Genomic DNA, 144,179 nt, shown 5'->3' with positions numbered 1-144,179 from the left:
TGTTTTAAACTTTAAACTTCTTTTAGCTTATTAGCATAGATAAATTTTTTGTTTTACCAAACTTTTGAACATTTATTCAAAAGTTTGGTAAAACAAAAAATTTATCTTATAATTATAAACTTTATTTAATATAAATATCTTAAAAATATTAATCTTAATCTAATATAAATAATTCAAGCAGTTACAAAAGAATTCTACTTTGTTTGCAGTCAAGCACCAGTTTTATTTTTTATCTTTCCTCTTTACATAATGATAGTTTTATTTTTTATAGACTTCTAAAGTTGTTGGCAATTTTCGATCTTTACAATAACATCAAAGAAGTTACTTAAATAGTATGGCTTTGACGATTTTTTTCTTTGTTACAGGTTTTTGTTCAAAACAAACAACTAAAAGAAGATTTATTAGTGTATCAAGAAAAATATAATTGTCTTCAAAAGGAAATGCAGCAGTTTTATCAGAATTTCAGTAGCAAGACAAAAAAAGAGATGCAATTTCATATTGAAGGTTTAGAAAAGAAGGTGACATTACAATTTCTATTCTTGACATTAATGACTAGTAGATTAAAGATTTTCTGTATAAATTTTTTTTTTAATTTTACATTTTAATATTTTATTTTTTCAGAATGACGATCTCTCTTTGTCATTAAATGCATTGTCTTTTAAATTAGAAAAGGTCTCGAGGGAAAAAACATCAATAGGCCATGAATGCCAGACCATAAGAGATGCATTTGTCTTGCATAAAAAAGAAACTTTTACAGTAACTATTTTTTGATTTAATAATACTGTCATGTTTATCATAACATTTTTTAAATAAATATCGTGTGGGTATGCAAAATCCAAATTTTTTATTTTGAATAAACCTTTTTTAAGCTCATTGAAAGTTTGCAGAAAGATGTACTAGAAGCCAATAAGAGATGTACTCTAGCCGAACAAGAACTCAAACAACTGCATTTGAAAAATAAACTTCAAGAGAAGCAAAAACTTAAGGTAAGTTTGATGAATGAATTTGACGCAATTTTGGTTAAATTTTGACCTAAATTTAACTAGAATAATTTTGTAATGTTAGAAAGTATATTATGGCAGGAAATTGAGCAATTAAAAGTGGAAGTTGAAAGCATTCGACAAAGGAATATAACTTCAGAAAAAGCTGTACAAGATAGCCAGGCACAAGTTGTTTCTCTCACCCAAGAGCTTAATTCTTGTACTCATCGTGTAAGATTTTTTTTCAATGTACTAGTAACCATAGAAACAATAGTCTTTTTAAAAAAATTTCTTTGCTAATTGTTTTTTTATCTTATTATAACAGCTACAAACTGAATATATTCAAAAAGAAAACTTACTAAGAAGTTTTACTGAAGAAAAAAAATCATTTATTTCTGAAAAAGAACAAAACGAGCAACACTTGAATGCTCTGCTTCAAGAAAAAGATATGGAAATATGTATTTTATTTTTTTAGCTTTTTTCATTCAAAAATAATTTTGTTAGTGATTCTTCTAATAAATGACTGAGTTTTTGTTTTATAGATGACTTAAAAAAAGAGTTAACTTCTGTTATTGAATCACAGAAAAGTATAATTAAGAAATATATGGTTGAATGTGATTCTCTATCTTCAAAACTTGCTCAAGAAAGGACCGCTCATAAGTGAGTTTCTTTTTTATATATTTTGTAAAATTAGACAAATTCAAAATAATTAAGCTTGTAATAATTATTATAAATTTAATGTACACTATATTAAGTGCTGAATTGAGCAGATGCGGGGCCTGACCTGAGTTTAGTTTTGGGGCCCTTAAATGAATATTTAAAAGGGCAGTGAAGAATACTAATGTCTAAGGGTAAAATAGTATTTATGAATAAATATATATACTTAATTGTGTCACTATATTCTATTAAATAAAAAACATGTTTTAATATTTTTGTCATGAAAATTGAATATAAAAAATATAAAGAATGAATTTAACTGAATTTAAAAAATAAATCTAAATAGACAATAGTGATGTTCTTCATATTTCTTAGAAAAATCTTGTAAGTAGTTTTCAAATCCATCTGTCTTACTTCTTGACTTTCAATCGACATGATCACTAAACTGTTTTATATACTGAGTTATTGTTGATCTAAAAAACCATCTCTCTCCAGAAGCAACGCTTGCTGGGGTTGTTAAGTATATGTGAAGGGTAATAAATAGATTTGAAAATGCTGTAGCTCTGTCATTCTCAGATATAAATTGAATAATTTCAAATGGTTTTTAAGAGTGTTCTGATGAAATAATAGATTTTAGTGCCTCCATTTCTTCAACTAGCATATTATCATCTAAGTATGCTTCCAGCTTTGCAGTTTCATTAGATGTATTCGTTTGTATAATGTTAGAGTCTGTCAGATTTTTAAATGTTTTCAAATTGCTCTGATGTTCTGCTTCATGTTTTTTTGGTTCTTCTTTTTCAAAATTTGATTCGATTGTTTCTTATCCTGAAAATTAGAAATTTTATTTGAATTTTGATATATATGTTTCATATTGTTGTTACCTAAAAGATTTAAAAGCGTAATTTATTTAAAATTTCGCTTTAAATAAGTTACATTTTCTTCCCATTCCTATGACAAAATTTTAAAACATTTAAAACATAAATCACTGCCTGTAGGAAAATTGATAATTCTGCAGCATTTTATTAATCTCCTATGCATGATATTTAAAAATGGTGATGGTATGTGAGCCAAAGAGGAGTTTTTATAAGTTTGCATTGCAACCGTTCATAGATTTTGAATCTCAGAATCTTAAGTGAAAATAAATTATTACAAGTTCTATCCTGTCTAATCAACTAGTTTCAACTCTATCCTGCCTATTCATCTAGTTTCAACTTTTGAAAACTGCAAACTAGACAATGTCTAATCTTGAATCAGTCTGGTTTTAACATGATATTTCTTATCTGGAGAATGAATATGAAAAATATTATCTATTGATTGTTTGAACAAGTAAATAAGAGATGCCATTGTAAAAATAGTTTGAATTTATATTTTATTAATGTATATGGCTTATATATATCACTACCAATATGGTAGTGGTATAGTGATTGAGGGCTTGCCTTGTAAGCTAGAAGTTCCGAGTTCCAACCCATCACTTCCCTAGTTGTACTGCACTCAACTTGTTTCTTCAGGCAGCGATCTTGTTCTTCAAGTATTAGAACATAAAATTTGTTGATTTTTAAAACAGATGCAAAAATTAAATAGTTATTGGAGCAATAAGTTTTTAATAAGTCTAATGAACATAACAATTTTAATAAGTCTAATGAACATAACAATTTTTTTCAGTTTAAACAACATGTTTCAATTATGCAATAATCATTTTCATGTAATTTTGGGCATTAAAAAGGACACTAGTTTTTGAATAAAAAATGAATTGATTTTGCTTTAATGTAGCTAATAAAGATTTTTTTTCATTATTAGGCTACACCCAAACTTCGTATCAGTTAAAAATCAAAGAAACGTTACACATTAGGTGGGAAAAACCTGATCTAAATAAATAGGTTTTTAACTACACGCGATCACTTCAGCTCTAATTGACATTTTCTAATTCTCTATGACATAGGCCAAGGTTGCCTGTATTGTACCCGCACCTAAATTGTACTTTTACTGTATCTAGTTATTTTCACAACCTAAAAAATAAATCTTTTGACAAAAATTTTATCTTAGCTATGTTGAACTAATGAATCAATTGTTGTTTTGTGAGATAAAACTAGATTCTGGCAACAGTTACCTTAAGTTGATATGATACCATAGTTTTCCTTATTTTGGGGTTCAATGTTTAGAGTATTACTTTAAACACGTTAAATATATGCCTTTTTTATCATATTTATGTGAAAGCACAATTTATATGAATTCAAAATAACTTCCAAGGAATTAAAATACAGTAACATTTGATGTCTAATTTCGTTATATAAACTCAAAGTGAGTCTAGTCGCGTAATAGTCCACTCAAGGCCTTAAATTGTACCATGGCTGCCATTTTGAACTTTAAATATTTGTAACTTTTGTCAAAAATAAAAATTTTCTGTTTTATATTCTTAATATATCGTGTAGTACTATCCATCATTTTTCTACCAAAATTCTAGCTAACACATTACTAAGTTACACATTTAATATAAAAGTTAAATCTTATTGATGATACTTGTTTTCAGACTATTCCAGGAAAGATTTACATTTTCACAGTTTATTAAATTCAAACCTTTTTTGCATTGCTTCGCGCAGAAAAAAATCTTTACAAAAACCATTCTAAATGTCCTGTAAATTAATATAGAATTTGTAAAATCAAAATTGGATTTTAATGGTATGTTTTAGGATCTTGTTTCCTAATTGTAGCAATAGCACGTTTTTTAAAATTTAATTCCCTATCAAACACTAACGCTTAAATATTTGAATATTTCAACTTTTTTAGAACATTTTATCACCAAATTATAAAATACAATAATGTCTCATTGTTTCTACTTTGTATTTTTTCTCTATTTTTGACTTTATTCTTAGAGGGTACAATATCGGCAACCTTACCCTGTGTATTACACTAATTATCTACATTTTCCATTATTCTATGATGTTGGGCTTTACACTTTCCATGTTTTCTTTTGTTTGACAAACAAATAAAATTAATGTTTGTTTTCACTATATATTAAATAGTGTTTGTATTTAATAGTTTTATACTCAAAAATTATTTTTCTATATTCGAAACATGTTTTTGAAAAATTGTTATTTTTATTAGACTTATTAGGAAATTTGTGCTATTACAACAATTTAATATGTTTTTAATTACAATTTTAGTTAATTTAATCTATACAAACTTTGTATTTTACTTTTTAACTTTTAAGCAGTACTCGAAAAGGGAAAAAAATGTAACAGGGTGTTTTTCAGTATTTTTAAAATACCATTTTAAAATTGTTATGTATTTTATACTTTAAAAGGTGGCGGGCTGTCATATCACCCCGTCCTGTCTTACTTGGAGTACTGCTTTTAAGTATTTAGTAAGGACTAATGTTTGATGAAAAAACAGCAGAAAACAGTTTAAAAAATACATTACAGTAAAAAACAAAACACTATGCATTAAATATGTATTCCAATTCTCTTGCGTAAACAGGATGTAATATGTGTTTAAAAGTAATGATTGCATAAGAATTAAATCTTAAAAAGTATAAAAAGAAAATTACCTGCTCCACGCCACCCCTAATCTAATGACCATTCCCCCAATCTGCACTAGCTGTAACGTATCTCCACCTGTCCCCACAATCACAGCAATCTAATCAATGAATTTTATTATTAAATCAACCCCCTCCCTTCCCCCATCCCCTAACTATTCAACCCTTCCCTACAATTAGGTAGTTTTTTTCTTTATTTATTAATTTTTTCAAACTTTTTTACTTCCAGCAAGGCTGCAAGAAAACACTATTAGAGTTGAAAGTTACTGGAAGAAAAAGATGATGTTTATAAAGCAAAATAATGATTAACAGACAGCTTAAAAGAATTGCAATTTATATAAATCAGGAAAACAAGATGAAGGGAGTGAGTTCTAAAGAACTGGTGTTCAAGGAAAAAACTAGACGAATAAAAATTTTTGGAGCACTTAGTAAAAATTCACAGTAAAATGATGAGTAAAACAGTATTAAATTTTAGTAGATGGCACAAGAGGTCATCACGTTGGTTTGACAAGGTTTTAACTGAAATTTTATATATTAGGAGAATTTAGAAAAAAATCTTTTTATTTTTTCCAATGTTTAATTAAAATTATTTATATTTTTATTATTTTTTGTTAATATATATATATTTTGGTTGATGTATAAAAATACATAAATAAATAAAAAATAATCAACTAAATATTTTAATTTAGACATTTAAAAAAAAGGGAAAGAAAGATTTTTTTGCTATTCTCCTAATATTAAAAAAATCAGTTAGAACCTTGTCATTACAACGATGTGGCAACATTACAACAATGTGACAATGGTTGAAAGTTGGCTGTAAGTACAGGTCCAACTATGTTTACAATGCGTTTTTGAATCTTTTCTAAAAGCAAATGAGCATCTTTTAAAGATCTGCCTCAGATATGGTAACGGTGTTCCATACAAGGGTGGGTTTGAAATATATAGAGATGAAGAATAAAATCCATAGTAAAAAAGTGTTGAACACAATAAAGGGATGCCACCTTAGCAGATGCTAATTTTGCAATGGATTTGATATATGGTTTCCAAGAAAGATCAGAAGTAAGAGTTAATCTTAGAAGACGAAGTCTAGGTGACTCATCAAGTACATTATAGTTCATAAATATAGGAAGATCTAGATTTTTGCGATAATGATTAGCTGAAAAAATTGAGTTTTATCTGAGTTAAAGTTCACCAGCCACTGAGGGCCCTATGCTGTAGCATAAGTGAGATCCTTTTCAACCTCAAATGCCCTTTCCAAGCAATCAGAGAGTGTGGGCTTCTTATTAAGACAAAAATAAATAATAGTATCATCAGTGAACAATGCCACCTTAGATGCTAGAATTTTTGAGAGATCATTAATGTAAATTTAAATAATAAGGACAACTATTATACTATGATTGGTAAGGAATGATTCAATGGTCTTAAAGATCTTACCTGATACACGGTAAGAAAAGTGCTTATGGAGAAGACAAGCATGCCAACCTTTATCTAAGGCTTTAGAAATGTCAAGAGCCTTAACCTTTCCACATCTATCTAATGCACAATAAAACCTATCAGTTATTATAAATGACAAATCAGTAGTAGAACAAGAAGATCAAATTCTATATTGATAATCAGGAAGTAAGTTATTAGATTCAAGATGAAAGATTAAGTGTTTGTTAATTAAAGATTCAAAAACCTGGCTTATAATAATAAGAAGAAATAATGGGACAGTAGTTAGACAAGTCAGATTGCTCTTCAGAATATAGTGAGATTTGATAATAGTGATAACAGATGCCGCATTCCAGCAGGCTGGAAAACAAGACAAGATTATTTGTTTTGTTGTTGGTTAAAAATTCTAACACCAGGAAAATATTTGAAAACAAAAAATTAATGTTCTTAGTTGTGATGTATATTGGAGTGGTGCTTTAAACATCATTTTTTTTAAAGTATCTTATCATGCTACATATATGTGTTCTATATATATTGCAATAAAACTTTTCTCTTGAACATTTTGCTGGTCTCTAATAGTTTAACAAATATATTTAATAAAAAGTATTGAATTAAAATCTGCATTTGTTAAATAGTTTTAAAAGTATAGAAGATAACTCCGGAAAACAGTTTTGCAAGACTAACAGGTATGTTGTCTGGACTACAAGCTGTAGAAGAGTCTAAGCAGAAAATCATTTTAGATACAGAAGCTGGAGTGATGCGAATGTTAAATAATGGATCAACCTGTTTGTCAACTATATCAGGTAGAATGTAATAAGTGGAATAAAGAAATGAAATTGATGAAAAAATCTTAGCTAACAACTTAGCTTCACCTAAAGCTGAAGTAAGAAAATTGGAACCATGCAAGAGAGGAGGAATAACAGGTTTGCTTTTATTAAAGACACTGTTAAAGATTTTACAGAAATCTCTGGAGCCTATTTTTGGAGATAAAAAAAAGATTTTTATAATCTGAGAATAGCAAGCTTTGGCGTTAGACAAAACCTTTTTACAATGGTTTCTAGCAATAGTAAACAAATGTCTGTTTTCTAGAGAATTAGTTTGTTGATAGATATGGAAGTAATGGTTACGATTGGAAATTGCAGCAGCACATTAATAATAAAACCTTGGAGAAGAGTGAGGCTCAACTTAGAATTGTTGAAAGGGAATAAAATATTCCATGCCAGCCTGAATCTGAAAAGTTACATAAGAAGCACATTTGTCAACAGGAAGACCTAAGAATTTTACCCAAGGGCCATCATGAAGAAATTCACGGAAAGAGTTCCAGTCAGCTTTAAAGTAGTTGTAAAAGGTATGATGATAGAGGGTTTCAGATGATGAAGAAGAATGAGATAATAGTTTTAGAGAGATCAAACTGTGATAAGAAGCACCTAAGGGTGAATGTGGAGAAACTGAGCACTGACTAGGATCAGAAACAAGACATAAGTTAAGTAGAGAAGGTAAATGATTTGAGTTGTCTGGAAAGCGAGCTGGAAAGTTGACTATTTGAGTTAGAGATTGAGAAAGGCAAACGTTGTGGGTTTTAACGCCTGCAGAGTCACTGACACAAGAGCCAAGCTATTCTATGTGATGAGCATTAAAGTCACCAATAACAACAATATTGGCTGATGGATAAAGAGAGAGGGCTTAGTCAATTTGATCAGAAATAACATTGAAAAGAGTGCAGTCTTGAGATGAAGGAGAGCGATATAGAACAAAGAAAAAGGTGATATAGTGAAGTGGTGCAAAACAAAAGCTCATAAAAGAATAGTCTGTAGATTCAAACCTAGTTTCTCAACAAATGGGTGAATTCTTACGAATGTAATTGCCATGCCAAACATGTGACTATTGGAGTCTTTATAAATTAAAGGAAGATAACCATCAACAGTGAAATCACAAAATGAGACAGCTGAACTCAAATTAGTCTCACAAAGAACAAGTAGGTCTGGTGAACTTTGCTAGAGATAAGACTCAACAGAAGAAAAGTTACTTCAAAGACCATGAATATTAGTGAATGGTAGATTTAGAGAATTCGGTGATAAAGATGGTTGTTTTGTTATTTATAGTTAGTCATTTGATACGTTAGTCATTTTTTAAATTAGTTAAAGAACTTGATTCAAAGCAAATAGTCCTAGCAATTGCCTCATTACTATTAATATATCCTAAGCTGTAACAAAGAGCTCCAAATATGGCCTTGACAATGAACCCAAAAGTACGAATACGAACACCATCCATATAGAGCATAGCACTGTTAGTACTCAGATACTTTACAGCTGTTGATAGAATCATACTCTTTAATATTTCTGAGTATTAACAGGGCACTGTTAATACTTGGATATTTAGTCTCTCTGAGAGCTACCATAGAGTTCGAAAAACCTGACTACCAGCCTGCCTCAAAACCATAAAACTGAGTTTCTGAGCTGTACCCTCATTAACAGAATGAATTGTCTAGTCATAAAAACAGAAGTACAAGCAAAACCCATGCAATGAGTCAAAAAGCATTTAACATCTAAAACTGAAATTATAAACACATCTACCCGAGCCTAATAGATGAAGAAAGGGTGCTAAGCTGGTCAATAGATAGAATCTGTTTACCCCTTAATTCTTTGCCTTGGAGGCTTTCTACAAGACTGTAGAGAGAAGCATTTAATATTTGCCCAAGATGAGTATTTTTATATTTATTTTTGAGACCCCATCTCTAGCCTTAACACAACCAGGAGCCCTAATAAAGGGGGTGTGTTAAGTCATGTTTGGAATCTCCTAGCCTTTGCCTAAAAAAGCAAATCCTATAAGGCTGCAGGACATGAAACAGGTTGTACTGGATTACATGTTACCAGAAGCAGGATAAACTGACCTGACATAGAACAATAGAAATACGTTATTACTAGTATGTACCAAACAAAGTAAAAAAAGACTAAAAAAAGTAAAAAATGATGAAAATGTCGATGCAATAAAAATTTTGTGTTTTAGTTTTATTTAATTAATTCAGTGTAAAAATGAAATTTAGCAGAACTTAGAGATGAGCTACTTTTTCATAACAAAAAATGATTTTTTTTTTAGTAAAAAGAACAATATTTTATGCAGCCATTAGTAAAATTGATTCTTTAAAAAGTTTATGTGGAACTGTGGCCTGCCCTAATATATATATAACCCTCGGAATTAGGGGATCGGCATTCGACAATGTTGACCTAACTGCCGACCTAAAAGTATTTGAGATCGGCAAAAAATTGCCGACCTTGTTTCTATGCTTTATGGTTAGACTCTATATATATATATATATATATATATATATATATATATATATATATATATATATATATATATATATATATATATATATATATATATATATATATATATATATATATATATAATATATATATATATATATATATAATATATATATATATATATATTATATATATATATATATATATGTATGTATGTATGTATGTATGTATGCATGTATATATATACATACATACATTTACATACACATATATATGCTCAATATTATTATAACAACAAAGCAATAATAAATTAAATTTATATATGTGTGTGTATGTGTATATATATATATATATATGTAATTTAATTTCCTATTTATTTCTTGTCCCATAGAGATTATTTATCTAATTTATGTGCTAAAAGTAAAAAACTGGAGTTACAAACTGTTGCTCAACATAATGTCATAACAAACAAAGAAAATGTGATGCATCAGCAGAAAATTGAGATTGAAAGATTAGAGAAAGTTGTTTCGGCTCAAACAGAAGAAGTAAGAACAAAACTTTTTTTATTCAATGACCATTGTATAAGTTCTCTGTTTACAAAATGCATTTATTGTTTACTTTATGTATTCCCTGTTCCGTGTATACCTTAATTATTCATTGTATGCATTCACTGTTTACTAAATGCTGTTTATTGATTGAAAAAAAGAACTCTAAAAATAAAGAAAATTACAAAGATTTTTATGTGCTGGTGCTGCTACTACTCAAATAAGATTATTTGTTTATGGCGCTCCTTAATTTACAGGCCATGACGCCTTTAGAAAAAAATGTAGGGGCTGATATTAATTTCTATAAAATGGATGCGGAAGGCTAAAAAAGCTTGTCTGATTCTTTTATTACTTTACTTCTGTTTAAAAAATAGTAAGAAAATGCTGTGTTTATGGCTTTTCTACAAATTACTTATTACAGAAAAAAAAATCTAAAATATCAGTTCATAGATTAAGAGACGAAGAAGAGAAAACATGTTGGATAAAACTCATTCCTAATGCAAATTTAAAAGTGACAAGCTACACTGTTGTCTATTAACTACTCTGGCTCAAAAATTTTTAAATAGTTAAAGTAAAAGAAAGAGAAAGACCAAATCGACCATAGATTTGGCCTGATGTTCATTTAAATCAGTTACCAACATCTATACCCTCTTTAAAATCAATTAAACGTGCATTATCCTCTAGCCGAAATTCTTTTGATGAAATTGATTTATTTTTAGCACAAGATAATTTTGACTATGACTTTTTGTGACACATTGTTAAATTAAAAAAATTTCTGTAGAAATTATAACGTTCATTTCAGATAGTAAACTTAACGTACAATCACAAACTTTATTAATTATGCATTACCAGTTTTAAATTTTAAAATTGGTAATGCATAATTAATAAAGCTATTTAAAGTTTGAGTCGTATTTCAATGGTTTAAAAATTAATGTCTAAATTTGGTGGTGAATGTATATTGATGGTAGAATATTTTAACACCAAACAGTAAAGAAATAGTTATGAACGAGCAAATTGATTTTATCAACACAAATAATTATAGTCTTAGTGTAATCGTGGCTTTCTATATTAAATGGCCATGTATGTTATATTTTATAAGCCGATTCTATGAGGCCTATTTACGCAATAAAATAATGACAGTGCAATATTAAAAAAAACTTTGAAAACATATAATATATATAATATATTATAAATATACATATAATATTGACAAAGCTGAATATCATAGTTAACAAGTGTGTTGCATATGGTTGTAAAACAATATACAACAGTTTTATGGAAGATATAAAAGTTGCTTCTTTTTATTTTCCGTTGAAAAATCAACAGTTGCTAAATTAGTGTATGTTAGTTTAAAGAAATCTATTCCTTATCTTATTAAAGCAATACCTAAAGTTACCATAAGTGATAAATGGTTTTCAGAGCAAATATCAGATTCTATTAGTTCTCTTAGTCTATCTGGTTTAAATATTCGAGGAGTTGTTTCTGACAATCATTAAGCAAATGTAAATGCATTTAGTTTGCTTCATTCCAAATATGGTAATCAGTCAAATTTATTTATCATTCTGATAGTCAAAATATTAAAATATACTTATTTTATGATTGTGTTCACATTTTTAAGAATATCAGAAATAATTTGTTATACTGTAAATTTTTCTTTCCATCATTTACATATAATATAAAAGATGACGTCTATAATTGTCCGACTAGTTATATTACTTAGGGAAATTTTCATCTTCTACGCTTTAAAGTTGAACAACTTCAAGGTAATTTAAAAAAAGCTCTAAAAATTACATAGCAAAGTTTTCACCCTGGTAATAAAAAACAAAATTTATCTCTTGCACTGTCGATTTTCGATGAAAAAACAATTTCAAGTTTTAAAAGTTATTTTCCAGAACGAAATGACATTTCTGGTTTTTTAAGCATTTTTCAAAAATAATGGACTGTTTCAAATTCAAAATAACAATTTAGTCCTAATTTCATCAAAAAGCTTGGTAATGCAATTATTTTTGATGATGCTCAAGCTACATTTTTTAGGCAATTAGCTGGATTGAACTTTGGCAGAAATCCTAATTTTTTAAGATTTCTGCCAAAGTGTAACACTTTTATGCTTTTATTGGAGCATTACTCTTTTGATATGAAACGACATCATGGTAATATACTGTCCAATATTTTTATCAAGAACCACTTCTAACTTTTTATACCAAAATCAAAGAACCATCTCTAAAAGTTTTAAAGTAGTCTTATTAAATTGACAAGTATTCATTGACGTTTTTATTGTTATTTTTTTGTTGAAATTTATTAATAGCTTTTTCTGTTTTATGATTTTAAAAGTAGGGTCATGGCACCCCCTACCGCGACTTTAAGAAAACTTTTAACTTCAAAACTTCTTAACTCCAAAACCATAACAGATTTTTGTTTAGGGTTTTCGACCTAATATTTTAAACTCAATTATTAACTAAATTATATAATTCGAATTTGAGTAAAGATATTTTTTTAATGTTATTTTTAATTTTTCGTAAGATCTAGTACGTTTTTTCACCTACTGTGATAAAGCACCACCTACCGTAATCGATTCTGCACCTACCGTGTATGAAAAAAATCGCATATTTTAATTTTAGTTTTATATATTTAAATCAAGAAACAAATGAATAAATTTAACATTATTATAAAACAAAGAAGACATTGGTGCTAAAATTATCCATTAAAGCTTTTTTCTGAATTTAAACTTTTTAATGTTTTTTTTTTTTTTTTTTTGTCTTTTATTTTTATTTTATTTTGCAACAGCTTGTTTTATTTTAGATTTTTCTTGTATTTCTTTTTCTTTTAATTCTTTTTTTTTTCAGCAGCATTATTTTTATGTTCAATTTTTTTTGATATCTTCTTTCTTTGCATTTTCTTTAGTTATTTGAATCTCTAACCATTTGGATGAAGTTACAACGCTCGGTAACCGTTCAATTTGTTTCAGCCTTTTTTTCGTGATTAGTTATTTTGGCCATAAAAGAAAGTCGTGTAATGGAGATACATCTTTTATTATTTGTTTGTTTGATTCTGGTGGATCTGTTGCTGATTTACTTTCACCGGATTCATCCATTATTACGCTTTTTCTGAATTCGCTAACATTACTAGATACGTTTTCATTTTGCATACTACTAATATCTAAATACGATTCTTTATCGATTTCATTGTTCGATACATTATTGTTGGCTTCTATTAAATTTATGGTTTGTTTGGAGCTATCGTTAAATTTGAATTTTTTCCAAAAATTAAATAATTCTCTGAAGTCAGTTTTTCCTCCCCATTCTTTATTTCCAGTTTTTTCAAACTGGAACAATACTTCGGTTATTTTCAAATATGTTTCCCACATTATTATGGCTTGAAAGATTCGTTTCATTATTATCAATTGTAGAATTCAATTTAACACGTTGAATTACTTTTTTATAATCGACATTGTTTGCATTAAATGGGAATATTCCTGTCGACCTAAATCCGTTAATAATATTTTTTTTTCATGCTTGGATCCATAAAAAAATTATTTAATAACACTGGTACATTTTCTCTGCGAATTTCATTAAAATCGTTATCCAATTTAAATTGCCAACAAATGTTCTGCTTTTTTTTTTTTCATTGGTCCGAAAACTGACACATCTAATGGTTGTAAGTGTAGCGTTAGGAAACAACGAAATTAAATGAATTCTTTCCGAGAAGCAATACATGCTGAGCTCTTTAGACAGATTCGAGCGATATCCATCCATGAACATATATATTGGTAATTGTGTATTAATAGATTTCAAATATGGTACTAACACATTTGTGAAGTACTCATAAAAGCATTCGGCGGTCATCCAGCCGCTGTCACTTTTAACGAGACCCCAACCTGGTGGTGCAGCAGCAGCAACAGTTTTTAGTATTCGAGCATACTTGTTCAATGTTAATGATGGTGCAAATTCACCATTTGCATTTACGCAAAATAGAGTTGTAAGGTTTTCCTTATTGTTGTTGCATTCTTCATAAACATTTCTTCCTCTAATGCCAATCACTTTTCCAGTTTTTGGTGCTAACTCAAAACCAGTTTCGTCTAAATTAAAAACACGAGATGGATCATTATCATTTTTAAATGGTGTTTTTATACCTCGCCCTTTAACTATTTTTTGTACGGCCTTAATATCTTTTTTGTTATCACAAAACCCATGTTAGCGCACTGCATTAACCAAACAACCAATTCATTCTCTATTTCTTCTCCAAGATATGATTTAAAGCTCGAGTTTTACCGTTTGGGTTCGCTTATACCAGGTAATTTGTCGCGTAAGGTACTGTCAGGAACATTAAACTTTTTGCTGACACATTAAATTTTTTCACCTTTATTTAAAGCTCTAAGTGGTGCTGCATGCAGTTGTTCTTTGGAATACAATAGCTTTTTTCGTATATTTTTTTTCTTTTTTGAACCTTTCATCTTTCTTATCGAATTCATTTCACATAATAAATAAAGTATAAAATACATATCAAATAAATACTCCCTAGGGTTAAATTACCTTTAATTGGTAATTTAGTTTAACTTAAATGGCTTTTTAGAGAGAAAACTTCACAAAATGAAATACGTCCGATAAAATATTTTTATAAACGGTTAGTGCTAACTATTATAATTTTTGTAATTACCTACCGTGTAAAGGATTAAACAATGTTATACAAAAAATATTAATATTTTTTGATAAAATTTAAAATAATCAATGTTTTTACAACTATTTTTAACTTTTATCGAAAAAGTTATATAAATTTTAAGCCATAAAAAAAACTAGACAAATTTTTTTTACTGTTAAAGATTTTCTTAAAAAAGCAATAAAAAATCATTTGCGGGTAAAAAAACATCTCAAATCTTTAAAAATATATCTTTTTAAAAATATATTATTACTGAAATGAGTTAGTTTTGTATAAAGCAATACTAAAAAAAAAATTAAAAAAATAAAAAATTTACTGATTTTTTAGAAAACCGCGGTAGGGGGTGCCATGACCCTATTTCTTATTTTTTTAAATCACAAAAATATATTCTTATTTAAAGGTGTAGTTACCCTAACAGTATTTTGTTTAACTTTTTACCTTATAACGAGTGATGACAAAAAAATGAGACTGCGTTTAAAAGGGCATAACTCCTTTATCTTAAATGTAGAAAATTTGTCGAGCTTTCAATTATTTCATATATTTAATTATCTTCTATTACTCCATTTCTACGAATATTATCGATTCGACCTTTTACCGATCCCATAAGGCGTTGTATGGCAGTAAAGTCGATCTTATTCAAACAATACTTTATTCTATTGCAAAGTTTATCAATAGTTTCTGCTTGCCAGTTGTTCTTGTATACTTCTCTTTTCAATTGAGACCAAAAGTCCTCAATAGGCCTGCATTCAGGTACGTTGGGAGGGTTGTCTTCCTTTTTTAACAAAATTGATGTTATTTTGTCTGAAATACTCCACTATAGTTTTTGCGTAATGTGATGTTGCTAGGTCAGGCCAGAATATGTTATTGTCGTCTAGATGATTTGCTTTGATGGAAGGAACAAGTCTTTTTTTGAGGCACTCGCTCAAGTATAATTCTTGCTTGAGTGATTGCTTAGAAGGTACAAAAAAAGGTATAGAAATACCTTTAGCCGAAACGCAAATCCAGAGCAACAATTTTTGCTCATATTTTTCAACGGAGCATATTTAGCTTGGTGATGTCAAAGCAGTGTTACTTGAGTAGAAATTTTGGTTTACGTTAATGGTGCTATGCTTCAAACTGAAATAAGATTCATCATCAATTATCCAATCGTAATTTTTATAGTTTTCTCAAAATAAGAACCAGACTGCTGGTTCTTATTTTGCGTTATTGTGACTCTGTTCTTAATGGAATCTTTGTTGTTGTTTTTTTTGCATTTAATATCTGTGTGTTTCTTAAATGTTTTGCATATAAAAGACTGATCGCACACAAATTTTCTAGATGCTTGTCTCTGTGAGACCTTGTTGTCAAACATGGTCTTTAGCTTGGCAATGTTCTTTTTCGTTATTTTTTAACTCTTTGAGTTTCCATTTTCTGCGCGTTCAATTATACGCTATATGGTTGCTTTTGGTATTTTTTCTGCTTTAAAATGACAATAAGTGTAATATTTACCATTTTGCTTATTGTCCATGTAAAATCCATACACACGTTCACGAAGAAGCTCTTGCTTAAATTTGTTTATTTTCATTTTAAATCGTTGAATTTTAATTACTTTTTTTTTTATTTAAAACTAGAATAAATTTGCAATAAAATACATACAAAATATATATACAGCTAACGGTATTAGTACATGCAAATTTAAATTGAACGCAGTCTCATTTTTTTGTCATCACCCGTTACTTGCTTTAATTTCATTGCTTAAGCATTTTAATGAATTGAAACAATAAAATGAAGTTTATTATTAAAAACTTGAAAAGATTTATAAATTGTATAAATTTTTACATCGTTCAACGCATTTTATAACGGGAAACGTTAAATAAAACAATTTGCGTTTTAAAACAAATATAATTTATCATATTGACTTTTGAAATATCGGCCCCCACATTTTTTTCTGAGTTTTGCGTGTCTTGGCCTGTTACCTAAAGATAAAGACTTAAAGAAATAGTATTTTTTCTAGTTTTCCTAAATTAAAATTTCCCTAACTAATCAAAATCAAAATTATCAACGCTCTTTGGCTATTAACATTGGGTGCTTTAATTCGGCAACAGTTTTAACTTTAATTTTAGATTTCAAAAATACCGTTTGTGCATTGCAGATCCGGTGTTAAGATTCGCGGATACCTAATGAATCAAGTTGGCGGAAGTTTGATGTTTTTTGCGTAGTATAAGCTTTGTTATTGCATATTATAGTCCCATAATAATTTGGTTTCGGGGTCGTTACGGGTGCTCTGATGCTTTAATGGTGGCGACAATGGCCTATATAAGGGAATATAGATATTGAGAAATTTGCTTCTTTCCTGAACAACTAAATCCTGCATATTGAACTTTGGTTTATAAATTTTTTATTATTTAATATTATTTTAATTGTTTTGTTTTGTTTAGATGGTTCAATTAATAAACAAGCAAAGTTCTTTACTAAATGAACGCCAACTCTTAACAAAAGAAATCGAACTATTACGTAACCACCTTATGAAAATTTATTAAATTATTGTATCATGTCATTAAAATCATAACTTTGTATTGAAATTTTGTTTAATACGTTATTTCACTTATTTGTGTGTGTATATTTTATATATATATATATATATATATATATATATATATATATATATATATATATATATATATATATATATCGTTGCCATAGAAGCTGTTTACGCACACGCGCGTGTAGAAAAAGTCAAATAAATGTCACATAGAATGGTTCTATGTCACAATAGAGATTCACCCACTTTTTTTTAGGTTATTTAGTTTTAAAGATATTCCAAGTAATTCTACATTTTCAATAATTTAATTTTGTTAATAATTTTAGTTTTTTAGTCTTTGATACTGTTGATCACAAAATTCTTTTTAAAAAGCTAGCGTAGTACGGAATTACTGGAAATTTTTTTTTTTTAAATATCTTCGCTTCCAACAAGGATGCAAGCAACCACTAATTGGAGTTAGAAGTTACTGGAAGAAAAAAGATCAAGATTGAAGAGCAAGATAACGATTGACGGACGACTTAAAGGATTGCAAATCATATGAATCAGGAAAGCAAGATGAAGGAAGCGAATACCAAAAAGCTGATGTTCGAGGAAAAAAACTAAACAAATAAGCGTTTTTAGAGCATTTAGGCACAGTCACAGAAAAAGGATGACACTTAATTGAATGACGAGTAACAAGAGAATGAATTTTAGTAAATGGCACAAGAGACGCTAGCTCTTTAGAGCAGTGCCCATTATAGTATTTGTAGAAAAGAGAAAGAGAAGCAACATTACGACGATGTGATAATGGTTGTAAGAGCAGGTCCAACTATGTTCACAATGCGTTTTTGCACCTTGTCTGAAAGAGAAAGGACATCATTAGAAAATCCGCCCCAGATATGGCAAGAGTATTCCATACAAGACCGGCTTTAAGATTTATAGAGATAAAGAATAGAATCCGAAGAAAAAAAGTGTCAAGCTCGATAAAGAGATGCAACCTTAGCAGATGCTAATTTTGCAACTAATTTAATATATGGTTTCCAAGAAAAATCGGAAGTAAAATTTAATCCTAAAAGATAAAGAGTAGATGACTCATCGAGTACATCACCATTCATAAATATGGGAAGATCTAAATTATTGCGATAACGATTGGCTGAAAAAAATTGAATTTTATCTGTATTGAAGTTCACCAGCCACTGTGAGCCCCATGCTGTAGCAGAAGTGAGATCCTTTTCAAGCTCAAATACCGCCGCCAAGCAATCAGAGAGTGCTGGTTTCTTATCACGACAAGAATAAATGGTAGTATCATCAGCAAACAATGTCACCTTAGATGTGAGAATATCTGGAAGATTGTTAATGTAAATTAAAAAGAGTATAGGGCCTAGGATAGAACCTTGAGGAACCCCTGAACCCTGAAGTTACAGAATAAGAAGAAGAGTGCTGTCCATCGAGGACAACTTTTACACTACGATTGGAAAGGATTTAATCTTAAAGATGTTGCCAGATACACCATAAGAAGAAAGCTTATGGAGAAGACCAGCTTGCCAAACTTTATCAAAAGCTTTTGAAATGTCAAGAGCGATAGCCTTAACTTCTCCACCTTTATCTAATGCACGATAAAACCTATCGGTTATTACTGTTAGCAAATCAGCTGTAGAACGAGAAGATCGAAATCCATATTGATGGTCAGAAAGTAAGTTTTTAGATTCAAGATGAGATATTAAGTGTTTGTTAATTAAAGATTCAAAAACCTTCTTTATGATAGGAAGAAGACTAATGGGACGGTAGTTAGATGAATCAGATCGCTCTCCAGAATTTTTGAAGATAGGGATAACAGATGCCGCTTTCCAGCAGGCTGAAAAACAAGACTCTGATAAGCACTTGTTGAATAGTTGTTGAGTATAGGCGACAGCTCCAAGGAACACTTCTGCAAGACAATAACAGGTATGTTGTCCGGGCCACAAGCTGTAGAAGAGTCTAGGCAGGAAATCACTTTAGATACAGAAGCTGGAGTGATACGAATGTCAAGCAATGGATCAACCTGCTTGTAGGCAATATCGGGTAGAACGCAGCTAGTGGAATCAAGATATAATATTGATGAAAAGTATTTAGCAATCAATTCAGCTTTGTCTTTAGGTGAGGTGACACAGTCTGAACTATACAAGAGCGCTGGAATAACAGATTTACCCTTATTATTGATACTGTTAAAGATTCTCCGAAATCACAAGAGCCTAATTTTTGAGATGAGATACGAGATTTCATGACCTGAGAATAGCGGGCTTTGGCGTTAGAGAAAACCTTTTTACAATGGTTTCTAGTAGTAATAAACAGACGTCTGTTTTCTGAAGAATTGTTTTGCTGATAGTTATGGAAGTAACGGTTTCGATTGGCAATCGCAGCAGCACAGTGTGCGGAAAATCATGGAGGAGAGTGAGGCTTGACCTGGAATTGTCGAGAGGAAACAAAGCCTGAATCCACGAAGTTATGTAAGAAGCATATTAGACGACAGGAAGACGACAGATTTCTACCCAAGGGCCACCACTAAGAAAATCACGAAAGAATCCCAGTCAGCTTTAAGGTAGTTGTAAGAGGTACGATAATAGGGGGATTCAGGTGATGAAGAAAAATGAGATATTAGTTTTAAAGAGATCAAACTGTGATCAGAGGCACCTAAGGGTGAATGTGGAGAAACTGAGCACTGACTAGGATCAAAAACAAGGAAATGAGATGGAAAGCGAGATGGAAAGTTGACTATTTGAGTTAGAGATTGAGAAAGACAAAAGTTGTAGGCTTTAATACCTGCAGAATCACTTACACTAGTGCCAAGCCGTTCAGTGTGATGAGTATTAAAGTCACCGACAACAACAATATAGGTTGATGGATAAAGAGAGAGGGCATGGTCAATTTGATCAGAAATAACATCAAAAAGAGTGCAGTCTTGAGATGAAGGAGAGCGATACAGAACAAAGAAAAAGGTGATAGAGTGCAGTGGTGCTAAACAAAAGCACGTAAACGAATAGTCTGTGGATTGAAACCTAGTTTCACGACAAATGGGTGAATTCTTACGAATGTAAATGCCCAGGCCAAGCATGTGACTATTGGAGTCTTTACGAATTAAAGGAAGATAACCATCAACACTGAGATCACAAAATGAGACAGCTGAACTCAAATTAGTCTCACAAAGTGCAAGTAGGTCCGGTGAACTTTGCAAGAGATAAAACTCAACAGAAGAAAAGTTCCTTCGCAGACCACGAATATTTGTGATTGATAGGTTTAGAGAGCTTGGCGATGACTATGGTTTTTTGTGTTTTATAGTTTTTGGTACTTTATTCATTTTTAAATTAAAAAAAACACCAAAAGTACAAACAGGGACATCATTCATGCGCAACATGGAGCTGTTAATACTTCGACATTTTTCAGCTATAGATGGAATCAGCTTCTGAGAGCTATCACAGAGCTCGGAAAACCTGGCTACCAGCCGGCCTGAGAACCATAAAACTGAGTTTTAGAGCTGTACCCTCATTAGGAGATAATAGAATGAGTTGCCTAGTCATAAAAACAGAGACACAAGCAAAACCCATGCATTGAGTTAAGAAGATCCAGCATTCAACATTCTAAACTGGAAACAATTTATTAAAAATACATCTGTGCCAGCCTAATAGATGAAGAAGGGGTGCGATGCTGGTTAACAGATAGAATCTGTTTCCCCTTAAGTGTTTGCCTAGGTCTTCTACAAGACAGTAGCCGGATGCATTTAATATCTGCCCAAGATGAGTATTTTTATCGAGACATTATCTCTAGCTTTTACTCAACCAAGAGCCCCAAGGCAGGGGTGTTATGAGTCGGAGTTGGCATCTCCTAGCCTTTGCCTAAAAAGACGTATCCTACAAGGCAGCAGGACACGAAGCACATTGTACTGGGTTACATGTTACAAGTAGCAGGATAACCTGACCTGATAAAAATTTTAATTTGCCTAAAAAGTTACCTTAACAATCAAATGCAATTTTTTTATGCGGAAATAACGCATTTTCTAATTTGTTAAATATTTTATTTGGAGTTCATCAAGCATCTATATTAGGCCCTTTTTTTTTTCTAATTATCTAATTTATATTAATGAAATACCAAAAGCTTCTAACCTAGTATCAATTATGTTTTCTGATGATTCCAACTTATTTCTTTCAAATAACAACATTGTGACTTTTTAGCAACATGAACATTAAATTAGTCAAAATTTTCGAATGGTATAGATTAAACAAACTATCATTATATATCCGTAAAATGCATATACTCCCTAGTAATCTGCCTTTTCTTTTTGTTGATGATATAATTATAAAAAGAGTTTTAGTAACAAGATTTTCAGGTGTCTATATTGACGAAAATCTTACATGGAAAAATCAGATTGCTGACTTATGCAGTAAAATTTTCAAAGAGTATAGACATTTTATGCAAAACAAGAAATATTATTGATAAGCATACCTTGAGTAAAATTGCTTTAACTCAGCGTTTTCGGAAAAATTGTTCCCCTTTACGTAAATAAAAGTTTTAGCAAACCTATATACGTTAAGTGATTTTATAGCCATTAATAAGATTCAAAGGTTATGTTTCGACAAATAAATAATAAACAACAAAGCAAATAAAGTGTTATGTTCAAAACTAAAAAAGTGGTTATATTCGACAAAATAAGTAAACAGTGAAATCCTGACGTGATATTTGTTTTGAATTATTATGGACATTTTTGTGTGCGCGATTTGTTTGGAATAATTTCAGTTATACCTTATGCTTGATGTAAGCCGCAAACATAACAGAAGAATAAAAAAAAACAAGGTCTAATTTCATTAGAGCGGTTCTCTGTGACAAGATCTGAAAGTCTTCTTTGAGTATCCGTGTTCTTTATTTATTTTTATTTCTTTACAATATCTTTACTAGTAATTTTTATTTTATTTTTATCTGTGTCTTAAATATTGTAATAAAGAACAAAACAAAAACAAACAAACAAAAAATGCAAGTAATAAAGTTGAAAATTGAAATTATGGATTTGAATTCTAAAAACAAGGCGCTTTACACAAGCTGTAACTCATTAAGTTCTCAAGGAGAGGCTATGAGTATTAGGTAAAACAGGAGGAGTGTTTTCACCTTAATTTAAAAAAAAATTAAAAACAGCTTAACGTAAATTTGCATCTCCTCGTGGTAAAAATGCAGGGTTACTGAAAAAAATTAGCTTAAATCAATATATTGCGAAAGCTTTGTTAGCGGTAAAAAATACAATAATTTCTAACAATCGTTTAAAATAATGATTGTGAATAAGTAATTCCTTTTTGACAATTACACAAAAAATAATTGCGAAACTATTCCGTAAGGGACTAATTCCGCACGAGGAACTTTCTCTTAAAAGCTGTAGCGCTAAACTCAATGTTGGTTGAAATAATGGCACGAGAAGACTAGACAATAATATAATAATTAGATATAACAATTTAAAATACTGATATAGAAAAAAATATCAAAAAATATTAAAGCAATTGTCTTTCTTATAATAAATAAGAAGACGAAACATTACCAGAAGTGGGGGGAAGAATTTTACAAAAAAATTTTGGAAAGTGCGTATCTATAAAAAGAAAAAAGAAAATGGAATGTTTATTAACAAAGCCAAACGAAATGGACTTCAATGAATCCAATATTGCAGTTGTATTTAAAAGCGGCAATATCAAATAAATCTGAAGAAGAAAAATACTCGACATTCTTATTTATTATCTGTGAAAAAAGAAGAGAAATAATCAATGACGATGGTGAAATTGATGACATCATGTTTACCAAAAAGAAATCTTGTTTTGGAAAGAAGAAAGTTTTTCCATGAAAACAAGATGTCAATAAATCATTAGATTTTGGCTTAAACATGTGAATTTGAAAATATTTTAGATAGATACAAAATAATTGACGGAATCAATCAAAGTTCGAACCAATTTACTTCGAAAAGGAGCGGATTCAATTTTAACAAAAGTGATTAACAAATGCAGAGCTGAAGAAGTTTCATATGTACAAATGAAATCAATTACTCACAAAAAAAGATATTGGTGTGGTTAAGAAATTTTTATTTTTTAGATTATTTTAGATTATTTTAGATTTTTTTAGATTCATAAAGCCAAGACAAGCAAATGCGACAAACGGACAAATACCGAAATGGAGAAAATTCGTGAATAACGAAAATCAAAAAGCAAAACAGACTGGGTTGAATCATATAAATAAAACTGGAAACAAATGAATAATGTTTCAAATACATACCTACAACAAAAACAGTGCAAGAAATGCTATAGATTATTTCACTGAAATAATCAGGATTATATAATAGTGGTCGACTATTAAAGTCGTTATTAAGAAATCAAAAGATTACAAACAGTGATAAAGAAACTAAAAATGATCTTTTCCATGCTTGGCATACTGCAGATAGTACGGAACAACAACGGTACACAATTCACATCTTCAGAATCCCAAAAATTTAGTAAAGAGTGTGAGTTTAAACATATAACTAGTAACCCACATTATTATCAATCAAACATGATGGCTGAGAGACATGTGCAAATAGCAAAAACCTTGCTAACCAAAGCAAAAAGATCAAATCAAGATCTGTACATAGCTCTACAAAAGGTAAAAAAAAGAAAAGGAAGAAGTAGATTGGAATGGTAGTTTATCAGATGATTACAGCGATACTAATGAATCAAAAGACGCAGTCATGGGTAAAAGAAAACTATTGAAAAATACAAACAATGATCGAACTACAAATCACAACGATCAACAAACCGCAACATTACTATTACAAGATCAGGAAGAGTTTTGAGGAAACCTAAACGTTATATTGATTACGACATGCATTTTTAAAAGAAGGAAGGTGTAATGATTGTTACGCAAACAGTTCTCTCTGGACAATAATTTCTAACAATTGTTTAAAATAATAATTAGCGATTGTGGAATAAGTAGTTCCTTTGGACAATTACACGGAAAATGCTTGCTAAACTATTCCCTAAGGAGCTAATTCCGCAGAAAAGAATTATTACTTAGAAGCTCTAGCGCTAAACTCAATGTTGGTTGAAATAACGACTCGAGAAGACTACACACAATAATATAATTATTAGCTGTAACTATTTAATATATAGATATCGAAATAAATATCAAACAAATATTAAACCAATTCTCTTTCTTATAACAAATAAGAAGACAAAACATTACAAGTGTTACTGATGCTGTTGAACTACAGAGTCAATTAAGGATGCCCACAGCTGAGTTCCGAAGGCTAATGTTTATTTTGTGTAATCTTGGTGAAAATTTTCTCCTTGTTCAGTCTCTGTATTAATGGTTAAAAATTTGACAACTTATATTGAAGAAATTTTTAATATTCTTAAAATTAGAGATCATCCTAATTCTGATATTTATTTTGGCGAAGAGCTATGACTCCTTTTTGCAGGAGAAAGGTGGGAAATATTTGAAAATTCATTTTGAAGTTGTCAATTGTAAATCATTTGGATCTGTGTATGATGTTCATTTATTTTGTATGTATCAGGGTACTGATTGTTATGAGAATATTGTCTTTAGTTGTCAGATTTTAAATTAAAAGACAAAATAATTAAGTTGTTTTTAGGCGGAGATTTTCATTTCATCGATGATGTTCTGGGACAAAAGAGTTCAGCAGCTAGCTATTGTAGTTCTACAGACCTAGTTGAGTTATAATCATTAAAATGCCATGCCTCTATGCCTCACACACCTGCTAATTGTAATATTCTAAGGAAAAAAATACAATCTCTGGAAGAGGTTTACAATGCAAACTTTTGTAGATATGGTGTAAACTTAATAACTTTAGGTAAGTTTCATCATTCAATTATTGCTCATGTTATTTTTCCAATATTTTAGAAAATGTTGTGCCTTCTGTTTTACATATTATGTCAGGAATAGTGTTAAGTCTGTATAAATTATTGTTGAAGAAATGTAAGACTTTAGATTTTATCATTAGAATTATTATCAGACTGATTTATCTTTATCTAAGTATGGATATGTGAGAACAAGTGAAATTTGGGCCTCTAAAAGCGTTAAATTTTCTTATACCGCAGAAGCCTTGCGTTTATTAGGTAAGCGATTTGTAAACATTGCAAATCTAGAGGCACGATGGATAGCCAGTGAAAAAAAAATTTTTTCTGAATTAGAACGTATATCTCAAAACTCCTCCAATAAAAATTAAAACTGAAAAAAAAAAAAAAGGGCAAGCATTAAGTGTTTAGTTACAAAATATGATTCTAATATTGATTGGGTGTAGTGTGGTATGTGCCTCGACTGATTTCATCAATATTGTGAAATAATTGATATTTCTGAAAAGAGTCTTATGTGTAATATAGAAAAATATAAGTGTTTAGGTTATCAGGGTGAAGATTTATTAATATTAGATAACTATATTATTTTAAGGCTTTTTTGTTTATTTGTTAATGTTATGATTAGGTAAAAATAAACAAACACAATAATGCTTATCCAGTAATGGGTTCAACTCGAAAACCAGTGAAATATTATGATGAATTTCCCATTCCAATTCCATCAAAGATGAAGTAGATTGTAATGAAGGTGCAACTGATGGCGTTCCCGAACCGCCTGCATATTTGATTACTCATCAAAAGATGTTAATCCATGGAAAAATAGATGATCTTGTAAAAGACCTATCACTTTCTAAAAAGAAAACAGAGCTTTTCGACTCGAGACTACAAGAAAACAACTTACGTGACAAAAATGTTTCTATCAGTTACTACTAAAAGCGGATTATTAACTTAGCAACATACTTTACAGTAAATGACTAACTCTGTTATTGCCATGATATACATTCACATACATTGATGAATTAACTGATGTTTTTAACTTGACAAAAATTGTTTCTTTTTTTACGAATCAAAACATTACAAATGTCATCTTATGTTGGTAAAGTTATGTATATATATTTACATAACTTAGTTAAGATATGTAAATATATATTTTAAACATGTATTACACGGCATGTTATTATCGACTTGTAATATCTAGAAATAAAACATGTTTCAATAAAAAACATGGTTTTTACTAAAAATCTAATCTTTTCGTCATATCAAATATTTTGACGTTTTTGTACCGTTGCATCATTGTTGCTAATTGATATTTGTGTTTTATGTTAATAAATTATAATGAACGAAGTCACAAGTATCACAATGTTAATATAATAATAAGAAATCACAACGTTCTCTTGCGAATTTTTCGAATTCGTTAAAGAACACTGTTCTCAAGTTAAAATAGTTTATATCGGAATATATCAAGAATGTATCGTTACATCCCTATAGGTATGTGCGGCCGTGGCGCAGTGGTTTGAGCGCTTGCTTTATAAGCAGGAGATCCAGGTTCGAAACGAGCTCTAGACAAATTTTCGCGTCACGGTAAGGAAGGAGGCGTGAACTTTCTGGTTAAATGCACTTCCGCGGTGCTGTGTGACAAGACCGTTAGGACTTCTTGGGGCACCTAAATTAAAAAAAAAAAAAAAAAAAAATGTAACGATACATTCTATACTATAAGGATGTAAAATGTGTTCTTTTGTGAGTTATTGTGTTCTCTATGATAAGTTTATCATGTTGCCTTATATTTGGAACCTTTTTGAGGTAGAATCATACACTGTAAACTTTTTTGTTACAAAGTCAAGTAGTTTTGCTTTATTGAAAGTAAATACCTTTACACAAACTATTTTTAAAGATTGATTTTTTTATGTTTTTTACACCAACCAAAAGTAATTGGGACTAATCTGGGTGAGAAACTATTAATTTAAACAATAAACAGGTAATGATATTAGTTGTTTTTTTGAAAACGAAAAATTCTCAAAGCTGCAATTTGTAATTAATAACATAAAGAGATTGCGTGCAACTGGGTAAAACTAAAATGTGCACACATTTTTAATTTATTCTTTATGTATATAATACTACACAATCGGTTACTGTAACATGGATAATATACTTTTTGATAGCTGCATTAACAGGGTCTATAGAGTACAAAGATAAAACGAATTTATGCGTCTAGTGAAACTAAATGGCCTCGCAACATTTACAAAATTGACTTTTAAAACCTTCGTCAAAAAAGGACTGAAAGAGATGATGTTCCAATATTTTTAGAAGAGTTAGGAAAATCTGAAAAACTTTTCAAATTTTCCTAACTCTTCTGAAAATAAAGCGTTCTTTTACTTCCAAAGATGTATTTGGAATCAGAAGTGCTTAAATGCACCCAAGTTAATAGTTTTAAGTTTGCTATTTAAGTTAACCATCTGATTTCTTTATTTTGTGTGCCCTAGCTCCAAAATTTCAAATTTAATAACCAGGAATTCGTTGTATAATTAGCTTTTATAAGTAAAGAGAACGGATCATAGTTGCTTTTCCTTAGTAATTAGTTATAAAGGGTTTATAATTGGCTCTGAGGGTTTTAGCCATGAAAAGGGTATCAAGATTTAGTATTTTAACGGTTAATAAACTAAAAGAGGACATATTGAAGAAGCTACTTTATTTTCTTAACTTAAAATTAAGTATAGTTTGGTTTTACCAAAGATCACAGTACAGCAACAGTTTTATCTATTAGATAATAGTATCTAAAAAACTAGTGGCTGAATATATATTATGACTGATTATTAACTGAATATTCTTTAAGAGTGCAGTCGTGGCGCAGTGGTTAGAGTGCTTGCTTTATAAGCAGAAGATCCAGGTTCGAAACGAACTCTGGACATATTTTCCCGTCACGGCAAGAAAGGAGGCGTGAACTTTCTATTTAAATGCACTTCCGCTGTGTCCTGGAACAAGACCGTTAGGACTTCTTGGGGCACTTAAAAAAAATAATAATAATAATAAACGTAATCAGAATATATGGCTGTTTAATTATACTCATTAGCTTGGTTATCTTAGGATAAACTATTTTGGTATCAACACCACTTACGTTAAAAGATAAAGAAAGAGTTAAGGTTGTTAAGATCTTTATTCTTTCTTTATCTAACAATTTTATTCTCTGTGCTTTTGGAATCAAATATTATTGAAGGAAAGCATTTATGTCTTCATCCTTTAGTTTATTAAATAAATTTTGATTTAATAGGCAAGTAAACAAAGTGTCGTCCAGAAATAGTCAATATCAAGTCAAAAGTGGTCGAAAAATGGATAAAAGTCTTATTGAACGAAAACGGACAATTGATTTAGATCTACTATGTAAGTTTTTTAATGTTACTTTTATAGGCGTTGATTAAACGTAAGTTACAACATTGACTAACATAAGTCAATACTGTAAACGCTTAACCGCGGTTATTTTATGCTATCTTTTTAACTCGACATTTTCTGACTTTCACTCCAAAATACTTTGTTTTTATTAAACTCACTTACTATTGGTCCGTCGAGGCAGGTTATGATGCTCTTTAGTGAGCTAAAATCAACTTTGCGGGACATGGTATGTGCTCTCTATATGACAATTAGCCGGAGGAGGATAAACCACAATACCAAAACAAAATGTTTTTTTGTTAATGCTTTTTTATTAAAAATTTAATAGTTTTTACGGAAAAAAAATCACACTGAAACTTTTGAATGGAGTGGAGTTTTAAATGGAATGGAATTGAAATTGATGATAGAGTTTTCTTAGTTGATGTGTTTCTTCAACAACCTGTCTGTCCACATTTCACTATCTTTCTAATACAACTACTTCCGACTTTTATTTCTGTTTTTCTTAAAACTCACTTACTCTTGGTCCATGGAGACGTGTAATGATGCTCTTTAGAGAGCTTATTATTTGCAGATTTCGGTATAAGGTCTTCATATGGCAATTAGCCAAAAGAAGATAAACCACATTACCATTTAAAATACAATGCATTAAAAAAATATAAAACGTTTAAAAAGACAAAATCTACACTTTTTCTATGGTTAATAATCCTATAATGTACTTTGAAAATACGTTTGAATCCTTTACGTTTAAAGAAGGTTTGTTCGAAATAATATTCTGGATTTCATTCTGAACGGATAATCGACCAAAACTGAACGCTTTGTCTAAATTTTGTTACGACGTTTAATAAACATTCCTGTGTTTATTAAACGTCGTTATTAAACTGTTTAACAATATTGCTTAAAAAGATTAATTTGTGAGCCAATTTTAAATCTGTCACGGTTGATTAAACGCCTAATCAAATTTATTAAAACAATAGTTTTCCTCACCTTCACTTTAAGAGTTTTTTCTTTTTAAGAACTAATTTGACTATTTTTTAAGATTTTAACTTTTTCTGGTTAATCATTAAAAGATTATTTGCCGGTTTCGCTTCAGGAGCTATGAAAACATTGTAAGACTCCTTTCTTAATGTTTTAAGTTGCTCTATTTTTAATAAAGCAGCTTAGTAGATTTTTTGATACCTGTAGCTTAAAAAACTTGTTCACTTGAAATTTTTAATCAGACTTTCAAATTATTTTTGGACTTCATTGTAAATGCATTTGGTAACTTCATTTTTTTCCGTTCATGAATGACATGGTATTTATAAAAATAGTGTTCTATACTCAAGTTCACTTGTGGTTTTGTAAAATCTTTTAAAAAGCTTTAAAAATTACTTAAGTAACTACTCTACTCCATTTGGGTTGCAATACTATTGAACAAAACTTATTTTCTTATTATTTTATTCTTTATTTTCTTTCCGCCTTAAGTTTTGCTGCCAATTTTTAGAACCTTATAAGTTTTTTTTCACTACGATTAAGTGTTATTATGTTCATTTATGTTTGCTTTTACGCAGTTATTGCTTTAGCATGTTTTTGCAATAATGTTTGTATAAAACACCAATGTTTATAAAAATGTTTGGCAGATTTCAGACATTTTCATGTTACACGCTTGTTAAGTAATATATGTCGAGTTTTTTTCGAAAAATGTCATCTAGATGATTTAAAAAAGTGTGATACAGATGAAGATGTATAATCTGATATAGAATAATATGTATAAAAGTCTTGTAAAGTACAGAAATTATATTTTTATAGTACATAATTTTTTATTTGTATAGGCAACTGTTTTTATATAAGTGGAAAACCTATTGTTGGTAAAAAAACATTGCTCTGCAAGTAATCTTGTAGTATTCTTAACTGTAAATCACAGTATAGTTGGTACTTAAACTTACTATACCTAGTAAGTATACGTACCAACTAATTTTTAACTAACTTTAAACGCTTCATTTACGCAAGATAAGATTAATTTAAACACCTAGTAAACGTTTAATATGACTAAATCTAAACATTTTTTCTAAGTTTAATAATTCTACTACAGACGTTTAACTTATTGAACTCGGCATTTGGCGGAGGTTAGTTCTAAATGTTATTCGGGATTTCATTCTTATATTTAACCAAACCTAAACGCTACTGCAGGTTAAGTCAAATAAAGTTGTAAGTTGTTTTTAGTTCAACTCAAAGTTTCCCAAATAGCAAGCAATATTGGCGCAATACTATTTAAGTAGTTTAGATATTGTAAACAATATTGCACCAAAATCATTTGTTACTCGAGTTAAATTTCTCAATCCATTAAAATTATTTTGTGAACTCTATGATAATCAGTATTTAAATAAAAAATTTTTTTTGTATTTTTTATATATTTATGTTATATTCATCATGTCTACCCATTTTTTGAAGTTGGAAATTAAAATTTTCAGCTATGGAAATTAAATGCCTTGTTCAAAAAACACAATATTCTTAGAAAAAAACTGCACAAACTTTAAAGGCTTTTCACCAAGCCATAATGCAAGTGAGAAAATAAAATTAGTACTGGAGAGAAGTTTGGTCCAAAGACATCTGCCTAAACAACCGAAAAAAGCCACACAGGTATTCACTTACCTTATCCACAAAACTGGCATTGTTACGTCAAACTGGACTACTCGCAAAAGACTGAAAAAAGAAGGATGCGATAATAAACATTGTTCTTGGTTTGCTTTTCGGACCCGTCGATTTTTTTATGTAATGATGAACGAGACAGCTTTTTTCCATTGTAAAACATACTAAACGTTTTTAAACATTACTACATTGAAAAAATGTGAAACATTTTCCCTCAATAATGATCTGGCCCATCATTTGTGGGCCAGGAGCAGGACATTTCTACAAAGTGGTCGGAAAAATTAGACAGGATCAGTATAAAGTAATACTGGAAAATTAGTTGCTTCCTCAAATAGCAGGTTGATTTAAGAAGTTAAGAACCCTATAACTATGCAAGATGATGTAATTTGCTATACAGCTAGATGGTGTAATTTGCTATACAGCTAGATTTAAATTTAGTTAAAATAATGATTTAATAAAAATAATAATAAGATTTAAATTTAATTAAAATAATAATTTAATAAAAATAATAATTTTAAAATTCTAATATTATTTGAGGCTAAAACTTTCAAGCAAAGTTTATATTTATGCAATAGTGCATAAATTCTTTGTACAAAACAATACTCACGAGTCTTATTTGTTAGAAATTATATTTTGAACCGGACCTAACTAAGCGTGCTTATGTAAGGTCCGGTTGAAGTTATTCGACGTCTTATTTAAAACGATGAACATTATTACCGCTGATCCATCTTGTTGTTTATAGCGGGAACCGAAACCTTTTTCAAACTTGTACTATTAATTGCTTAATGTTTTATATTATTTTAATTATTATAAGAAAATAAGTTCTAATTTTATATTAAATGTAAAAAATTGATAGACGCTCATTAAATAATTTTAAAAGATGATTTCAAGAAAAAATTTTCAAGTTTGGCTAGTTATTATAAAATTTATAATAACTGATAATAATTTCTGTTTAAAATCGAAACTATTGAATTTAAGTGAATATTTATAATAAACATTCGCTTCACTTCAACTGTTTCAATTTTAAATAGAAAATTTATTTATAATCTTAATTATTTTACAAATTTTTTAAAATATTATGGACAGGTGAGATTTAAATGATTATTTTCACACCTAACTATTTTGAAAAAAAGACAATATAATTTTTTATTTTAGTGTGTTATATTTAACTTTTTGTAAGTTTTTAAAAATTAAGAAATAAAGAAAAAATAAAAAAAAGATAAAGTTGCTAATTAGTTTTGTAACCTATTAAAAAATATTTTGAAAAATGTTTGCATTCAAATTTCTTAGAGAAGAAGTTTAAAACCTTTGTAAACTGTTATTTTATAAAAATATTTATTACAGTTGTGCAATAATCTTTTATGTAAGTATCAAAATATGTTTAATAATTTTTAGTATATATTTAAGAAAACTTATAGAAAAAGAGATAATATAACGATATACATATGAGTTGATAAATACCTTTGTTAAAAGAAATGCTTCGTGTACATGTGTCTAAACTTAAAAAAGATGCTTTTATCAAGTTTCGTTCTACTTTACAATTTGCACCTGGTTTGCAAACAAGAAGAGAGAAGACTTCTACATCAAATTCAGCTGAAATAAACACTAAAAGTAAAATTAAGAAGCTACTAATTGCTAATCGAGGAGAAATTGCAGTTCGCATTGCAAGAGCAGGAACAGAAGCAGGGATTAGAACTGTTGCAATATATTCAGAACAAGATTCTAAACAAGTTCACAGACAAAAAGCTGATGAGGCTTATTTAATTGGAAAAGGAATGCCTCCAGTAGCTGCTTACTTAAATATTGGAGAAATTGTTCGAATTGCTAAGGTATATGGAGTTTTATATCTTAAAGTAGTTATATATATATATATATATATATATATATATATATATATATATATATATATATATATATATATATATATATATATATATATTATGTCAGTGTATTCATATAGAGTGTTCAATGTTCTCAATATTAACATAAAGAGTGCTCAATGTTCTCAATGAACAGAGCAATAATAAATTAGTAAAAACACTTGTCTAACTTTTATCTTCAACATTATGTTTCACCATCAGTAGGTTCATCAGGAAGAATGTCTAAATATAAAAAAATTTCAAATTATACAAAAATTATTTCACAGGAAGTTGGGAATTGTTATAAATAATTATGTAATAACAAACATTTCCCTCCTTCAAATAAATTGCACAAAATTTTTAATAGAAACACTATAAGGTAAGCTATAGTTGTACAAAAAAAATTGAAAGAATTATAAAAGGCCATCATTTTGCATTGATTAATAAAAATGAATTTCTCAAAGTAAAAAATACTAAAAATTGTAACTGCAAGCAAAAACTTGACTGCCCTATGAATGACAAATGCTTGTCAAAAAATATTATTTACAATGGATTGTTTCCTTGCAAAACAACCCTGATAAACAATTTATTGGCTTAACTGAGGGCAAATGGAAAAAACGTTATGCCAACCACAAACAATCTTTTAAACATAAAAAATATTCAAAAGAGACTATGCTGTCTAAATATATTTGGCAGCTAAAAGAAAAAAAATATTTAAAATTAAACTGGTCTATCTTAAAAACTGTGCCTGCCTATAATAACATTTCCAAAAAATGTATACTATGTTTTCAAGAAAAATTTGAAATTATTACTCATTTAGATCATAAAAATTTATTGAATAAAAAATCTGAATTAATTTCTAAATGCAGACGTAAAAATAAGTTCCTTTTAAAAAATTATTAAAATAACCAGTACAAAATTTATCCTAATTCTAAAGAATTCTTTTCATGATTTTTTAATTTCTAATGTAGTTGATGCAACTTTCTGGTTGCAAAATACTACAGTTATTACATAATTAATTATAACAATTCCCAACTTTCTGTGAAATAATTTTTCTATAATTTGAAATTATTTTATGTTTAGACATTCTTCCTGATGAACCTACTGATGGTGAAACATAATGTTGAAGATAAAAGTTAGATAAGTGTTTTTACTAATTTATATATATATATATATATATATATATATATATATATATATATATATATATATATATATATATATATATATATATATATATATATATATATATGTATATGTATATGTATATATATATATATATGTTATATATATATATATATATATATATATATATATATATATATGTTGTTTTTAGAACCACCTAATATATATATATATATATATATATATATTAGGTGGTTCTAAAAACAACATATATATATATATATATATATATATATATATATATATATATATATATATATATATATATATATATATATATATATATATATATATGTTATATATATATATACATAATGTTGAAGATAAAAGTTAGATAAGTGTTTTTACTAATTTATATATATATATATATATATATATATATATATATATATATATATATATATATATATATATATATATATATATATATATATATATGTATATGTATATGTATATATATATATATATGTATATATATATATATATATATATATATATATATATATATATATATATATATGTTGTTTTTAGAACCACCTAATATATATATATATATATATATATATATTAGGTGGTTCTAAAAACAACATATATATATATATGTTATATATATATATATAACATATATATATATATATATATATATATATATATATATATATATATATATATATATATATATATATATTAGGTGGTTCTAAAAACAACATATATATATATATATATATGTTATATATATATATATATATATATATATATATATATATATATATATATATATATATATATATATATATTAGGTGGTTCTAAAAACAACATATATATATATGTTATATATATATATATAACATATATATACATACATATATATATATAACATATATATATATATATATATATATATATATATATATATATATATATATATATATATATATATATATATATATATATATATATATATATATATATTAGGTGGTTCTAAAGGGAACATTTTTTGAAAATGTCTGATAGCACCCCCTAAATGTGTTCTATGTAATAAATCAATATTACATTAAAAAAATTTTTGAATAAAATTTTTTTTTAAGGGTCAGACATCAGACAGGTCCCTTATATTTTGAAAAAAAAAAGTCCTTTAAAAGCATATCATGTTGGGTCTCAAAAGAAGTGAAATTTTATAAAACATTTCAGCAAAGTGCGGATAAGTAGAAAATGCTAGTATGCTAAATATGTTAGTATTTTATTATTGTGAATAAGTAGGAAGACAAGAATATTTTTTTAAATTTAACTTTATTAGTATATTATTCTGTTATCTAACCTTATTAATATTACAAAAGTAAATAATTTGTCAAGTAAAACTGATTAATAAAGTAGTTAATTTCAATAAGTAATTTGTTTTTTTTACTATCTTTTTCCTTATTATTGTATTTGAATATCACAATAGTATTTTTTTGCAGGAGCATGAGGTGGACGCTATTCATCCTGGGTATGGTTTCTTGTCAGAACGTCACGACTTTGCACGTGCTTGCATTAAAAATGGAATAAAGTTTATTGGACCCTCCCCCGAAGTACTATATATGATGGGAGATAAAATTCAAGCTCGCAAAGCAGCAATTGCAAATAATATTCCAGTTGTTCCAGGAACTGATTCCCCTGTTAAAAAGATTGATGAGGTTTTTTGATGTGTTATTTTTAATTATTATAGTATTTACTTCATAGCACTTGTCACTTATTTTTTATTTCTTATTTTACTACTTATTGAGTAATCTTGTTTATAGATATAGTGCTACAGGGCGGCCTTGTATCACAGCAACTCTAAAGTTCTCTTTTTTCAAAAACCTCCTCTAAAATCCTCTAATAAGTTGAAAATGTGATCAAATCTCTTCTTTAACTCCTCTTTTTTTATTATTTCTTGATGGTAGTATAATGTTCAAAATACCCATTCCTGGTATGCAAAACCGGGTAACGCCTTAAAGTGCATTGGATTGTAAAAAATTACTTTAGCAAATCATTGTCATTTAACATAAAAAATCACCCTTCTAAAATGTAAAAATAATCCTCTAAAATAAAAAAAATAATCCTCTAAAAAAAATAATAATCTAAAATCCTTTATTTTGATTCAAAATTGTAAAGTTTTTAAGAAAAATTTCTCTAAATTAGTTGCAAAATCTCCTCTAAAATCCTCTAATATCCTCTTTTTCTTATACCTGTGTGATTTTCTTATAAAAATGGTTACCTGTGTGATTTTCTTATAGAAGTGGTTACCTGTATTATGATGATAGTTCTGACTCATATAATACTCAAAAAGTTTTCCATTAAATGGTAGTTTTCATAAAATGGTAGTATACAATAAATTTGTATACCTATAAATTTGATGGTTTTATAGTTTTTTATATATTTTTATTGTATTTTTGTTATTTATTGCTTCTTACCAATTTTCTTGTGCTATGGTAAGTTTGAAGTTCTTTTTTAAAATTTCTTTTATTTTTTACTCTTTTCTTTATAGTTGTTATTTTAATAATATAGGTACTTTAATTTTGTGTAAAAACACTTTTCAACTATCAGTGGTGAGGTTAACAGGGTGCTGAATCTCTTCAAACTGTTGTAATAACTATTACTGCAGTAAATTTAAATGCTATAACAGATACAAGGCCGAAAAGACCACTACAGACGAGGAGGCTACTTAATTAACTTTCAACTCTTTAACTCCAAAACATGAACCTTGACGAACAAGGCCACTGTGCGGATAAACAAGTTGAGTGCAATACTATCAGGGACGTGGTGGGGCTCGAACTCAGAACCTCTTGCTTATGAAAAGAGTGCTCTACTACTACACCACTACCGCATATAATGTACACAATCAAAATAGATCTTTATCTTTTGCATATTTTGCACAAGAAAATGATTATAATTTCAAAGAACATTTTCACAAAATAAATGCTGAATTTAAGTAGAGTATTTACTGATACATCTACTAACTTCCTGATTCACTTGCATTTATAAAAAAGATTGTATAGGACATATATTTTAGAAAAGATATTGTCAAGAAGTTTGAGTCATTTTTATTCCCAAACTTTTTCAGGTGATGGTGATATTTTTGTGACAAAAGTTGAAAAAGAGTTTTGTAGTTTATTTATTTTAAGGAAATGTTTCTATATGTTAAGCATAGCATTGTAATGGTCGTTATAAACTCTATACCTAAACAATATTGAATAACGTTTCTAAGAAAACAAAAATTAGATGCCTAGTTCATACTTTGATAAAAATATTGCTTGCAAAGTTTTGTAGAACTATTTTAGGTTAAAAAACGCCTAATGTGCTCATACAAAATTTTAATTTCAGAAGGTGTTTTATAAGATATATATATATATTTTTAAACATCTTTAAGAGACGCTAGCTCTTTAGAGCAGTGCCCATTATAGTATTTGTAGAAAAGAGAAAGAGAAGCAACATTACGACAATGTGATAATGGTTGGAGGTTGGCTGCAAGAGCAGGTCCAACTATGTTTACAATGCGTTTTTGCACCTTGTCTAAAAGAGAAAGGGCATCATTAGAAGATCCGCCCCAGAAATGGCAACAGTATTCCATACAAGGTTGGATTTGAGATTTATAGAGATAGAGAATAGAATCTGAAGTAAGAAAGTGACAAGCTCGATAAAGAGATGCAACCTTAGCAGATGCTAATTTTGCAACTGACTTGATATATGGTTTCCAAGAAAGATTGGAAGTAAGAGTTAATCCAAGAAGATGAAGAGTAGGTGACTCATCGAGAACATCACCGTTCATAAATATAGGAAGATTTAAATTATTGCGATAACGATTAGCTGAAAAAAATTGAGTTTTATCTGAATCAAAGTTCACCAGCCACTGTGAGCCCCATGCTGTAGCAGAAGTGAGATCTTTTTCAAGCTAAAATGGCCCCTCCAAGCAATCAGAAGGTGTTGGTTTCTTATCACGACAAGAATAAATGGTAGTATCATCAGCAAACAATGCCACCTTAGATATGAGAATATCTGGAAGATCGTTAATGTAAATTAAAAAGAGTATAGGGCCAAGGGTAGAACCTTGAGGAACCCCTGAAGTTACGGAATAAGAAGAAGAGTGTTGTCCATCGAGGACAACTTTTATGCTACAATTGGAAAGGAAGGATTCAATGATCTTAAAGATGTTGCCGGATACACCATAAGAAGAAAGCTTATGGAGAAGACCAGCATGCCAAACTTTATCAAAAGCTTTTGAAATGTCAAGAGCGATGGCCTTAACCTCTCCACCTTCATCTAATGCACAAAAAACCTGTCAGTTATTACTGTTAGCAAATCAGCTGTAGAACGAGAAGATCGAAATCCATATTGATGGTCAGAAAGTAAGTTTTTAGATTCAAGATGAGAAATTAAGTGTTTGTTAATTAAAGATTCAAAAACCTTGCTTATGATAGGAAGAAAACTTATGGGGCGGTAGTTAGACAAATCAGATCGCTCTCCATAATTTTTGAAGATAGGGATAACACATGCCGCTTTCCAGCAGGTTGGAAAACAAGACTCTGATAAGCACTTGTTGAATAGTTTTGAGAATATCGGCTCCGGAGAACACTTCTGCAAGACAATAACAGGTATGTTGTCCAGGCCACAAGCTGTAGAAGAGTCTAGGTAGGAAATCACTTTAGATACAGATGCTGAAGTGATATGAATGTCAAGCAATGGATCAACCTGTTTGTTGGCAATGTCAGGTAGAACGCAACTAGTGGTATCAAGAGATGATATTGATGAAAAGTTTTTAGCAAACAATTCGGTTTTGTCTTGATGTGAGGTGACAAAGTCTGAACCATACAAGAGAGGTGGAATTATAGATTTGCCCTTATTATTGATATTATTAATTATTCTCTAGAAGTCACGAGAGCCTAATTACCTAGAATACCTTGCAATAAATAGAGCTTTTTATTACAATTCAAACACATTTTCCAAGTAAGTCTTTAAATTTACTTTACCAGGGCAGTTGGAACATAAAAGAAATATGGAGTTTTGATTATCAGTATCGGTTTCGAAAAACACTTACTTTTATCAAACCTTTGTAATATATTAAATAGCCCTTAGGTAAAGCAGCATAGATCAACTTTGCATTTTGATGATACGAACATACGCAAACCGAGTGACTTTCACTACAGTCATCTGTGATGCACCACTTCAGCCTTAATTCACAGAACTTGCTGAATCCAACTTTGTGTTTAGGGTATAACTTTTTAAACTCAAGATAAAGCTCCTTTAATCGAACTAATATTAAACATTTTTGTTTATGAACCTTTACATTATTTATACGCACAGAAACAAAGTCTTTTTCCTGGACATTGTCTTGTGAACTCTTCGGATTTATGAATTTCAATGAATTTTTGTTTGACAATATCTTCTAAAAACTGTCCTATTTTAGCCTCAGGTTTAGCAAGTATTCCTTTTTCATTTTTTAACTTTTAGCTTTCTTAACAAGATTTTCTGAAACTGAAAATGTTTTTTCAATTGACCAACTATCAAGAGATAATGTTAGTAGTTAAACTTTTTCTTCCCTCAAACTTATTTTCATTTTATTTTTTATTGAATCTATCAGTTTAAATCATTAAAGTTCATACATTTTTGCTCTTTTTCTGATACTATATCTTTTGGGTCTATATCCAATGCTGATGTTACTAGATTTGTCATACTTGTTATGATTTTTTTAGCTTTTTACTTTCCATATCCTAATTTGTCATGCTAACTTAGATTCTTGAGTGGAGATATTTCCAATAAAGACACTCTTATTAAGTACTGTTTTAACAAGGTTTGAACAACTAACTTTTGTAATTTTTTTGACTAACTTTTGTAATTTTTTCAAGTTTGAATTTATTCAAACAGCTATTACAAACTTTTTGACCAGGTTTTTGGTTGATCTTAAGTTGATTTGCTATATATTGACTTTACACAATCTCTTGATAATTTTTTTCTTGTGGACTTTAAATGGATCACATAAAAATAAAGGCTTTTTCATGGTGAAAAAGCCTTTATTTTTATTTGACTCATTTCTCCTCCTTTGGCCCCAAAGTGTATCCTATCCTTTGAATTAAAATTTCAATATCTGTATCTTTTAGTCTTATTCCTCCTACCATTCTATAATATGACATTTTATCACAATCTTCATTTAAAACTCTTCCCACGCAACATTTCTCTGATATTTTTTACTAATCTAAAAATAATAAAATAGAGGCTTAAACATTAAAATCTAAAAAAAAATTTTAATATTTTTCCAGTAATAAAAAATTCGCACAGCTTGCCTGTTGGTATTAAACTGTAGCACATTAAAGTTTCCGAAATTTTTTCTTATATTACGTTATTTAGCAACTTTGAGGTACAAAAACTTAAAAATTGTTTAAAATCAGTCAAAAACACCTTCAAAAATAGATTATTTGGGTGAAAAACTATTACCATAAAAAATTTCATCTATTTTATCTAAAAAGTTATGATCTGTTAAAAATCAAAAAAATCTACTGTAATCTCCAGATCCTCAATTATTCCGATTTTGGTCAATATTAATTCAATTATAACTTTTAAACGGTTTGGTCAATCAAACTAAAATTTTCAGAACCAAATTTGAGGTGGTACCCCGGTGCGGTTTTGAAAAATTAGGTGGTTTCATATGGAATAACCCAGCTTATAATATGAATACTTTTCTGATTTACATTATGGGTATCATTTGATCTTATTTTTTGCTTTGAAAATTTTTTAATGGTTTTTGACACATGAAGATACTATAGTTAAACACTGGAAAAATTCTGAATTTTATACACTGGTTGGAATTTCTTTATAAGATTTTTATACAATTAAAAATAATATTCAAGATTTTTGTATTATCTTTTTGATAGCCCTGCAGAATTTTTTTGCAGCTTTCATTTGTTTGTAATCTGGATTAAAAATTTGCTAGTTTGCAAAGCTCAAAAAGATTAGCAGGTTTCTAATTAAAGAGTTAAACACATTAAGTTGATGCTCAATCCAATAGATTTGCTTGTTTAAATAGTAGTAAGTATTTGCAATCTTTTTCAGCAACACAATTAATTTGTAATCCTATAAATGTATCACGCATGACTAGTTTAATTTTAGTACATAGTCAATGCATAGTCCTATCTCCTTGTCTGCAGGCTGTGTATTTAAACGTAGTTTGTGAATTTAATTTTCTAAAGTTGTTTTGAGCCTTTCTGCATTATCTATCTCTTCAAGACTCATAACTGAAAACTTTGGAACATCGGTAGCAGTTTTTTTCATTACAAACACCTCTTTAAAATATTTAAGCAAAATTTTTAAAGAGGTATTTGTAATGAAAACACAAATTGCTTTTATTTTAGTATTTTACCATTTTAGCAAATGCAAAATCACCTAAGTAGCGATAACCCAAATCAACTTTATGAACTTGTTTTTTATGAACTTGTTTTTTATGAACTTGTTTTTTATGAACTTGTTTTTTATGAACTTGTTTTTTAAAAGGTGTCAATGCAGAGTAAAAACTAAACTCTTTTTTAAAATTTTAAAATTGGTAACAGGTTTCTTTTAACAGGTTTGATTATTTTTTATTAACTTCTAAGAAAAAATATTTCTTTTAACTGTTTTTGTTCCTTTAACAAATGTTTTTGGCACTTTCATTTCAAAATTTAATGATTGAGTAATCTACCTAGAAAAATACAAGATAAATTAAATATTAAAGCATTGTTTTTAAGAATTTGTGCAACATCATTCCAAACTTTTCTTTATTTTCTGCTCTTTATAAAACTCTCTACATATTTTGCAACCAAGTAACATTTCCACCAGTATGCTATGATGCCCAAGAGAAGTTCATTGAGTCATCTATCTTAGAAGGTAATAAATTTACAGTAGAACAAGCTAGAACAAGTTGAACAAGCTTTCAACAGAAAGTTTTTAGACTTGCTTATGCATGAAATTTATTTTTAAGATATTGCAACTAATTAAAAGCATTAAACAGATTGTGTGACTAATTTAATTGATAAACGTTAACTCATCATTGACATTTTTTAGGAGCATTGTTAAGTTAAGGTTCAATTAAAAGTTTTTTTTTAGTCATTTGCCAGAGTTTTATTTACATACATATTTATTTACTAATTCACTCCCTACATAAATAAATCTAGAAATTATTTTCTTTCAAATAAAAGTGTACTTGTCTAAACCAAAATATTAAAAAACTTAAAAAAAGTTATTTTTTTGTAAAGCACATATTTTGCACATATAGATGCCACAGGTCTGTCGATTTACACTTAAATGCATAAATTAAATTTTGAAATAATAGTATAATTATTATTAAACAACAATAGTTAATAAACATAAAGTTGTTTACACTAAAAAATCATAAATTTGACAAAAATAAATTTCCCACAACATGGTTTGAATAATCGCCACCTCCTTTACAAGACATCATTATAACCTCATTGCTGCACTAGTAGTAGTAGTAGTAGTAGTAGTAGTAGTAGTAGTAGTAGTAGTAGTAGTAGTAGTAGTAGTAGTAGTAGTAGTAGTAGTAGTAGTAGTAGCAGTAGTAATAGTAGCAGTAGTAATAGTAGTAGTAGTAGTAGTAGTAGTATTAGTAGTAGTAGTATTAGTAGTAGTAGTAGTAGTAGTAGTAGTAGTAGTAGTAGTAGTAGTAGTAGTAGTAGTAGTAGTAGTAATAGTAGCAGTAGTAATAGTAGTAGTAGTAGTAGTAGTAGTAGGAGTAGTAGTAGTAGTAGTAGTAGTAGTAGTAGTAGTAGTAGTAGGATTTGCCAGCCCATTACAAAAAACATGAAATTAATTGAATATGCGCCACCTCCTTTACAAGACACCATTATAACCTCATTACTACACTAGCTGGTTATACCGTTTAAGTATTAAATTTGTTTTAAATATTTGAACAATTTTTATTAGAAATTAGCTACTTTTACATCATTTTTAATAGAAAATTAATGCCTTGTTTGTTCAAGTTTTATTCAGAGTTTATTTTGATCTTTACAATCAAGTCAAGTAATCTTTTCGCCACAAGAAAAGTAATGTTTTCTCTACAGCAACATAAAAATAAAGGTTGGGAAAAAATTGCCATCCTCAGACACTTTCAGGTCAGCAGTTTGATAAGCATTGCCAAATGCCGACCCTAAATCTGAGGGCTGTGCATTCACTTACATAATGTCTTCAAGTCATTAAAAAATGTTGCACAAAAAATTTCCAGGGATTCAGAATGAAAGAGCAGATTTTCAAAAATGATTACATGAACCTTTTGATGTTGCAAGATGAGATGCATTGCAGATTATGCACAATGAGGAAAACAAAGCGTTTCTGGTATCCCAGCGAGAAGATCTTTCCAATTCCAGTTTTAGAGGTATGGATAAGCATTTGGCCCAACAGGAATCTCGAAAAATCAAATGAGCAGAAAAACATTTAAAACAAAAAGAAAGGGATGCTGAAGATGCCAGAAAAGACCAAGAAGTGGCAGCTTTAACTCTACTATCAGAACATTCTTCCAGCTCTTCCGCTTCTGAAACTGAGTTTGTATCTGATGATGAACTTTTCAGCGTTTTCACAAGGCTACCTCTCTACTCAGCTCCAAAAAGGGCAAAGAATAACATTCTGACTCCAGACTTGAACCTCACACTTGACCGCGTTAACATTAGTGATCGGCAAGCTACTTATGTTATTGCTGCAGCTGCTCAAGCCCTTGGACATGATCTGGATAGCATTTTAGTTTCTCGCAGCACTATCCGTTGTTCAAGAATGGATACACGCAAGTCCAATGCAGTTGAGGACCAAAAATCCTATTCGACCCAGGTACCACTTTTGCACTGGGATAGAAAACTCCTACCAGATATTGTACAGACAAATGTAAAGGGAGACAGAATTGCAATCTTAGTTTCTGGGGCTGGAGAAGAAAAGTTACTTGGGGTTCCCAAAATCATAAGGGGAACAGGTGAGGAGCAAGCTAGTGCCTGCCTTGAACTATTAGATAATTGGCATCAAAGACAAAATACCTACGTATTTTGGTATGTGTTCAATACAACAGCCTCAAACGTTGGCTTAAAATCTATAGCTTGCACAATTATTAAAAAAACTCTCAAGAAAGATCTTGTGTTGATAGCATGTCACCACCATATTTTTGAAGTTATACTTTCCAGCATATTTGCATCCACATATCTTAGAGTTACCACTGGACCTGATGTAGGTTTATATAAACAATTTCAAAAAGAATGGCCAACATTTGACCAAAGTAAATATGATGCTGCTGATGAAACGCTCTTCAGTGGATCCATGACTGATCTCCGCGATGAAATGGTTGCATACTACAAAGAAGCTGTAAAAAAATAAAAAGCTCACCAAGACTATGATGAGCTTCTACAATTGTGCCTCATCTTTCTTGGTGGTTACCCAAGAGAAGAAGTGAGAAGGTAAATGGCAAAAGGCATCTGTTTCATCAAAATCCTTCTTTTCAAGAATCAAGTGACTCTCACTGCTCATGAAAGTAAAGCTTTGACCAATATCAGCCTGTTTGTTGCTCTAGTCTATGGAAAATTTTGGCATGAAGCTTGCTTGGCAGAAAGAGCCCCATATAATGACTTAAGACTGTTAAGACTTTAGAATGATTATACCTGCAACAATGTTGTTAGAGATGCAGCAATGACAGCCTTCAAAAGACACCTATGGTATTTTTTAGAACATTTGATTGGCTTGGCTTTTTTCGACCCCTGCGTTGATGCTCATACAAAAGCTGCCATGGTTCAGAATCTTAAATGTGCCAAAAAGAAAACGTTATAGTTAGAAAACCCATTGGAGTCATACGTTGCAAGCCGAATATTTCATCTTTTCGACCTTCTCATCTACAACGGAGCAGAGAAGTTTTTCTTTCAATGCCTCACGACCTTTGGCAAATGGATCCAATTTATATTCAGTTCAGGGAAACTGCCAGGCAAATAAAAGTAGTTAATGACTGTGCAGAGAGAGGGGTTACTTTAATCCAGATCTTCAACTCTTCGATAACGAAAGATGAAAAGCAAAAGCAATACCTATTGCAAGTTGTCAGCACTCAAAGGAAAGCCTTTCCAGAGCCATCAAAGCATCTGTTAAAAAATGTCTCAAAATAAACAATGCATTACATTACAATATGTAAATTAAGTTCAGAATAACTAGAACCTTTTTAAGTCATGATGTTTTATTTTGTTTTTGTTTTGTAACAGTTTTCTTGTTGAAGAAACCAAATTTTCAATTATTTCTTGTTTCTTCCATTGCAACAACATTTATTGTTCAAAATTGCGCCACCCCTAGTTATGTTTGAAAATTCAAAAAAAATTGGCCAAAATGGTCCATATGGGGAATAGAGCAAAAGCAAATGTGACCCGACTTAACTTTCCTACTTTCAATTTTTTGGACCACTCTAATATATATATATATATATATATATATATATATATATATATATATATATATATATATATATATATATATATATATATATATATATATATATATATATATAATAATATATTATTATAATTAGTATATATAAATATAGATTGAAGTTTTTAGAAACCATAATATTAGAAAAATTGGACTTAAAAAAATGGAATCTTACTTGCTAAGTATCTAAACCAAACTCATGCTTGCATAGAATCCATACTGCAATCATAAATTCTTGATTTTTTTCTGCATTATTTTAATATTTTAATTATTTAATTTTAGGTTGCAGATTTTTGTGAGAAATACGGTTACCCAGTTATTTTGAAAGCTGCATATGGTGGTGGTGGTCGAGGTATGCGGGTTGTAAGAAATAAAGATGAACTACCTAAAATGTTTGAACTGGCAACATCAGAAGCAACTGCTGCATTTGGAGATGGTTCAATGTTTGTTGAAAAATTTATCGGTAAGATAATCCAGTTAAAACTGCATAAATAAGGTACACACATAATTAAATGTGAAATTACTGGTATTAGAAGTTTTATAATTATATAATTAAAAATATATATTAAATTTATGTAAAGTTATATTTATATGCAAGTTTGATTTTCATATCCTCCATATATTGTTATACATAAATGTTGACTTTTGCCTTAATCAATTTTTTATCATAATCAATTTTATATCACATAATATATAGGCAATATATAGAAAGGTTTTTTATTTGACGATTAGAATATGATATGGAATCCGAATGTAAATGATCTTGTTGCAGTTGCTCTTCTTAAACAATTTAGAGGCATTGATGTCTGATCATTATTTTATGCTCAGCTAGTATTCTTAAAATAGTTTCGAATATTATTTATTGTTAGATTGATTCAACTTAATTGTATATGAATTTTATGCATATGTATTTGTATTGTCCTAAACAGTTATTAAGGTATTGTTAACTCCCAACATATGTTGTGTTCATAATTAAAAAAATTTAAAAAAAAAAACCGTTCAAGCTATTTATTTTTGTATTTCAAAAAAAAAAAATTTAATTCATTCAAAAGTTGTTTTTAAATTTAATTTTAATGTTATTATTTTTATATCTATTTAATAATTTAGTTATTAGTTAAATAAATAGATATTACAAAAACATTATTATATAATCATTTTAACAAAATAACAATGTAAAAAAACTGTTTTACAATAAATTGTTGATTTTTAAAATGATGAATTGTGCTTCCATATATTCTAATAGTTCATTTATTTCTCTTTTTTTTTGTGAATAAAATGTCATTGAATATTGAAATTCTGCTGACCATACTATAATAAGTAGAATAGTGACAAACCATTAAAAAAGACTTTAATAATTAAACTTTGGATAAGTGAAATGCTTGTAAAGTTAAGATAATAGTTATTTAAACTTACACTGTACTTTTTTTTGCTCGCAGCCATTTGTATGTGTTTTTGTTTCGATTTGTTTCTTTACTCTCTAATGAACTTTATTCATTTGTATGTTTGGTTTTTTGTTGACTTTATTTCATGTATAGTAAACCAATAGTTTTGATTGTTTAATTAATTTTGAGACATTTATAAATAAATAATTTTTGTTTATTACCTAACAACTTGCATCATTTCAGTTTTTGAATTTCTAACAAATACTGAAAATTCTTTTGCAACTTTTGCTTTTTAACTAATTATTTAACTTATAATACATAACAGTAATACAGAATATCGCTGTTTGTAAAACAGGTCGACAGTTGGGAAGTGAGAGCTTGCCCACACTCCCCTAAAATGCTTAGGGAAATAGTTGTTTGAAAAAAAAAAAAAAAGAGCATGAATTTAAATGCAAATGTTTTTAATTAGATTTGTCTATTTGATTGGTTTTTTAAATAAAAAATTAGATTTTTATAAAAATGTCATTATGAAAAATTGATAATATTCTGTTGTAAATCATTTTCTTAGTCAATGCTATGTCTTCCTATTAAATCTATTATTTAAAGTTCAGTTTATAATATTAAACATTTTTAAAAATACATTTGAAAAAATAAAATATTCTTTTTGAATATGATAACTGCATTTTTTTATTTTGTTTAAACTCGTATATATAATATAAATTTATTACGCACTAAATTATTGTGTAATAATTTTTACATTATGTGATGAATTATTATTTTGTATATCAATTATATAAATTTGTCTATATCAATTTCATATATTAATTATAAAAAATAATATGCATTATATTTTTTAAATTTGGCAAAATTAAAAAAATAATGCATATTTAAATGTACTGCTAAAAAAACTTGCAATTATTACATTAACACTTTTATAGTGGAATCTTTAATTGTTGTAATAATTGTTGTAATTTCCTGCATTCTATTACAATAAGAAAATGAAAAATATTTTTTATAAGCAGTAAAAACTTTCATAGCTCTTGGTTTGTCAAACTTTTTATCAAATATGTAGAGTTGTTAATAAATAGATGGATTGATAGTGTGAAAACCTAAAGAAAACACTTGTTTAAAGAATTTTTTCACTGTGAGATTAATGAACTTTGTTAAGTTAACTACATATATATATATATATATATATATATATATATATATATATATATATATATATATATATATATATATATATATATATATATATAAATTAGTAAAAAACACTTATCTAACTTTTATCTTCGACTTGAAGTTTCACCATTGCTGGATCATCAGGAAGAGTTACTAAATCTCAAAAAAAATTCAATTTATAGAAAAAAATATATAAATTGAATTTTTTTTGAGATTCTATAAATTCTATAAATTCTATTAAAAAAAATTCTATAAATTGAATTTTTTTTGAGATTTAGTAACTCTTCCTGATGATCCAGCAATGGTGAAACTTCAAGTCGAAGATAAAAGTTAGATAAGTGTTTTTTACTAATTTATTATTGCTCTTTTCTTTAAGAACATTGAGCACTCTATTTGTAAAATACACTAACATAATTTACATATATATATATATATATATATATATATATATATATATATATATATATATATATATATATATATATATATATATATATATATGTATATGTGTATGTATATACACTTATATGTTGTCTGAAAGTTTTCTTCCATATTTTGTTGACAAAAAGTAAAAGTTAAAATGCAAGACTGGATTTTTTTTTTTTTATTAATTGATAGACTGCCTGCCCCAACCAAACCCTCAGTCGATGTAGCAGCACTCCCTTGTGAGTCAGGCTAAAAGATAGTAGATGTAGCAGCACTCCGTTGTGAGTAGGGTATATCATACTTTTGCATGTTTTAATTTTCATTCAGTATGTCACTTTTCCTATGTATTCATAAACCCTGAGTTGAATGGTATAATTTATTTTGGTGAAAAAACAAGTTTTTCACCAAAAAAAATTTATTTTTTTAATTTTCAAAACGATTGTGTTTTTTTACTAAATGATGACTGTTTATGTTATAAATGTACATAATATTTATTTAAAATATTGTTTAACCTTATGCATAATTTTTATAATATGCTTTGAGTTTTTAATAATATTATTTTGTGTATAAGTATCAGTTAATATTCAAATATACTTTGAAAATATTTTAATTACCATTTTAGATTTCATTTCAAACTAATTGCTATACTTGCTGTATTTATATCTTCCAGATTCACAATATATTAAAAAAAGAAAAATGGCATTATCAGTTAGCAAGAAAACTAGAAAATTGATTAACACCAAACTAAGTGAGTATCTTAGAGGTCCTAAAAAGTTTCTTTAAACTGAATTTCCAACATTACATGATTGTTTGCAGCAATGTCTAGATCTGCAGCGAAACAGAATACTAGTCTGTGAAAAAAATCCGCGTAACATCAATGCAAGAAATTTTTTCTAATGTTGCTAATAAAGTTGCAGAACGGTGGCTTATTTCCAACACAGAATTTAAAGAACCCATAGTTTGTGGAACTAAAGCAATAGCACTAAGAATTAACAGAAGTTGGTCTGTATTCTCTAAGATAGCTCGACACAAATCTCAAAAGGCAAACAAAAAACGCTGGAAACCTAAACTTGATAAACTTTTAGATATTGCTTTTTGCAAATGCAGAATCGTTTACTGCAGTGATAATAATGCCCCTTGCAACGAACTTTGTGATGACAGTGCTCATTGCTTTTGCAAATGTGACTTAAATTTAAGAATTCCTAAAAAAGAACTTATTTGGATAAAAACCCAGCAAGAAAAACAAGGCAGTGTTTCATGTATGCAAGAATTTGGTCTTGATCTTAAAGAGACTGCCAAACTTAGACTAAAATGCTTACGCAAGTCAACTGATCAAGCAAGACTCACGCGACAACGTGAAGAAGCTTCAAAGTATAAGTTAGAATCATCAGTCTCTATTTATCCAACCAATGTTAGATTTGATGATGAAAGTACGGGTGTTGCAATAGAAGTTAATAATAATTCCAATGATGTGATAGTCAGTGATAGCGATAAAGTCGACTCGACAATTGAAAATCAAGAGAGTTATGTCAAACGAAACTACCTTAATATTAGTAATGCTGCCGTTGCCTCTATCAGATTTGGTGTATCATCGACTGCTACTGCTGCTATCATTAATGGTCTACTGAAAGATATTATGAAGGCAGGGAAACTTGTTGAAGATAAAAAAAATCTCATATGTGATAGTATGAAAGTTTTTCGTGCCAAAGAGTGTGCTATGAAGTATTCCAGAGTAGAAGAAAATTTCGACTGTGAAAGAAATATAATTACTGGAATTTTTGTTGATGGTAGAAAAGATAAAACTTTAGTTCTTATCTATGATAAAACCACAGGCACCTTCAGAAAACAAATTATCAAAGAAAATCATATAACTGTGACAAAAGAGCCTAGAGTTCGCTACCTTACTCATTATACACCAAAACCTAAGTCAGAAATATCTAAACCAGCTAAGCAATGTGCTATTGGATTATTCGACTGGTTAATAGAAAGAGGTAAAGATCTTAATCTCCAACTAATTGGCAGTGATACTACAAATGAAATGTCTGGATGGAAAGGTGGAATGCTTCATTTTGTGGAAGAGCTCAATCGAATGCTTCATTTTGTGGAAGAGCTCAATCGAAAACTTTTTAGATCTTTTTGCTGGCTTCACATTAATGAGCTTCCATTCCGTCATATTATGGAAAAACTTGATGGACCAACTTCTTCAGATAAAGGATGGAGTGGAGCAGTAGGTAAACTGTTTTCCAAAGTAGAAAATCTTGAAAGAATTACTAAATTTACGCCAATTCCGCTTCTGGAGCCTCTTGTTACTATAAGTGAAGATTTCTTAAAGCAAATGAGCACTGACAGTTTAGTCGCATGGAAGTATTTAAATGCAATATTGAAAGGAAAGCTCGATCCTAAAGTAGCAGCTCTTAAATGTGGTAGATTGTCTCACCGTCGATGGCTTACTTGTGGCATGAGATGCCTGTTTCTCTATATGAATAAACATGATCTTGAACCTGATAATCCAGAGATCTTAAGACTGCTTGCAACTTGGGTGACTCAGGTTTATTTTCCAATGTTCTTTGAGATTAAAGTTAAGCATGACATTAAATATGGTTCTTGTCATCTTTTAAAGCTGTTTCAACTTTAGCAGAAGCAAGATGATAGGATTAAAGAAGCATCTAAACTTTATCTCAAAAGTGAATCTTGGTGGGCTCATCCTGAGAATATACTTGTTTCACTTCTCTGTTCTGATAACTCAGAACAAAAGTTATTTGCCATCGACATAATATTGGCAGTTAGGGCGGGAAGTGAACTTGGCTCAACTGATATTAGACTATTTAAAGTTCCGCAAACAATAAACCTTGATGCTTGTGACATCAAAGAACTTATCGACTGGGAAAAAGAGGTCATCACTGAACTAATTTTCACTGAAAAATGTCGTTAGTCCAACTCAATGCATTGATAGTTTCTCCCCTGCAGCTACCTCTATACTCATTACATACCCAAAGTTGCGAGAGAGCAGTCAAATTAGTCACAGAAGCAGCTCAGTCAGTCTGTGGTTGGGATAAAAGAGATGGTTTTATAAGAAAACAATTGCGAAATCGTGAACTAATGCCTTTGTTTAAATCAAGAAAAGACTATAAGTAATTTATGTAATTACTAATTTAGTATTTTTTATTTTTATTTATACTTTGTTGTGCATAACATTAAATGTTAAATAAATACTTGGTATTAATAATGACTTTTTAAGAATTTTGGGGAGCTAAACCAAAAATTAAGGCAGCCAGATTTATAATTTGAATTAGTATTTTGAGTAAGTGTAAGGGGAGGGGGCTTTTGCAACTAAGCCCCTTGCTCCTACTCTACCTACTCTATCTCCTACCAGTGCGTGTATAAATATATATATGCTAATTGTAATATATCTTGATCTTATAATCATAATAAATCATAATAAAACTATCTAATATTGATAGAAGGGAGGGGGGCGGAAGCCCTAGCCGTGCATTCTGGCTCAAGAATCCTGGAAGCTAAATGATAATTTTGTGTTTTATAACAAATGGTTTATTTTTTTCCTAATATTGTTTTAATTTTTATTATTAATTGACTAAAAACATTTAAAAATTAAGCTTTAGTTATAAAAGACTATTTTTTTAAAAAAAAGCTTTAAAAAAAGCTTTTAAAACCAGTTTCCCGGTAGCTAGACATCAATATTTTGCAAAAATATTATTATATTTGAATTCCCCGTACCCAAATACATAGGAATCCAAGCGTGCTAGTCAAAATTCTGAAAATTTAATTTTTGGCTCAAGTATGATATACCCTAGTTGTGAGTCCGGTTATTTGCCAGTCGATATAGCAGCACTCCCTTGCGAGTCAGGCTATTTGTCAGTCGATGTAGCAGCACTCCCTAGCGAGTCAGGCTATAAGATAGTCGATGTAGCAGCACTCTGTGCATGATTTACAGTAAAAAAAATTAAAATAAAAACATTTTATTAAAAAAACAAAAATAAAAACATGACAAAGAACATCACAAGAGTGACATATATATATAGTTCTATAGTTTGTTGCTTTTGGGAAGCACAGAAGGAAAAAAGTGATTCTTACGCCAATATATACGTCACTTTTAATTACTTTTGACTTTCGTCCAACATTTGCGTGTTGGACGAAAGTCAAAACCATTAATTTAATTACAAATTAATCGTTTTTAAAAAAAAACACAAAAACGCAAAGTTAATTGACCAGAATGTTTTTAAAAACATTCTGAATGTTTTTAAAACATTCTGAATGTTTTTAACAATATTAACAATGTTTTTATTTTTATTTTTTTTAATAAAATGTTTTTATTTTTATTTTTTTTAATAAAATGTTTTTATTTTTATTTATTTTTAATGTAAATCATGCACGGAGTGTTGCTACATCGACTATCTTATAGCCTGACTCTACCTCGACTGACAAATAGCCTGACTCGCAAGGGAGTGCTGCTGTATCGACTGACAAATAGCCTGACTCCCAACAGAGTGCTGCTACATTGACTTAGGGTTTGGTTGGAGCAGACAGTCTATCAATTAATAAAAAAAAATTCCGGTCTTGCATTTTGATTTTTACTTTTTGTCAACAAAATATGGAAAAAACTTTCGGACAACATATAAGAGTTCTATATATTTTATATATATATATATATATATATATATATATATATATATATATATATATATATATATATATATATATATATATATATATGTATGTATATGCAGTAGTGGTGTAGTGGTAGTGCGCTCGCTTCATAAGCGAAAGGTTCCGAGTTCGATCCCCACCACGCCCCTGGTAGTACTGCTCTCAACTTGTTTCTCCGCGCAGCGGCCTTGTTCGTCAAGGTTTGTGTTTCGGAGTTATAGAGTTGAGAGAGGGTTATAACCACAATTAAGTAGCCTCCTCATCTGTAGTGGCCTTCTGGGCCTTGGGGAGGTGAAATAAAAAAAAAAAAATAACAAAAAAAAAAAAAAAACAAAAAATATACATATATATATATATATATATATATATATATATATATATATATATATATATATATTTATATATATATATATATATATATATTTATATATATATATATATATATATATATATATATATATATATATATATATATATATATATATATATATATATATATATATATATATATATATATATATATATATATATATATATTCTTCCTGATGAACCTACTGATGGTGAAACACAGTGTTGAAGTAATCAAAAATTAGATAAGTGTTTTTACTAATTTATTATTGCTCTGTTCTTTTAGAACATTGAGCACTCTGTTTGTAGAATACATAATATATATATATATATATATATATATATATATATATATATATATATATATATATATATATATATATATATATATATATGACTTTATGTACAGTTTATATATATATATATATATGTATATAGCTATATATATACAAATAGCTATATATATATATATATATATAAACTGTACATAAAGTTTACTTTTTAAAGTTATGAGAAAGTAGCCTTTGCACAAACTGCTATTTATCAGCGTTTCAGATATTAGCATTTGTCTTAACAATATTAAGAATAGCTTGAAATGTGTTGATTAATTACAACTGGTATAAAAAAGTTTCAAAAACATGTGGAAATAGACTTTAAAATATGTGAAATAATGGAGTTACCATGACCCGTATAATACAGATCATGGTAAGTCTATTACACTGACCCCTTTGCTATACTTTTTCTTTATATAGTCATTTTCTTTCAATATTTTAATAAGTAATAAAAATTAAAAATTCTTTAAAATCATTGTTTTGAGTTAATGATTAATGTTCAATACCTTATAACTTCTTATTGTAAAATTGTAAACTTCTTTACAAAAAAACTTTTTTTTCAAATTTCTCTGGGGGGGTACCACCGCCCAGATTTTTTTCCTAGAATAGCCCCTGATGTTATGAATATGATATCTATAGAACTTTAAGAATGTTTTATTTTGTATTGTAGAAAATTAGAAAAGTTAAAAAAAAAAAATTTTATAAAATGGCAAACAAATGCTATAAATCAAAATTATAAATCAATTTTCAAGTAAAAATAAAACTATAAAACTTGACATTAACTTTCAGCTAATGACTGCGTTGAGTTCTGTGCAAACATGCACAAATGAGTAATAGCAGAAGCCTTAATTGGTGCTCAAGTAATAGCCCCTGGCTTCTTTTTAAGAGTTCGTGTTCAATAATTTTTAGATTTTCTTATTTTAAATTTTTTTTTTTTTTTTTTTTTTTTTTTTTAGAAAGTCCTCGTCATATAGAAGTACAGATTATTGGTGATCACTATGGTAGTGTGGTTCACTTATTTGAAAGAGATTGCTCAGTACAACGGCGTCATCAAAAAGTAATTGAAATCGCCCCTGCTCCTTTACTCAATGAAAAAACTAGAAGGACATTGACTGAGTGTGCTGTTCGATTATGCAAAGCAGTTAATTATGGAAATGCTGGTACAGTTGAGTTTCTTCTTGATGAGAATGGAAACCATTATTTTATTGAAGTAAATGCTCGACTTCAGGTTGAACATACAGTCACAGAAGAAATCACTGGGTAAAAAATATTTTTGTTTATTGCTGCATATTTAGGTCTGCATGGTACTAATATATTAATCTGAAAGACATCTGAGATGTTATTTTTAATATGTAAAATAGTTGAATCAATTTCTAATAAATCAAATTATTTTTAGAATTGATCTTGTTCGTGCACAAATAGGAGTAGCTGAAGGTAGCAGTCTTGATGAATTAAACCTTTCTCAAGAAAAAATAGTATCCAGAGGGTATGCAATACAAGCCAGAGTGACTACAGAAGATCCTTCAAATAATTTTATTCCTGATACTGGAAGAATAGAGGTATCTTTTTGTAGATCATCAGTTGCAGCCGTGCAAAATACTTTTTGATTGTTTAAATTAGGTGATTTAATCTCTTTTAAGCAAAAAATGTTTTTTTTTTTTTTTTTTTTAAAATTTTTAAATGAGATTTTTTTTTTACATTTATAAAACATTTTTGCTACTAGCTAGTCGTCATCAATTAAAAATCTTTTTAAATTACAAAAACATATAAGTTATCATTTTTTATTATAGTGTGATACCATGTTAAAATGAAATTTAAAATTTTACAAGTTTCTAGTCATAACAATTGAAATTATTAGTAATTAAAATATATATAGGGTGAGGGGAGAAAAAGTTAAAAGAAAAAAAGAAGTTTGAATTAGAAAGAAACCATCCTCATGACATGGTTAACTTTTGTTCATATTTGAACCAACAGGTTAAACCAGGATTTAACCATTCTGGAAACTAATTTTTGTTTATATTCATTAGAAGCATGATCTAAAATTAAAACAACTATTATGCTATTTAGAGAAATATTTTTTTTAGAATGAAAATGCTTGTAAAATGTGTGAGTTTTTGTCCTTCTAATGTTCAATTAATTTAGCCTTAAATCAAAGTTGAGGTTACTTAAAAAGGATGTTACCATTAATACAGAAGTGCGGTTTTAGAATGTTTTAAAGAGTAAACTAAAGAGTAAAAATTATTTTGATTGCATTTTCAGGTCTTGCTTTAATCTTGCTTTAAGGATTCAGTTTGGCATAACAGTGCTTTACTTAACATCAATTAAAGCTACTTTAAATGTCTCAATAGAATATTTCTTATAAATTTCTTTAACCATATTAGTTTAAGTGTTTCCCATTATTACACTATAACTTCAATTACTACAACACTACAACTTATGTAAATATTAAGTTATTTAATAGATACAGCCATACAAACAATTGTTTATCCTACATATCTACATGCATTTATGTAGACACTTCTATATACATTTATGTATACATATCTACATACATTTATGTATACATATCTACATACATATATTTATACACTTCTACATACATTTGTGTATACATATCAACATACATTTAAGCATATTAGGTTTATATCTTTTTTGTAATCTTTATTCCAGGGTCATAAAGAATTTTTGTTATTATTTATCATTATTTATCATATTTAATGAAAACAATATTAGTGTTTTATGTATTAGTCATCTCCACGATCCTTGACTTTTTTGGGGGTCCTATAGGTACAAATAATTCTTTAATTATATTTATTAGGGATTCAAAAGAAGCAAAATTTGCTTTAAAAGTATATTAACTTCTGGAAAATGAAGGGAAAAAAAACTTTTCTAAGATTTTTAAAATAACATAAAAATCTTAGAAAGGTTTTTTTTTACAAGTTTTTAGACTTGTTTTTATAAAAAAAAAAACATTTCAAATTAAGCTATTGTTTTTATAAAAAAGCTTTTACGAATAAAGTTATTGTTAAAATCAAAAAAGTTTAAGCAAAATATTAATTTTATTTAAAATTCAAATATACTAAAATATTATTTAAAAAAATCTTTTTTTTATTTTCTATTTCAACATAACAAATTTATTCTAGGTATTTCGTAGTGGAGAAGGAATGGGCATACGGTTAGATAGCGCTTCAGCATTTACTGGTGCAATTATTTCGCCTCATTATGACTCTTTATTAGTCAAAGTTATTGCTCATGCTAATGAATTTAAAGATGCTGCTACAAAATTAGAAAGATCTTTAAGAGAATTTAGAATACGTGGTGTGAAAGTGAGTCTATCGTTTTATTAATTTTTATTTAACATCAGTTTAAATATAAATATATTTATAAATAATTGGTTATTTTTTGATTATATAACTTGATTATATTAATTGTTATTTATAACTTGATTATATTAATTTTTTTTTTTTTTAAAGACTTTTTATGCAAAAAACAATGCTTTTTTTTTAATTAGTAACTTAATTATTAAAAAAATCTACCATTAATATGATAATTATTCGTTTATGTGATCATATTTATGTGATAACCATGTGATTATATTTAAATAAATATTTTGACATTTTTGGGTTTAGATCATTACTCTTACTGACTCATTAACTCTTAGATTTGACTTGTTTGACATCTAAACTAAAATTCTGAGAAAAAACTTGACAAAAATATTTTTCAAAGCTTAACAATTATAAGAAAAAAAAATTTTCTTATAAATTATAGAAGATGAGGAGAATAAAAATTGTTAGGTTTTGTTTCTAATGACATCAAAAATGCTGAGAAGAATATAAACATAACTTTTTAAATTTTTTATCAAGATATCAGATCACAAATTTTAAAATTTAACTGTACTTTCATGTAATTAGGGATTGCTTTTTGTGTATTTAAATTGTTGTATTAATATATGTTTCTATAGTAAGTGCTACAATAATGGATGTTGCATTAATAAGTGTTACACTGTTGAATGTTACATTTCTAAGTATTACGTTATTTATGAATGTTGTGCTATAAATTTATTTTAATTTGTTTTTATTAGACAAATATTCCTTTTATTTTGAATGTTCTTCGACATCCTGATTTTCTAAGTGGAAATGTCCGAACAGACTTTATAAGCAATTATCCTGAACTTATGCATGTACACCCAACACAAAATCGTGCAAATAAACTTTTGTATTATCTTGGAGAATTACTTGTAAATGGTCCACAAACACCTTTAGCTACTGGGTTAGAGCCTTCAAAAATTATTCCAACTGTGCCAAAGGTTTGTAATTTTTGTATAATATATTTTATATATATTTTTAATAAATAATCAGTTTTTATATTCTATTTCAGATTTTTTTATGGTTAACTATGCTTGAAATAAGCAGTGTTTACAACATGCTGGGTTAAAACTAGAGTTACCACTAAACTAGGGAAAGTCTGGAAAGTTTAGATATGATTAGTAAAAGTACAGAGAAAAAAAGATTTATATATTTAAAAATCAAGGAATTATTTAATTTTGTACTATTTTATTTTAATGTTTTTAAATATTTTATAGTAAAATAATTTTATAGTAAAATAATGTTCTTTTTTTACCAATGTTTTTATTGACTCGTTCTTTTATTAGATCAATCTGATAAAACTTGAGCAGAAATCTATTCTATTTTGCATGCAGTACAAAATATTTTCTCATTAAACTCATGTAATGATAATGGTTCCCTGAAAGCACAACTGTCAAATCCTATGAGATAGGTAGAACAAAACTTGGTAATGTTATTAATTTTGGTCTTAGGCTTTGTTTACACAAACTTTTAACAGAAAATCAAGTAATCTCCTTTTCGTTTTCTTTTGTTTTGTTTTATGAAAGCCTGAGTGATTCGTTTCATAATTGTCAAATAGATCTCTGCGTGCAAAATAGAATAGAAATCTATTCTATTTTGCACGCAGTACAAAATATTTTCTCATTAAACTCATGTAATGATAATGGTTCCCTGAAAGCACAACTGTCAAATCCTATGAGATAGGTAGAACAAAACTTGATAATGTTATTAATTTTGGTCTTAGGCTTTGTTTACACAAACTTTTAACAGAAAATCAAGTAATCTCCTTTTCGTTTTCTTTTGTTTTGTTTTATGAAAGCCTGAGTGATTCATTTCATAATTGTCAAATAGATCTAAATATTTGGTTTTGGAACAGCAATCTAAATCAAATACTTTGTCTCCCTCTTTTTGGGCATACAATCTTTTCCATGATTCTCTTTGCAGTAGAGCTGATTTTGTAACTGTCACAGAATGTGAAAACTTTACCTACGCATTTTGCTCAACACGCTTGGTAAAGTCCAAAAAGCAGCAGAGAGATTATGTTTAATTTGGGCAAATATTAAAAAAATGGAAAAGTGTTGTCTTTCTAAAAGTAAGCAAGCAAAATGAAAGAGTTATTAGAGTCTTAGATGGAACTAAAGATGAATTAACTTTTAATCAAACTTTTTTTTTGGCTCATCAAAATTTTTGTATCCGAGAAGGAGCTTCAAAAACTCATCTAAATCTAAAAATATTTTTTTACTTTTTACCATCTCGGGAATGTATATTTAAAAACTTTATATATAATAGTTACTATTACCCACAGTATGTATGTATAAATATGCATTCATACATATAATATACAGTGTGTGTGTATATATATATATATATATATATATATATATATATATATATATATATATATATATATATATATATATATATATATATATATATATATATATATATATATATATATTTATATATATATATATATATATATATATATATATATATATATATATATATATTTATATATATATATATATATATATATATATATATATATATATATATATATATATATATAAATTCTCAGTGTATTCTACAAATAGAGCTCAATGTTCTTAAAAAACAGAGCAATAATAAATTAATAAAAAAGGCATTATTTTTGAATACATAAATTTACCGGTCGACGATGTTACTTTAGTTACAATAAGAAAACTATTTTACTTAAGACTTTAATAAACGCTTATGTTGCAAATACCACGCTATTATTAAATAATTATTGAAAATTGTTTAAAGTATTTTAAACATTTATTGATTATATTTTAATAAATTTAATCTTGGTAGTTATAAATATTTTAAATAATTAATAATTAAATGTTTAAATACTTTACACAATTTTTAATCAATATATATATTTTTTTTATTATTGTTTTTTTTTAAACATCTTCGCTTCCAACAAGGCTGCAAGCAGCCACTAATTAAAGTTGGAAGTTACTGAAATAGAAAAGATGAAGATTGTAGAGCAAGATAACGATTGACGGACGATTTAAAAGATTGCAAATTATATGAATCAGGAAAGCAAGATGAAGGAAGCGAATTCCAAAGAACTGATGTTCGAGGAAAAAACTAGACGAATCAGCGTTTTTAGAGCACTTAGGAACAATCAGAAAAAGGATGAGACTTAATTGAATGACGAGTAACACGAGAATGAATTTTAGTAGATGGCACAAGAGACGCTAGCACTTTAGAGCAGTGCCCATTATAGTATTTGTAGAAAAGAGAAAGAGAAGCAACATTACGACAATGTGATAATGGTTGGAGGTTGGCTGCAAGAGCAGGTCCAACTATGTTTACAATGCGTTTTTGCACCTTGTCTAAAAGAGAAAGGGCATCATTAGAAGATCCGCCCCAGAAATGGCAACAGTATTCCATACAAGGCCGGATTTGAAATTTATAGAGATAGAGAATAGAATCTGAAGTAAGAAAGTGACAAGCTCGATAAAGAGATGCAACCTTAGCAGATGCTAATTTTGCAACTGACTTGATATATGGTTTCCAAGAAAGATTGGAAGTAAGAAGTAATCCTAGAAGATGTAGAGTCGGTGACTCATCGAGTACATCACCGTTCATAAATATAGGAAGATCTAAAATATTGCGATAACGATTTTATTTGTATTGAAGTTCACCAGCCACTGTCAGCCCTATGCTGTAGCAGAAGTAAGATCTTTTTCAAGCTAAAATGGCCCCTCCAAGCAATCAGAGGGTGTTGGTTTCTTATCACGACAAGAATAAATGGTAGTATCATCAGCAAACAATGCCACCTTAGATATGAGAATATCTGGAAGATCGTTAATGTAAATTAAAAAGAGTATAGGGCCAAGGATAGAACCTTGAGGAACCCTGAAGTTACAGAATAAGAAGAAGAGTGTTGTCCATCAAGGACAACTTTTATGCTACGATTGGAAAGGAAGGATTCAATGATCTTAAAGATGTTGCCGGCTACACTATAAGAAGAAAGCTTATGGAGAAGACCAGCATGCCAAACTTTATCAAAAGCTTTTGAAATGTCAAGAGCAATGGCCTTAACCTCTCCACCTTCATCTAATGCACGAAAAACCTGTCAGTTATTACTGTTAGCGAATCAGCTGAAGAACGAGAAGATCGAAATCCATATTGATGGTCAGAAAGTAAGTTTTTAGATTCAAGATGAGAAATTAAGTGTTTGATAAATAAAGATTCAAAAACCTTGTTTATGATAGGAAGAAGACTTAGACGATCAGACAAGTCAGATTGCTCTCCAGTATTTTTGAAGATAGGGATAACAGATGCCGCTTTCCAGCAGGCTGGAAAACAAGACTCTAATAAGCACTTGTTGAATAGTTTTGAGAGTATAGACGACAGCTCCGGAGAACACTCCTGCAAGACAATAACAGGTATGTTGTCCGGGTCACAAGCTGTAGAAGAGTCTAGGCAGGAAATCACTTTAGATGCAAATGCTGAAGTGATATGAATGTCAAGCATTGGATCAACCTGTTTGTTGGCAATATCAGGTAGAACGCAACTAGTGGAATCAAGAGATGATATTGATGAAAAGTTTTAGCAAACAATTCGGCTTTGTCTTTAGGTGAGGTGACAAAGTCTGAACCATACATTTACATTACATAATATATTTATACATATTAAATCACATAATATTTGTAAAATTAACAAAATAGTTTTATGTCTTGTATTCGAATAACTATTCAAATAAAAAACATAAGCATTTAATAAACGTATTTACTATTATTTTAATTTTAAAGTTTTGACTTAAATATTATCAAATCTGTTAACTTTTACTAAAGATTAATAAAGGTTTACTAAAGGTTAACTTTTACTAAAGGTTAATAGTTTTTAAAGTGATTTTAAGCTGCCTTTTAAATTAAAGATAATTAAGGCACACATATAATTACAGTAAACATAATTTTAAAAATGTTATATATTTTTGATTAAAAGACATTTTTTCAAAAACATGTTATATTTTAAAAAATATATTACTATAATATTTTTTTAATCATTAAGTTTAATTCAAAAAGTTATGCTTAATAAATAAGTTACATTTACTATGGATTATTTTAAACAGATCTTAATAAAACTTTTATTAAGTCATTCTAATCTTTATTTTTAAAATTTTAAAAGTCAAAAAGAATGTGGAAAAGAAAGAAAACTTTCTGATAAAGTTTACATTTTTTTGTAAACTAAAATAGCAAGCTAAAGATCAAAAGTTCATTCATTCAAAAATTTTATTTGCGCGATTAAGTTATTAAGAATGAAATTTTTTACTTTTGTTCATTTATTATTGAAAGCAGGTTACCCTTAATTTCCAAAAAACAAAAGTTATTATACTCTGAATGGATATTTTAAAATCGTTCTATCTTTCAAAAAAGCAAATTTTTTATACATTCCATTGTTATAAAATTTTGCATCAAGTTTTTAAAATTAAGTTTTGTAACAACATTCATTTTCTTTAAACTAGTGAATATCATGATGAATTATTATCAATGGCCAATACTGTGTATATATATATATATATATATATATATATACATATATATATATATATATATATATATATATATATATATATATATATATATATATATATATGGGTTACTATTACCCGCAATATATATGTATGAATGTATATGTGTTTTCTATATGTATATAAGATATATTGTATTTATTTATTTTAATTTTACAGGTTGAAAAAAAGCTTTCTAAGTTTAGTAAACCTGGTGGATTTAAAGATATATTAAAGTCAGATGGCCCTGAAGGTTTAGTAAAAGCAGTCCGGCGTCAAAATAGATTACTCTTAACAGACACAACTTTCCGGGATGCACATCAATCATTGCTTGCAACACGAGTTAGAACTCACGACTTATTAAGAATATCTCCTTTTGTGTCTGATAAGCTTTTTAGTTTATTCAGTTTAGAATGTTGGGGAGGTATGTTAATCTTAATAATTTTTACATTTACCTAAATCTCCTTCTTGTTAAAATACAGTAACAGTAAAGTTTTCACTTAAAGCTTTTTCACTAGAAATTAATTATTCTTCTAGTTCTATTTAGTTGCAATATGTAAATGCACATTATTTTGTTTTTTCATAAAACAACGTTGCTTCTTAAGGTTCATAAAGCAGCCTTGCTTCTCAAAGTTTATTATCTGTGTTAATTACAAGTTTTATTTTGTGCAATACTAATAGTTTGTAATTAAATAAATTTGTAATTAAAACAAAACAGGGATGCCACACAGTTTTTTGTGTATGAGATATGCTAATTTCTAGATATAAACAAACTCCAAACATTTAAATTTTTTTATTTTTGTCATTTATATATATATATATATATATATATATATATATATATATATATATATATATATATATATATATATATAATATATATAATATTGACCAAAAACATAATGACGTGCACAGCGTTTGTATTTCTCAAGTGACCTTCATGCAATTTTGAAAGAATTTATTTTCGCATACTAACTGGGATTATTATTCTATTTTGATATAAGAGTCCATCAATTTTAACTATTTCATCTTTAAAATCCCAATAAGGTTGGAGATTCACCGGACAGTATTTTTTGGAAGTTGGCCATCCAGAAATGATACTTTCTTGCAATTGGTTTAAAAGTTCATCTTCTGCAGTTTTTTGCTTAATTTCTTCTAAATGACTCTCTGTAGCGGGCATACTTTTTATTTTTGAATTAACATACACATTAAGATCATTTTCTGCGATCTATCTTGTTTTTAGGATAAGATACAGGTGCACAAAACATGTGTCTGCATCAGTAATAGACTTGTTCACAACATGCTCTGCAGTAAATGAAAATCTTAATAACTTCATTCTTAAATGTTGAATTCTTGGAGACATATCAATAAGTGAACAATAATTTAATTATGGAAATAACGGTTGTTGTAAAAAATCTAGATGCACAATCAAATGGTTTGCATATACCATTATGATTCTGGTAAACTATTACACTCAGTCCATTTAATAAACTTCCATCTGTTCTTACTTTTACAGGTTTTTTAACATTGTAGTGTGCCAAAACGAATGGATTGGTTAAACTGTTTTTTAACTCTTTGAATGCTCTAGCATGATTTTCAGTCCAAAACCATGCTGATCTTGAACTCAAAAGATCTTGCAAAGGTTTAGCTATTTTAGCAAGTTTTTTTTTAAAACATCTTCGCTTCCAACAAATTAAAGTTGGAAGTTACTGAAAGGAAAAAGATGAAGATTGTAGAGCAAGATAACGATTGACGGAAAACTTAAAGGATTGCAAATTATATTATCAGGAAAGCAAGATGAAGGAAGCGAATTCCAAAGACCTGATGTTCGAAGAAAAAAACTAGAGGAATAAGAGATTTTGGAGCACTTAGGAACAGTCACAGAAAAAGGATGAGACTTAATTGAATGATGAGTAACACGAGAATGAATTTTAGCAGATGGCACAAGAAATGCTAGCTCTTTAGAGCAGTGCCCATTATAGTATTTGTAGAAAAGAGAAAGAGAAGCAACATTACGACAATGTGATAATGGTTGGAGGTTGGCTGCAAGAGCAGGTCCAACTATGTTTACAATGCGTTTTTGCACCTTGTCTAAAAGAGAAAGGGCATCATTAGAAGATCCGCCCCAGATATGGCAACAGTATTCCATACAAGGCCGGATTTGAGATTTATAGAGATAGAGAATAGAATCCGAAGTAAGAAAGTGTTGAGCTCAATAAAGAGATGCAACCTTAGCAGATGCTAACTCTGCAATTGATTTGATATATGGTTTTCAAGAAAGATCGGAAGTAAGAGTTAATTCTAGAAGGTGAAGAGTAGATGACTCATCGAGTACATTACTGTTCATAAGAATAGGAAGATCTAAATTATTGTGATAATGATTGGCTGAAAAAAGTTGAATTTTATCTGATTGAAGTTCACCAGCCACTGTGAGCCCCATGCTGTAGCAGAAGTGAGATCCTTTTCAAGCTCAAATGCCCCCTCCAAGTAATCAGAATGTGCTGGTTTCTTATCACGACAAGAATAAATGGTAGTATCATCAGCAAACAATGCCACCTTATATGTGAGAATATCTGGAAGATCGTTAATGTAAATTAAAAAGAGTATAGGGCCTAGGATAGAACCTTGAGGAACCCCTGAACCCTGAAGTTACAGAATAAGAAGAAGAGTGCTGTCCATCGAGGACAACTTTTATGCTACGATTGGAAAGGAAGGATTCAATAATCCTAAAGATCTTAAATCTGCCAGATACGCCATAAGAAGAAAGCTTATGGAGAAGACCAGCTTGCCAAACTATCAAAAGCTTTTGAAATGTCAAGAGCGATGGCCTTAACCTCTCCACCTTTATAAGCTATCGGTTATTACTGTTAGCAAATCAGCTGTAGAACGAGAAGATCGAAATCCATATTGATGGTCAGAAAGTAAGTTATTAGATTCAAGATGAGAAATTAAGTGTTTGATAAATAAAGATTCAAAAACCTTGTTTATGATAGGAAGAAGACTAACGGGACAGTACTTAGATGAATCAGATCGCTCTCCAGAATTTTTGAAGATAGGGATAACAGATGCCGCTTTCCAGCAGGCTGGAAAACAAGACTCTGATAAGCACTTGTTGAATAATTTTAAGAGTATAGACAACAGCTCCAGGGAACACTTCTGCAAGGCAATAACAGGTATGTTGTCCAGGCCACAAGCTGTAGAAGAGTCTAGGCAGGAAATCACTTTAGATACAGATGCTGGAGTGATACGAATGTCAAGCAATAGATCAACCTGTTTGTTGTCAATATCAGGTAGAACGCAACTAGTAAAATCAAGAGATGATATTGATGAAAAGTTTTTAACAAACAATTTAGCTTTGTCTTTAGGTGAGGTGACAAAGTCTGAACCATACAAGAGAGGTGGAATTAAAGATTTGCCCTTATTATTAATATTATTAAAGATTCTCCAGAAGTCGCGAGAGCCTAATTTTTGAGATGAGATACAAGTTTCATGACCTGAGAATAGCGGGCTTTAGCGTTAGACAAAACCTTTTTACAATAGTTTCTAGTAGTAATAAACAGACGTCTGTTTTCTGGAGAATTGTTTTGCTGATAGATATGGAAGTAACGGTTTAGATTGGCAATCGCAGCAGCACAATGTGAGGAAAACGAATTTTATCTCTTAATAAACTGCCAAAACTATCTTCAGTATTACAAAAGTTAGAATTTTTACTTAATAATTTTACTTCGGTTAAGAAATCATTAAAGCATTCACCATCTTCTTGAAAACGTTTACAATATTTATGTCTTTCTAAAGTCACCTTATTAATAAATTTAGCAAACACTTCCATTTTTTCCAATATAATAGCTGGATCTGTTTTTTCATTTTTGGTTAGGTTTACTGATTTGTAAATGTTTCGAGTTTCTGAAGAAAATGTATATCTTAACATTGCAGCTTGATATGTTGGTGGTTTCTTTTCTAAATCTGTCAACAAAACATAATCATGCCATTTCTCAATCTATGAGCGAAATGCAGCGAATCTATCTACAGTTAAATCTAACATTAGAGGAAAAACCCCTCCCTTACCACTTTCTGTCATTTTTTAATTTATTTTTAAGTAACGATTCAAAAGATTAAACAAGATAATCTTTAAACAAAAACAATTAGTTTCCACACGTTTCTTAACATACTTGTAGCGCCATGTTGTATTCATAATATATTCTCCCTTAAGATTGACACTGATATATAAGATAGGGCCGTATATATATACTTGTATAATAATATGACACACTAATGATGCGTAAAGGCCTAATAATAATTATGTTAATAATATATATTAATAACTCTAAAAATCATAATGTTAACAATAGTATTAATAATATTATTAATAACAATAATAATAGCAATGGTATTAATAACAATAAAAATAATGATATGAAAAATTAAAAAAAAATAATAATAATAAAAATAATAATTAACTAAGTTAAGTAAGTTACCTAACTTTAACAATATACAAGAAGTTGGTAAGTTTAAAGAGTTAGTTCGTTGATGTAGTGTCATAGATGTAGAGTCAGCGAAATTGTCAACGAAAGAATGTTGTATAGCAAATACTAAACTTTTCGTGAGCAAGGTCATCACCATTTCAAATCTCATGATCTCACTCGCATAAATTATCTTGAGCCCGCATAACCATGCTCGATGACAACATATTACACTTTTACAATCATGAAATAACGCGCTGGGCGATTTTCTTTTGTCGCAAGCTCTGTATATATATGCAAATATAAATATATTTGTATATATATATATATATATATACACACACACACTCTCTTCTAGTTGGCGTTTATAAGGACATTTTATTTTATTCACTTAAATAACTTCTTTTTTTTTACTATTTTTTTAATATATCTTGTTTTTTTATTCTATTTCTTTTTTATCTATACATATTTAAATTTAATATTTGGTTATAAAAATATATTTTTTATAATTGTTTTTGTTATTTGTATTTAATTATTATATATTATATTTCATATTTTTTCATCTATTTACAAAAATAATTATTTACAGTAATATAACCATACTTAAACCTTACCCTAACCCTGACCTTGACTCTGAACCTAACCAAACCCTCAGTCGATGTAGCAGCACTCCTATTGGCAGCAGGCTATAAGACTGTCAATATTTTTATTTTTCACTTTTTCTAAAAGTTGCTTACAGAGATCATTTTTTACAAAGAAATGTAGACTTACAGGGTCTAAAAACTTGCGGGTACACAAAAATATCCCCCATAATCTATCAGTCTTCTCCGTTTGAAATGCAATGCCAGCGCACAAAAAACTGCTGGCAAGATGGTCATTTATAAGTTAGCCTGCGCGATTTGAACAGTTAAAATTAAAACAGCAAAAAGAATGCTTTGAATAAATACTAGATAAAAGGTTTTTTAAAAAAAACTGCTAAAAACTGCCATTTTTCATAAAAGTTGAAGAAATAAACAAAAAAGTTTAGTTACAATTTAAAAAAATGCTTTTATTTTTTTGGCAAGCACTTTTTTATGCGCTCGCCAAAGTTTTTGCGGGCCTGTGGGTCAGTGCAAAAAGGCTTGAGCACGAAAGCTCTGGCTGAACAGAGAAGACTGATAGATAAAAAAGAAAGAAATTAAAGTTTTATTGAAAACATAATTATGCAAATGTTTACATAAAGCTCTATAAAAAAAATGAAAATTTCATTTTAATAAAACATATTTATATGATATACATATTACATTTACATATTTATATAATTAATTTACTGGAGCGAATTTTCAACTTAAATTGATTAATAATGGGAAAGTCCAAATAATTGTAAAAAGAAAAATTTTATATTAGTGTTTTAGAGAAGATCCTTTTTAAGCAAACTTTTGAGCTGATTACAATGTGCTTTTTGATGTGCTATTTGAGCTGATTATGATGTGGCTAATTCAACATAGTAGTTTAAAGACCGCGAAACACTTAAAAACAAGCATTATTCAGGTAGGCCTAAGGTAACTAAAGAACATTTAGACAAAATTTTGTTAATACAATCAAAATAAGGTCCTCTCAATGCAAGAATTATGGTGTTGTGTAAATACTACATGACGTTGCTTTGGTTAGCATATTTGGTCATTTTGCCAAGAAATCATTATATTATTAAAGAATTGCTTAGCCTATATGAAGTTTACAAAAGATCATTTGCATTGAACTTCAAAAGAATGGTTAAAAGTTCAGTGACAAATCAAAGTTTTGCATTTTTGATAGTTGTATATGTAATAGTTTGTTAATTAAGCGATTAACAAACAATTAATCAAAAAAAAAATATTTTTTAATTATAAAATTATTATAATTCATTTTTTTTCATTTTTTTTGGTATAATAGCAATTTTTTGTTGGTATAATAACCATTTTTAAAGAAACAAGCAAAAATTATTTTTACTTTTTTGGCACCAATGAGAAATGTAAACAGATAATATATTTACAGTGTCTGTCGCACTGTAGCATATTGGTGGTCATGCTACTATACAGTAGCATGACTATATAAAACAACTTAATCCAGATGACATTTATAATGTCATCTAGATAAAGTTGTTTCAATGTTTGGAAGTATTTTTTATTGGAAAGTAAAGCAATTGCAAACATTGTTTAATCGAATTTAAATTCCATTCTTCAACTTCAAGTTTTCTTATATCATTTAGATCACAAGTGTAAAATTTTTCAACCAAAATTGTTTTAGAAAAGACAAAAAATATACAGTCTATATATTTTTTGTTATGAGCTTTGTTACCTGTTTTATTACAGTAGTCAGCAACCCAAGTGTTGCTGTCTACTGTATTAAAACAGGTAACAAAACACATTTAATAGATGTAGATCATATTCCTTTTGCAACTTTGGCTAATAAGAAAGATATTAAAAATGGCTGGAAAGCTCATAGACTTAAAATCCCTGATAATCAAGATGCTGTAAAGGCAATTGTTATGAAGATTACTTAAGACCTTCAGCAAAAAAAGAAAAAAAAAAAGAATAGTTGGAGAAAGATTTTCAAATGGAACTAAAAGATATTTGTGTCTTAATGTACTTTTTTAAGACAAATTTTATTATAGTCTTGGAATAATTAGAATAAATAGTTCAATGCCTTTAGAAATGATATTGACACTGTTAATAACTTGTGTTTTTTTAAATCATATCTGATAAAAAAAAGAAAAAAAATAATCATCAGAAATTGTATTTACTTTTTTTAAACTGTTAGAACTTATTTTTAAAAATTAATCAAAGTTAATTGATTAATTTTTCGAAAATTAAGTTAATCAAATTAATTTAAAAATCCAAATAATCTACCATCCCAAGAGAACTAACAGAAAAATTAACTTATTACAAACCAAAAAATGTTGTTACAAATTATGACCCAGTAAACAGCCAACATAATAAAAATAGTAATTTTATACTAAATTGATAAGTTCATAATATAATAAGATATTTGTAGGATTATATAATTACCAAAGTTTTTGATTATTATTAGGAGCAACATTTGATGTTTCACTGAGATTTCTGAAAGAATGTCCTTGGGAGAGATTAGAGCTGATTCGTGAGAAAGTACCTAACATCCCTTTACAGATGCTTCTGAGAGGAGCAAATGCAGTTGGTTACACTAACTATCCTGATAACGCTGTATTTGAGTTCTGTAAACTTTCACATAAGTATGGTATGGATGTGTTCAGAATTTTTGATGCACTTAACTATGTGCCAAATTTACAGGTATGATTTTTTATATGAAGTGAAACTTTTATAACAAATTTTGTGACATGTGTTATAAAGCACAAAACAAAGCCTACAACAACATAAATGAATCAAATAAACATTTGTGTTTATTTTTTTTGAAGATATTTATTTTCTACTTTAGTCTTGGAAAAAGTATTATATTTAAGACTGTATGAACTATTTTAAATTATGTAACTGTTTTTCATATAAGTGACAGTGACTTGACACAGAAAATCTAAAAAAAACATGTTGCTCAATGGGAAAAGTTTATATTTTTAATACTATAAAATTATAGAAGTTACTTTTGTGTTCATTTATTTTAATTTTGCTAATTGTAATTAGTAGTTTGTAAATAGATGAACAGTTAAAATCATCTGAACATTTTTGAAATATTACTATAAATAATCTTTAAACTAAATTAATCTTAAAATCCGAATGAGTTAAGTTCTGCCTAAAAGGTTTTTTAATTTTTTACATTTTATGAAATCTTATATATTTTAATCATTATTATTAAAAAATATTCTATTATGATTGTCTAATATATTAATAGAAATATTCTATTATGTTTGTTTAATATTAATAGAAACATTCTATTATGTTTGTCTAATATTAATAGAAATATTCTATTATGTTTGTCTAATATACTAATAAAAATATTCTATTAGGGGTCGTCTATAAATTACGCAACGCAAAATATGTTTAAAAAACAGAAGTAGGAGATATTATGCTTTTTTAAATGGCAGTTTTCATTAAACTTAAATGCACTACTTTGATTTTTTATTTAAATTACGACTCTGCAAGAGAAAAACTTTTGATCTTATTTGCTTTGTTTATTGTAAAAGTTTGTGTTACATAATTTATGGACTTAAGTTAGAGGAGACAAACGTAGTTTAAAAGTTAAAACTAACCTTTAATTGTATTCTCAATGTAAATTATTCAATAAGCTAACACTCTTAATTTCAACCTTAACTATTTAATTATTTTTAACTGCAATTTATCATCATCATCATTCAATAAATATTAAAATGGTTATTTATTATAAATAAAGTTTTGATAATTCAATAAATTTATTATAATTTCCTTAAAAAATATTTACAATAAATATTTTTGTTTTAACTATTTTATCAAATAATTATAAAAATTTCAAATATAGCTTTAGTTGAATGTGCATTTTCTGTAATATAATTAGATAGGCATTGATGCTGCTGGTCAAGCAGGCGGAGTTGTTGAAGCTGCAATATCTTACACTGGTGATGTTGCTGATCCTTCCAAGACAAAATACAACATTGATTATTACATGAATTTAGCTGAGCAGCTTGTGAAGGCTGGTACTCACATTCTTTGCATTAAAGTATGTATTCATTGGGTATTTTTTAGATTCTTGGTTGAAAATGTTATTTTATAGTTTTTTTTTTAATGTTTTTTTATACAGGATATGGCAGGGGTATTAAAACCTGAAGCTGCTAAAATTCTTGTTGGTTCTTTACGTGCTCAGTACCCAAAGCTTCCTATCCATATTCACTCTCATGACACTGCTGGTGCTGGTGTTGCATCAATGCTAGCATGTGCTGAAGCAGGTGCTGACATTGTTGATTGTGCTGTTGACTCTATGTCTGGTATGACATCACAGCCAAGTATGGGTGCTATTGTTGCTTGTCTTCAAAACACAGAACATGAAACAGGTAAAATTCAATTAAATGTTAAAAGACTTTTTTATAACCAAAAGTTTAGCATACTGGTTATGACAAACTGAACTTGTCAAGCAGGTGAAGCTTTTTAGCCGTGTTGAAGGTAACTTACCTAAAAGTAGAAAAACTCTAATATAAAACCCCCTATTTTATTTTGGGTAAGGGTAGGAGAAGCTCCTTTGCTTAGTGTTAGATTTAATCACAGCATAATTTTCTTTGACAAATACCATCATTCTAAGCTTCTCTGGATTTAGCCAATACAATAACGCTAGTGCTTATAGTAATTATGTTTTAAATGTGTAGAAAATTATTTAAATATACATGTTATAGGGTTTTATGCCAAACAAATGTCATTCATGGTTTACAATGAAAGATAAAGGTGAGTTGCCCACTGTCAATGGTATGACTTACTGCTTGGTTTTTTGGATCTATATGCACATCAAACCACAAACAACAGCGCAGTGAGAGTCAACAGGAAAAGCCTGTCAAAAATCCACTTTTCTAAAATCAAAGAATGCAAAATAAAAGATGAATGATTCCCTCTCTATTTGAAGGGAATTACTAAATTGCTACTTTATTTAATAGATTTATATAAGCGAACATAAGTCTAAAATTTATCAATGAAATTTTAGCAGGAGGGTATCTTTCAATCAATGTAATTTTAAAAAGTTAAATGTTTAGAGTGATGGATTTTTTAATTTTAGTTTAATTTTTCTAAATATTTTATCAAATGCTCAGAAATATAAAATAAAAGCACCCAATCCTAATCTGAAAATAAGTTTACATAAAGAAGGGCATTTGGTTGTTGAAATTGGTTTCAGGTCTTTTGAAATATTGTATTTAAATAAGGAAATGACATTATAGAAACTTTTCCGAACTGCGTAAATGTGGAAGCATGGGTGTTAAAATTATCTATTACATTATCTGTTTGTAAATCTAATTAAACAGCTAATAATATTTTCTGCTCGTTAAAAGTAACTCCTGCCTCAATTCCATATATGCCATTATTTGCATATACACTGCGACCATTTTCTATAGACGCATGTAGAATTTAGCTGATTTTCAGTGTTACAGTGGTAATAAAATTGTTCTAACGGTATTTTTGAATAAGTGTATGTAAGAAAACAATGATCCATTATGCATCTGATTATTAATTGTCTTGATTGTATTAAAATAATTAAATTTTTAATATTCACATGGCAATTTTCTATAGATGCACTAAAGTTTTTACGAGTTTTGACGCAAATTTCATATATTCTGTAGTATTTTTTATTTTGAGAGTCGAAATTAAGTTGAACTTAACCAAATGCCAAAAGGAAAGGTTCTTACCGATATTGAAAAACTCAAATATTGGCTTATCATCAAGAAAAAGTTCCAAATCCAGAAATTGCTAGAAGATTGAAGAGATCAGATCACGTTATCTGTAATTTCTTGAAAAATCCAACAGATTATCCAACAATCAAGAGAAAACCAAAGAAATCTAGGGTTTCAGACCGTGAAAAACGCAGAATTGTTCGACTCGCATCAAATTCCTCAAAAAGTTTGATGAATTTGATGCGAGTCACCACAATTAAAAACTAAAAACCACTAAAACTCTGATGGTTTTAGTGGCTACTGGCGTGATTTGAGGAAAGAACCCAAATATTTTTCGACAAGGAATTTTGGTGGTGGATCTTTGATGGTTTGGCTTGGGTTTTGTGCAACAGGAAAGTTAAATTTAGCATTTACATCTTGCAAAATGAAAAGTTCTGAATACATTGATGTGCTAAAATTATGTTTGATTCCATTTAAAAACAATTATCGGCGCAAAAAGTTTGTTTTTCAACAAGACAACGCCAGCATTCACACTAGTAACGAGACTAAAGCTTGGTTTGAAGCTAAAAAAATCAAGCAATTGTGGTGGCCTGCTCACATCCAGATTTGAATCCTGTTGAAAACATCTGGGGAATCATTGTAGACATTGAATCATAGACATATCTATGCTGACCAGAAGTAATATAACTCTGTGGCAGAGCTAAAAGTAGCGGTATCAGAATGCTGGGAGGATATGGAGCCAAAAGTGCTGGAAAACTTGGTGGAAAGTATGCCAAAACGAATTTATCAAGTAATTGAGTGCAAAGGAGGTCCAATCGAGTACTAAAAATGTGATAAAAACATTTTTTTGGAAAGTTTTGTTAAAAAATGTGAACTGCGTCTATAGAAAATAGTCAGCTATCTTTTGAACTTAATTCATTTATGATTGACCTCTTCTCAAATTTGAATTTATTTTTTGATAATTTTCATTATTTTTCAATACTTAATTTATAATTTATTGAAATACACTATAAAAATAAAGTTAAGTACATTTTTAAGACATAATCCACATGCGGCTATAGAAAATGGTTGCAGTGTATAACATTATTTGCATATATACCATTATTTGCATATATACTATTATTTGCATATATACCATTATTTGCATATATACCATTATTTGCATATATACTATTATTTGCATATATACCATTATTTGCATATATACTATTATTTGCATACATACCATTATTTGCATATATACCATTATTTGCATATATACCATTATTTGCATATATACCATTGGCCATAAATTAGAGCTTACTTTTTTATATTTGTTAAAGCCTGTTGAGTTGAAATTATTTTGAAAACATTTTATCTTTTTCAGGATTTTAATATTGCTAATTAATAAGTATCATGTTTACTATTTAATTGACATGTTGTTTCTTCAAAATATAATTATACTATTATTATATTATAATAAATAATACTTATTATTATATATAATTTTATAACATCTATTTTTTATTTTTTATTTTTGATGTTGGTCAAAAGTTTAAGTTTACTACTTTTTTTTTTTGATTAATGCAATATGTTGAATTTTTTTTTTGATTATTTTGATTTTATTTTCATCTGCATTTATTAACCCTAAATAATTATTAGTTACCTTTTTAAATAGTATAAATAAAAATGTGGCTCAATTAAATAATAAAGAAGTTACAAAATGAGCAAAGGAATACAGTATGAAACTCCAAATTTATGATTGATAAAAAATAGATTCATAACATCTTTTTTTTAAATATCTAAAAAAACATGTTATGAATCTATTTTTCTTTTAAAATCTCAAATTCAAATAGCCAATAAGTTTAATATTGCCTATTTGGTTGTTGCATCTATTTTAAAATTAATAATTTAATACTGAAACAGATGACATAAAGAATCGGCAACAATATGGTTGAAGTTTATCTCTTTGTGTTGTTATAGTTCGCCGACAGGTCGGTGAACTATAACAACATTTATTAATTCATTCAATAAAATATGACAGAAAGTTATCATCAAACACTCAGCCAAAAATTGAACAATGCATATAAAATAAATGTGAGTGCAATATTATTTACACTAAGATTGCTTGGTGTAAATTGGCAAATGGCAAAATTTTATATTCTCCAATGAAATAAATGTTAAGATATTTGAAAATGTTGCGTTATGCTACAGCAATTACCTTTGTTTTGTACATTTAAACAAACCAACCAGGGTTGTGGCAGTAAAGGCATTAGGGCTTACATGAGTTATGCAGGACTTGGATGCTATCAATTATTTGAAATTTGATGTTTTAGATAATTGCCTTCTTCCCTAAATCAATATATTTATGTGGTGAGTTATGCCATAATGCAAAAATATGCAAACAATGGTTTGAAGTCAACCAAACTTGAACAATGTCTTAACCTGCTAACAGACTTTATTTGTATAGAAAATTTACATGGTCATGGTTTGATCATTATCTTGAAAAATTTCAAATGTTAAACAATTGAAAATTAAAATAATAACTTTCTTGACCATGTGCCTAAGGCTTCCAGTCAGAACTTTTTTAAAAAAGTTTGAACCTGAACATTTTCAAACTATTATGAAAAAAAGTTCGAGCTATTTCGAACTTTATTTTAGTTATGTTAAAGCTCACAAAAGTAATACAAAGTATTTATTTGTCATCATTAATTGAGGCAAAAGTAAATAACATCAATGAATACTCTTCATAGTTTGCTTTGAAAAAGTTAGTGCATCTAAAGTTTCGTCATTTAAAGAACTTCTTATTTCAGTAGCAAAAAGTCCAAAACTAGAAAAAATAGTCTCTCAACTTCTATGGATGTAGGAGGAATTGTTTGAAGAGCTTTAAAAAGCAAATATAAATACTTGCAGTAGAGCAAAGTCTATTATTCTGCATTAGGGTATAATCTATTTATTTTTCCTATAATTCTTTTTGTTGTTTTTGTTTCAAATTGTTTGAATAAATTTTACTGTTGATGTTTATTGCAGGCAAATGTATTGAAAAATGTATTATAATATTGCTGAAATCTTTTTAAGATTTGCAAATTTCAATAGTTCAAATAAAGTTAATTAGTCAAATATATAATGCAAACTTATATTTTTAAATACACTTAATAATACCATTATTTATATTTTCAAATAAAGTTAATAATTATTGTCATTTTAAATACAGCGATTGAAATAATATTAAATGCTGATATAATAAAATTAATAATACCAGTATTGCTATTTTAAATACAGCGATTGAAATAATATTAAATGCTGATATAATAAAGTTAATAATACCAGTATTGCTATTTTAAATACAGCTATAAAATTAAATGCAGATAATTCTTGAAACACTGTGTATGTGTTTTTAGAACTTGAGCTTGAAGATGTCTTCCAGTATAGTTCTTATTGGGAGCAAGCACGCTGTTTATATGCTCCTTTTGAATGCTCTGGCACTATGAAAAGTGGAAATTCAGATGTTTTTGTTAATGAAATCCCTGGAGGTCAATATACTAATCTTCAATTTCAAGCATTCAGTTTAGGACTTGGTGATAAATTTACAGAAGTGAAAAAGAAGTATTCAATTGCTAACAAAATTTTAGGAGATCTTATCAAGGTATATTTTTTTGGTAGTTATTTTCTAACAGTTCTTTTATTTATACAAGTGTTTTGATTTTTTTGTTATACATTTGAAACAAGAAAGTGTTTCTCTATTATAGGTAACTCCAACATCAAAAATTGTAGGAGACTTAGCTCAGTTTATGGTACAGAACAACTTGGAAGAAAATGATGTCTTAAATCGTGCACATCAACTTGATTTCCCTTCATCAGTTGTAGAATTTATGCAAGGATATTTAGGAGAACCTTATGGTGGATACCCTGAGCCATTTAGAACTAATGTTAGTTTTTTTTTTAGTCTCACATAATTAAGCTTTACTATGAAGAAATAAGTGATTAATTGATAAATAATTTATAAAAATAGTAAGCTTTTTTCATGTATATGTTAGCAACATTATAAAACAATTGTATAATAATAATAATAAAAATTATTATTATTATTATATATGCACCCTCTAAGCATTTTTTTGAAAACATAATTTATCAGAAGCTATCAAAAACAAATAGTTTTACAATGAGAAAAGTTTTGAATTTTCGGTGCAATATTTATTTTTTACCTATATTTAATTAAAAATCTTGACATGTTCAAATCTTAAGAAGCATGGAAAAATTACAGCTTTAAATTTTACCTCAATAAAATATTTTGGGTTGGCATTTCTGTCTCAGGAATACAATTAAAAAAGGAAAAAAAGGAAAAAATGCAGATAAGCATGAGGATTTAGAGTTTCTAGAGGATCAGAAAAAAATAAGCAAAATTCTTGGATCAATAGTTACCATGCCAATTAAAAACTATTTTCATATTTATTTGAATATTGATAAGTGGTAAATTAAAAGTACTTTTAGGTTACAGAGAGTAGCAGACACAGAAAGCAGCCAGTGAAAAAATGATTTAGAGAATTTGAGGCTTCATATAATGTTAATAATAATGAAGATAGTAGTGAATGCTTGCAAATGTCCAAAAAGCAATCAATGAATCCCTGTATCCATACATTTTGATGGCAATTAAAAAACAATAATTGGTCAAAGGAAAAGAAACAAAAGATGGGCAAAAATTGCAATGTAATGAATCTTCTAAAGGAGTAAATACAAAATAGGAAGAATATGTTTTGATGCTACAGCAACTAACACTAAATTAAAAAAAGGTTCTTAATCAGAATATCCAACAAGGTGGAAAAATAATTTTTACATGCAGGAGAATTATGTGAATTAAGAATGATTCATTTTGTAAGTCTGTTATATGAACATTTCACACAACCAGTTAAACCTATATTCAAATGATAAAAAATACTGATTTTAATTACAATCAGGCAGAACTGATAAAGTTTTATCGGAAAACAGTAAGCAGGCTTGGACAGGAATGGGGTGCGATCGAATGCTAATGCTGACCACGCAAATGGTTGTTTTTGTTTTTTTTAAATATCAGGGAAGATTATAGAGGAAGGTTATAGAAGTTGTTGTGAGTTGTCTTTCTCCCTCTTTAGTAAAACTTTAGAAAAAATGGAGCAGTTTATCATGTTAGTAAATTACCTAAAGCCACAGCTTCTTTCTGTTGAGTTTTTTCTTAGTTGATAAATCAGAACAAAACTTATGACAAAACAAAAATTATGCTTATAAAAGAGTTAACAGTTTTTCAGGCTTAATGGCATTTGCAGGAATATTACATAATAAGTCTCTTTTTTTCCTGCTCTTTTTTGATATAAAAGTAATACATGCGGTAGTGGTGTAGTTGTAGAGCGCTTGCCTCAGAAGCGAGAAATTCTGATCTCAATCCCCACCGCGTCCCTGGTAATACCGCTCAACTTGTTCAACCGCAGGGGCCAGTTTGTGAAGGTTCGTGTTTCAAAGTTATGGAGTTGAGAGAGGATTGTAACCACAGTTAAAGTGCCTCTTCGACTGTAGTGGCCTTCATGGCCTTGGGGAGTTAAATTAAAATATTAAAAAAAAAAAATACGCCAGATGCTGAAGAACTGCCAACGCATTTTTAAACTTTTTTTTAAACAGTGGTGATTTTTTAGATTCAACAATGTTTCCTTGTACTGCATTGGTTGTGGTTCTGGTTGTTTGAAGAATTCAAAATTGCAAGAGTAGAATCTAGCATTTTGTAAATTAGAATTACTTATAAAATGTTAGTTTCTACTTGTTGCAGTACTGAAAATAGGTATAAAAGATAAATTAAATAGGAATAGAATTTAGTGAAGATGTTACTTCTCTTGCTTTGTTAATTGATAAATTTTCACAATTCATAGAAGTGGATTTGAGTAGCTAAGTATAAAAGAATTACTTTTGCTTCCTTCTGACCATATTAAATTTTGTATGAGTTTACTCAATCCATTTTAAAAGTAAATGTCTTTGTAGTAAATTCTTCTATCTGAATAAGCTGTTGGAATGATGTTCATGAATGTTGCAATTTGTTCATTGGTACAATAATGAGGGTAAACACAACACATTGCTGACTGTTAGAAAAGTATAGTGTGCTTTCTGTACACATGGTAGATGTTCTAAGAATCTTTTTAAGAGTAAATTTGTTGAAAGCTTATCGTCTCTTGAAAAAAAGTGATAAAAATAAACTTACAACTGAATTTATTGCATAAAAATATTATCAGTTATATAAATTATTATATAAATTATTATATATATATATATATATATATGTATATATATATATATATATATATATATATATATGTATGTATGTATGTATGTATGTATATATGTATATGTATATTTATATGTGTATATATATATATATGTATATATATATATATGTATATATATATATCTATATCTATATATATATATATATATATATATATATATATATATATATATATATATATATATATATATATATATATATATACATATATAGGGTTATGACTTTTTAATTCTTATTATAAAGTAATTAATTTCCTTTGTCATTAATCAATAAAATTTTGGAAATTAATGAAAATGAGTTTTATCTCTTTATAATAATGCTGAACTTATTAGTAGTAGTAGTGCCCCTTTAAGTGTGTTTGACACGGAACCCTTGGCAGTCATTGCAATCAAGGTAATGGCGAGAAAGAGTCACAGCACTTTTTTTAATAAGAAAATGTGAGCGAAAGTGTATGCAAATATCTAAAAAGCAAATATCTTCAAATTATGAAATCTTAAAACATTAAAACATGTGTCAAGTTTTACAGTTTTACTTTCACATAGTGATCAACCGAAACCGAAATTTGAGCCGAAACCGAAAGTACCGAAATTTCGGTTCAGTGAAGCCGAAACCGAAATTTTGGCCGAAACCAAAACTGAAATTTCGGCCGAAATTTGTAAAAGAATGTTTAAAATCCTTAACCTTTTATGATCACCGAATTAAAGCAAAAAAAGCTATTTTACATATATCTAAGCAATCACCATGAAACATAGTTTAAATTTATAATATGTCAAGACATTTCAATAATTAAAGGTAATAATTGAAGTATTTTTTCTGTGGAATACATTTTTTTTCCTGTTTTCTGGCAAAAGTTTGTTTCTTTCATTTGAAAGAATGTCTCCAGCAGTTAAAAACAACCTTTTTACTTCGGTAGATGTTGGTGGAGGTCTAAAGAATCTCTTTGCTACTTTTGTCAAACCAAACTTTGCTTTTAATGTTGTTTTCTAATATAAATCTATGAAACTTCAGACCTTCTTCAGAGTTTGAATCAATTTTTGAGATATTGTCAACCCAACCAGGCATTGCAAATTGCAACATTTCAGCCCTCTGCCGTTTTGTTCTGGTGTCAAATAAGGGTATTGTTCTTTTTTTAATTGTAATAGACTCAACTTGATCTGAAGTTGGTATATTTTCAGGACTGCCGTTAGTTATGAGTATTGCTTTTTCAGTTAGGAGATTTTTTAGAGTAAACAACTTCTTAAATGTGATAAAAGTCCGCTAAGTGATTGAAGTTTTGGATTGTGCGATCCATGAGGTATTTTCAAGTTGCAGATGTTGTAAGTTCCGTATTTGAAATCACTAGCTGCCACGGTAAAATGATTCCATAAACCAGTTTTTTATCGATTATTTTCTATTGTAAAATTTTAGTACTGAGAAACTTTTGATGAAACTATTGGTTTGGGTTGCTTTACTTAAATCTTAATTCATTTTAAAAATGATTTGATATTAGTAACTTAAAACTATTATGTAACGTGATTTCAATTAAAATTTCTACAATTGTTATAATTAAAAATTGATTTACTAACAAACGATTACAATTAGGAAATCGTCATGATCCCACTCTAAATTAAAACTTAAAAAAATCTTATAAAAGTTTCCGTTCACTACTTTCACATAAAAGTTTTCTGAAGCAAAGTGCTGTGGTTCAAATCCTAAATAAATAAATAGTTGTCGCCTAAAAGTTTGTGAAAAATTTTGATTTTTTACTATATTAATTTTTTTGCTATAAATATATATTCAGTAATCAAAAAAATTGAAAATAAATTAAAAAATAAATAATATAATATAAAAAATATAAGATAAAAAATTGTGTTAAGGGGCAGATTTAAACCCTCGCAAAGCGACACCAATGACAGCGCATTAAACCACTGATCTATTGAATTTATGCATGTAATTAAAAGACAAACCACCTTATAAACTCTTATACCGATTGCAATTTCAAGCTTTGACCGGCAGTAATAATATTTGGTTTTTTCAAGCAACTTTGAGATGCATTTAAAGCAATATTCTTTCAGTTACCGGGTTTTTGGTATATTTTGATCTGTTGTGTTACTTAAATATTACAATGTAAACTGTTTTTTTGTCAATATATGATAGGCAGTAGCATAAATATAACCTAAAGTCTCAGATTTCAAAAAGGTCGTAATAATAGCCACTCGTTTGACCAAAAAGAGCCATGGCTCCTATTTGTAACCAATGTGGCTATTATTAGGGCAATAGTTTAATTTATTGTGTATATAGACAATATCATAAACTATGTTATAGTTTATATTAAACTATGTGTATATATACACAATGTTTATATATGTAGACTATATGTATTTATATAGACTATATTATAAAATATATTATTGTTTATACACAAATTAAACTATTGTTGTAGTATTAACTATAACTATTATTTACTTTACCGTGTATAATTACTAAATATAATCAATTTTTACTTTACAGTGTTTATTATAAGAGTTTACTATGTTGGTAATGTTTATAAGTATGTAATTTTATATTATATAATGTTTGTAAATATTTAATGGTTTGAATGTTATATAATTTATATTAAAAAAAAAACAAATTATTTTTTATAATTACTAGCTACATAATAATTTTAAAAACAAAAATGCAATTTCATACTTACAAACATTACATAATACATATATACATACTATGTGAATATGTAATATAAAATATAACATTGTATATATGTATTATGTAATGTTTGTAAATATGTATATTATGTGTTTTTTTTATATTTAATTTGATGCCCACTAAGCATACCAATGAAATTCTACCAAAATCATATCTAATTATGTTGTATTCAACGATTGTACTTATGTAAGCTATGTCTGTTATATTGATGCATAGATATGTATGATAAGCATATTTTATGCTTGTATTTGTATTTGTTTGTGACATCTGTGTATTTTATGGCAATATATTTAGATTAGATATATGTAAAGTCAACTATTGTAGTTAGTATACTCTATCTTTTAGTTAATTTGAGTAATTATGGGAAAAACAAAAAAAATCACAACAACAAAAAAAAGAAAATTAAAAAGTAACCTGCCTCTAGTTTTAATTCGAAGTTGAACCAGAAAGTGACAAAAGTAAAGAGATTTCAGTGGTCCAACAGCAACATGAAAAATGCAATTGTAGCTGTTCAAAATGACTTGATGTCACAACGAGAAGCTGCAGTACAAGTTTTCCTCAGTCAACCCTTGGTAAATATCTTAAGGGAGATTCAGTTCTTGGCATCAAGCCTGGACCTAGTTCAATATTATGCACAAATTTAGAGTTAAAATTAGTTGAATATGCAGCAACAAGAGCTGCCCTTGGATTTGGATTAGGAAAAAAAAAATTTTTTAATATCCTTCAGATTTAGTCATAAAACACAATTTAAAGTTTAAACGTTCAACTCCTTCAGAAAAATGGCCCGCTCATTTAATCAAATTTAGTTTTGCGAACTGATGAAGGTACTTCATCAGTTCGCCATCAATGCATGTCTGTTCCAAAAGTAGCTAAATATTTCTATTCACTACATAAAGTTTTGAGGGACACACATGCCCTTTTAAATCCTTCATTGATTTGGAATATGGATGAGTCTGGGCTACAGATGGATTTTAAACCTCCAAAAATAATTGCAAAAAGAAGTACAAAACACCTTCTATATCGCACAACTGGAAAATGTGAAACCATAAACATTATTGCTGCTGGTAGTTTTTTACCTTCACATTTGATAGCAAAAGGTGACAAGATCTCTTCATTCTTTTAATACTGCTCATACCCCATCAGACTCAAATTGGAATTTTAGTGAGACAGGTTGGACAAATCAAGGAATTGCATTTCTTTGGTTTACCAATTCTTTCTTGCCTAATATAGGTAGAGATAGACCTCAAATTCTTATAGTCAATGGTCATGATTCTCATAACTCTGTTGAGTTATTGTCTGTTGCGATCGAAAATAACATTCATATTGTGGAAATGCCAGCACATTATTTCTATTGGCTCCAGCCTCTAGATCGCACAGTGTTTGGTCCTCTTAAAACATATTATAATCAAACATGCTAAGAATTAATTAATAAATATCCTGGAGTTACTGTTGACAAGTCAAATTTTGTGAGCTTTTTAAGAAAGCCTGGGATCAAGCCCTCACATCTGACAATATTATTTCAGGGTTTAGATCATGTGGCATTTATCCATAATCCGTCTGCTGTTCCAAGTACAGCTTACTTACCTAATTCTGTCTATTCCATATAATAGCTACTTGACAAAAATGATTTGTTTGAATCAAGTCTGCACCTAATCAAAACTGACACTAGAATAACAAGATTCGAAAATGCAATAGAAAAGGAAGTGGATTTTGAAGTAGAATTAGGCATAAATAAACCTGAAAGCATGTCTGAATGTAAAGTAGATAATAATTTGCTAAACCTGGACAATAATAATGCTTCTTTGATATGGGATACCCATTTAACTCATGAGCAGTTAACAACTTTCAACTTCTGTATTCAAAATGGCTACAACATCCCAGATCTTTTGTATAAATTGTATAAAGAATTCAAACTGAAACAGATTTCATGTACAAATGCCATTTTAGAAACAGATGACTCTGTTCCAATTTCAAATGAATCCATAGTTCCTATTCCAGTTTTAAGTGAAACCAATGTTCAGCCAATTCCTGTTCCAAATGAAACGACTGGACAGTTTAGTTTTTTTTTCCAATGAAACCACTAATCATTATAATCAGATACCAATTTAAACCATTGTTCAGCCTAGTCTAACACCAATTATTTTGTGTACAAAGCATTTAACTAATGATAGTGACATAGATATTTTGCCTTATCCAAAGATATATGCTACCAAGACAAAAGAAAATCGAAAAAAGGTTCAAAAATATTTTGTATTAACTTCTCAAGAAGCAATACAATCTAAATCGAACAATAAGGTAAATAAAAAGAGAAATTTGCAGCAGCTGAAGAGAAAAAATTGAAAAAGAAAAAAGAAAAAGAAAATAAAGCACAACAAAAACAAGAAAAAGAGATTTAAAAGTTATCTAAAAAAGCTAACTCAGTTAAAATGAGAAAGGTCAGTTCAATTCTAAAGATATTGAAAGTTAATATCTCTTCATATAATCAAAAAATCTGTGCTGAAGTACCAGAGAATACAACTCTATTTATAAATAATAATATTTGTGAGCTCATTTGAATAGATAATCAATAGTTCATTATCAAAACTTCTCAATATATTAGTGAAAAGTTTATTGTCCATGTATTGAAAATTACATTATTATTTGCAAGTTGAAATCTTATAACAGCTGTATGCTAAAGCTATTTTTTATTTAAAATTTATTCTATGCTTGATTTTATTTTGAAGTAATTAAAAAGTGTCTTATTGTTCGACTGTTTTAATTAGAATAACAAATAAATACTAAGTTTTTTTGTTTATTATTAATTAAAATATTATTTTTAAGCAAAAGTATAGAATATTTTACTTTTAAAAAATTAATCTTGGTTTGTAGTACTATGAAGTAGATCTAAGTTCATTATTAGGCTTTAATCGTCTGTCTGGATAATACTTTTCAATATATAAGCATTTTTAGATATATCGATTTAAGATAATATAAGTGGCTCATAATAGGTGCTGTTTCCTAATTTACTGGTTACTATTTGGTCTACCCGGCCATTAATTGGTACCAAATTAAAATCTATGTTTAAATAGATTTTTCTCTGAATTAAGCATGTTTTAAAACTAAAAAAAGTTCTTATAAGGTGTAGGTGTTAGTCATTAATAAAACAGTAAAAAAAAAATTCACTGTTACATTAGGGCATCCTTCACAGCTATCTTTAAGAAATTTGTGGTCATTAACTGGTCACTTTGCCCTATGATGAAACAAAACTATTAAATGCCTAAAAACTACATAATAACTCTCCAATTAAAAATATTAGAATTAAAATCTAACGATCATAAAATTGTATGTGTATATATACATACATATATATATATATTGTATATATATATACATATATATATATATATATATATATTGGGTAGAAATCTTTCAACTTCCTGTCGACAAATGTGCTTCTTACATAACTTCGTGGATTCAGGCTGGCATGGAATCTTTTATTCCCTCTCGACGATTCCAGGTCAAGCCTCACTCTCCTCCATGGTTTTCCTCACACTGTGCTGCTGCGATTGCCAATCGAAACCGTTACTTCCATATTTATCAGCAAAACAATTCTCCAGAAAACAGATGTCTGTTTATTACTGCTAGAAACAACTGTAAAAAGGTTTTGTCTAACGCCAAAACCCGCTATTCTCAGGTCATGAAATCTCGTATCGCATCTCAAAAATTAGGCTCTCGTGACTTCTGGAGAATCTTTAATAATATCAATAATAAGGGCAAATCTATAATTCCACCTCACTTGTATGGTTCAGACTTTGTCACCTCACCTAAAGACAAAGCCGAACTGTTTGCTAAAAACTTTTCATCAATATCGTCTCTTGATTCCACTAATTGCGTTCTACCTGATATTGCCAACAAACAGGTTGTTCCATTGCTTGACATTCATATCACTCCAGCATCTGTATCTAAAGTGATTTCCTGCTTAGACTCTTCTACAGCTTGTGGCCCAGACAACATACCTGTTATTGTCTTGCAGAAGTGTTCTCCGGAGCTGTCGTCTATACTCTCAAAACTTTTCAACAAGTGCTTATCAGAGTCTTGTTTTCCAGCCTGCTGGAAAGCCGCATCTGTTATCCCTATCTTCAAAAATTCTGGAGAGCAATCTGATTCGTCTAACTACCGTCCCATAAGTCTTCTTCCTATCATAAGCAAGGTTTTTGAATCTTTAATTAACACTTAATTTCTCATCTTGAATCTAATAACTTACTTTCTGACCATCAATATGGATTTCGATCTTCTCGTTCTACAGCTGATTTGCTAACAGTAATAACTGACAGGTTTTATCGTGCATTAGATGAAGGTGGAGAGGTTAAGGCCATCGCTCTTGGCATTTCAAAAGCGTTTGATAAAGTTTGGCATGCTGGTCTTCTCCATAAGCTTTCTTCTTATGGTGTATCCGGCAACATTTTTAAGATCATTGAATCCTTCCTTTTCAATCGTAGCATAAAAGTTGTCCTCGATGGACAACACTCTTCTTCTTATTCTGTAACTTCAGGGGTTCCTCAAGGTTCTATCCTTGGCCCTATACTCTTTTTAATTTACATTAACGATCTTCCAGTTATTCTCACATCTAAGGTGGCATTGTTTGCTGATGATACTACCATTTATTCTTGTCGTGATAAGAAACCAACACCCTCTGATTGCTTGGAGGGGGCATTTGAGCTTGAGCAGGATCTCACTTCTGCTACAGCATGGGGCTCACAGTGGCTGGTGAACTTTAATTCAGATAAAACTCAATTTTTTTCAGCGAATCGTTATCGCAATAATTTAGATCTTCCTATATTTATGAACGGTGATGTACTCAATGAGTCACCTACTCTTCATCTTCTAGGATTAACTCTTACTTCCAATCTTTCTTGGAAACCATATATCAAATCGGTTGCAAAATTAGCATCTGCTAAGGTTGCATCTCTTTATCGAGCTCGCCACTTTCTTACTCTGGATTCTATTCTCTATCTCTATAAATCTCAAATCCGGCCTTGTATGGAATACTGTTGCCATATCTGGGGCGGATCTTCTAATGATGCCCTTTCTCTTTTAGACAAGGTGCAAAAACGCATTGTAAACATAGTTGGACCTGCTCTTGCAGCCAACCTTCAACCATTATCACATCGACGTAATGTTGCTTCTCTTTCTCTTTTCTACAAATACTATAATGGACACTGCTCTAAAGAGCTAGCGTCTCTTGTGCCATCTACTAAAATTCATTCTCGTGTTACTCGTCATTCAATTAAGTGTCATCCTTTTTCTGTGACTGTTCCTAAGTGCTCCAAAAACGCTTATTCGTCTAGTTTTTTTCCTCGAACATCAGCTCTTTGGAATTCGCTTCCTTCATCTTGCTTTCCTGATTCGTATAATTTGCAATCTTTTAAATCGTCCGTCAATCGTTATCTTGGTCTACAATCTTCATCTTTTCTCTTACAGTAACTTCCAACTTCAATTAGTGGCTGCTTGCAGCCTTGTTGGAAGCGAAGATGTTCAAAAAAAAATATATATATATATATATATATATATATATGTATATATATATACACTGGGGAGCAAAAAAAAGTGAACAGCAACTGCTTACGCATAAAATGAAAGAGCTCTGGACAGAAACTCATACAAGCTTGTTTATTTTTGTTTGTACTATCAAAGAATTTACGTTTATCTTTTAAAGAAAACATGAATAAATTTCTAAACATTAGATATGAATACAGTGAACGTTGTCAGCAAAATCTGTAGTTGATATTAGAGCGTGGGTGAAATAGGACGTATTATCGCTATATTATTATTATAAAAAATAAAAGGAAAAAAATGTCTCCAAATAAAAGGTAATTTTTTTTTATTTTTATTTTGGTTATTATTTATGCCTCTAACTTATTTAAAATGAAAAATCCCCTTTAATTTTGATGTTATTGGATTCTTATGAAAAAAAAAATATTCATTTAGAATACATAGTGTATCATTAAATAAATATTTTCTTCATATATTACTCTAAAAATATTATCATTTTTCTTTCACAGAGGACCTCATTTAACAATGGAACAAAAAGGAATCATTGTTGGAATGAGTGCGTCCGGTAAATCTTAAAGATCAGGGGTTCAAAATACACCCATGTAAAAAAGTACCTCTTCTTACAGCACGCCATAAAAAGGCAAGGTTAGCTTGGGTAAAATATAATAAAAACACAGACTGGACAAAAATATTATGGTCAGATGAATCACGATTTTGTTTGCATTCAGATCGTCCACAGATGTGCATTAGACGTAAGAACGAACAATTAAATCCAGATTGTATTCACCAAACGGTAAAGGGTAATCTTGGAATTATGGTTTGGGGTTGTTTTTCTGCCAAAGGTGTGGGCAGATTGCATAGAGTCGAAGATGGATTACGAATAAATTCCAAAGAATACATTAGTATTCTACAAAAATCTTTGCTGCCCACACTGGAAGAATTAGAAGAGGATGAAATTAAATTTCAACATGACAATGCTCCTTGCCATACGTCTAAACAAGTTAAAAAATGGCTCAAGGATAACAATATCTTCCTTTTTGAAAATTGGCCTGCCCAAAGTCCAGACCTTAATCCCATTGAAAATTTGTGGGACTATATGGATAAAGAGGTCCATAAAAATAATATTTCATCTTTAGATGATCTTTAGGCAGCCATAAAACAAGTTTGGGTTACGATACCTGACCGTTTGATAGCAAATTTAATTGAGTCGATGCCGCGTCGATTAAATGAAGTGATAAAAAAATGGTGGTGGCCACACAAAATATTAATTTTTTTTTTCAAAATGAGTCGTATATATGTGTATGTATATGTATTTAACGTAAGCGATATGTTATATTTTATGTATTATATTTTTAATTGATTAATAATACATTATTTACTGAAAAATTGTACTGTTCACTTTTTTTTGCTCGCCAGTGTATATATATATGTATATATATATATATGTATATATATATATATGTATATATATATATATGTGTATATATATATGTATATATATATGTGTATATATATATGTGTATATATATATGTATATATATATATGTATATATATATATATATATATATATATATATATATATATATATATATATATATATATATATATATATATATATATATATATATATATATATATATATATATAGTTGTCATGGTACTTAATACTTCCATACAAAAAAATTTTTTTTCAATTTTCAAAATTCAACAACCAATTAAAAATAAAAATCAGCAAAGCAGCAACTGCACTTAAAGGAACAAGGTAAAACCAAGATATGGAAGTATATCTTCTTTGTTGCTGATGACAAAGGTAATATACAAATTTTAGTACAAAATTTTTAAATAGCAGAACAACTTAAAAATACTCAATTTGAATTTATAATAAAACTCTATAAAAGTGTAACTATAACCCTTATTGTAATTATTAAAATAGAATTGAACTTGATTATGATTTGAAAAATATGATATGAAAAAAAGACATTAAAATAAAAAACATTTACATTTTACTTAAAGAAAACAATATCACACTCAAAAAAATTTATACTATTGTATTCTGAGGATGCATTATTTTATAGCAGCAAACATCGGTGCTATTCACCTTCTGCAAACATTAAGGCATAAAACAATTAAAGATATTTTTAAGGAATAAAAAAACGTGATCTAAACTCTGCAAAAGCTGAATAGAATTGTTGCTGAATTTATTGGCATATATGAAGTACCAATTTATACACTTAAAAGAAGCAGCTTTCAACAAATGGTTTATCATTTTAATCCAAGGTATCAACTTTTAAGTCAAAACTTTTTTATGTCAAATGAGATTTCATGACTCTTTGAATGAAGCAAATGAACTCATATTGAATCAACTTAATGACAAAATGTTGTACAACTGCACAATAGATTTTTGGTCAAGTAGAAAATCCGAAATTTACATGGCTGTAACTCTTCAGTATATTTTGAAATCTTGAAAATTATAGTCTTGGTGTCTTGGTTGCTGTGGTCTCAATAAAGGTCACACAGCCACTAATTTGAAGGAATCATCTGTTAAAAAACTTGAAGGCTGGAATTTATTTTTATATCTTCATCTCCATCAATTTTTATCTGGTTGAGTAAAATTAGAGTCAAAGTCAATGTTTATTTTTAGTTTCTTGTAAAGAAACTGTTTTTCATTTTAAATGAAGGAAAAAAAGAAAAACGTGAAGATTTTTGCTAGCTTTTTGTAGCTTAGTCTGGGTTTTTCTTGGCTCATTCTGAATATACCATTTTTGTCGCAGTTGCTGAGTTTGGGTGGTCTCCCAGTACGTAGCATGTCCTGATATGGAGACGTCATTGGTAAGTTTCCAGGTTTTGATGCTTTTTCGAACACAATATTCAGAAAAGTGAAGTATTTTGCCTATTTAAACGTTTGTGTGATTTTTTGTCCTCGCCATACCAATAACTTGCCACTTGATCTCACTAGAAACTGATTTTCGACCCATTTGCACGCAATTGAAATTAATTTGAAATTTACAATATTTCAAGTTGATTTTTAATGAATTAAAAGCTGCCTGATGATGTTGTGATAAATTTTTTGATTGTAAACTACTTATTTTAACTTTATTTAAAAATAAAAAAATTTTCGCACCGGATTTATCTATTAATTAGCAAATAATTGATCCTAAATAAAATCTTTTAAACTTTTGTGACACCTTTTAATTTGTATCACCTACCTTTTAATGAAATTTCTGAGTAAACAGTGATGAGTCGAAACCTACTTTTTTTTATTCTATTAACAAATAACCTATTTACCTAATTGGAAAAAAAAATTATTTTGATATCTATTTCCGTTAGATTTTTATTCAAGAAAAACCGAAGATTAGATCTTAAAATTCTGTAATCGTTTAAACTTTCATGAATAGCTGTTGGATTTAGTTAGCTTGAATATCACTACACTATTTTAACTACCAAACTTTTCCAGAAAATGTCTTTATTGCTACAACAAGTTGTTCATCTAAATGTTTAGTTCTGAAGGATTTATTGACAATTCAAGATGTTTAAGATTAAGTTAAGTGTTGATATGTTAGTGTTTCTTCCACAGAAAGTGTTGATATGTTAGTGTTTCTTCCACAGAAAGTCTTGATATGTTAGTGTTTCTTTCACAGGAAGTGTTGATATGTTAGTGTTTCTTCCACAGAAAATGTTGATATGTTAGTGTTTCTTTCACAGGAAGTGTCGATATGTTAGTATTTTGTTTCAAAGAAAGCGTTGACATGTTTGTGTTTCTTTTCTTCTTACTCTTTCTCAACTCTGGTGCACTCTGGTATCTGGACAATCAAGATCACTTACTTGGAGATTTGAGCATCATTTTCTAAAATCTGATCGAAAAAATAACCAAATTTCTTATCAAATTTAATTTTTAAATTAATAATGTATTGAAATTGAAATATTTATTCAGGTTAAAATCAAGATTCTTTTCAAAATTTGTCTGTTTTAAAATTCTCTTATAGATTTTGAAAGGGAAAAAAAAAATCGATGGAAGAGTGGGAAATGAGCTTAAACCTGTAGACTTTGAGGCAGTTAAACAGGAGCTTGTAAAAGAATTCGGTATAGTTATTTTGGTAATATCATTATATTAAAAATATATATATACCAATGATGATTTAAACGAAGATGTAGACTATTATGTCGAAATTTTTACAGTATGTGTATGTATGTATATATATATATATATATATATATATATATATATATATATATATATATATATATATATATATATATATATATATATATATATATATATATATGTATATATATATATATATATTATTCAAAATGATTACAGGATCTTCTATTAGTGATTGCGACGTTATGAGTTATTGCATGTATCCATCAGTGTTTAAAGAATATGCTCAGTTTCGTGATCTTTATGGTCCTGTTACCGGATTGCCAACACGACTGTTCTTTGTGGGTCCAGAACTAGGCGAGGAAATAGAAGTTGAAATAGAGCTTGGAAAAAATTTACATTTGAAAATTTTAGCTGTAGGAGATGTAAATGAAACGGGTCATCGAGAGGTTTTTTGCGAAGCAAATGGTCAACTCCGTTCATTTTTAGTTGAAGACAAAACTGTTGCAAAGGTAATTTATAATGAAAAATAAAGTGTAATCCATTTGTTTTTGTTTTTATAAAGAGATATAAAATAATTAACTATTGCGATTTTAGACAGTTACGCGTAACCCCAAGGCCGTTAAAGGCGTCAAAGGCTCAGTTGGTGCTCCTATGCCTGGCAAAATAGTTACGGTCTGTGTAAAGGAAGGAGATAAAGTTCGCATTGGTGATCCTATTATTGTGTTAAGTTCTATGAAAATGGAAACTAGTGTTACAGCTCCAATTGATGGGACCGTATCCAGCATTACTACAAGTGCTAATCAGACAGTTTTGGCCGGAGATCTTCTAATAACTATTGACCCTTGAGTAATTTGCAAAAATGGAATTCGTAAATTTTGTAAATTCTTACAATTTTTTTTTTTTTAATTATTATTATTATAGTTTTCTTTTATTGAATTTTCTTGTAAAGACTAAGTTTAAAATTAAATTTCATTTTTTCACTTGACTGTTTTTTAACTTACCTTTCAGTTCTTCTTTGCCGTCCAAATAAATGAAAAATTTAATTTTTTATTTTTATTGACACGTTCAAAGTTTTTAATTTGAAGGTTTACGTTCAAAGTGAAGGTTTAAAGTTTTTTTTTAACTTCGAACGTGTCTTTAAACAATTGGTGAGGTTATGGTACTGAATAATCTTTTATTTAATGTTTTTAGGATTTATTCTTATATTTTTATCTGAAAGATGCAAATCTGCAACAAACAAACAAAATTGAAAGGTCGGATTAGGTTCTTTTAAAAAATCAAAGATCCTGGACGCGGATCCGCAAACTAATCAATAATAGGTACCAGCATGGCCTAATATAATTAAACGACCTGATTTGCATTTTCCGTAAAAAATTAAGAGGCCAGTTTTTTTACGGCTTACGTTTGAAAGCTTGAGTTCTTATAATTCATGTTTGCACTCTGAATGTTTTATTAATATTTTATTAAAATAATTGCTGATTACCGAACAACAAGCTGATGATAGATAAGCAATTGATAATATGCTTGATAAAAATTTTTTTTTTTTTTTTGTAGTTATTTTAGGTGCTCCCAGAAGTCCTTACGGTCTTATCCGCAGAGCACCGCGGGAGAGCATTTAACAAGAAGTTCACGCCTCCTTCCGTACCAATGTCGCTTATATATCTGGAGCTGGCATCGAACCTCGGACCACTGGGTTCTGAGCCAGAACTCTAACCACTGCGCCACGGCTGCTAAATTGGTGCGAATAAATCAAAAATTTTAAGATTTCATTGCCTCAAACGTAACTTAACCGAAAATAATCCAGGTCCTACTTTAATTGAACTGGATTATAAGAACTTGAACTGGATGATAAGAACGAAAGTTTTATGGTAATAAGACTAGCGAAAACATTAAAGAATGATGAAAAATATAAAAAGGTATTCATATATTTTGACTTAATGCAACGGGAATTTCAAAAAACATTGATTCAAAAAAGAAATCGTCTTAAAGATTTAACGAATAACAAAATTTTGGATTTTCATTACCGTAATCCGGGGTTACTTTGAACGTTTTTGAGATATTTTTACTTGCTCTTTCTTCACTATTGACAATATTTGAAATTTAACAAAATGAATATAGGGGCTAAGATTGACTCTTGCATAATTCAAATTCAAAATAATATTTAAATAAAAGGATTTTGTATAATATCAATTTAAATAGTCTTTCAAAATTACCCCACGAATGGGGTAACTTTGAATGCGTTTTTTTGTAAAAGCAAAATCTATTCAAAAACGCACTGTTTTTTTAATATTTAATAAAAACAACAGTCTAGTTTCACATTAATTTTTTTTTGCTAAAATAAAATAATATTATTTTATAATAAACACCCATTTAGTATTTTATTTCATTTTAATGGGTAAGTTTTATGTGGACTAGCATTAAAAAAGTCTCATTTACATCAGTTTTACTGACAGACAACGCAAGTGGAACATCTTTAAATTTTGCAAAAAAATCCTCAAAAAAAATACTTTTAAAAAAGCAAATATAATTTTTTTTTCTTCCCTTTGAGCCTGCTTTTTCCTTAACATCAACATAAAACAATTGTTAAGTAAACTAATTACTGCTTGGCTTACTAAAATTCCAACTACCATCTGACAAATGATTGGAGATTATACTTATATCTAATGGGTAAATCCCATATTTCTTTCAAAACCACTAAGCTACTAAGTTGCTGATTACCTTTTGATCTGAAAAAATGTAATGTTTATAAGTAAAGAAAGAACAAAGGAAATTTATTTTTTGTAAGTGTCTGTTCTTTTTTTTGAAACAAGAGGTTTTCGATTGATCAAGAATTTTCCTCTAATACTATTAAAGAGGTCCATACAATGTAACATCAAGAGGTTTTAATAAATGGGTAGAGTTACCAGTTATATAACAAGATATTGTTTTCTTCGCAATAAGATAATATTTTCTTTAGTAAATTCAAGTACCTTTTCACTGTAAAGATTGCTTAGATTATAACTAATAGGAACTTTGACTCCTACAATTTGAAAAAAACAATAACAAAACAGTCAAAAGAGTGAATAGAGTCAAACCATCCTGACTTTAATTGTATTATATATTAGATGGTCCACTTTTGGTCCTTGTTGTCCATAAATGATCAGCTTTATAAATATAACCAGAGACAATTTGACTAGAAGCACGTTTTTGTATATTTGTATGCTATGGATTTTCCATGTGTTTTCGGATTAAGTTTTTAAACTTTATTATACAAAGCGGTAACTTGCACCCAATGAACATCTAATGCTTTCATCTTATAATATTTATTGTTACCATAAAATTTGAAAACTGGCACTCAGTATAATTTATATACTGCCTTACGTCAGTTTTTTTTCCATATAAATGTGGGATAGTACTGCTATGAAATACTAAACAAAAACAAGTTTAAAGATAAATGACAGTACTTTCAACAAACTTAATTCAACACAATATTGAATGTACATACACATATTATATGACATATTTTTCATACAAGATTTAAAATTTATTAGCGTTAAGCAACAAAAGTATTTAGATACACAGACACACACAGACAAATATATATATATATATATATATATATATATATATATATATATATATATATATATATATATATATATATATATATATATATATATATATATATATATATGTCTACGATGTAGACACACATATATGTTTATATATGTGTATGCGTTTATGTTTATACACACACACGTATATAAATGTTTATATATCTGTGTGTGTTCACATACAGAAACAATGTGTATGTGTGTGTGACTTACTGTTTATACAAATGATATTTTAATTTTTATTCATAATAATATTAAATATAATACACGTATGACAAAAGAATTTTTTAAGTTGTTTCATGATTTCGACTATTTATGTAGTGGAGTTACTTTGAACCTTATTTAAAGTTACCCTTATTTAAAGTATGTTATGCTATAGCAATGGAACATAACTATAGTAGGCTAACAAACTTCTTTAGATTTTACATGCCTAATAAATTTATAAACAAAAATTATGCAACTTAGACAACAAGCTGCTACACTAGCTGAGGCAGTGTACAAAGTATTCTGACTAATTTTTTTGAGAAAAATATCCGAAATATTTAATTCATTTTTTAAGGAACAATAATAACCAATAAACAAAGTAAAACTTTAAATAATCAAAATATAAACTATTTTTAACACTTTGATGTTTAATGTTTGAACAGATTCATATAAGTTCTTGCCATAATTACAACTTGAAAAAAAAAATAGATTTGTTCAAAGTTACCCCGCTATTCAAAGCAACCCCGGTTTACGGTATGGGATTCGGAATAACAATATCACTAAAATATTTTCAATTACTGAACAGACTTAAAACCGAATTAAAAGAAAAAACAAATTATAAATAGATTAGCAAATGAAACTTTTATTCCGAATATTTAATTTATATTTATAGTATTAGTCTTAGTTTAAAGGGTAGTGAGTACAAAAGGGTAGGGAACATTCAGAAGATTCAAATAAGATATTTTCGACATCGATTAATGAAGGTTGTCCTGATGCAATGTTGTAGTGTTGGTACACCAATGCAACATCTTTAAATAACAAAATTGATGAAGTTAGACAAAATTTCACAGTCTTTGTAAAACTTATAATCCTGATGTTCTTTGTTTTACAGAATCGTGGTATAATTCAAACTCTGACGTTTATATTGAAAATTATCAAATATATAGAAAAGATCGAAAAACCCGTGGAGGTGGAGTATGTATTTATATTTAAGATACTTTAACATCGAATTAGAGAAGCATCAATGAAGGAGACAATGCACCCGAACAAATATGGATAAATGTTAGTTGGCCTTAACGACATAGTCTTTGGTTGCGTTTACAGACCTCCAGACCCACTTAATAAAAATGAGAAAATAAATAACGAAATTATTAAATTAATAAATACGGCCACATTATTAGTTCGGCAAAAGCAGTTCTCAAATTTAATAATAGTCGGGGATTTTAATTACAATTCAATATTGCGGTCTAATGAGAGAGTATCAAACACGAACAAACAAGCAGAAATGAGAGAGTATCAAACACGAACAAACAAGCAGAAATGAGCAAGTATCAAACACGAACAAACAAGCAGAAATGAGAGAGTATCAAATACGAACAAAGAAGCAGAAATGAGAGAGAGTATCAAACACGAACAAACAAGCAGAAATGAGAGAGTATCAAAAACGAACAAACAGAAAATTTTATTAGTTACTTTTTGTACCAGATAATAAAAGAATTTTTCAAAAATTTAATGAAGAATTGGTAAATGATTTAGGTCTATCGATTGTTGACAGTAAAAACTATGTTAAAATTGTCATTCAACTACCACCGTTAGGCAATGAAATCCAAGATCATCACGTAATCAAATGGAACTTTTTAATAAAAGAAAGTTATAACTTAAATGTCGGATTGAAATGTTTCCTATATAAAGCTGGAAATTATGACAAAATAAATAGTGTAGTCAACTTGAGGGTCAACCTGGACAAAATTTGTAAAAAGCAGTGTTTGGTACCGTTAGAACCGCAATTTTATGTACATTTTGCAGGAAAAAGTCCACCAAATAATCTCTTGGGCAAAATTATTTACACTATTTTTTGTTGCAATAACTTTTTGTATAATAACGTCATTTTTTCACACTTTCATTAAAAAAACACTAAATGTCTAAATGGTTTTTCTATTTATTAATATGTCATCAAAAAATTATAAATATATAATATACAATAAGCAATTTTAAAAAAATACAATACATCCCCATCAACACCGGGGAGGCCAGAGGGGTGGGGCTCCCCCCCCCCCCCCCCCCCTCCTCCAAAAAAACTTTTTTTTTTTTTTTTGAAAAAAAAAAATACAAATGCAAAATGATTTTATTCAAACAATGATGCAATGCAAAATGATTTTATTCAAACAAATTGAACCACTTGTCAAATATGTTTCTATCTTCTACTTCATCGACGTTGTCTCCCTGATCGTTGTTATCAAACAAAGACATTGAATTGTGACAATCTATTCCATGACACTGTATGCAAGCACTCATGCACCTAATACCATGCCGTTTACAAGGAAAAGCGTTATTGCAAGATTTCTTTGTTGTAATACTACAGTTACATTGGATAATGCTAAGAATGTGCTCTGGTGCTGCAGCCTGAAGTGAAATAAAATTTTTGAACTTATTTTACATATCGAATAACATATAACAACATAAGTTACTCAATCAATTTTTATTTCTCTTTACCTTATCTGTCATTATTGGGACCAAGATATTGCTTTGATTTCTTTATCCCCACTCAGTTGGTTCAAGTTCAATATTCAACCATTACAAAATCTGCAAGTGCACTCTTAAAGAATGATATCTTATAGCATTTTCTGTTGGTGGAAGTCTTTCTGGTTGAATATCTTTAAAGGATGATGTTGTCATATGCATATACTTGAATTTTCTCATCAATGTAAGGCTTTCTTTTTCGTTGTTTCCACCTAAGGTTTGATTTCAAAAAAATATAAAAATAGTTTTATTTTTAAGTGAATCTTTTTTTATCATAATTAATCTTTTAAATGCTCTTACCATAAGCTTTTATAGCAAATTTTATTCCAGCAGATGAAACTTGTTCTTGTGTTACAAAAGAGTCGTTGAATACCAGACAAACCTTTTTAATTAAAATGCTGTTTTGTTCTACTAGCTTCGTGGCAGCAGTTTTGCCTTGCCCAAAACATGAAGATGTAGTATCACATCCGCCATAAGCATGAATAAATAGTAGATTGCTTCTTACATGAGTTGGCAATAGTGAGATTGTTTCTTGCACACTGATCAATTCCATGTCTTTTTTGATGCCTTTACGAGCTTTATGGCGTATGAAAATATCACTCATTGATGGCTGACACATGTTTAAAAGTAAAACAAGTATGTCTGTACCATCAGCAACAACGGTAGTATGATTTCCTTGGCTTGCATTTTCAAGACTTTTCAAAACTATAGTTTTATCAGCGTCATCTTCACATCTAGTGCAATCATGACCATGTAATATCAAAGCACTTGATAAGGAGCTAATTAAATTAGTTTTGTTGTTTTTGTTTGATAAAAAATCGGCTTGCTTGCAGTTAATTTCCGTTTGATGATGTAGAGCAAGATCTGGAAATTTTACTTTTACTCGTCTTTGGTGCTCATGATCTTTCATCGAAAGTTTGTTGCCATCAAAAACCACAGTTGTATTTTTTCCATATTTTCGGTCAATATAATTGCAATACTGTTGAACTATATCACCAAATGTAGAAGGAATTTTTTTGTTGAAGAATTACTTAGAAGAACTTTACTAAGTAATGCTTTATTGGATTTCCTCATAATACCATCTTTAAAAAGCGATGTTGGTTCAGGTGTTAACTCATACTCAAAGCAACTTGTAATGTCTTCTGATCGTTCAGCTAACATGATAAGTCTTTGAAAGAGAACAGTTGGGTTCGCATAAATTGTTTCATTATTAACTTTAATTCCAGGGTGTAACGTTATAAGACTTTTAGCTTTTTTAGAACGTTTTACAATAGCTTTGTTAACAACAACATTGTCAAGAGCCATTTGAATCTTTAATCCTATCTTTTCGGCATCATCACAGTTTATACCATCACTTTCAGCGGCAGTTAATCCCGTAAAAATGCATCGCAGTTTTGGGTCTCGGCTATTAAATGGGTTATACCGACGAAGTTGTTCTATTATGACTTTGAGATCTTTTTCATCCCTAGTTTGTCGTGCATCACCACACTCTGTGTGTTGCAGACTGGTTGTATAATCTTGGTTGGTGACCATTGTCATAGCTGCATGAACTGATGCACATTCATGCATAGTATTGATCCAAAGATCTCTAGTACTTGTGGCCATACCTCTGCCATGTGTTAGCCCTCCTCTGCTTTTAATCGCTTTCATCATACTTTGTTCTATGACTAAATCAGGCCATAAACCTGCCCAATAACGATTACTTCTTCTGATACAATGATATCCGGTCTTACTGTACTGTATGTATAGTAAAGGGTGATCAAATTTTAAGGATTGCATTTTTTGAAGGTATAAACGTGCGCTCTTAGCATAATTAATGTGTCCTGTTGCTGCAAAAAGATTAGGCATTAGTCTCATAGCTTCTAAATATTCATCCCAGTTACCAGTTCTTTCTGCTCGTATAAACATTTTGATGATGCTAACATAGTAAAGATACTGAATCCAGAGTTTGGCTGTTTTTGACTGTTCTTCTAAATATATTTTTTGTTTAACCAGTTGTTTTTGTACTACTTCAATAATTGAAGATTTGTTGACATCATCTACTTTTATAATTTGGTTAACTAAGTCTTGATAGATTCCTTCTAGAGCAGATTGATCATATGTTGCTTCTAAACTTTCTAGAAGAAGTGCGGCCGTGGCGCAGTGGTTAGAACGCTTGCTTTATATGCAGGAGATCCAGGTTCGAAACGAGCTTTGGGCATATTTTCGCGTCACGGTAAGGAAGGAGGCGTGAACTTCCTGGTTAAATGCACTTCCGTGATGCGCTGTGACAAGACCGTTAGGACTTCTTGGGGCACCTAAAATTAAAAAATTAAAAAAAAAGAAAAAAAAAGAAGTGTAGTCAGGGCCGACTCAACTAAAAAGTGTGCACGAAGTGCTCGTGCTACAGCTTTCCCAGAAATTATATGGCATATTGAGTTCTTTGCATATATTGGTTCTAACAGTCTTTCAAATCCTGAACCTTCCATGATTGTCCCAATTGATCCAAGAAAACTCATTAAAGTATGAAAACCCCCTTAACGAACAACTGTAACAAGATCTTTGGAATTTGCTATTTTAAATGCCTTTATCCATAAAGGTTGGTCAAATGTTACACTTGGTGGAACACCTAAAGCCTTAGCCTTATTTTTTACAAACATCAAAGTAGAATAAATATAGTTTTCGTCTGATGGATTAATATTGATTATAGGGAGCATAAAGATGTCACTTTTTGGTGGATGATTTTCATTTTTTTGATGCTTTTGCATAAAACCATTCCATTGTGGTCTATAAGTGGCTTTAAGTGACGCTTCAATAGCTTTCTCTTTACTTCTAACAACTGAATGCTTGTATCGAGTTACCTCGGACGGACTAATGGAAAATCCTAGTTTGAATAGCTGATTTATTAACCATTTAAACCCAAACATATGATCTGGTTTTACACCTAATCCAAACAGCAATGGTGGTATATATGATCTTGGACTTACAGCTTTTATAACTGCTTGACCTATTGAGGATTGCTTTAGTTTGTCTTTTATCAAAACTCTCATAAAAAGACGAAGAAGAGGAGTTAAGCTATCGTGATAATTTTCAATATTTAAGTTGGAAGGGTACTCTTTGGTATTAAAGTTTTGAGCATTTATTTCTACTTTTATCAGCTTTGCAGCTGTTTTAATAATTCTTTTACATTCACTTATGTTGTCTTGTGCCATTTCTTTTATGGACTTCTGAATTATGAAATTCGCAGTATCTTTAAAACAAATGAGGTTTGGTTTTCCGTCGCTTTTTACGAATACAGTATCATCACAATATCGAAGCTCTAACTTTCTTTTCATTTGTTTCATCGAATAAACTTTGTCATCCGATCCTGCTAGTTTAACCATTTTTGTATGCATATCACACGTTGTCATAGGGGCCATTGCATCTTTAAAATACATGCAAAGTTTATTAAAGTTTTGTGACATTTTACTATCCTCACTACGACCAGGTTTTGAAACAGATGAATTTGATCTAAGAAAATTTAATCAGAGAAACAAACAAAAAATAAGTTATATTATAATTTATTATATTATACCAAGTTCAAACTTGTTGAAACATATGGATAAAATTACGTTTTCAATTGCAAATTGAAAACAAATTCATGTTTTATACATTGGTTATGCTAAAACTTTTGATATTGTTCAACATGAAGGGTATTACTAAAATTATCTGCTTATGGTATAAAACTGAGTTTATTAAATTGGGTCAGATCTTTCTTATCAAGTAGAAGTCAAAGAGTAATATATGGTGTTAATTCATTATGGCTAGAGGTCTTAATTTGTGTCCCACAAAGATCCGTTCTTAATCCGCTATTGTTTAATCTTTACATAAATGCACAGCGGACAGAATTTTTTTCTCCGTGGCCAAAAGTCCCAAAAAATGTATCCGTTTAATTACTAGAGATGAAGGCAAGCTTGCTAGAACCATTCATAATGGCTTTGAAATTGTCAAATTTTCGCAAATTTTTCAATCAAAAAAGCTATTCTTATTTTAATTAAACATATTAACTTAGTGCTTTTAAAAAGTATATGTTTTAGTTATATATGTGCATTTAATTTATTCATAATGTCTTTGAATTGCTGGTATTTTAAAGGCGTTTTTCTAAATGTACTCGTCTTCCTTTTTCTAAATGTCACTCGAAGATTATTTTAGTTTCTGATTTTTGCATTTACTAAACGGCAGTTATTGTTCAAAAAAAAAAAACAAACTGCTGCGACAATGTATTCTTTATGATAAATTTTTTAGTTCAAAATTAACGACTTTTTTTGCTTTTATAAAAAGACCGATTCAAAGTTATGATATTAGTTTAAGGAATATAGGTTGTTTTTTTTTTTAAGTTTTATTAAACACAACCATTATTTTTTTAAATAATTTTTTTTTAATTATTTTATTGTTTTTAAAAGGAAAAAAAAAGAAAATCATTTTACTATAAATCCCTTTTTATTTTAATTTTGTTATTTAGGTGCCCTAAAAAGACCTCACGGTATTGTCACAGAGCACCGCGGAACCATTTAAAATAAGAAGTCCACGCTTTCTTTTCTTACCGTGACGCAAAAGTATGTCCAGAGTTCGTTTTGAATCTGGATCTCCTGCTTCTAAGGCAAGCGCACTAACCACTGCGTCACAGCTGCTTTAAAGTCTAATCATAAAAATTAAATAATTAACTATTCGGTTCAAACCAAATGCCGCTCTCTTGAAATTGGAATTAATGATATTTAGGAAGTATAAAGGTTATTTAATACTATTAAAATCAGCTGCGACTAACTATAATTTAGACTTAAAATCGATTTTGAAATTTCAAGATTTTAGACTAGTTTAATTCTTACTTTACAATGTATTATGACGTGAAAAATTTATTTGTTTTTTGAAGTTTATATGATATTGAAGACTAATTAACTAAAAATTGCAGCGATTTGATTGCAATTATGTTCCGAAAATAATAAAATTATTCGAATAAATTTGCACTAAATTATAGATATTTATATTTTTTCTTGAAGAAGCATTATTAAAACTCTTATCTTATAAATAATCAAGTTATCTTATAAAAATCTTTAATAACATAACTCGACGCGAAGTATTTGAAAAAACTAAAGACACAATTTCATCTTACGTCAAGACAAATCGTAGATGAACGCCGCACAGTGGAGTATTTCAAAGTAATAGTCGATCAAAAGTCGATTACAAAAATGTTGTAAAAGTATACTATTAACTATATATCATGAAAGATTTATAAAGGCTACATCACTAAACAACGCTTTTAGTGTTGCCCACTCCCCCTTCTAGGTATAAAAAAAGTTTAAACTTCGCGTGAGCTCATTGTATTTGTTTTTTACGCTTCCTGTCAAACACAACTTTTAAAAGTATTAAGCTTGTATGCTGTAAAACCTTTAATAAATCACGATGAACGTTGGAGAAGAAGGTATGTACATAAAAAATAAACGTATAGTTTCTTCATTTTACTTAACAAAGTGAGATTTTTAAAAATATATATTCGAGACTAAAATTGTTAGATTTTTTTTTTTGTAAATACTATATTCAAAATTGTTTTCGTATATGAATTAAACCGAATTTAGCAAAGATTTTTTATGTAACTTAAACATTAGTTATTCTAGTTAGCATTTTTGAAATAAAATGTTCCACATAAATGTTCCATTTTTTTAAATTTAGTTTTGATTAAATAATACGACAAAAACGTTGTCTTTTGAATCAAAACTTATTTCATTTTTTTTTCAGAATCCCAACCAATGGTGAAAGAGATGACTAGAAAAGAACTCTACGATGTTATGAAACAATGCCCAAAGAAAAAAATTGTTGACAAATTTGTGTTTTTAGAAGAAGGTCATGTTTACTTAAATTAGCAGAGATAAAATAAATGAACAGCGAACTTTACAAAAACATCAAGAAATATTTGACAAAAATTAAATAAAAATAAATACTATAGGAAAATAATTTAGGGAAAATTATGAGTTTATCATTGGGTAACAATGATTGCAAGTGTGGCATTGGCTATTGCAAAAGTTTAGTTAAATTAGTTTTGACATTAAAAAGATTCAACAGCCTAAAACATTTTGTTAACAATGTTTACATTGTTAGTAAAACAATTCATACAGGTATTCTGTATAAAAATGGCCTCAATTGAGCAGTTGAAAAGAATTAATGTTTTTATAATCAAACTTTTTTGCATTTAAAAATGCAAAAAAGTTTGCTATTAAAAAGAACTTTTAAAGGACAGATAATAGCAGTCTCACAGCGAGCACTGTATGGCAAATATATCATCATAATCTAACAACGCATGCCTTCACATGTTAAGAATAGTCTATAAGACATCAGCAAGTGGTGGCGCCATCTTCAACACTTTGCTTTGTCTACATTTAGTCATTAAAGTTTCAAATGTGGTTACTAAACTCAAAATCATCCACATGCAATTTTAAATTAATGAAAAAGTATGAACACAAGTTTCAGATGATATCAAAGATGATAGAGCAATAAATAGCAGTCTTTAGAAAGTTGGCTACCTAAATTTTATATTTCATAATTTTACAAAAAAAAAATTTTTTTAGTTATAGAAAACTAACTAAAAGATTACTAGTACCCAAACCTATACATTATCAAATTATACAGCTGTTAGAACTACGGAGGTTAAAGTAGCTGCTAGAAATATCCGTAAAGTACAGAAAAGTTAAAATATTTATACAGAAAAGCATAAATATTTTATGCAATTACATTTAGAGTTTGAAATAAATTAAATGTAAGATGACAAGTTTAAATACAAACTAAACCGTATATACCAAAATATTAATAGAATCCCCACGATTAGAGATTTGCAATAAAAACTACTGCATTTTAATGTAAAAAGACTCATTTCTTATTAAATCTAATCAAAATTTAATAAACAAGTACCGTAGGGAAAAAACTGTTTGAGAAAATTATGATTTTTTTATTTATTGAGAAGAAGATAATGAAACTGTTTTATTTTGCTTTACTGATAATCAAGCATTAAAAGAGATATTAAATTTATCGTGTTACTGTTTATATGAAAACGATGGTTGTCATTGGAATGGTTTTTGTCATGAGTTGGAAGAACACTTAAAGACATGTTCATTTATTGAAACCTTAGAATGTCCTTACAAAGTAATAAGTTGCAAAGTAATTGGTTCAAAAAAAACAATATCAAACCATAAAGTCCAAGAACTAGTTTACCATTCTGCTTTGCTATCTGTTTTCTTTAAACTAGAAAATGAAAGTTTAATAATGTTAAAAAGTAAATTTTCAGATTTAAAGGAATATGAGTACTTGTTTTCTTATAAAGACAACAATGATTTTAATGTGGATAAACTTAGTTCAGAAATCGTTACTTAAAACAAAAAGAGAAATAGTTTAAAGAAATTTCAAAGTTTTGTTGATGATATTGATAGAATTGAACAGCAAATTAAATATTTAGTGAGTTTTTTTAATAAAAAAAGTTTTACAGAAAATCTTCATGATGCAGAAAATAGAGTAGCAAAAGCAGAGATAGAAAACGAATTGATTAAAACCAGATTAAACGATAATAGATATAAAATTTTGCTAATTAATTCAGTAACGAATGATGGGTCTTGTTTATGGAAAATTGATAACTTTTCAAATAAATTGGAAGACGCTTTAGCTGGACGAACTATAGAACTTTTCTCTCCTCCATTAATGACTGATCCTTCAGGCTACAGGTTTTGCGCTATAGTTATGTTGGCAGGAGATTTGAGGTTCAATAAATACAGTCAAAACTTTATATCCGTATATATTTCTATTCTACCTAGTCCTTTCGATGAAGTGTTGACATTTCCATTTCCATACAAAATTGGTATTTCTCTTGTTAGTGTTATAAAAGGCAAGCGAAACCATACAAAAAGACTAAAACCTGATGAAAATATAGCATTTCAAAAGCCTTACCAGCCAATGAATCAACCAGTTGGCTTTTGTAAGTTTTGCAGTCATGATAATCTATATTCAGGTGGTTACATAAAAGATGATGCTATTTTTATAAAGTTCAATGTTATGAAATAACCACAATACCAGTTGTTGTTGTAGCAAATATATTCTAGCTCATATGTTAGCTCAAACAACAATTGGTATTGTTGTTACTTCTTAATGTTAACTTGCTTTAATAGCATAACTTGGTTTTATTTGAAGTTTTGCAATGACTGACATTGGATTTTTTGCTTTAAACAAGGTATTGTTTATTTTTAGTTGATATTTCTGTTTTTTATTTTTTTTAATCTTTATTTTCAAACAAGTTTTTTTTTAATCTTAAATAATATATATTTTTTATACTTTTTTTTTGTAAAGTAGAAACTTTATCAAAATAACATGTTTTATAAGTGAGAACAAAATTATAAAAATATAAAATAAATTCATGTAATAAATATAGTTTAATGGTTGTACAAAGTAGGAGTCTGGAGCTGTGGGTGCCAGAGGTTTTGTAAGATATTATTGCTATATTGTTAGTCTAAATTGTTAAAAACATTGTAAGATTTTTGGTTTCTTTTAACTTAAACTTTTAATATAATTTCTTATTTTCGTCGACTAGAACCTAAATATGGTTCTCCATTTATTTATAAGTTTATTTAGAAAGAACTATAGATCAAAATTTGTTTTTGTTTTGAGACATTTGACATATATTAAGTTAGATTTTTAGAACTTTTTGGAGTACCCTAATAACCTGGGAAGCATAATTATATTTAAGCAAACAAAATCTATTGTGCACAATATTTTTGCACACTAGGCATTCTAGAGAGAGGGGGGGGGGCAGATAAGCAAATGCAACTAATTATGGATGGAAATTGTATTCCTGGGCAATGTCCAGAAAGCAATCATTGCTAGTCTGGAACATGCTTAAGGCTTATCTTAAACTTGCTGTAAATTTGCTGTTGATCTAAAACTGAACTAGTCATTATACAGAAATACCTTGAATCTATTCTTTTTCCACTATTGAAATCTATCCTTTGTCCACTATTTGAATCTATTCTTGTTCAATATTGAAATCTATATTTTGTCCACTATTAAAATCTATTTTGTAAAATGTATTAACTCTAAAACTCTAAAACTGGATTTAAAGATAATACTTAACAAATAAAGCACAGATAACTGCTATATAGGTTAAGTCTGATGATGATGATGATGATGATGATGATTATGATGATGATGATGATGATGATGATGATGATGATCACCATCATCATTAAGCTATCTTCAATAAATTGAAGAAATAAATTGATCTTCTTTGTCATATCTATTCAAGTCACAAATTTTACAATCACTGAAAAACTGTGAGATTCATGACTTAAAGTTTGGCTTAAAAATACTATAGCTGCTCTCTTGCTTAAATCATTGCTTAAAAAAAAAATTTCATCAATGCTATAGGTGATATAATATTTTATTGTTCATAAAGTACTCTATCGTCTTTCCATTTTGTTCTGTGTGATAATAGTTGCTTGTAAGCATCAAGCCTATCTATGACAATACTTTTTAACAATGAATAGAACAAAATTTTGTGACCATTTTGTCTAAAATTGTTGTTTTTAAACGTTTTGTATTTAGTTTATTTGTTACTCACATAATTTATTTGAATAACATTTAATTACTTCTCGGTTTTCATAGAATAAAGTTTACATCACAATATCTTTTCTGTAATGGCTTTATATAAAATAATTTGTTATGCAACTTTAAATTGGTAATGTCATCTAAAAAATTATAAAAGAAAAATCAAAATTGTTAAGATTGGGTATTGATGTAGAATTACAAATGCCTAATTTTTTAAAAATTTCTGAAAGTTTAAACAAATGTTAAAAAATTTCTAATAATGTACTAAATTGTTCTAATAATGATAAGTTATATTTGTTATGTCATGAGATAACATGTCATGTCATACAGCATGACAACAAAAACAATGTAACATTTTAAATGTTACCTACTTTTTTTTATGGAATTGCAAATTAACAAACACATTAACCATTTATTGCATTCTGGGCATGAAAAGTCTATTTTTCAAAAGGAATGTTAATAATTTTGAATTCTCACTGTTGCCGTTTTGTTTATCAAGTTTTGTGTTTCTAAGGTAAAGAGTTTGGAGATTAGTTACAGTAATAAAAAGATACTAATCCAACTTTTCAAAGGCATTTACATATTTTTCGGAGTATAAGATCAGCTTTTTTCGGTTGCAGTATATGTATGGTTTATCGTAATAAATGACATGTTAGATATATTTAAAAAGGTTTTTTATAACCACTTTTATAATATGGTAAAAGTAATATAAGAATAGCAGAATGACACATGAGTTATATATAGAAATGATGTGGTTGTTAACAAAGAATGACACATGAGTTTTATTTAGAAATGATGTGAAACAAAGAATGCGGTGTAGCTATAAAAATCTTGGATGTTTTATTTGGATTTTATTTGCAACATTTGCAATCAAACATATTATCTAGAAAGAATGTCTAAAAAAAATGTTTTTTTCTGAAAATGGGAGTTTTCAATATCTTTAATAAGTTTAACAATTATGTCACAGTTTATATCATGGTAGTGTTGTTTCTATGAAATCCATTTTTACATAAATAGTTACATAACCAAAGCCCCATTCAAAACTGTTTTCTGTATTTATTTCCATTCTTTTAAATACTTGGAACTTAATCAGTCATCCTGAAAAAAGTTGTGTCATTTTAATCAGAATGCATAAACAAACAAACAACACTAAAAAATCAAATTTTTTGGCTTTGTTTTTTTGTTTCTTTTTTTTCTTTATTTTTTAATTTGTTTAACATGAACTAGTAATTTACATTATTTTGATTGAATTTTTTTTTTTTTTTTTTTAGCTTTAGATAATATCTATTGTCGAAATTAATGCAAAAATAATCTTAACAATATTATTGCAAAAAAGAAGAAAATTAGTTACAATTTTTCTCAAAATGCAAGAAATAAACTGGAAAAAAGTTCAGATGCATAAAAATACTGTTATTAACATTATTGGTGAGATAGCTAAATTGCAGGTGAAATTGGGAAACAATCTCTATATTCAATAAAGATGTTGACTTGAGTTGTTTTTAATGTAAAGGTTAAAAAAATAAGATTAAATAAAACCTGCTGAACCATCAATGAAAAAACTAAAGTTAAATTTAAAAGAAAAAGTGTCTGTAGAAGTATATACCATTCGTAAATAATTATGTCACAAAGGCTCTCATAATAATGAGTTATAAAGCTGTTAAAACTTTAAAGTTTGAAGTAGTAGCTTGGAAAATCAGTAAAATACTTGCAGAAAAGCACAAATATTGTATGAAATTTTATTTAAAGTCTGAAATGAATTTAATGGAAGATGATAATTCTAAACAAGAACTAAACTGTCCAAATGAAAATATCAATAGCATCCACCCTATTTGTGATTTGCCAAAAGAAAAATGCTACGATTTAATGGAAAAACACCTATCATGCCAAATTCGTCATGATAGATCTTTATAAAGTTGTATGCATGATTATCAGACAATGAATATCTTGAAATTCACTGTGATAAAGTTCATATTCAAGATCAGAATAAAAATCCTGAAGTGTATGTTTGCTACAGATAAACAACTTATCTACGCAAATATCAGATATGAAGAAAAAAGACCTTAGAGTGTCTATTAAAATAAATGGAGAATTAATTAATGACAATATGTTTTTTATATGGCGATGCATTTGCCTTTCAGAATTTGATTGAACAGCAAAAAAGTTCATGTTTTGCTAGTCAACCTTTGTTTGAAAATGAAACAGCTCATTTGCTTTTTTTAACCGCTGTTAAACATTGAAGTTAGAAAAAAAGTCCACACTTATTCAAATAAGTATAGAAATCACACTCATTTAAATAAGTAATAAAGGTCATGTCGTTCCATCAAGTAAAGTTAACACTTATTTAAATAAGTAAAGATCATCTCAAAATTATTACAAAATGTACTGAAAATGAACAAAGTTCACTAAAAAACGCCTTAAACACTTTCAAGTTTTTAAACAAAAATGGATGGCTGCTAACTACATAGAAGAACGTTTTTTGAAGTACAATGAACTATGGCTCAATGCTATCATAAGTTTACCCACCTGTATAATAAAAAGGCCTGGTCGACCATCAAAAGGTTTCGAGTTGTTGAGTTTGCCAAGCAAGAGACGTAGAACAAAAGCTTTGAGAGACCAAATATCTTATGCACAACTAACCTATGCTGCCCAAATGAGTCAACGTGATGCAGGACATTGTGATGCGTCTAGAATAATGAAAGATATTAGTTGCTCACCGGAAAGGGCAAACAAATATAGAGAAAACTTCAATTCCATTCAAACGAATGTTACAAAAAAACACACACCATGACAAGGAGACAATATGAAATAATTCATGCAGCTAATAAAAATATTTATCCATGTTATTCGCTTTTGAAAGAATCAAAAATGTTATCCTCCACAAGAGCCAATGACAGTTTCAGAAACATGTTGTGAAATTAAACTACAAGATATTCTAGACCACACAACTAGACGCTTGTGTGAATATTTAAATGAAGTTTTGGAAACCTTGAACGAAGAAGAAAGAAGCAGTTTAGAAATGTTATCAAAATGGGGTTGTGATGGCTCACAGCAGCAAACATTTAAACAAAAATTCCAAAATAGTACAGATAGTGACATTTTTCAAAGTTCATTTGTGCCTCTACGGCTTATATGTCATATTGGTAGCCAGAAAATTACTTGGCAAAACCCTGTGCCCTCTTCTACAAGATATTGTCGCCCAATTCGAATTCGTTTTATCCATGAAACTAAAGACATAACAAATGAAGAAATCTGCTATGTAGAAGATCAAATAAAAAACTTAAAAAAAACTTAAATATCGAACTTTTTAGGTGGTATTATACATATAAAGCACACCTTGGCATTTACAATGGTTGATGCAAAAGGATGCAATGCTGCAACCAACACGACATCTACTATGAGGTGCTATATATGTGGACTAACATCAAAAGACTTTGACAATTTAACCATAAAAAAATAGATAATCCAGATATTCTTAAATTTGGTTTATTGATTTTGCATACAAGGATTAGGTTTTTCGAATCTTTACTACATTTATCATACCACTCCCCCATAAAAAAATGGCAAGCGAGAACACAAGATGATAAAATAGTTGTAGCTGAAACAAAAAAAACATTCAAAACAAATGGGAATACCAATAATGGCAATACATCAAGAAGATTTTTCTCAGATCCTCAAACCTCATCCTGCATTACAGGAGTTAACATTGGACTTATTAAAAATTGTAGTCATTTTGGAAACCTTGTCAAGTGGATATAAAATAGATATCAAAAAATTTGATATCTATTTTATATCCACTCTGCTGTCAGTTCTGCAAAAAAGTTTGCAGAACTGACAGCAGAACTTTATGTTGAAATTTATGGATAGTATCCAATGACTCCTACAATGCACAAGATATTGAGACATGGTGCCACAATAATTGATCAATCTATATTGCTCATTGGTCAATTATCGGAGGAGGCGGTTGAGGCTCGAAACAATCACTTCCGTGAATATGTACAGAATTTGTCGAGGAAATTTTTAAGAGAAATTTGTAATAGGGATATCATAAACAGACTTCTGTTAAGTTCCGATTCTATGTTGAGCAGTGTCAGAAAGAGGCTCAAGAATAAAAGAAATGCTGTTTCCAGTGAGGCATTAGAGTTCTTGCAACCAGAAACATCGAACGAACTACAGCAATATGAAGAGTAGGCATCTAGCGAAAATGAATCTGACTGTTTATTTTTTATCGTTTTTTACGTATATTTTTTTATTTTATGTTGTTTTTACCTTTATAGTAGGGTTTATTTCACCTTTATAGTATGTGTATTTGTATATTTCTTTTTGTTTAAATTGTTTGTATTTGCATCACTTTTTTTAAACATTTTTACTCTTAAGGCATTTAATGTTTTAATTTAAATTTAACAGTTTATATTGTTGTTTAGTTTTTTTTTCAAACTTCTTTTTGTATGGTTTATATGCAAAAGTGTGTTTTGAGTAAAAAAAGACCTGCACAATTATTTTAAATATATTATGATTTCAAACTCCTTTTAATTGTTTATCTAATTGTTAAAAGCCATAAAATAATTTTGATCAACTTTTTACCATAAATACTCCACTGTGCGCCGATCAAAACTTAGCAAAAAAAATATTATCGAAATAAGAGCAAAGGCAAGTCATTTTGGCTTAATAATAAAATTTTGCATTTTATTAATCAGCAACCTACCTAACAACAATCACAAACCGTCGATTTAAATATTAATTTATCGAAGACACAGTATCAATTTATACGAAATAACTCAATTAAGTGTAATGAGAATACATAACATAATTCTGGACGAATAAAAAAAGTGTTATCCTAATTGTATTTATACCGCTGAAAAATGATAGGCGAAGTTCCACTAAAAGAATCGTTGTACAACACAGTTCATCAAATGCTGCAACTAACTACTGTTAAAAATAGGTTAGCCGACTTTAACATCCATCAGAATTAGGCCGTATTTTTCGGTTACCGTATTATTTTTATATATTGTCGCAAAACTTTAGCGGACTCTACGTCCCTAAGTCTCAGGGATGTTAGATTTTTTATTTATTTAATTTAAGTTACAAGTAAAGGGTGATGCGGAAGTTATCGGACAAAATAAAAACGTCAACAACTTATTTATAAATAAAAAAACAAACTGCTATTATATTTTTTTTAAATAAAGCATTTATCTTTTAATAAAAATTCATTATTTTTTATATGAAAAAACACCACCATCTGCAATTGATCTCAATTTTGCTCTGACGCCTTTCATATGCGACTGTAAAAAGTTAAAATCAATTTCTTGTAGTTTTACTTTAATGCGATCAATCAAAACTTGCTCTGTTGAAACTTGCCAATCTCCTTCGTAAACCTTCTGTGCCAAATGTCCCCAAAAATTTTCAAATGGTCGTGCTTGAGGCACATTTGGGAGATTGGATTCTTTATCAACGTAATAGACATTGGTCCATCCAATTTAGAGAATCTTTAGAATAATGAGAACTTGCTAAATCTGTCCAAAATAAATAGTTAAAGTCTCCATGATACTTGTGAATAAATGGAAGAAGTCGTTTTTCTAAACATTCAATAATATAGATTGATGAACTGATCGCTACAGCCTTGGAAGTGCGAAACAATGGCTCGGACATACCACGGTCAGATATGGCTATCCACATTAATAATTTTTTTGGAAATTTCTCTTTTCCTATAAAACGAACACTTTCTGGGCATGTCTTTTTGTTGTTTGTGTAGTATCCAGAATTTCCAGGCATGTTGTCCCCTGCAAAACAAAAGTATTTTTCGTCATCGATGACTAGAAGCGATTTTGTGTTATGGACTTGGTTAACTAGTTTCCTGCTTCTTTTCTTTGCCTTTGTTTGTTGATCTATAGTGTATTTTGGAATCTTTTCACGTTTTCTATATTTAATATTCATTTTTTTTAATTGACGACCAATTGTCGATTGATTTACACCGAATTTAATACATATTTTTCTCTGACTGACCCCTTTTCGATTGTTGACAAGTCTCGTTAATTCGGCTTTCTTTTTTCTAGTCCAGGATGTCGGACGACCAGGGTGTTTTTTATCAGAAAACGATTGAACAGTTTCAAGAGTTTTTAGGTTATCATATATTGTACTTCGAGCAAACCCTTCCTTTTCAAAATGATTTACGATTTTTTTTATTTTTATATTAGGTTTATTTACAAAAAACATTTTTAGTCGCTTTCGAAAAGATAGTGTTTCAAATAATAAAGTTTATATTTTATAGAACGTTTATGCCTACGCATAAAACCACAAAAATGAATTATTATGTTCAAATAATGAAATTAGGATTTGTCCGATAACTTCCGCATCACCCGTTACTAATAACATTTAAAAAATAAAGCGAGTATCATCACTTTTTCCATTTTTATTTTATATTGAATTAAATATCGTTAACTCTATTTTAAACTGACTCACAGTCAATCCATTAACTCTATTTAACTATTAGAAGTTTATATTAAATTAATTTATTATATTTTATTATATATAAAAATATTTGAGTATTTATTCCTAATAAAACTTTTTTTTAGGTAGATATCTACACAAACAATTGGAAAATCTAGATTGAAATATAATATATTTAATCTAGATTTTTCATTTATTTGTGAAGATATCTACCAAAAAAAAAATGGTTTTCTCCAATAAATGATTTATAGGAGAAAACGATGCTGTGGTATTTATTAAATCACACAATAATTTTTATAGTAATATAGACTATATTATAGTGCAATAGTTTTTATATTATTATATTTAAGATATAGTATACCTCCACTTTTATTCGTGGCACCCATGTTGCTTCTGGATTTAAATAATAATAGAAATCCAGAAGCAATAAGGACCTTATCCTTCCAGTTTATTCAGTAAAGCTAGGGTTTTTTTGTTTAATATCATTGTAACTGATGTGAAGATCTTCAATAAATGTATTTCAATCAAAGCATTGTATTTCAATGAAATGTATTGGTCAATCCAAGTCACAACTAAAGAGGTTTTACATAATACAGTCGCAATGTGTACAAATTATTTGTCACAAACCTGGGATCACCCTTTCTGCTTCCCTTTTAAAAGTATAACTTACAAAAAAGAAAAAATGTTTATGCAACAAAAATTGTCATATCTGCGTTATCAGGAATATACCATCCATCTATAGCATGTTTACTAAAAACATGCTATAGATGAAAAAAAGACTCAAAGCTTATAGTTAAAAACGCAATAAACTGTCAAGGAAGCTTAAAACTCCAAAATTTTCTGTTGCAAATAAGGTAATTTTTAATTTTGCCAATGACGTGTTATTTTTGAACAAATGCAAAAAGTTCCTACACTCTTAGAGTTCGAGTGAAAAAAGTGTTTAATCATTAAATTTCTTTTTATTTCAATATTGGTGTTTTTTTTTAGTCTGATTGCAAAGAATATTTTTATTTTGACTTTCATTGTAATTATCATGACATGTCAGTTTATAATTTAAAATATATTATTTTGAGTATTTTTATATAAAAAAAAACCAGCACACCAGTCCTTCCAAAATTGTTATTTGCCTCAAACTCCACAAATCGTGTTTTTATTTCTAACTCATATTTTTTTACATATTGAAGTGCTTCTTCGTGGGATTTACAATGATAAATCAGTTGTTTTTTTCCATCTACATAAAATATTAAACAATTACAAAAACGTTTTAACATAAATATAAATATATATATATATAACATTTTTATTTATTGTTTAAATATTAGACAAACCTTTATTAATGTAAATTGCGGAATTTGTATCTTGAGCACCTGTATCTTCTCCAGTGTTTTCTAACAAAGAACAAGATCTGTAAACTGAATCTAGATTTTCCAATTGTTTGTGTAGGTATCTACCTAAAAAAAAGTTTTATTTTAAAGTGGATATATTTGTGTCTTTTAAAATGTATTTTATCTATACTTCATATTATACATATTATACTACATCTATACTATATCTTTATCATATATATATATATATATATATATATATATATATATATATATATATATATATATATATATATATATATATATATATATATATATATATATATATATATATATATATATATTAATTTGCAACAGTGGAAAAATACCACTTATGCTATAAATTGGTTTTCCATAATAGAAAATAAAAATGATTGTACAATTATTCAATTCGACATTAATGATTTTTACCCCTCAAAAACTGCATATATTTTAGATAAAACAATTAAATTTGCAAAATTCCGCACAGTTATCCCTAAAGAAACAATCCGTATAATAGAACATTGTAGAAAAACCTTAATGTATTATAATAATGAAACTTGGAAATAGAAAAACAATCATGATGCTTTGATGAAAAATCAAAATGAACATAAATTTAAAAAGTGTGATCTTTTTTGACGTTACATTTAACCTCTCTAAAAATTTATATAAGCCTTTCAAAAAACTATATATATAAATATATATATATAAATATATATATATATATATATATATATATATATATATATATATATATATATATATATATATATATATATATATATATATGTATATCATATATACTATTTAATAGAAATTTTTTTTGTTAATGAAATATTATACTATTTTTAATGAGGATTTACCTAACCATATTAAATATCGTTGTCAAGACAAGTTTATGTTCATTTAAACAAAAAAATAACGTTTATCATAAACGTTATGTTTTTAAAACGATTTATGTCATGTTTAATTAGGATTTAGAATTTGTTTAGAATTGTCATCTTCCATTTAATTTCTTTCAGACTTTAAAAAAAATTGCATACAATATTATGTATGTAAAAAATATCAGTCAAAGTAAAGTAAATTACTTGTTTACAATGTTTGTTAAACAAATAGAACAAAAAAAAAAACGAAGCCAAAAGTTTTAATTTTGTCACATTAGTGTCGTTTTTACTTTGTTTGTTCATGCATTCTGATTGAAATGACATAATTGTTTCAGGATGACTGATTAAGTTCCAAGTATTTAAAAGAATGGAAATACAGAAAAAAGTTTTGAATGGGGCTTTGGGTTATGTAATTATTTATGTAAAAAAGGATTTCATAGAAACGACACTACCATGATATAAACTAATGTGACATAATTGTTAAACTTACCAAAGATATTGAAAACTCCCATTTTCAGAAAAAACATTTTTTTTTAGACATTCTTTCCAGATATTATGTTTGATTGCAAATGTTGCAAATAAAATCCAAATAAAACATCCAAGATATATTTTTATATCTACACCGCATTCTTTGTTAACAACCACATCATTTCTAAATAAAACTCATGTGTCATTTTGCTATTCTTGTATTACTTTTACCATTATAAAAGTGGTTAAAAAAAACCTTTTCAAATATATCTAACATGTCATCTATTATGTTAAACTATACACATAATGTAATCGAAAAAAGCTTATCTTTTACTCTGAAAAGTGTGTAAATGCCTTAGTTGCATTAGTTTTTTTTATTTTTTTATTGCTTTAACAAACAAACTCTTCACCTCAGAAAGACAAAACTTGATAAACCAAACGGCAACATTAAAAATTCATAATTACTAGTTAGAGATAAAACCTGTTTTCAATGTCTATAACTAGGTTATAATTTAGGTTAGGTTCCTCCCATAACACAAATTTCGATGGTTATATAATTTTTTAACATTTGTTTAAACTTTCAGAAATTTTTAAAAGTTTAGGCATTTGTAATTCTACATCAATACCCAATCTTAACAATATTGATTTTTCTTTTATAATTTTTTAGATAACTTTACCAATTTAAAGTTGCATAACAAATCATTTTACATAAAGCCATTACAGAAAAGATATTGCGATGTAAACTTTATTCTATGAAAACCGAGAAGTAATTAAATGTTATTCAAATAAATTTTGTGAGTAACAAATAAACTAAATACAAAACGTTTAAAAACAACAATTTTAGACAAAGTGGTCACAAAATTTTGTTCTATTCATTGTTAAAAAGTTTTGTCATAGATAAGCTTGATGCTTACAAGCAACTATTATCACACAGAACAAAATGGAAAGACGATAGAGTACTTTATGAACAATAAAATATTATATCACCTATAGCATTGATGAAATTTTTTTTTTAAGCAATGATTTAAGCAAGAGAGCAGCTATAGTATTTTTAAGCCAAACTTTAAGTCATGAATCTCACAGTTTTTCAGTGATTGTAAAATTCGTGACTTGAATAGATATGACAGAGAAGATCAATTTATTTCTTCAATTTATTGAAGATAATTTAAAGATGATGATAATCATCATCATCATTATCATCATCAGGGTTAACCTATATAGCAGTTATCTGTGCTTTATCTGTGAAGTATTATCTTTAAATCCAGTTTTAGAGTTTTAGAGTTACTACATTTTACAAAATATATTTTAATAGTGGACAAAGAATAGATTTTAATAGTGGACAAAGAATAGATTTCAATATTGAACAAGAATAGATTTAAATAGTGGACAAAGAATAGATTTCAATAGTGGAAAAAGAATAGATTTAAGGTAATTCTGTATAATGACTAGTTCAGTTTTGGATCAACAGCAGTTTTACAGCAAGTTTAAGATAAGCCTTAAGCATGTTCCAGACTAGCAATGATCGCTTTCTGGGCATTGCCCAGGAATACACTTTCCATCCATAACTAGATGCTTTTGCTTATCTGCCCACCCCCCTTTCTCTAGAATGCCTAGTGTGCAAAAATATTGTGCACAATAGATTTTGTTTGCTTAAATATAATTATGCTTCCCAGGTTATTAGGGTACTCCAAAAAGTTCTAACAATCTAACTTAACATAAGTCAAATGTCTCAAAACAAAAACAAATTTTGATCTATAGTTCTTTCTAAATAAACTTATAAATAAATGGAGAACCATATTTAGGTTCTATTCGACGAAAATAAGAAATTAAATTAAAAGTTAAAGTTAAAAGAAACCAAAAATCTTACAATGTTTTTAACAATTTAGACTAACAATATAGCAATAATATCATACAAAACCTCTAGCACCCACAGCTCCAGACTCCTACTTTGTACAACCATTAAACTATATTTATTACATGAATTTATTTTATATTCTTATAATTTTGTTCTCACTTATAAAACATGTTATTTTGATAAAGTTTCTACTTTACAAAAAAAAAAGTATAAAAATATATATTATTTAAAATTAAAAAAAAAACTTGTTTGAAAATAAAGATAAAAAAAAAAAATAAATAACCTAAAATTAAACAATACCTTGTTTAAAGCAAAAAATCCAATGCCAGTCATTGCAAAACTTGAAATAAAACTAAGTTATGCTATTAAAGCAAGTTAACACTACGAACGATGGGTCTTATTTATGGAAAATCAAGTTTCCATAAATAAGACCCGAGGTTCGTCACTGAATTAATTAGCAAAGTTTTATATCTAATATCATTTAATCTGGTTTTAATCAATTCGTTTTCTTTCTCTGCTCTTGCTACACTATTTTCTGCATCTTGAAGATTTTCTGTAAAACTGTTTTTATTAAAAAAACTCACTAAATATATAATTGTCTGTTCAATTCTATGAATATCATCAACAAAACTTTGAAATTTTTTTAAGCTATTTCTCTTTTTATTTGAGGTAACAATTTCAGAACTAAATCCACATTAAAATCATTGTCGTATTTATAAGAAAACAAACATTTATATTCCTTTAAATCTGAAAGTTTACTTTTTAACATCATTAAACTTTCATTTTCTAATTTAAAGAAAACAGATAACAAAGCAGAATGGTAAACAAGTTCTTGGATTTGATGGTTTGATATTGTTTTTTTTGAACCAATTACTTTGCAACTTATTACTTTGTAAGGACATTCTAAGGTTTCAATAAATGAACATGTCTTTAAGTGTTCTTCCAACTCATGACAAGAACCATTCCAATAACAAACATCATTTTCATATAAACAGTAACACAATAAATTTAATATCTCTTTTAATGCTTTATTATCAGTAAAGCGAGATAAAACAGTTTCATTATCTTCTTCATAATAAATAAAAAAATCATCATTTCCTCAAACAGTTTTTTCCCTAGCGTACATGTTTATTAAATTTTGATTTTGAATTTTGCAAATCTCTAATTGTGTGAATTCTAATAATATTTTAGTATATACTGTTTAGTTTGTATTCAAATCTGAAATCTTACATTTAATTTATTTCAAATTCTAAATGTAATTGCATAAAATATTTATGCTATTCTGTATAAGTACTTTACGGATTTTTCTAGCAGCTACTTTAACCTTAGTAGTTTTAACAGCTGTATAATTTAATATTGTAAAGGTTTGGGAACTAGTTATCTGTAAGTTAGTTTTCTAAAACTTAAAGAAAACTTTTTTTTTTTGTAAAATTATTTAATATAAAATTTAGGTAGCAAGCTTGCTAAAGACTGCTATTTATTGCTCTATCATCTTTGATATCATCTGAAACTTGTGTTCATACTTTTTCATTAATTTAAAATTGCATGTGGATGATTTTGAGTTTAGTAACCACATTTGAAACTTTAATGACTAAATGTAGTCAAAGCAAAGTGTTGAAGATGGCGCCACCACTTGCTGATGTCTTATAGACTATTCTTAACATGTGAAGGCATGCGTTGTTAGATTATGATGATATATTTGCCATACAGTGCTCGCTGTGAGACTGCTATTATCTGTCCTTTAAAAGTTCTTTTTAATAGCAAACTTTTTTGCATTTTTAAATGCAAAAAAGTTTAATTATAAAAACATAAATTCTTTTTAACTGCTCAATTGAGGCCATTTTTATACAGAATACCTGTATGAATTGTTTTACTAACAATGTTAACATAGTTAATAAAACGTTTTAGGTTGTTGAATCTTTTTAATGTCAAAACTAATTTAACTAAACTTTTGCAAAAGCCAATGCCACATTTGCAATCATATTTACCAAATGATAAATTCAACATTTTCGCTGAACTATTTTCCTATAGTATTTATTTTTTATTTAATTTTTGTCAAATATTTCTTGATGTTTTTGTAAAGTTCGCTGTTTATTGATTTTATCTCTGCTTATTTAGGTAAACATGACCTTCTTTACTTATTTAAATAAGTGTGAACTTTACTTGATGGAACGAGTATGACCTTTATTACTTATTTAAATGAGTGCAATTTCTATACTTATTTGAGTAAGTGTGAACTTTTTCTAACTTCAAAGTTTAACAGAGGTTGAAAAACGCAAACGAGCTGTTTCATTTTCAAACAAGGGTTGACTAGCAAAAAAAGAACTTTTTTGCTATTCAATCAAATTCTGAAAGGCAAATGCATCGCCATATAAAAAACATATTGTCATTAATTAATTCTCCATTTATTTTAATAGACACTCTAAGGTCTTTTTTCTTCATATCTGATATTTGCGTAGATAAGTTGCTTATCTGTAGCAAACATACACTTCAGGATTTTTATTCTGATCTTGAATATGAACTTTATCACAGTGAATTTCAAGATATTCATTGTCTGATAATCATGCATACAACTTTATAAAGATCTATCATGACAAGTTTGGCATGATAGGTCTTTTTCCATTAAAGCGTAGCAATTTTCTTCAAGCAAATCACAAATAGGGTGGATGCTATTGATATTTTCATTTGTACAGTTTAGTTCGTGTTTAGAATTATCATCTTCCATAAATTCATTTCAGACTTTAAATAAAATTGCATACAATATTTGTGCTTTTCTGCAAGTATTTTACTGATTTTCCTAGCTACTACTTTAAACTTTAAAGTTTTAACAGCTTTATAACTCATTATTATGAGAGCCTTTGTGACATAATTATTTACGAATGGTATATACTTCTTCAGACACTTTTTCTTTTAAATTTAACTTTAGTTTTTTCATTGATGGTTCAGCAGGTTTTATTTAATCTTATTTTTTTAACCTTTACATTAAGTACAACTCAAGTTAACATCTTTATTGAATATAGAGATTGTTTCCCAATTTCACCTGCAATTTAGCTATCTCACCAATAAAGTTAATAACAGTATTTTTATGCATCTCAACTTTTTTCCAGTTTATTTCTTGCATTTTGAGAAAAATTGTAACTAATTTTCTTCTTTTTTGCAATAATATTGTTAAGATTATTTTTGCATTAATTTCGACAATAGATATTATCTAAAGCTAAAAGAAAAAAAAAATTCAATCAAAGTAATGTAAATTACTAGTTCATGTTAAACAAATTAAAAAAAAAAAGAAAAAAAAGACACAAAAAAACAAAGCAAAAAAATTTGATTTTTTAGTGTCGTTTGTTTGTTTATGCATTCTGATTAAAATGACACAACTTTTTTCAGGATGACTGATTAAGTTCCAAGTATTTAAAAGAATGGAAATGAATACAGAAAACAGTTTTGAATGGGGCTCTAGGTTGTGTAATAATTTATGTAAAAAAGGATTTCATAGAAACAACACTACCATAATATAAACTAATGTGACATAATTGTTTAACTTACCAAAGAAATTGGAAACTCCTATTTTCAGAAAAAACTTTTTAAGACATTCTTTCCAGATATTATGTCTGATCGCAAATGTTGCAAATAAAATCCAAATAAAACATATACCGAGACATTTTTTTATAGCTTAGCTCTACAGCATTCTTTGTTAACAACCGCATCATTTCTAAATATAACTCATGTGTCATTCTGCTATCCTTGTATTACTTTTACCATTTATAAAAGTGGTTAAAAAAAACCTTTTCAAATATATCTAACATGTCATTTATTACAATAAACTATACATATAATACAACCAAAAAAAGCTGATCTTATACTCCGAAAAATGTGTAAATGCCTTTTAAAAGTTGGATTAGTATCTTTTTATTACTGTAACTAATCTCCAAACTCTTTACCTTAGAAACACAAAACTTGATAAACAAATTGGCAACAGTGAGAATTCAAAATTATTAACATTCCTTTTTAAAAATAGACTTATCATGCCCAGAATGCAATAAATGGTTAATGTGTTAATTTGCAATTCCATAAAAAAAAGTAGGTAACATTTAAAATATTACATAGTTTTTGTTGTCATGCTGTATGACATGACATGTTATCTCATGAAATAACAAATATAACTTATCATTATTAGAACAATTTAGTACATTATTAAAATTTTTTAACATTTGTTTAAACTTTCAGAAATTTTTAAAAGTTTAGGCATTTGTAATTCTACATCAATACCCAATCTTAACAATTTTGATTTTTCTTTTATAATTTTTTAGATAACTTTACCAATTTAAAGTTGTATAACAAATCATTTTACATAAAGCCATTACAGAAAAGATATTGTGATGTAAACTTTATTCTGTGAAAACTGAGAAGTAATTAAATGTTGTTCAAATAAATTATGTGAATAACAAATAAACTAAATACAAAACGTTCAAAAACAACAATTTTAGACAAAGTGGTCACAAAATTTTCATCTAGTCATTGTTAAAAAGTATTGTCATAGATAAGCTTGATGCTTACAAGCAACTATTATCACACAGAACAAAATGGAAAGACGATAGAGTACTTTATGAACAATAAAATATTATATCACCTATAGCATTGATGAAATTTTTTTTTTTAAGCAATGATTTAAGCAAAAGAGCAGCTATAGTATTTTTAAGCCAAACTTCAAGTCATCTCACAGTTTTTCAGTGATTGTAAAATTCGTGACTTGAATAGATATGACAGAGAAGATCAATTTATTTCTTCAACTTAATGAAGATAATTTAATGATGATGATGATGATCATCATCATCATCATTATCATCATCAGGCTTAACCTATATAGCAGTTACCTGTGCTTTATCTGTGAAGTATTATCTTTGAATCCAGTTTTAGAGTTTTAGAGTTAATACATTTTACAAAATCGATTTTAATAGTGGACAAAATATAGATTTCAATATTGAACAAGCATAGATTTATATAGTGGACAAAGGATAAGATCAGCAGCAGTTTTACAGCAAGTTTAATATAAGCCTTAAGCATGTTCCAGACTAGCAATGATTGCTTTCTGGACATTGCCCAGGAATACATTTTCCATCCATAATTAATTGCTTCTGCTTATCTGCCCCCCCCCCCTCTCTCTCTCTAGAATGCCTAGTGTGCAAAAATATTAGGCACAATAGATTATGTTTGCTTAAATGTAATTATGCTTTCCCAGGTTATTAGGGTACTCCAAAAAGTTCCTACAATCTAACTTAACATAAGTCAAATGTCTCAAAACAAAAACAAATTTTGATCTATATTTCTTTCTAAATAAACTTATAAATAAATGGAGAACCATATTTAGGTTCTAGTCGACGAAAATAAGAAATTATATTAAAAGTTTAAGTTGAAAGAAGCCAAAAATCTAACAATGTTTTTAACAATTTAGACTAACAATGTAGCAATAATATCTTACAAAACCTCTGGCACCCACAGCTCCAGACTCCTACTTTGTAAAACCATTAAACTATATTTATTACATGAATTTATTTTATATTTTTATAATTTTGTTCTCACTTATAAAACATGTTATTTTAATAAAGTTTCTACTTTACAAAAAAAAAGTATAAAAAATATATATTATTTAAGATTAAAAAAAAACTTGTTTGAAAATAAAGATTAAAAAAAATAAAAAATAAAAATATCAACTAAAACTAAACAATACCTTGTTTAAAGCAAAATATCCAATGCCAGTCATTGCAAAACTTCAAATAAAACTAAGTTATGCTATTAAAGCAAGTTAACATTAAGAAGTAACAACAATACCAATTGTTGTTTGAGCTAACATATATGAGCTAGAATATATTTGCTACAACAACAACTGGTATTGTGGTTATTTCATAACATTGAACTTTATAAAAATAGCATCATCTTTTATGTAACCACCTGAATATAGATTATCATGACTGCAAAACTTACAAAAGCCAACTGGTTGATTCATTGGCTGGTAAGGCTTTTGAAATGCTATATTTTCATCAGGTTTTAGTCTTTGTGTATGGTTTTGCTTGCCTTTTATAACACTAACAAGAGAAATATCAATTTTGTATGGAAATGGAAATGTCAACACTTCATCGAAAGGACTAGGTAGAATAGAAATATATACTGATATAAAATTTTGACTGTATTTATTGAACCTCAAATCTCCTGCCAACATAACTATAGCGCAAAACCTGTAGCCTGAAGGATCAGTCATTAATGGAGGAGAGAAAAGTTCTATAGTTCGTCCAGCTAAAGCGTCTTCCAATTTTTTTGAAAAGTTATCAATTTTCCATAAATAAGACCCATCGTTCGTTACTGAATTAATTAGCAAAATTTTATATCTAATATCATTTAATCTGGTTTTAATCAATTCGTTTTCTATCTCTGCTCTTGCTACTCTATTTTCTGCATCATGAAGATTTTCTGTAAAACTGTTTTTATTAAAAAAACTCACTAAATATTTAATTTGCTGTTCAATTCTATCAATATCATCAACAAAACTTTGAAATTTCTTTAAGCTATTTCTCTTTTTATTTAAAGTAACGATTTCTGAACTAAGTTTATCCACATTAAAACCATTGTCGTATTTATAAGAAAACAAGTACTCATATTCCTTTAAATCTGAAAATTTACTTTTTAACATCATTAAACTTTCACCTTCGAATTTAAAGAAAACAGATAACAAAGCAGAATGGTAAACAAGTTCTTGGATTTGATGGTTTGATATTGTTTTTTTTGAACCAATTACTTTGCAACTTATTACTTTGTAAGGACATTCTAAGGTTTCAACAAATGAACATGTTTTTAAGTGTTCTTCCAACTCATGACAAAAACCATTCCAATGACAACCATCGTTTTCATATAAACAGTAACACGATAAATTTAATATCTCTTTTAATGCTTGATTATCAGTAAAGCAAAATAAAACAGTTTCATTATCTTCTTCACAATATATACCACTTCTAAAACATGACTCGCAGCTTCTATTTAATATGTGAAAAAAAAAAATTATTTAATATGTTAAAAAGTATAAATTAGTAGTATAAAAACATATTTTTAAATTCTATTATTTAATTATTTTATCATCTCACACATAAAAAATATCAACACTGTACTAATTTATTTTACACACTGAGACAAAAATATTAGAAAGACATTTATGTTTAGGCAGTATAGATATAGCAAATATAGACCAATACTCCAGGTTTTAAAGACCAAGACTGAAATAGATTTACTTATTTATAAAATTTTATAACAAATTGTTGATCCCCCCAACTTTTTGCTTTCAAGAAAATTTGCATCTAGAAAGATGTAAATTCTTTTTTTTCACCAGTCTCAAAATATAAGCTGTGAATTTAAGTGATGCATAGTTGTCTGTTTCACTTTATGTACCTAAAGTACTTTAATAGACAGCCTTCAGAATTAGGGTCAGCATTCGGCAATGCCAACCTTGAAGTGTTTGTGGACGGCAAAAAACCGCCGACCTTGTTTCTATGTTTTATGGAATACATGCCTAGTGGAATACTGAGGATTACTCCTGAAAATCAAATATAGATCTAGCTACAGTAAAACAGATTTCAATGTTGATGCTCGTGAGAAAAAAAGTTTTATTAAATTTTAATCATACTAAGCAGTTAATTATTTTTTGTTTATTGAAAATAGTTTATAAAGTAGAAACATTCTATTGTAAACAATAAACAAGTAAAATAAAAACTAAACATTTTTGTAAAGAATCTATACTAGTGATGATAAAGAGAATAAATCACTCAGTCTGTTACTTGGCATGAGAGAAGGTTTTTTTTTGAAATTTTAATAGAAGCAACATTTAAAGTATGTTTAATCAATTGGATTTGTCAATTTTTGAAATATTTCAATATTTGAAATTTGACACTTTCTCTTTTTTGAAACATTTGAAATTTGACATCGACATTTGAAATTTGACACTTTCTCATTTTTTGACATTTGAAATTTGACATTTGAAATTGACATTTGAAATTTGACAATCAAACATTTGAAATTCAACATTTGAAATTTGACACTTTCTCATTTTTGAAGTATTTCAAAATTTGACACTTTCTCTTTTTTATTTTTCTTCAAAAACAGCAGATTTTTGTGTTAGTGAAACAAGTAAATTACTTTCCTAGTTTTTTAAGATTCGTGTTAACCACATACTGAAATAAAAATTAAAGTAATTCATAGCAAATTTAAACTATTATTATTACATATGTGCGTATATATATATATATATATATATATATATTATATATATATATATATATATATATATATATATTTATATATATATAGCCTTGTGTTGTATATTTATAACTTATAATATATGTTATATAAACATACAACACAAGGCTTTATTTAAAAAATATTTTAATAATATTAATAAATATATTGTTTTTTATTTTTTTTTAAATATTGTGTAAATTTTAATAAATGCAGAATAGTTTAATCAAACCTATGACCACAATTCCATTGAACAGGACGAATCAAAATTTTCTTGCAGACATGACAACATAAGCTTAATGGAGTTTTTTCTACTAGCTTCACATTTCCTATAAGATTGAGTAATTTGTCTGTAGCTTTCTGGCGAACAGTTGAGATCAACCCAATCATATTTCTAATAAAAACTAAAAAAAAGATTTATTTTAAAAGTAAAAACATTTTAGAAAAAAATAAAGTAGACTCTTATATAGACAACTTAATTTAAACTTAGGGAAATACCGTATTAAATCGTTTAAAAAAAGAAACTTCTTATGGCGAAATTAAATTCTTGTTAATACAGTCATACAGTTCATCGTCATCACCTTAACTATTTCCTATGACTTAGTTAATACCAATAGGAATTTCCCACGGATATTTTTAAGATATTAGGCCGCGTTTCAAATTTTGAAACCCTATACAGGCTCAGAATAGGCAGAGATATGCGCAATCTGATTCGCTGATTATGAAAGAGAGGCTTTTGCGCCTGTGTTTAAATCAAAACAAGTATCAAAAAACGTATTGAATAATAAAAGTATAAAAGAGAATTTGAGTAATTGCAAAAAAAACCAAATAATATTAGCAAAAAAAAGTATGATTTTTCTATCCAATTTTGTACAATATAGTACAAATACTTTTACAAAACCTCACAACTCAAAACATCCGTAATTTTCAGAATATTTTTTTAAAAACAAAGATTTAAAAAAATTAGTTTGTTTTCCTAATGGTTTTTATAACTCTAAGATATTAAAAAGACAACCATTGTAGCAAACAATAAACCAGATGATGAAAATTGACTTTGCTGTCATAATAAAAATTATACCAAGTTAATAATAGTCAATAGACTATTATTAGCCTGGTATAATTTTTTTCAAATTAAGTTTCCATTAATCCTATCATTTAGCAAGAGAAGTGTTTTGAAAAAATAGCATAATTTCTTTTTAGAACTTTACATTTATTACCCCATATATAAATTGTATACAACACTAAAAAAGTTTGAGAATAATGTTTATTGGTTGTAATAGCTAGCCCAGATAATTAGTAACACTCTTAAATTAAAAGCAATTGTAAGCAAGAGCTGATTTAGATTACCTTTGGTAATGTATTGTAATAAAAGATTACAAAGCATTGTTGTATAATAAGCTATTAGAAAAAGTTTATAACCTGATGTCCACAAGTGTGTTTTGATATAGTAAACTGATTACCAAAAGGATATGATTACCAAATAACTCTCAACTTACCACACCTTTTGAAAAACTAAGTGTAAAAAGGTAGAAACAAGAAAGATAGCAAACATGCAAGTTCATCTTGTTGTTTATTTCAATTTCAAAACTCAATAGATGTTTGTTGATATATAGCTTTTAACCTGAACAAAATACTGGTTATTGTATTCTATAATTAATATAAAATGTGTATCCTTTAATAGCAACTGATGGTAAATAATATTAAATAAAGCAGCAAGCTTTGATAAATTTTATATTTATAATGCTAATCATATATTTTACATTGTATACTCCAGAAGAAAAAAAATGTCTGCTTTAAAAAAATAAAAATAAACATTAAATTAAATGTACTCCGTATTTACAAATTTTATGAATAGTTTCATTATGAAATATTTTTTGTATTACTAATAAAATCAAGAGTGCTTTTTTAAATTTCTGTGAATATCTCTTGTTTAATAATATAAAAACAGAGAAGCGTGATGATTTATTTTGATGTAATACTAATAATTTTTTTTAAAAAACTTGCTTCTTCAAATGTAAAAGCTAATTTTGATGAAGTTATTTTTATTACAAAAATTGCCAAAATGCACCTTTATTCGATTAAATTATTTGACTTTGTAATATCAGCGCTTATTAGTAACTTTACAAAAGAATTGTTCAGTAGAAAAACAAATAAATATCACTTTTTTTGTTAAATTTTCCAATAGATTATTATCCAATTTATTATTCAAATTTCCATTAGAATAATATCAAATTTTCATCCTATATAATATATAAAAAAGAAAAATATTGACATACACCTTATCAGCCTTCTTAAAATTAAGGTTAAACAGTAACTTCTTCAGAGTTTGTAGATTTACATAGAACATGTAAGCTAGTTTGGTAAAACATCTATAAAAATTTTCTTCCAAAAATTTAAATGTTTAACTATTTATAATTTACAAGATGGTATAAAGATGCATTAACGAGCTTAGAACTTAACTATGCCTCAGCTTAAAATTTATAAGTACTATACCAGTAGTCTGGTGCAACTGCATATAAACTTTTTATTGAGCATGTTTTATAGAACATGGACATTGCATTTGGCAAGAAACACATTTAGAAATTGCAAGTTCAAGTTAAATATTTCAAGAGTTTATACATACAAAACACATTTTATTATAACAAAAATATTCATAGCATGTCAACTGATTTTTTTTTTGTTGAAAACTTTGTTGTCTTGTTTTTATTACTCTTTTTTCATTAATATGTTTGATTTTAACCAGTTAGCTTGGTTTTTTAAATCTTTTTTTTTTTCAATTATTACAATACAAAAAATGCCACAATCATTTGCCATAATCCACTTTTATTCATGCCATAATGCAATTTTATTTGGTTAATACAAAAAATGCCATAATCCACTTTTATTTGGTTAACTTAATTGACTTTAATACTTTTTCTTGCTTTTAATTTCAGTGTTTACATGTAACTGTACAAAAAAAACTGTTCAGTAAACAAACATAAATTTCACTTCTTTTGTTAAATTTTAAAATAATATTTTATATACAAGTTAATGAAGCCTGCCAAAAATTTTTTCAAATTTTTAAAAATTAATTAATGGTTTAACACGATGTTTTATTAGAATTACATAATAAAAAAATATATCAGTCTCCTCCAAACCATGGTTGAAACAAAACATGAAAACATAATCTCCTCAGAGCTCATATACTGATATGGAACATGTAAGCTAGTTTTACAATCAGTACAAATTTTCATTTTTTTAAAAAACTCTAATGTTCAACTCTTTGTAAATTAATTTATAAATAAAGTTCTTCACCCGTTGTCAGGTAAAACTGCATGGAAGCTAGTTTTACAATTAGTACAAATTTTCTCTTTTTAAAAAACTCTAATGTTCAACTCTTTGTAAATTAATTTATAAATAAAGTTCTTCACCCGTTGTCAGGTAAAACTGCATGGAAGCTAGTTTTACAATTAGTACAAATTTTCTCTTTTTAAAAAACTCTAATGTTCAACTCTTTGTAAATTAATTTATAAATAAAGTTCTTCACCCGTTGTCAGGTAAAACTGCATATAAACTTTATATGCAAAAGTGCTTCACTATTAGTCTCGTACAACATACAAACTATGTGTATTTATATAAACTATGTATTTGAGAATGCTTTAAGGCCGAGAGCATATTTTAAGAGAAACAAATTTGTAGATTTTTTCAAATTTACTTCAACACATTTTTTTTTTCGTTTCTTAAAATTAACAATAGATAAAATCTTCATCACCAAGATAAACTTTATTGAAATTTTGAAATTTTTACGAGTGAAAATTCTCTTGTACAAATAGATTGTGATACATTATAAAAACTCTGAAGAGAACTAAAATAAAATGAATTTCCTGTGTTGATAGTAACACATGACTTGAATCGATCAACTTAGTTTACCATTACTTTGAAATTTATTTCGAAAATCTAGTTTTGATTTTAATTATATTTTTAACAAAATTGCACTTGCCTCTCTTTTAAAATCAGCAAATCAGGTTGCTTATATTTCTGCCTATTCTGAGCCTGTCTAGGATTTCAAAATATGCGGCCGGGTTATTAAAAACATTGTCATAAGAAATAGTCTGGAAGCAAACGATGACCGATTGTTTGAACTTAAGGCCGTTCTCCATTCAGAACTTTTTGCGCTTTGGCGGAAATTTACGCGCTATAGTTTGCGCTTGGGCGGAAAACTTCAAGCGGAATTTTATCTCCATTTACCGCGCTGAATTTTGTGTTGTTTTGTTTTTTTACAAAAAAAAAAAATTTAGTAGATTTCTTTTATAAATAAAAGAAATCTATTAAAAAAGAAAATAACTTTGTTGCTTATATTAAAAAAGTGTATTTTATTGAGAAATCGCAGGAAACATAATATGTGGATGCGTAGAATTTTTATGTAAAGTAATTTGGAATGTTATTTGTAAAAAAGGATATTTGTTAGCACCATCTTCACAAAAAGAATAGCTTGATTATCTTCTGAGTTCTACGAAAGATGGAATTTTTCTCGTTGTCTTGGGGCAATAGATGGTAAACATGTAATTATTCAGTCGCCAGTCCGAAGTGGCTCAATGTATTTTAACTACAAAAAAACATTTAGCATTGTACTTTTAGCAACGTGTAATGCAAAATATGAATTCACTTTGGTTGATATAGGTGGCTCCGGGCGTCAAAGTGACGGTGGTATTTACAATAATAGCAAAGTTGGATCCGCTATTGACAATAACCTATTAAATTTTCCTGATCCATCATGTATAAGTGGTTATTCGAAATCCATAACATTTCCCTACACTTTTTTAGCCGACGAAACATTTGCATTAAAGCCGCATATGATGAGGCCTTATCCAAGAAGAACTAATCTCGATAAAACAGAAATTGTGTTTAACTATCGCTTATCAAGAGGAAGAAGAGTAATTGAGAACTCTTTTGGGGTATTGGCTAGCAGATTCCGAATATTTAGAAGACCGATAGTATTAAAAGTTGAAAATGTGAAAATTGTTGTAAAAGCAACTGTGGCTCTGCACAACTTTCTAATGAAAATACAAATAAAAACAGATAACTTCTCATATTGCCCAAGTTATTATGTTGATCAAGAAACTTCACACGAGAGTATTCCTGGTCAATGGAGAAAAGAAACAAATAATTATCAAGGACTTAAATCAATTCAATGTCAAGGAGCCCATAATTTTATCAAAAAAAGCAAAATCTATAAAAAATAATTATAAAGATTTCTTTAATTCGGAGGAGGGCTTAGTTTTATGAATAGTTAACAGTACATCTAATCCTTTTGATGAAGAATAATATAAAATAGTAAATAATAATATTCAGACACAGTATACAAGGAATAAAAAAGAAAATAATTTAAAGTTTGACGTTTTTTATCATAAATATAAATAAATTTATATAATTTTTATATAAAAAGTTTTGTTTAAAAAGTTATTATTCTTCAAACTCTAAAAAAACCTTTTCAATTCTTATTCTTGCCAAGCGATTTTTCTTTTTTGGAAGCTCTTTTAACCTGCTAAACAAACTTCTACAATAAAAATCATCAGAATATGTGTTAATAGTTTCATTGTCATCTTTATTTAATTTTTTTAAACTTTCAACAAGTAAGGTGTCAATAGCATTGACTGCTTTATGTTTTTTTTTATTGCGACTTGAGCAAGTTTTTGTGTTGAACTGCAAATCGGTGGAACTGCAACCGACTGTTCAGCTAAATTTTTTGTGCATATAGTTGGTTCAACTTGAAACGCTATATTGACGTTTTCTTTAACTATTGAATCTAAGTTCGAATCTGTGTCTTGAGGACAGACTGTATCTGTCAAGAGTTGTAGTTGTTTGAAATATTTGCATGTTGGCAGTATAGATGCTGCTGCCCCTGACCATGTTGCTTTCTCTCGTCTGTCATTGCATCGTTTAAAATTTTCTCGTAAACCTTTCCATAGCTTTTTTAGGGATTCAACTATAAAGTTAATTAGAACAGAGTGAGTTTTAATAACAAAAAAACAAGTATAACAAAAAAACTTAAAAAAAGCACTACTTAGAGTGCCATGATATACTAAAATAAGTATAATCAGTTACTATTAATTGATTAGAATTATAAATTAGATCTATAAACATAAATCAGCCCAAAACTAAAACTTTTCTCTATAGTTTCCCTTTGAATGCATGAAATTTATTAACCTATATAAGCACCACCAAGACTTTCAATAATCATTTCCCAAGCATTTTTTCTTTTATCATAATCTTTATGCGAAGATAATGCAGTATTCCATAAACAAGAATATTTTTTAACACACTCAATATACTCTTCATTATCGATTTCGTCTATATCGTTGGAGTTAATTTTTCTTTTTAGAGTTGTACTTACATTTTTTTTAGTTAATTCTTTAGAACATATAAGTGAGGTTTCAATTGTTGGTTGCGACAAAAGCAGTTGCTGTGAATTGTTTTGTTTTTGAAGCAAAGATAAAATATATGTTTGTTGTTCAGGTGACATTAATTCTAGCCAAATCACCATTGTTATTAATTTCCATTTTGCTTTTATACCTTTTTATAATTTAAAAACAAATTAGTTGTAAAGTAAAACATTATAAAAGTCTAGTTATATTATTCCTGAAATAATTATTACTTTATTTACCCGTTTACTATATCTAATTTAGCATTATTATTTCATAATATAATCATAAAAAAGCAAAATTGTTAATACAAGTATACTTGTTTATTTTTCAAAGTTTGTTTAAAACAAAATATTATTTCTTGTATAATGTGATAGCTTTCTTGTTTTTTATTGGATAATACTATAGGAGCAAATAACTTTCCGCACAAAAGCTCAACGTTGTTGAGCTTTTATTTCCTCCAACTTTTATTATAATTTTCCGCCAACTTTTTCAATATTACATTGTGCGCATGCGTGAAGTCGCTTTCCGCGCGGAAAGTTTAAAAAAAAGCTGAATTGAGAATAGCCTTTATCGTATGCGATTTTTGCTATCCCCAGATCTCCAACCCTGCACAAGTTTTTAAAAATCCTGTTGTTTATCTAATAAACTATTTTTCTTGAAAAAAGTCAAGATATATTTTCAAATGCCTGGTGAAAACTGTTCAATTTATGGATGTTCTGCCTCAAGAAAATATACTGGAGTTGCTTTCTTTAAAGTTCCTAAAAAAACGGACCATTTCGCAAAAAAATGGGCTTCAAAATTGATTAACATTATAACAAAAGATCGAGTTGTTGATGACATTCTTTGAAAAAAGATAAACGATTTTGAACATAAAAAATTGTGGATATGTGAGCTTCACTTTTTCCCTGAGCAACTTGGTGTTATGAAACAAAAAAAAATTAAAAGATGGGGGAACTACTATTGTTAAATTTACCAAAAAAGAGCTTAAGATTGTCAACTTTAAGTGCTGTTATTTGATCCTCATTGTCAATATCTAAGCGAGAAAATTTTTAATTACTTCTTGAGAGTTCTTCTTTTACACAGCCCTATTATTATAGAAACTTTGCTGACTTCTAAAAACGTCTTCTGCATTTGTCTTCATAAAATAAGTTAAAGATTAAATTTTTTGATAATATATGTTATACTTCATTCAAGTTATTTGAAGAAATGATTCCAAAATTTGAAATTTTTGTAGGAGAATCTTTATATTTTACTATTCGTGTGTATGGATGGATGTTACCTGAAACACACAATTTATATTTGAAATATAAAAGATCATTTCTAAATGTGGTTTTTTCACAGTTTATTTTTGAAATAGAATCTTCAGAATTTTGCAATGGAATAAAAGTTCCTGATCCTATTGAAGTTTTAAATTTTCAGAAGCATGTTGTTCCTAAATCTTTTGATTATTTTGTTTATAAAAATTCTTTATTAAAATCTAAACTACATCAAATTGAATTTTATTGCGACAACTCTTGTGAATTATTAGCCTTTGGGACAAATCTGCCTTGCAGATTTTGTCATGAACTTAATGTTAAAGTAAATCCTAATATACACTCTAAAAGATCTGCTTTTAAAACTCCTGCTAAATTAAATGCACCAATTTCTGCAACTTCTCCTAGTAGACTTAAACTGACTTTGCCGCAATGCAGACTTTAATGCAAGCAATGCTGCTCTTCCCAAAATAACTTCATAAATGGTGGGATGTAGTAAGAAAATTTGTTTATAACTTAGTAAAGACTTAACCTTGATTTATTCAGCTAGTGATAAAAAAAACATCCCACCATTTATGAAGTTGTTTTGGGAAGAGCAACAGAAGTATTTGAGTTGTTCCAATTTTTTATCTATCAGATACCACCCCGCAATAATAAAATATTGTCTAAACCTAGCTGCTAAGTCACTATCTACTTATAGCAATTTGCAATATAATCAACATACAGGTCTAGGCATTTTAATTCTTCTGAGCTTAAGATTTTTTTTAGAGATTACAAAAATTACATCCGACCTATACGGGGATTTAATCCAGCTGTCTTTAGTGAACGTGCAAAAAAAAACACAAAATTTTCTTCCTCATGAAAAATTAATTCAATTATTTTTGATGAAATGCAGATCCAAGAAGATTTAGTTTGAGACAAATATACTGGAGAGCTTATTGGTTTTTTCGATTTAGGTGATAAAGAAATCAATATTTCTACTTTAAAAAACGTTAGAGAATTAGCTACTCGTATACTTGTGTTTCTTGTAAAGAGCATTGCTAATCCTTTATCTTTGAGTTTAGCTACTTCTACAACTACTGGAAATATACTGTGTCATAGGCAGTAGGCATGATAATCCCTCTATCAGAGATGCTGTGTATAATGACAATACTATTAAATCACAATATTCTATACGATCTATTGTCGGTAACTTTTAAGGTCAAAGACATAATTTTAATGAAAGAATTGATTCGTCACTGCCAAAAAGAAGAAAAAAATCAGACTAAATAGCAAATTAACCAAGTTCCAGACAGTGACTATTATCCTGTCAAAACAGCTATTTTCATAGCTACATATAAAAATAATGACATTATTTGCTAAGAGTTCACTTTTTATGCTTAATACAAATTAAATAAATTATTTATTTACTTTGTCAAGGAAAGCGTTCCCCTTCGATATAAGCAGTTCTTAATCAAGTCCCTAAATTAAAAAACTAAACAGTATTTGTGTAACATTACTCTCAGGCGCTAATACGAAATGGTGCAGGATTTTCTAGATTTAATAAAAGGCTGGGTCTTAATAAATAGGTGGATGAGAACAAGCATGACATTCCTCTAATTTTTAACCAAAGTTAATGCATTTACCTTCTTGGTCTTTTAGTATTGGCAGTATTGAACAGCCCACTTTTTAATGAAATACAAAAAAAAGTTGCATTAACAAAAATAAAATAAAAAATGATGTCTTGTTTGTTTGTATTTTTTTGACTTTTTATATTTTCTGATGTTTCTTACACGATTAGGCTTAATATTTACTAAATGTTAAGCTTTCTCTGGAGTCCTTAAAAAACGTCCACCCCCATCCCCCCCCCCCCCAAATTTATAATTTTTGGATATTTTCCCCACCCAACCTAAGCATATTAAGACACCGCCCACCTAAATTTTTACTTGTTATCAACAAGTTTATGTCAAAACTAAAAAAGAAAATTTAAGTGAAAATCGGCCTTAAAAATTAAAAATAGATACTTGTAACCGCTAAATAATAAAGCTTTTTTGTAATTTCCCCCCGTTTATTTTCTCTGGGCGAAAATCCCCCCTCCCCCCCCCCCACCTCCTTGTATTAAGGACTCGATAGTAAGTAATACTTACTAAATGTAATCTTTTAACCATGATTCAAGACATCAAGAACTTATAAAAAGAACTTTTTTTGCTAAAAAATTGTTTTAATAACAATCAAATTTGTTTATGTTTTTTCCCAGAAATTATACTAATTTATACAAAGAAAAGTTAAAAAAGGATAAGGGGGTGATCCCAAACTTATATTAAGAATATTCCTAATATTTCATAATTATGACATACTAATAACTTAAAAAGGTAAAAAATTTCAATTTAAGGATACAAAAATTGCTTTTTTTGAAAAATTATTAGGGTGTGACTTTTTTTTAGATTTTTTGTGCATATACAGGAGCACACAAAGGGTTGAGGATCTGGGTGAGTTTCCACCAGGCAGCACATTTATGGGGCATCATCAGATGAAATAATTACTAGATAAATATTATCAGTAACAGGGTGGCCAGCCACTTTGTACAATCAAATTCTTTGATTTATCACTGACTTAGTAAATTTTTCCCCGACTCGAATTATTGAAAAATGTGAATTTTATAATGAAAAAGTGATAGTACTTACTTTTTTAAAAAGCGTCTATTGTTTGTAAATGCCTTCCAATTTAATAGCAAAGATTTTATTAGGAAAAAAAAAACAATGAAAAGCAACATATCATACTTTTTCCATAGAAAATCAATTAAGCTTAATTTTGGAAAGTTTCCCTGACTTTTAAGGGAAAAAAAGCAAAATCCTTGACTTTTCTGACTCAAATCATTTCCCCCTACTTTTCCATGATCTCCCTGATTTCCAGTATGCTGGCCACCCTGAGTAGGAAATATTTAAAATAGGCAATAAAATCAAAACCGTTTACTTTACTATTATATTTTATTTTGATGCCATATGATTAAAATAAATAAACATCAAAACATGAAATAAAAACAAACATATAAATTCGTATAGCATATATTATATATACGATGTATATAATTTTATAGTATTTCAAATCATGAATGATATAATCGTTTCTCAATCAATTAGTATTTATACTAATAGAAAATTGAATGGATTTTAATCCATTAAATAAAAATTCCTTTTTACATAATTTATATACAAAAAAAAACTTTATTCAACTGCCAACAATTTTTTTTAAAATAACCAAGTTGTTTTAGCCATAATATTTTTATTAAATTTGTGGCTATAAAAATAACTGATTTTTATCTTCTGAAGCAGATGGATAAACCAAAGACCAAATTGCTGCACGTCGCTTTTTTAATCTCTGTTCTTATAGAAAATTTACGTGCTTGTCGCTTGTTGATTTGATGTTTCTCGCGAATATCTCTAACATATGAAAAGCTCCTTACCCTTGTGAACAAAACAAGCATACTTTCAAGAAGAAAGATGTTTCTTTATCAATTTGCACTGCAGTACTGTAACATATATTTTTAAAGCTACTTATAATCACTGAGTCCTTAGCATTTCATTTACCAGAGCTTTTCTATTAATAGATGTTACAAAAGATTTGCTTTGTTTACGAAAAATTGTTTCACATTGGATAAAGATATTTTGAATATAGATGTTAGTTTTAAATAAACCACCTCTATTCTTAGAATTAACATATTTTTGGGTGTCATTTGAATCAATTTTGCATGCTGATAATATTTCTATGCAGTTTTTTATACTGCTCATCAGATTTTGAATTTTAAATATTTTGAACTTTGAACTTTATATTTTGAACTTTAAATATTTTGAACTCAAAATAATTTGAACTTTGAGTAAAGTTTTTGAATAACATAGCCTGACAAATATTGAATTATACTTAATTCTTTATCAGAAAAAATATAAAATGACGAAACATCGCTATTAGAACAATTATTAAGTTTACTTCCTGAAAGATCTCGAAGTATGTGATTTCCAACTTCAGTAAGCAAAGTATTGGTCAATAAAACATTTTCAAACATTGATGGCAATAAATTTTCATAAAGAAGTCCATAAAATTGAGAATAAAATTTTTCTGCATCACCATTGTATTTTGAAATAAAAAACTGAAATTTTTCAAAAAAAGAAATTGAATCTTCAGAACTAAAACAAAAGTTCTGCTTTGAAAACTTAACTCGAATTTCTTCAGGCAAGCATAAATCATTTGATAAATTATAAGCACATTGTTTAACAATTTTCTCAAGAAAAAGTCGCAAGAAAAATTGGATACAAAACAAACTTCAGATAATAAATTAACTAGATCTTGTTTTATTTCCATGTTATTGTCGAAAATTCCATCAGTTAGAGACATATACAGATCATCAAGCTGTGTTTCTACATGAAGTTCACTACTCATTTTTAAAACTTATGTCGCTTCGACGGGCCGATTTTCAAAATTCAAGTTGAAACGGCAAAACAATATAAACGACCCGTGCTTCCAGACTATCTACTTCTTATGACGGGTTTTTATTCACCCGGCCGCATATTTTGAAACCCTATATAGGCTCAGAATAGGCAGAAAAATGAGCAAATCTGATTCGCTGATTTTGAAAGAGAGACAAGTGCGATTTTGTTGAAAAATATAATTAAAAATCAAAACAAACAGATTTTTGAAATAAATTTCAAAGTAATGATACACTAAGTTTATCAATACAAGTCATGTGTTACTATCAACACAGGAAATTCATTTTATTTTTGTACTCTTCAGAGTATTTAAAATGTATCAAAATCTATTTGTACAAGAGAATTTTCACTCGTAAAAATTTCAATAAAGTTTATCTTGGTGATGAAGATTTTATCTACTGTTAATTTTAAGAAACGAAAAAAAAAAATGTGTTGAAGTAAATTTGAAAAAATCTACAAATTTGTTTCTCTTAAAATATGCTCTTGGCCTTAAAGCATTCTCAAATACATAGTTTATACAAATTACACATAGTTTGTATGTTGTACGAGACTAATAGTGAAGTACTTTTGCATACAAAGTTTATATGCAGTTTTACGTGACTACTGATGAAGAGCTTTATTTATAAATTGATTTACATGTTTATTATAAAGAGTTGAAAATTAGAGTTTTTAAAAAAAGAAAATTTGTACTAATTGCAAAACTAGCTTACATGCTCCATGTCAATATTTGAGCTCTGAGAAGATTTTGTTTTCATGCTTTGTTTCAACCATAGTTTGGAGGAGGCTGATATTTTTTTTTATTACGTAACTTAAATAAAACATCGTGTTAAACCATTAAAAACTTTTTTAAAATTTAAAAAAATTTTAACAGGCTACATTAAGTTATAAAATATTTGCAAACTTAACAAAAGAAGTGATATATTTGTCTACAGAATAGTTATTTTTGTACAGTTACATATAAACACTGACATTAAAAGCAAGAAAAAGTATTGAAGTCAAATAAGTTAACCAAATAAAAGTGGATTATAAATAAATTATGGTAAATGATTGTGGCATTTTTTGTATTGTATTAATTGAAAAAAATAAGATTTAAAAAACTAAACTAAGTGGTTAAAATCGTTTTAATGAAAAAAGAGTTATAAAAAAAATAAAATAAAATTATCAAAAAAAAAGAACAAAATAAGTTTGTAATAGTAATAGCTATGAATATATTTGCTATTATAAAATGCGTTTTGTATGTATAAACTCTTGAAATATTTCACTTGAATTTGCATGTGTGCAATTTCTAAATGTGTTTCTCATCAAATATAATGTCCGTATTCTATAAAGCATGCTCGATACAAAGTTTATATACAATTGCACCAGACTACTGGTAAAGTACTTAAAATATGGAAAGTATAAATTTTAAGCTGAGGCAGAGGTTGTTCTAAGCTTGTTACTGCATCTTTATACCAACTTGTTAATTATAAACAGTTTAAAATTTAAAATTTTGGAAAAAGAAAATTTTTACAGATGTTTTGCCAAACTAGCTTACATGTTCCATATAAATCTAAGAACCCTGAAGAAGTTACTGTTCAACCTAAATTTTGAGAAGGCTGATAAGGCGTACATCAATATTTTTCTTTATATATATTATATAGGATGAAAATTGGATATTAATTTAATGGAAATAATTTGAACAATAAATTGGATAATAATCTATTGGAAAATTTAACAAAAAAAGTAACATTTGTTTTTTCACTAAACATTAAAACTTTACCGAGTATTAAAGTCAAAAAATTTTACCAAATAAAGGTGAATTATGGCAATTTTTGTAATAAAAATAACTTCATCAAAATTAGCTTTTACATTTGAAGTAGCAAGTTTTCAAAAAAATTATTAATATTACATCAAAATAAAACATGACACATCTCTGTTTTTATATTAATAAACAAGAGATATTCACAGAAATTTAAAAAAGAACACTTGTTTTTATTGGTTATACCAAAAATTACATAATGAAGCTATTCATAAAATTTGTAAATATGGAGTACATTTTTACTCCATATTTACAAATTTAAAAAATTAAAAAAAACCTATTCATAAAATTTGTAAATATGGAGTACATTTTTACTCCATATTTACAAATTTTATGAATAGGTTTTTTTTAATTTTTTAGAGCAGACATATTTTCTATTTCTTTTGGAGTATATAATGTAAAAATTTATCAAAGTTTGCTGCTTTATTTAATATTATTTACCATCAGTTGCTATTAAAGGATACACATTTTATACTAATTATAGAATACAATAACCAGTATTTTGTTCAGGTTAAAAGCTATATATCAACAAACATCTATTGAGTTTTGAGAGTTATTGCTTTTGGTAATCAGTTTACTATATCAAAACACACTTGTGGACATCAGGTTATAGATTTTTTCTAATAGCTTATTATGCTACAATGCTTTGTGATCTTTTATTACTATACATTACCAAAGGATATCTAAATTCACTCTTGCTTACAATTGCTTTTAATTTAAGAGTGTTGCAAATCATCTGAGCTAGCTATAACAACCAATAAGCAATATTCTCAAACTTTTTTAGTGTTGTATATAATTTATATATGGGAGTAATAAGTGTAAAGTTCTAAAAAGAAATTAGGCTATTTTTTCAAAATACTTCTCTTGCTAAATGGGAACTTAATTTAAAAAAATTATACCAAGTTAATAATAGTCTATTGATATTGGCAGGTAAATTTTAAAACTGTTTTAAAAAATTTATCGCATGAGAATCACAGCATAGTCAAGTTTTACCATCTGGTTTAGAATTTGCTACAATGGTTGTCTTTTTTATATCTTAGAATTATAAAAACAATTAGAAAAACAAACTAATCTTTTTAAATATTTATTTTTAAGAAAAAATTCTGAAAATTACGGATGTTTTGAGTTGTGAGGGTTTGTATAAGTATTTGTACTATATTGCACAATATTGGATAGAAAAATCATAATTTTTTTTGCTATTATCATTTGGTTTTTAATGAAATTACTCAAATTAACTTTTATTATTCAATACGTTTTTTGACATTTGTTTTGATTTAAACATACGCGCCAAAGCCTCTCTTTCAAAATCAGCGAATCAGATTGAGCATATCTCTGCCTATTCTGAGTCTGTATAGGGTTTTAAAATATGCCACCCGGTCTATTATTTGATATTATTTGAGGAATTTCTCATGAATATTATTTGAGGATTTCTAATGATATTCAAAAGTAGTTTGCATATTTTCATAGAAATCTAAACCAAAAAACTTTGCCAATGCGTATTAACCGCTTTTGAAGAACTTTTACTTTAAAAAGATTTTCTCAGACAAAAACCGAATTAAACTACAAAATAAATATATCAGTATATGTGTATGTATATGTATATCTGTGTAGAGTATATGTGTGTATGATATATGTGATTATTTATATTAATTATTTGTGTATATATATATATGCATTTGTACGTATGTATGAGTATAGGTGTGTATATGTATCTGTGTATATGTACCTATGTGTTGTATGAGTGTGTGTATATGTGTGTATAACTGTATTTATGTTTGTGTGTATGGGTGTTATTTTTGTTTGTGTGTATGGGTGTATTTGTAGGTATGGGTTTATGGGTGTTTTTGTATGTTAGTGTTTATGGGTGTATTTGTGTGTTATTTATGTTTGTGTGTATGGGTGTATTTGTAGGTATGTGTTTATATATTTATATATAACAACAACAAGCAAACAAAAAATGATTAAAATATATTGAAATAATATAATTAAAAAACGCAAAATTAAAATTTCATTTTAATATATTAAACAATATATTATCACACTAAATATTATATTTTATTTTTAATTAAATACAAAAATTGATTTTAATGTATAAATTAAAAATATATAAAAAATTATTTAAAAAAAAAAAACTCACTTCTTCTGACTAACAATATAATATACCTTACCATATCTTAGATATTATTATTATTATTTCCTAGGGGAGAACGGGGTGAGATGGGACAAAAAAATTTGCTTGCGTGCTGCGCTTTAAATTTTCCACAAAAACCATACAAATCGATTTAAAACTATAGTCCAATGAATTGTCATGTTAAATTATTGCAAAACCCATTATTTAACCATCAAATTAAGTTCAAGGGATTGGTTTTTTAAAATGACACTGTTTGTCCCATGTCACCCCATGTTGGGGTGAAATGGGACAATGGTTGGGGTGAAATGGGACAAAAATAGAAACAAATAATTTTAGGCATTATTTTATTGTTTATTCTACTCCTTATAAAACATAACAATACACAAAATTTATTTATGTTTAACAAAAATAAAATACCATTCTAAATGCATTTGTAACTTTGTTCAACAGGTTGCTTGATGTTTAAATTGAGTCAA

General features: G+C 28.3%; 3 protein-coding genes across 5 annotated transcripts in view; 2 read left to right on the top strand and 1 right to left on the bottom strand.

Annotated features, from left to right (window-relative positions):
- Window positions 1-17,651, top strand: part of LOC100199147 (interaptin) — a 44,560-nt gene extending 26,909 nt beyond the window's left edge. The window contains exons 10-17 of the mRNA XM_065805150.1: window positions 366-518; window positions 622-756; window positions 870-986; window positions 1,083-1,211; window positions 1,306-1,438; window positions 1,523-1,640; window positions 10,258-10,411; window positions 17,482-17,651. Coding sequence (XP_065661222.1) covers window positions 366-518; window positions 622-756; window positions 870-986; window positions 1,083-1,211; window positions 1,306-1,438; window positions 1,523-1,640; window positions 10,258-10,411; window positions 17,482-17,583 — 1,041 coding nt within the window. The 3' untranslated portion in view covers window positions 17,584-17,651. The remainder of the gene's footprint in view (window positions 1-365; window positions 519-621; window positions 757-869; window positions 987-1,082; window positions 1,212-1,305; window positions 1,439-1,522; window positions 1,641-10,257; window positions 10,412-17,481) is intronic.
- Window positions 17,652-32,781: 15,130 nt separating this feature from the next.
- LOC100200393 (pyruvate carboxylase, mitochondrial) lies at window positions 32,782-93,458 on the top strand. Its single transcript, XM_065805149.1, has 16 exons — window positions 32,782-33,246; window positions 35,919-36,134; window positions 46,183-46,363; window positions 55,192-55,495; window positions 55,632-55,794; window positions 57,379-57,561; window positions 58,317-58,541; window positions 63,305-63,548; window positions 70,633-70,868; window positions 72,061-72,222; window positions 72,304-72,553; window positions 77,254-77,498; window positions 77,602-77,781; window positions 92,357-92,453; window positions 92,695-92,987; window positions 93,073-93,458. Exons 1-16 carry the CDS (start codon window positions 32,893-32,895, stop codon window positions 93,322-93,324), a joined length of 3,585 nt encoding a protein of 1,194 aa, XP_065661221.1. The 5' UTR covers window positions 32,782-32,892; the 3' UTR covers window positions 93,325-93,458.
- A 22,379-nt stretch (window positions 93,459-115,837) lies between these two features.
- LOC136084674 (TNF receptor-associated factor 5-like) lies at window positions 115,838-128,315 on the bottom strand. Of its 3 annotated transcripts, XM_065805148.1 has the most exons (9): window positions 128,156-128,315; window positions 127,890-128,061; window positions 125,109-126,405; window positions 122,927-123,092; window positions 119,684-122,597; window positions 117,551-117,712; window positions 116,609-116,672; window positions 116,162-116,284; window positions 115,838-116,064 (listed from the first exon to the last, which is right to left on the bottom strand). In XM_065805148.1, exons 2-3 carry the CDS (start codon window positions 128,045-128,047, stop codon window positions 125,277-125,279), a joined length of 1,287 nt encoding a protein of 428 aa, XP_065661220.1. In that variant the 5' UTR covers window positions 128,048-128,061; window positions 128,156-128,315; the 3' UTR covers window positions 115,838-116,064; window positions 116,162-116,284; window positions 116,609-116,672; window positions 117,551-117,712; window positions 119,684-122,597; window positions 122,927-123,092; window positions 125,109-125,276. The 3 variants fall into 3 exon arrangements, with proteins under 3 accessions (XP_065661220.1, XP_065661218.1, XP_065661219.1); XM_065805146.1 differs by lacking the exon at window positions 116,609-116,672; XM_065805147.1 differs by lacking the exon at window positions 116,609-116,672 and having other exon boundaries at window positions 116,162-116,280.
- Between the last annotated feature and the right edge of the window lie 15,864 nt (window positions 128,316-144,179).

This window comes from Hydra vulgaris, chromosome 09 (assembly GCF_038396675.1).
Source record: "Hydra vulgaris chromosome 09, alternate assembly HydraT2T_AEP".
Classification (NCBI taxonomy): domain Eukaryota; kingdom Metazoa; phylum Cnidaria; class Hydrozoa; order Anthoathecata; family Hydridae; genus Hydra; species Hydra vulgaris.
This window is presented reverse-complemented; position numbering and strand designations above follow the sequence as displayed.

Excerpts from the sequence above, each read along its gene's own strand:
- LOC100200393 (XM_065805149.1), top strand. The coding sequence starts at position 32,893 with ATGCTTCGTGTACATGTGTCTAAACTTAAAAAAGATGCTTTTATCAAG. Across the intron at positions 57,562-58,316 it reads TTAGAATACGTGGTGTGAAA|ACAAATATTCCTTTTATTTT; the intron begins GTGAGTCTATCG and ends TGTTTTTATTAG. Across the intron at positions 58,542-63,304 it reads TTATTCCAACTGTGCCAAAG|GTTGAAAAAAAGCTTTCTAA; the intron begins GTTTGTAATTTT and ends TTAATTTTACAG.
- LOC136084674 (XM_065805148.1), bottom strand. The coding sequence starts at position 128,047 with ATGATTGGGTTGATCTCAACTGTTCGCCAGAAAGCTACAGACAAATTA. Across the intron at positions 126,406-127,889 it reads CAATGGAATTGTGGTCATAG|AAGCTGCGAGTCATGTTTTA; the intron begins GTTTGATTAAAC and ends CATATTAAATAG.